Source organism: Protopterus annectens, chromosome 2.part1 (assembly GCF_019279795.1).
Source record: "Protopterus annectens isolate FY-2018-M chromosome 2.part1, PAN1.0, whole genome shotgun sequence".
Taxonomy (NCBI): Eukaryota; Metazoa; Chordata; order Ceratodontiformes; family Protopteridae; genus Protopterus; species Protopterus annectens.
The window spans coordinates 257,711,762-257,855,940 of record NC_056729.1 but is presented as its reverse complement, the minus strand read 5'-3'; positions in this window follow the sequence as shown (position 1 = coordinate 257,855,940).

Here is a 144,179-nt window from a genome sequence, read left to right as displayed (position 1 = left end):
GGACTAGTGCATGCCAGCCTGAGTAAAGTAGAAATGATTGCAGCCTTAGTCACAGCTGCATTACAGACCAGCAACCAGGAGGGCAACTAGACTGGCCTTGGGGATGTGCAACTCTCAGAAAATGGAAAGTTCAACCTTGCCTCAGACGACTTAAAAATCCATCTGGAGTTAAAGAAACTTGAACTGGAGGCCAAATGTGTGGAAATAGAATCAGCTGAGAGACTGCAACATTTGGATGCTGATGAAAAGGAACAACAGAAACAATTGGAATTAGAATCAGCAGAGAGACTGAGACATCTGAAAGCTGCAGAAAATGAGAGGCAGAGGCAACATGAAAAGGAGATGCTGACTCTTCACCAGGGTTATGGAGGTAATGGGGAAAGGAGTAACTGAACCACAGAAACAGCAAAGGTCAGTAAATTTCTTCCATAGTTTACAGGGTGGTAATTTTGAGAGTTTTATTCATATGTTTGAAAGGGTATGTAAACAGTATAATGTTGACCAAGGGCTCTGGGTACGGTTCCTACCTCCTTACTCCATGGTAAAACTGTAACTGCTATTTCTAAATTGTCTGGTACTGATTGCTTAAATTACAATACTGTTAAAATTGTTTATTAGAGTGTTTTAAGCTAACACCTGAAGCTTATAGAAAAAAGTTTTGTGAGCATAGACGCAAGGCAGATGAAAGTGTGTGTGAATGTATTGCTGAATTAAGCACTTATTTTCATAGATGAGTGAGTGGGTGTCAGGTCACCACTTTTGAAGGGCTGACATTCCTTTTGGTGAGGGAACAAGCCCTTATAATTTTGCCTGTGTTCAGGAGAATCTGGTTAGCAGACATAGAATGCAATACCACATATGAGATGAGGAAAAGGGGAAATCTATACCTAGCAAGCAGGGCATCACTGCACAGGAAAGGGATGACCAGTGCTGCACATGGGACTAAGGGAACCCATGGTGGGCAGCCTAAACTGCCCCAACAGAGTCCACCAGTAACAGGGAAGCCATTAGTTCAGGTACATGGCCAGGACCAAGGATTAAATGTTTTAAATGTAACGAGTGGCACCATGTAGCATATAGATGTCCATGAAGGCAAAGTGGGGAACAAAAGGTGGGGAGCCAGTAAGTGGAAATGACAGAATGCCAGCAATAAGTTGTCTGGAGACAACAAGGGTACCAGACTACCCCAAGAGGTTATATCCTGTCTTAGTAGATGAAAGCAGGCCACTTTTATAAGAGACACAGCCTCCGACCTAACCATTGCGAAGTCTGCAATAGTTAAAGAGGAGCACTACTTGCTTGGGCAGTCTAGTCTAGTCAAAGCTTTAGGAGGGATCCCAATCCAAATACCTTTGGCTAGGGTTCACCTTGACTGGGAGGGTGGAAAAGGAATCAAGCTAATAGGTGTGTTTGAAGATATCCCTGCAGATGTCCTGAAAGAGAATTAATTTGATAATGCAGTATCTTATGTGCATGCAGTTATATGCAGTCAGCTTTGAAGACAAGCATGTGGGTCTGGTAGCCTGGGGTGACCCAGACAGACCACACACTTGAAGCCAGGACTGGTGAGGTGGCTACTTCAGGGAGGGAGCTACCCTGTAGCAGTGAGACTGAAGGTGAGCCACAGCTACTCAGGGGTACTGATGTTCCCTTGGATAGAGTGACTGCAAGGGCAGAGGTGAATAGTAGTACCCAGGCTGACAGTGAGGCACTGCTCTCAGAGGGTACCGGACTTCCTGTGGAAGGGGAGCTGGGAAGGGTTACAAAGAGAGAGAGTGAGACAGGCTCAACTGTCTGACCCTACATTACAAGGCTTGAGGGAGGTAGCCACAGAGGCACCTGATTCTCAAAGAAGGGGGACTCTGTATACTGGGACAAAGGGTTACTATATAGAGAGTGGACCCCTGAGGGGAGGGCTAGAGGGTGAGAGAATACAGTAGTTGGTAGTGCTCAGAGCCTACTGTCTGGCACTTCTAGCCATAGCTCATGATATTCCCTTTGCAGGTCATATGGGCATAAAGCATACAAAGAGACATATTGTGCAGAACTTTTATTGACCTGGAATTTCCAGGGATGTAACAGGGTACTTGCGGGACCTGTGAGCAGTGCCAAAAGTAGGCAAGGCAGGAGACAATGTGAAAGTCTTTGCCTGTGATTGAGGAGCCATTTCAGAGAGTAGCTATGGATATTGTGGGGTCTGTGAGTACCCCAAGTTCCACAGGGAAGTAGTATATCCTGGTGGTAGTGCATTATGCTACCAGGTACCCTGAGGCAGTGGCTCTGTCTGCCATTGAGGCATAAAAGGTGCCAAATGCTATGTCAGTGATTCTCAGCAGGGTAAATTTCCCAAAAGAAATACTGACTGACAGAGGTGCCAATTTCATGTCAGACCTGCTGACTTGTCTGTGGAAGCACTGTGGGGTGAAGCACCTAAAGACCACCTCCAGACTAATGGACCTGTGGAGAGGTTAAACTCTACACTAAAGACCATGCTACAGGCATTTGCAGACCAGTTTAAGAGGGAGTGGGACACATATTTGCCCCCATCTGTTGTTTGCTTGCAGAGAGGTGCCCCAGGAATCCACAGGTTTTCTACCCTTTGAGTTGCTGTGCGGGGATAGGGTGAGGGGGCCTCTAGATTTGATTCATGATGAGTGGGAGGGTGAGTGTGAATCCCACAAGGAGTCTGTTGTGGCAGATGTCCTAAATCTTGGAACAGGGCTCATGGAACTTATGGGCATGGCCCAGGAGAACCTGGCAGAAGCCCAACAGCAGAAAAAAGGTCTGATATGACAGGAATACTTGGGCTAGAGAGTATGCTGTGGGGCAGCAGCTTAAGGTTCTCATTCTTGTCAGACACAACAAGCTGCAGGCACCCTTCAAAGTGGTATGGAAGGTCAGTGATGTCAACTACATGGTAGAACTGCTAGGCAGGAGGCAGGGGCATAAATTGTACCATGTTAACATGATGAAACCTTACCAGCCCTTGTGCTGAGTATTTGCAGTAGGAGTCAGGAGGAGTCTGAGTGGGATCTATGGCTACCGCTAACCAGCCAGCAAAATCCCAAATTACTGTGGTGGAGCCTAGGGTTGCAGGCATATGATATGACAGTGCAACACTGTACTGGGGTCAGCAATGCAAAGACAGCTGGAATCTCAAGACAGGGTATGGGGTAATGTATTCCCAGGTAGGCTCATCCCCTCTCAAGCAATGTTTCTCAAGGGTTGCTTGAAAAACTAGCTTGAGTCTTCCGGGGGGGGGGGGGGGTGACAAAGGGAGATAATGTCAGCACATCTATCTGGAATTTTGTAAATAATTATATGTCATTTGTGAATATGAACATGAAAAATGTTTTTTTGCAAAGTGCTTGAAATGTATCCACATTGTGCCCTACTGGAATAGAACAGAAGTGTACATGTACTGTTGTAACTGTTTAAATGTGTATATTTCAACAGTGGGAAATGGAACACAAGAGGTTAACTTCTGTCCAGCAAAACTTCTGATAAACAGCTGAAATTAAATTACTTTATCGCTATGCAATAAAAGATGCTATCTTTCAGTTTCAATGCAGTAAGGAGACACAATGTCTAAAACTAGGATGCTTTCTATATTGCCTCTAAGGTGAAATAATTGCTAGTCTTGAAATGTGAAGGGATGTAATTGTTTTATGACTTCCAGCATCTGCCAAAGATTTGAGGTCTATGTATTTTCACAGGTAGATGCTAAATACTGGTAGCTTCCAGCAATGGGGGTTTCACCTGGGATATAGAGTTAGATGACAAGAAATTATGTCATTCTGCAAGCTACCCAGCAGTAATATTTGAGATATTAATTTGAGGAGTCTCTTAGAGAGACACAGCATTCTGTAGTCTGTCTTGGACATGACAACAACTAGAAGATCCATTCACCACATCTGCCTTGCTTTTAGGTAAGTTAACTAGGGTATAGTAATTCTCTTAGATTCAGTCAGGAATATAGTGAAGCATAGTTTAGATGTATTTCTTTATTTATTTGAGACTGTCCTGCAATGTTGTTTTAAATATTTCCTGTGTTTTTGAACTATGATGTTATGGTGAATATATACTGAGTATTTTCTTGTTCTTTTATTATTTATTATTAAATATATTTAAACCTTTCATTGTGGCTGATCTGTCTAGAGATATTTAAGTATTGAGAGTACTTGCATATTTATTTGATGACACTGGGGACTACTCCTAATAGCCTTGCTCTTGGTCAAACTACCATTTGTATTAATTTTAATATTACACAATAAGATTAGGCACCCTTTGTTAAGGGGTTTAAAGTAGCTGATAAGAGTTGGCTGGTGACAGTGATAACTACCTTTATAGTCTTGGCAAAAGGGGGCATAGCTAGTAAACGTATGCCAGCCTTTCCCAAGTATGTATGTGTTTATGTGTAAATCAGACCTCAAAGAGTGTGTGTGTCAGCTACTTGGGCAGGGACATGAAGCACTGGTTGGACAGAGAGGGTGCTGGAGGTCTTGGCTTAGCCATTCAGCTGAGATCTCAACTCTGTAGCTGTGCCAGTGGAGAGTCTTTTTGGGGATCTGAGAAAGAGGGAGAAACCAGCTCTGGACTGACTGTGGTCAATTGTATGATCTTAAGGAAAATTGCACTTGTTTCAGAAAGCTGCATCTGGAAATGCTATGTGTGTACCTGTTGCCCTCCCAGTGTACATCCCCCACTTTTGCTAGTGGTGTGGATTGATGTTCCTTGATTACTGGTTCAGTGGTAGGTCATCACACTAGGATTCCACCATTGGCATATATTCCTGAATATGACATTGTATTTATGTCTTATAGAGTTGAATACCTCAATGTATGCTTTGTGGTGGGTATATAAAATATCCACAAATATGGCAACATGTGAGATAGGACCATTGAGGTAAGGAGGGTGTTTGAATTTCATCAGGTCATCAGGTGTAGTAGGTTTGTCTTAGTATAGTTTCTTAATTTGGTAAAACAAGTTTCGTCCTCATAGTGAACATTACTGAATAATGGTCAGATTTGACCAGTGATGTGATAACTGTATGTGTTCAAAAAAGGGAAGCTGTGCTGGTGAGGACCAGATCTGACATTTTTGAACTCATAGTTGGGACTTAAACTAGCTATCTTAAGACTGTGCATTAATGAAATCTGGGAATCTTAGTGCATATTTATTTGTAGTCATGTGGGTTTCCAGGTTAATAGAAGTATGCCTCATGGGCTGCAGGTGACACAGGGTTGGCTATGATGTGTTACAATGTTTTATTTACCATGAGTGGGGTGAGGTCATTATGCAGCTTTATGAGTCTAGAAGTGACTTGGCTTCTTAGGAATGCAGATAGACCCCTTCCTATATCACTGTTGTTTTTGGTGTTGGGTCTGAAAAAAGGGTAGGCATTAAAACATTACACTATATGGGTGCTATTGCTATTCTGGAACCATTTCTCAGTAACTATGCAGATATCAATATTTTCAAGATTTTAGAATGCTTGTAGAGAGTGCAACATCTTTTTTAGGCTACCACCATTGAACAGTGCTAACTGTATATAGTTTTGATTTTGATTGGCTATGTAGGTAATTTGAGGACCTTGAACTTGCCTAACAAGGCTGTATGAGGGAAGAAAGAGTCCTGGCCAGTATATGGAAGCCATGAATAGGGAAGTGCAAGCCGTTCTTGGCAAAGCAGCATGATTGTCCATTATCTGATCTCAAGTTTCTATACTGTATATAGTGGATATATATTAGATTCATCTTAGAATGATACCAATGGCTAAGCCAATAATTAAAGGCAGTTTATCTTTTGACTGTGTTCTGGAACATTCTTGGTGATTGTAGGGTACTGTTCAATCCTAGTTTCACACTAATTTCAGATGCATATTCTGAGAGCTCTGTTCTGTCCCTCTTCATGTGATCCAAGGAGGTGGGTCTGAAGTCATTCATTCCCATGTGCACAATCAACAGATCATATGTGTACCTAGGGTGAAAGGACTTGAGTGGCCTAATGATATTGTGAATCCTGGTACCTGAAATGCAGCTAATCATCACCCTGTCTTTGTGCAGCATGTAGGGAGGTGTGTCTGTGCGTCTGTGTGTCGTCACCTATGACTAAGATGTTGCCAGATATACTGGCTTGACCTTGCTGCACTGGCGATTGTGACCTGCCAGTTGATTAACCCCTTTATATAGCTAAGTTTTCTGTCGTGTCTGTAAATGTTGTTTTCTTGTCAATATGATGCTGAGTGTACTGCATACCAAATCTCCTTCTAGGAGGCCTTTGTGGTTTGGACAGGAATTTTTAGTACTTCATCATAAGAAGGCTTATTTGTTGATTTAGGGTATGGTGAGCATGGTTATGTGAGGTTGGTTTCAGAACTGACAATCTTCTTGGTGCAGTCAACAATTTTATAAGCGAGGCTGGCCACCAAAGTTACTAAGTTCTCGCACATTTCACAAATAAAAACTTTTAGTAGAAGAAGCAAATAGTTATCAGTGAGCATTAAGCAGTTCCTGCTTTGCCTCAGTGTAACTAGTGTTATTAGGTCACTAGCAGATGATGTGGTAAACTGTGACACTATGATGCATAGAGATTGGTGAGAAAGGGAGAACAAATGGGTACTAATTAAATGTAATTGCAGAAAAAGATCTGTATAACAGAGTACAAGGAGGAATAGTGAGATAAGCACCAGAGGTACAAATATACAGTAGCAGCAATATGAGAATACAAAAAATAGGAAGAAGTGAAGCAGCAACTTCTGGATACTTGAAACACTGACTACTAACATGGCTTGGGTGCCACAGCAATGGCTTGATGTAAGTGATTTGGCCTGGATGCCACTATAACAGCTAAGTACAGTGATGGGACACAATGCAGTTTGCAGTAATGACTGAACTCAGGCTTGGAATGTCCACAGTAGACAAAATCAAATGATGAGCACAAAAATCAGCAGTGGCAACAGCAATAATGATTATTAAGTTGGCTCAGATGCCACTATTAAAAATTTACAAATCATATCAAAGACCGGACTTAGGCTAGGAATGCACACATCTCTAAGAATAGTGAAATGAGACAATAAGTGGTATACCTACTATAAGAGAGAACTCTACTCTAAATGAGTATGGCTACTATCTGTAAGTATATTCAACACCTATCCCTAAGTATTCACAATTGCTCTCGTACATCTCCAGTAGTTTGCAGCTGTGCTTAGTCATCTACAGGATGGAGTGACCATGCCCACCTGGATGCTGTTGTCAGCCAGGTTCAGGAAATATTAGAGGTAACACCACTTTAATAGGGTTTATTTTGGAGAACTAGGTGGTGTGAGCACTTGCAACTGCCAAAAATAGTTCTCAGCAGTGTGCAGCTATGCTGCAGATTATCAGCACTTCCCAGATGTAGTGGATTTTGGTTCTAAGGTGAAGTCCATGTAGGTATCACCAGGCGTCCTCATAGAGTGAAAGGCCAGTAGAGTAGAATGATGATGTCTGCAGAAATATTGAGTTTAAACAAACAAACAAACAAACAAACCAGAGCACACAGACCAATCAAAAACACACTGTCTTTGCAACCCGTAGTAAATTTTACCTAGAACAAAAGTCCCACCCCTACTCTCACTAGGACATTATTTGCTAAACCAGTTCTAGATGCAGAAATCCACAGCTCAGAAATACTGTAGAGTATTTAAAACAGTAGCACACTCTAATTTAAGTACAAATACAGAAACTTGTGCTTCCAGATGTAGTGGGTTCTGGTTCTGAAGTGAAGTCAGAGTAGATATTCTCGGGGGTCCTTGTGTAGTTGCAGCCCAACAGAGTAGAGTGTGATATACTCATGTGGTTACAGTTGTTTAGTTTCAGTTTTACTCGTGACCAAAACAGATTTATTCCAAGTCATTACAGCAGAGTTAATATTATCAGTAAGATGTGGTTTGTTCAGAAGCATACCTGTCAACTTCTTAGTGCAAGAAATCTGGAATAGCCTAAAATAATGTGGGGACAAAGGTACAAAAATAGGGACAGATGTTAAATATTGCTCTTATAAACTTAGAAATTTGAAGTTATGTGCATTAGTTAATTGCTAAATTAGTAATTAATTTATTTATTGCTATTAAACTGTGCCATATAAATGCGTCTATAATGGAACTTCCATTTGTTCTAATGGCGTCTTTTTACATTTCAACGTGGACAAAAGTGCTAAACAACAGCTATAAATGTGTGTGTGTGTGTGTGTGTGTGTATGTACACACACACACACACACATATATATATATATATATATATATATATACACACACACACACACATGCATACATATATATGTGTGTGTGTGTATATATATATATATATATATATATATATATATATGTGTGTGTGTGTGTGTGTCTGTGTATATATATATATATATATATATATATATATACATATACACATATACATACATACATACACATACACATGCTTTTTTGGTGTCTTTTATTTTGTGCATAGCCCTTGTGTGTTCTTTGGTGATTGGTTTACTACGTACTATCTATTGGTTTTGGTTTATAGGTATTTTTTGGGCAATTTGGTTTGGGAAGTATTTCTGTGGAGGACTTTCCAGTTAGCTACTTACCCTTGGTTATCCCTGAAGGAGACACACAAGCAGAACTGGTACAGGAAGTGGCGTCAGTGTGTTGTGACTTAACTCAGTTGATGTAACTCATTCCGCCATTTTTAACCCAAACAACAAACAATTTTACTAGTTCCATTTGTGGACTTGGAAGTGGTCATTCTTTGGAGAGAACAGATTTACCCCTTGAAAGAGTTGGTGAGACAAGGATCACAGCTGCTGGGCAATCACTTTCAGTTCAAGAAGGTTTTACTTCGGGTACTGTTTTTAATTCTTATGAGCGTTCAAGTGGAAGTCGAGTCAGTACATGCAGTTCCATTAATTTTGATTCCATCCATTAGCTTTCCAAAAATTATTTTTTTTTGATATTAAGAAAGTGAATGACAACTAAAATGGTTACACATCTCTGTCCGCCATTATTTTAGATTTTGAGAATACATTTTTCAAAATATATAATCTGCAACTGGACAATTTGTACCTTACTGAATGTATTAAGTTACGGATTGTATCCCAGGGTCTGTAATCTTTCTGAATGGTGTTGAAATGGACTCTGTTTTCTAAAAGGAACTTGTCTCTGTGTATGATCAGCATCGGTTTGAACTTATGGGTTTGTTGATAAGAAATGACAATGTGATTTAGCATCTTTTACTTGAAATAAATGATTTATATGATACATTTAAGATTGATTTGTTGTTTAAAACTTATGAAAATTATTTTAATAATGTTTTTTCCCTAAGGCTTGTAGGCAATGAGAGAAGGTTAAGCAGAGAAAAGGTAATAAGATCTCTATGGATCTTAAACAATATGATATACATACTATATATGGGGTGAAAAAGTCAAATAAAAAATAGTACAGCATTAAGAGAAACTGTTAATTTGCAGGAAAGAGTTGATTCTTCTAACTTAGAGGTAAATTCCCTGCTTTACAGAGATCCGAGATAATACCAGGGAGGATGGGAGGGAATTGACACAAAATCCTCATCATAATGATCACAGTAAACAAACTGTTTTTATAGGAAGAAACAAAACAGAGGAAGGAACAAGGGAAGAGGCAGGAAAAGACATTAAATAGTGGGATTAATATTCTACCTACTTATTGGATTTTGAGTTATGATGGTATTCAGTTGATATAAAAAGTCCACAATATCTTTAATTATAGCCATGTAGTTATTGAATTAGAACATTTTTCCTTTCTAGAGGAAAGGTTTAATTTTTTACATTTTAATAAATTTGATTTAACTGATTCCCATATGGAACTTTATTTGTTCATTAGAAGGTTGAATTTAGCTCTTTATTTTTCTTCCCACAATGGTGGGATATCAAGTTTTGATCATAATTTTAAGAAGAAAAGCCTTCTTAATCTAGTCATGCATACTTTCATTCAGACATTTGAAATGGACTGTGAGGCTGACATTTACAAATTTGTAAGTAGTAGTGATATAAACAAGTACCATAATCTTTCTGACAAAGAGAAGTTGGTCTTGAAGTTTTTTTATGATGGATAACTTTGTTAGAATAATGAAACCGAATAAAGGTTGGGGCATTGTTATTTTAATGCCCTGGATTATCAGAACATTATGCTCAATATGTTACAGGATGTAGACACTTATCTACAGATTTCTAGGAATGAAGTTAATGTTGCCTTTTGGCAGATTGATATGTGCTTGGAAGATTGTCTCATGCAAGGTACTATTTTTCCAAGTTTACATTATTTACCAGTGTTACTTCCTATTATTCCTGCTACGTTTAGGTTACCCAAGATACATAAAAGTATTTTAAATCTGCCATTTAGACCCATAGCGGCAGCCCATAATTCAAAAACTTTTCCTTTGGCAAATTTTTATTGATAAAATTTTAAAACCTGTTTTTGTAGAGCAGCCTCATATGCATAAAGATTCCTGGGATTACTTAGGTAGACTAAGTATTGTAGCCCAGATATAGCTTTTTAAACTGTTGATGCAGTGGATCCTTTTACTTGTATACCTCAAAAAGAAAGGACTAGGCTTTTCAAGGATGTGATTTCCAATTTTAAGTTTCTTTCCCATTTTGATATATTTTTAATTGTGATTTTTTGAAGGTGTATACTACAAACAAATAAAAGAGATGACTATTGTGGTATCATTTTCCCATATTTACATTAATCTTTTTTTTTTTTTTTTTTTTGGTTGGAAGAGCAAATTTATGTTCAGTAATCCCTACTTTAAATTTTGTAAAGTCTACTTGAGGTACCTTGATTGTATTTTTATTCTTTGGTCAAGTACAGAAGAAATTGTTCAAGATTTTATAAATTACTTTCATAATACAACACATTTTTTGAGGTTTACATACCACTTTGAAAAGAAAAAAGTTGATTTTTTGGACACTACTGTTTTTAAGAATGATTTCGATTTCATGTTTAATATCTTTAAGAAAGCCATATTTAGCAGTGGCTATTTACAGTTTCAGAGCCATCGTCCATTTTCACAGAAATATAAAAGTTTAATTAAGAGACAAATTATTAGGCTTACCAGAATGGTGGATAACTGTGAGAATTTTGCCATGAAAAAGTCCAAATTGGAAAACATGTTTCTCAGTAGGGGTTGCCCTGATTAATTGTTTAGAAATATTAGTTCTCAAATCACAATGGAATGGGAGGACACTTCAGCTAAACACCTCTTCTATAAAATTTTACAGTATTGAGAATAACAAAGAGATGAATACTTTTGAGAGAGTTTTTGTATTGCAATGTAATTCAGGCTGTAAGGCAGGTAGGACTATTATTAATAGTAATCGGAATATGTTTAAAATTAATTTTGGGAAGCAGCCTTATTTTGTTTTTAAAATGGCAAATAATTAAAAAAATTGGAATGGTTAGATCAAACTGCAATACAGTTCAAAATCTAATAGGGGTACCAACAAATGTAATTCCTGCAAGCAGTGTCATTATAGTTTTGAAGATGCAACTTTGAAACTCGAAAATGGTAATGCTAATGGGTAACATTTCTTAATGGTAATTGTGAGACTTCAAGTCTAGTATATTTAGCTAATTGTTCAGTAGATCCTGCTTTTTATGTTGACAAGATAGAGAGATCACTTAAAAAAAAAAGAATTTATGAGCATTTATACGATTTGTAAGGCCAATGTGAACAATGGTTTATACAAACATTCTATGACTTGCCCCCATTTTAAAAGTTTCAACTTTGGCTTCTTAGATAAAATATCACAGGACCCCTAATGGAAGGGAATGGGAGACAGGACTTCAATATAAAGAATTGCTTTGGCAATTTAGACTACAAGCCACAGTGAAAACAGGTCTAAATGACAGTGTTTGTATTGTTCCCATTTGAAAGCTTAGAGCAGCAAAGCTTTAATTTCTTCATTTAATAATCAATGTTTGTATTTGTTAGTTATTCAAGTTTTTGCTTCTTTGAATTCAGTTTGTTTGCATATTTATTTTAAGACTGTGAACTATTTGATGTAAAATATTTACTAGTCAATCATATAAGGATTTATATTTATCATCATTCAGGTTCATACTTGTTAAATTAATAATACATTAACTTATTTATTGCAATTAAATTGTGCTATATAAATGCATCTATGATGTAACTTCCATTTTGTTCTGATGGTCCTTTTTTATACTTGTATAGGGATGAAAGCACTGAACAATGACTGTATGTCAGGGAATACACTTTTTTTATATTTGATAAACATTTAATTTTGTTCCCTTTGGTGCATGTCCCTTGTGGGCTCTTTGGTGAAACTTAGAAATTTGCTAGAATAACAGGATTTGTGTTATCATGCATTTTCTGAAGGATATGAAGTCTAAAACTCAAAAAGTATGATGTTATTTAATGACTTCAATCCTCAGTAATTTGCCTAAAAAAAAAAAAAATATATATATATATATATATATATATATATATATATATATATATAAAACAGACCAAAATTATGAATCAAAAATCTGGACATTATGTGAAAATCTGGACAGTTGAGAAGTATGGCCAGAAGGCATTGGTAGTAGGGCAAGAATAATATCTGAATAATAATGCATTCTTCTGGGACTCAAGTGGAGGATATGATGGGTAATAAACTGACTCCATTTCCGATATACCATCTGCTGTATCTCTGGCCTCTTCCATAGCTTTTTCTGCAATATAAAATTTTTCATTAAGAATGTCACATCTTTGATTTTACACACCTGAGAAAATTGGTGACGTGCTCATATTCACCTGATATGTATGGAGATATTTGTATTCTGAAACAGGGTCTTGGATGCATGTTTTTATCGAGAGCTTAAAGTTGAAAGAATTTTACAATGACATTCAGTTAGTATGTTATACAATATGGCACATTAAGATAGTATTAAGAACTTCCATTGCAGATGCTTGGTGCCATGGCAGTTTTAAATTAAACATAATTTATATAGTTTAAATATTTGCAACTGAAGATATTGTTTAGTTACAAAATAATATCAAGCTGAATTTCCTTTCCCTCTTTTTTCCATTTCCCTGTTTCTAACCTTACCCTCTCCTGAGATTTGTTAAAATAAAAATATTAACTAAGCAAGAAATTTCTTTATTCTAGTTATGCTACTTTTTGCTCTTCTAAATCAGCTAAAAAGAACACCGTCAATAATGTAGTGGTGAACACAGTTTTTAACCAAAAATGCATTTGCAAATGTATCTTTTGCTTTCCTGTATAATATACTAAGTACATGTTCACTAACTCTACTTTCCAGTGATACACGCAAATAATTAATTATTCCATTTTCTGTTTGGAAAGTAAATTCCAACCCATATGTATTGTCTAAGATATCATTCAAAAACATTCAACAAAAGTTTCTTTTTCAGCCATGCATATAAACAACAAGGTATCTAAATAACAGCCATAACTAAAACATATATTATTAAGAGAATTCAGTTCCATGTATCTCTTACTTATCATTAAAACCCTACATTAATTTGCAAATAGTGAGGCATAAAGTGTCCCTCTGGTTCTTTTTTGCTTTTGTAAACATAATCCTGGGGATTCAATAAACTCCATGTAGGCTTACATGTTTGTTTGGTGAGCAGCAGCGCTAATTACATATGCATCTCACACACCATGTTTAAACATAAACAACTGCAGTTTTGTGGCCAGCAATAGAGTTGCCGGCCAGGAAATTGTGTATAGCAACATGGTCAGCAGCAGTCATATAAACCTGTTTCCATATGGGCAAACTAGGTCTGCGGGATTGTGGGGAAAGCCACAGTGACTATCAGGGTTATTCATAAAGCAGTGTATATAGTTATGTCACATTACACAAAAGTGTATACAGTACAGAGTATTGTAGAAACCCATGTCAGCCATATTGAATAAAAGTTATGTAAATGATCAGTAAGGGAAAATAGGCTGAATTATAAATAAATAGTTGAGGAAGTGTGTGTGCATTGAAATGAGACACACAGATGAATTATAGGAATGAACACAGGGGAGGAGGACAGGTCAAACATGATAATGTACAGCAGATGAGGACATCTTAATGAAGACAATTGTATCATAGGAAGTTCTAGGCTAATGACCCTAGGGCCCTAACAAGCCTATCCAAGTTCTACCCTTATTTCAATGATCAGCACCTATTGCTGCTGTCCAAGAAGGACACAGATGGAAACCCCAGGATGAACACGAATCACATATTGACATGATACAGTACCGACTGCACAGTTATTGTATATTATGTGATGTTCACACAAGGTGACATATTTGTGGAGTGAATACTTTGTGATAAAAGCATCCTGACATAAACAATGGACAGGACATATATCAGAAACGGTATATACAGTAGGAATTAGGTGCATATTGTGAAGCTGTGTAAAATGAGTTGCCTGAATATAAATGTATTGTCAGCATAGGTCTCAGCCAAGAGGGAAACACAGTAACAGGCTCATGGACAACAGTAGACAGAAGCACACACAATCAGGGAAAATATCAGAATAATACTACCAGTAATTCCATGTCTTCGACATAAGATATCTGATTGTGAGTGATCATAGATGGTTCTGCAAGAACACACTTGTACAACTGTTATGATTCATCAGCAGTCTTTGAGGAGAATCAAACACTCCTCCCTCAAAATGTTTATATTTGCAGGAGGTGTTCTGAGGGACACTGTTACACGTGTATTAGAAATAACAAGCAATCCTGGCTAGTTAACAGTTGTGCATACCACTTGGTCTACTCATAGGTGTGTGTTGTCCATATTGTAATTTTCTTGTGTATTTTTGTTCATAATGGAATTAATCCCCCATGAGTTTCCTTCATTTACAATGTCCCCATGGCTGTGGCATCAATCCTTTGTGTTTGATGACACTGTATGCTTTATACCAATACCACACTTAGATTCAATGATTGTCCACAATTTGCAGTCCTCCACAAATCTGGTTGGAGGAAGGATGTGAAAGTAAGTTTTGATGTCTGACACTTAAATAATGGACTGAAAAGGGCCTACCACAGAGCCTTGAGTTATGGTCCTGGTCACTGGACTCTAGATCGAAGTGACTCCACACACTGCAACATGTTTATCAGTCACATATGTGTTCCAGTTGTCTACCCATTTGGTGAGGTAGGTGTTTATGGCCTCTTCTGACAGTTTCTCTGTAATAACTGGCTGTTGATTTGTGTCAAATGCCTTGGCTAGGTCAAGTTATACAGGATGATAGTGTTGTCATCATGCATGCCTTTGGTAACCTTCTTGAAGACAGTGAACAGATGTAACTGACATGATGTAACCTGAACAAATGAAATGTGGGTTTAATACACAATTGGGATATTACCTGTGTCCTTTTAGAAAAGGCTCATGATGGCTCCTTGGCCTACCTCACAGATGAGGAGAGACGGGATGGGTCTGTAACTCCGTGCATCAGGTGATGATCCCCTCGAGTTAGCAGGATGCTTGTTGCTGTACACCCTTCCATGGAAACCTAGGCTGTCTGGAGGTTGTGGTGACATACAAATACAACTGTGTTTGGTAGGTCAGGTTTTAAGTCACACTATAGACAACCTGTGAGATTGTCAGGGCCCATTACTTCTATGTTATTAGCTGTAGAGAGCGCAGAGATGTGCTGCCCTGCTGAGAATAAAAACTGAGTAATGTTTGCATGTATACTTTGATGGCCGGTGTTGACATGTGAGACATTATCAGATAGCAGATTGTCTATGTGTTCAGGGTGGCATGTCTGCTGACATCCACACGCAGATCTGTACTTAGCTGTGTATTCCACTGAACATTTCATAAGTACTGAAATAAATGATTTGCGACAAGACCTCCATAAAGCCATGGTCATTCATCACATTTCACACACTGTTGCTATGCACACAGTTGTACAACTGTACTGATGTCACGTACTTGGATCACTTTCACAATATATGCCTATATGTGTTTCACAGGCAAGCTATATTTGAGCTGCCTCATGTCATATCAGGACACATTAGAGATCAGTTGTTTGTGGCTCATGCAGAACATTTCCTGACACAAATACTAATAGTCACACAGTGGTGCTTCTGACCATCTCAATAATCTTTGGGTGTAGCAACACACCTGCACATACAATGAATTCCACAAGGTTGCAGTTGCATCAAAACATGTGATACAATGGTTGTGTATATCACATCATAACAACTATGTGTATGAGACAAGACTTACATGACCCTGGAATCAGTATGAATTTATACTGATGTCTGTCACAGAATGTTTAATGATGGTATGTAGACACGTGCACACCTGCGCTATACTACAAGTGTTACTGTGATGGTGGAATATAACTGTGTAGAAGGTTGATCTGATTCACTACAAAAATGTCCTAATATGCCATCAATATACATAACAGTGTGTCATACCATGTCTAAGTTCTCAGGAGACATACTACTACAGCTATTATAGAAGGAGCATGTACTTATTTATTTTTATTTTTTTATTTTACATTTGTTGACCGGGCTAGTCCAGCTGGATATATGTCCATTTTCAGTGGAGGCCCGGGGAGAAAAGCTCCATTGGTTAAAACAAGATTAGAGAATACAAATACACAACAAACAAAAGCATTAAGCATAAAAGATAAGATTTTAGTATAAGTAATATACATCTAGGAGTAAAAAAATATCCATAACATGAAAAAAATTCAAGGAAATGATTAAATACTTTCTGTATGGAAATTTGATAGTATCAAAACATAGAGAGAATCATACATTGTCTTGAAAATAAGGTCGACAACATAAAAAAAAAAATTCAATGGCCATAAATATATTGCCTCACATCATAGATTGTAAGATCCTTTTGTAGCCATACTGTGCATCAACACCTCAATGTAGCATATGTCAATGACAGCAACATTGATGTGTAGACCATTCATAGGGTTATAGGACATTATTAGGCTAATGGCCAACATCGCATGAAATCCTAGCCATTGTTATACTCTGTAAAAAAATCCCTATAACTATATTATAAAAGATAGTAAGCCTATTGTGTGTATGTGTATACTTGTTTGATTGCATTACATCTTACCACTGTCCATATGGGACATGTGCACCACACCATGACAGAATTAGCAATCACACATTCAGTGGTCTTGAGATGGGTTGCAGAGGCTCATGGAAAGACTCTGCTTCATGATGTGTGTATGCATATTTGACACTGGTGAAAAGAAGATGGTAGTAGCAGTGTCTGATATGCTGGTGTAAAATGCTCTCTTGTATGTCAACCAAGTCAACACATACAGACATACCAGTTGACTGCAGTGAGAATAGAACCCCTACCTATTTACACAGCAAAGTACTTAACTCAAGCACCATGGCACAACTCTGGCTTGTATAGTGTCCAACAACACTTTATAGCTGATGACATCAGCAGTGTCTGGTGAGAAGATGATGATAATACCAGCGTCTGACATGCTAATATAAAATGCTCTCTCAAATATCAACCAAGTAAACACACACACCAATTTACTGCAATGAGAATAGAATCCATACCTATTTACAAAGCACGGTACTTAATGCAAATGCCATGGAACAAGTCTGACATTTACACTGCTGCAAGACAATTCATGGTAGATGACATCACCACTGGATGTTTGAGAGTAGATGTTGTGAGGCTTGTATTAAATGGATGTGTAGGTATGTACAACTTTAAAAATATTGGTACTCCATGGGATTGTGCTGATGGTCGAAGGATATGCAGTTATGCCCTTCTGACTAGGCAGACACACCCACACACACACACACACACACACACACACACACACACACACACACGCACCAGTTGACTGCAGTGAGATTAGAACCCCAACTTAACTAAGTACAATGATTAGAAAACTCGGTACTTAACACAAGGACCGCAGCACAAGCCTGACTTTTATAATGCTGCAAGAAAATTTATAGGGGATGTCATCTGGATTGGATGCTTGAGAGAAGATGTTGGGAGGCCTGAATGAAATGGATGTGTAGGCATGTACAACTGTTAAAATATTGGTACTGCATGGGATTGTATTGATGACTGCAGAATACATAGTTATGCTTTTCTGACTAGACACACACACAAACACACACCAGGTGACTATAGTGAGATTAGAATCCCTAAGTACACAGACTAGAGAATTCAGTACTTAACACAAGTGCCATGGCACAAGTCTGACTTTTCTAAACCTGCAGGACAATTTATAGTAGATGACATCAGCATTGGATGTGTGAAAGAAGATGTTGGGAAGACTGAATGAAATGGATGTGTAGGCATGTACAACTGTCAAAATATTGGTATTCCAGCAGATTATACCGATGACTGCAGGATACACAGTTATGCTCTTCTGACTAGACAGACGCACACATTAGTTGACTGCAGTGAGAATAGAACCCCTACCTAACTCAGTCCACCAGCTAGAAAACTCAGCATTTAAGGCAAGTGCCACAGCACAGCTCTTACTTTTGCAATGCTGCAGGACAATTTATTGTGGATGACATCAAGACCGGATGTTTGAGAGATGATGTTGGGTAGCCTGTCTAAAATGGATGACTAGCCATGTACAGCTGTCAAGATATTAAAGATTTGCATGCTACCAGATTGATGAGTGCAAAGTATAGTATTTGCTGTTGTGTTTCCAGTGTGCAGGTATACCTTAAAAATACAGCTTTTCAAACCATATGCAGTCAGCTGTCCACATTACTAGAGGTAGAGGAAAATCTGAATGTATATTGTTTGTTCCTTTTTTAATTTCTCTAACTCTTTTGGGTTTCTAATACCATGACAGGAATGGACCCCGTTCCTAAGTCAAAGTATGATTACAGTTCATGAAATCAGTATTGTTTCAATTTTTGATGTTGGCCAGAAGTGCTTTTTGCAGCACCCGCAATGTCCCCAGTAATGATGCCTTCTGCAATTTGTATGGAGATACATGTACTGGTAACAAATCTAAGTACAATTGTAAATTATTTTGTATAAGACCATTTGCTCCTTCTACTGTTGGAGCTGTCTGAATATTCTTCTTCCACACTGCCCTCATTTCTGCCTGCAAATCCTTGTATTTTATGACTTTGTGTCTCTCTGTACATAAGACAGTATAGTCACTAGGTGTAGCAATTTCATTGATCAATGCTAATTTTGTCTTCTTTCCATGGACTGCTATATCTGGTTTTCTCTCATCTATTTTTTTGAACTGTCAGTAATGGGTGATCCTACATTATATAAACTTCATAATTTTCTTTAATGCTTTGTGGCTCATGCTTCCAACTACTTCAATATTATATTTGCACAATCCTCAATGTGACATTCTTGTCACATTATTGTTCCTTTCAGTATACAGTCCTTCTGCCATTAATATATCACATCTTACGGTTATTTATAAATGTGGAGCTTTCCTCTCCATGCCTCTTCTGAAAAAGGACATTTTGTTACCAGTAAACAAATGTAAAATAAAATAAATAAACAAACAAATAAATAAATAAACAAGCAAGCTGTGCGACTGTTTCCAATTCTGTTTTGCAAAACCTACATCTGTCTGTTTCTCCCACATGTTCAATGGACTTTGTAAACCGACTTGTACTTTTTGTCAGTATAAAGATGTGCATGGTATGTAAAAATGGTATATAAGAAAACATTTTTATTTATTTCTTTAGTGTAATTTATATATTTGGGAACAAGTACTGAGAGACCAGGTTTCAAATGCACGGGTTCAGGTAACATATGACTACAGTATAAATATGTGTTCTTTCCTTAAAAAGTGCCTTCCCTTTGTTTGTGTTTTTACATGTACTTTCATGGGATGAAGACTAAATGGATAGTAAACATAAGTAATACATGCTAATGAGCACTTTCTATAGTGCACCTCTGAGCAGCTGGTTTGCGTGACTAATGGCAAAGTGTTTGCGCCTGCGTGATATACATTTATACTACTTTCCTCATTTGCGTGTAATTAAGTGACAAGCAAATGTGAGCATCTCCTTCACTGATAAAATTAGTCAGCAGTGTGGATAGTACTGAGTAAGAAACACACCTGCTGCCTAGTTGATTCTGTGGCAGCAGGTGTAAATGTATGGACAGATTTCTTTTTGAAACCAGATGATACAAGGTTTGAATCCAAGTGTATCTAATAGTTTTAAATATGTATTTATAATGCAATGAAATAATTCTTTATTCTATATTCTCTGTGTATTACCTTAGTGCAGCGTGTTTAAGCAGCATTGTATGGAGATAACCACAGCACTGAGGAGCAATTCACCATCACTTGGCAAACAAAGATGACAAAAAGTGAAGGGCTTCAATGTTTTTTTTCACTTAGGTGTGTGGTATGTGATTCTATTTTTTGGCCAGATAAAAGGTGCTAAAATGGGATAGATAGAAAAGTGGTAAAATGGGGGCAAACAGGGGAAAGAACAAAGGGAAAGCAATATAGGAATGTGTAGGAGGTAGGTAGAACCATAGCTGTCCACTTCAACAGTGTAAAATGAAAATATGTATGTAATAGCTGAATTTGGACTGTCACCTCAACAAAGATGGGTGACAATAATGCAATCATGTTTAGCCAATTGGACTGAATCAAGTGTGTCAAGAAGACGTGTGTGAAGTGGAGAGTTATGTATGGGACAATATTTTTTGTGGGACGACAGGCACCTATTTTGTTTTTACTTCAGTAAGAGAGGAATGTTGGGTAAGGGACATAGGTAATTCTGGATCAGGAAAGAAGGGTAGGGGAGGAAGCAGATGCAAACAGGACAAACATGACAAGCCACAGGGATGGTGAGGGACACGACAGGTTGGAGGACACGATAATTGATGTTAAGGAAGGGATAATGATGCCCATGCCCATCAAACATGGGGAAAGTGAGAATCTAGTCCTCACCCACAAGAGTGTCATCACTGTCCCCTTACTCTGCTGGCTGTAGGGGTGCTTGAAGTCTTCTCCTGTGGACCATAAAAGAAAGCATCTTATCCATCTGGCTTAGGTGTGCACCAGTGGTGCTGTGCACAGCAACCCTACACACAAAGCCTGCCAATTCCTGGTGGGTGATAAAACCCCCACCTCCACCAGTACTCGCAAATGGTACCACAGCACCAGCTGTCAGGATATTGCTAGCTGATGTGGAATGCCCAGGTAGTGTAGTGGAAGTGGAGGCAGTACTGCCAGGTTTGGTCCCAGATGTGCTGAGCATTGGTACAGGAGCCGGTGGAGCTGGGGCAGGCTGACTGGGTTGGCCTAACTCCCTGTGCTGTAAAGCATTTTGTGATTTGTCAGAGATGGATGACATGGAAATGTTTTGATAAAACATTGAAAAATAAAAAAAGAGAGATAAGGGATTAGGTAAGAGAAAAAAAAAAGATAATTAGTACCATGGATGCCATCATATGTGACATACAATGCATTATCACAATAATAAAGTATTTTATCTTTACCTTTACATTTAAGTATACATTTTAATAACTACAAACTATAAGCAATGATTGCTCAAAGTAATCCTTGCAATGTGCATATATATTGCACACATGCTTGGTCAAGTTATAGAGATTAAGTTAACAGCAGGGCATTTGTGACACTTATGTTGAATTTAAAGTATGTAATATTGTAAAGGATTTTACTATATATTTGTTAGTTGTGGTATTTGAACCCACAACATCTGACCACAGTATTAAACTTGACTGTCACAGTTGGCTTGCACTACAGACTGAAGCATGCGTGGTTGCTTTTACATTCAGGGTATGCATGCTTAATTTGTTACTACTGTATAGAAGACCAATACTTTAGCTAAAATAAAAGCTAAGTTGTGCTACATACATACCCCTTGCTTCCCTCAGTCTATCTAGACACTCAGCATGGGCCTCCCTATTCACCATAATCTCTTGGTTGGCTGTGGAATAAAAAGAAGAGAACTAGAGAAGAGCATTAAGCATACCAGTCTTGCATATATGCAGCTGCCTGTCTAGGTTTAATTCTCTGAAACTGTATACTTACACAACTGTAGGATGTCAGAAGCCCTAAAGTCATTCAGCCACTGGTTGAGTGTATCCTGGTTGCACCTTTTGAGATCATTATAGTGATGTCTACACTGTTAGTGCATGGAATGCTAGTTTCACTGGAGACAGCCTTGGCCCATGCTATTCATTGCCTCATACTTCTACTGAGAGCCGGTATAGTCCCCCTTCAAGAGCTTCAGCTGTGGCACTTTACAAGGAGTCCAGTGAAGATTCTGGACTCCTCAACACCCCCTATGCCTCCTAAAATTGGGCACTTTCCCTTCTACCACCAGTCATATCCAACCAGGGAAACAGCAATGTTAAGAGTGATTTCCCTCTAATGCATGTTATTATGATTACTACTAGTGTGCAAACATGAACAACAAAGCCAATTTAGTTTGTACAACATTAAGCGGAGAGCAACAGTGCCAAACAGTGAGGAAAGCAATTTATAAACTTATTGTTATTTACAATCATGTTTGAATTTTTTTTTGTTTTTTTTTTCAAATTGAGTGGACAAGCATTAATAAAATCGGGCGTTTGCTAGATTAAAACCCAGGCTCACCTGTGTTGCAGCCCTGCACTTGCATGTGTTGCCCCAGGAACAGTTAAGAAACAGCTGTATATTTTCATATTCATGATTAAGTATGTGTGTTACCCACCACCACTCAGTACCCCTTAGCATGTTTGCACAGAGGATAAACATAGAGGATACAATGTATCCATTTTCAAATTGTCTACTGTCTGCTTCCTGTCTGCAGGTGTTCTAGACCTGCAGGTGTTGGGGAAGGTTGCTTAGCAGGTTTGCACAAAGAAAAGTAAAAGACGCAACAATGTATCCTTTTTGAAATTGAGAATGCTTGCATTCTGTCTGCTTTATGTGTGGGCCATTAGTCCAGGTTTGTGTGAAGGTAAGAGAAGGATAAACATGGCAAGCAAAACTCACCTTGTTTTATCTTTGTAAGCAATGTTTATTAGGTTTCATCTTAGACAAATGTGGGTCTTGAACATCTTTAAAAGGCAACTGTGGTACTTGAACTGTGGTCTACAGATAGTATTCACTGTGTGGATCACCGTGTTTAGCAGATGTGCTACATACACACATGTGATTCACAATGTATTGCTTATCATAGAAGTATATTACATGACATTTATTGTATTTATCCATTTCCAATGTTAGCGCTGAACCACATGCCACATAAATATTGGTATTAAAAAAAGAAATATATCCACACACACACACACACACACACACACATATATATATATATATATATATATATATATATATATATATATATACACACACACATACATATAAACAACATTACACATTTTTACACATCTGGATTTGAACTGCCACACCAATGAACTTACAAAACACAGTAAGGGTGTCTTATCCCTATTTGCCCCAGAAACAGCTTTGCAAGAGGAGTGAAAATCATTGTGCATACAAGCAAGTCCCAAATAATCTACAATGTTAACAAGACATATGGCACGTGTACACAGTTATTTGTACATGTGTTAATTTCACATGCAGTGCAATGAGTGATCACACAACCGATTATGACTATAGTTTGCAGCAACGCAGCTCTGTCTTATCTTTGTATGGTGTTCATTCTCCTCTAATCTGAATAGTAATCTGAGACATGCAGTCTGTAAGGCATTTTGTATCATTGTACTTAAAATATATGAGAATATTAAATGGTAATAATATACAGTTTTCCTTCTCCCTACCAGTAACCATTCACAGTTGCAATCCATTAGCAGCAAACACTGAGGGAGTGCCTGTACTATGCTTACACCTGATACATAGAGCCAAGAATTTGGGATTCAGCAATTCTAATGGGTTCACACCTCATTTGCATCTTCACCATGCTCACAGGCCTGAATATACACTATGAAACGTTAACCATTTAGCTAGGGAACCTGAAGGTGAGGAAAGCTGTGTATGTGGATAACACAGAAGAAGACTGCTATTACTTTGGATTTATTTGCGCGGGAAACTACTGAACTTGATTAGGTATGATTGATGTTTTCAATTATATACCGGATTTGCTCACACATAACCAGGAAAAAAAAAAAATATATATATATATATATATATATATATATATATATATATATATAGATAGATAGATATGTTAGCAAATGCAACTTTTATTGCATTAGCAAATGCAGCTTTTATCTGTATGCACTGCTTAGAAGTTACTGATGGCATAGGCATATTTTCAGGGCATTTTACTTTCTCAGATACACAGCCTTATTAACTTTCATCACAAGTGCTACTGTTACAACTGTTGCTCTTTACACTCTTCTATGTTATTTCGGTGAAATGTAAATATGCTATATTGTCAATGACCCAGGGGTGTTAGCCTTCTAGGATGGCCCACAGACACCTCTAAGAGAGTAATGGGCACAGGTAGCGGTGACTGGAACTTCCATAAAATGACTGTTCTGTGGTAAATGCATACACGTGTTTTTGTGACAGTTTGTTTAAAAGCACTTATAACAATTGACTGATGTGTTATTCCTTGTTTGGTACAAAATGTCATTCACCTGTTGTTCTGGGAGTTGGGGAACCAAGTTCAGTTTCTGTTTTGCCACAACTAAAAAATGTTTTTACAGAGGTTTGCTTTGTGATTGTTAGTCCTTGTTTTGGATCAAACCTTGGTTTGTGTGTGACTGTGAGATGTTACAGCCACATAACCCTTTTTTATATTTGAGTAACTGAAGTTTTTTGTTTCTCCAGTAGGTAATATTGAAAAAATCTAAGCAGGACTTTCATTTAGGTGATATTTATGTGTAGTATTCTTCTTTTGTGTTTTATGTGACCTAGGACTATATCACTCAAGCATCCCAATGCCTGCAAAGCCCCCTTCAGTGACTCAGAGAACTGTGTGATTGCACAAGCCTTTTGTTAACATGGTGCCATTTTGTTTGAGAGAGAAAGTGAAGATATGTCTGGAATAATGCAGATTTGGAACCAGATAGTGAAAAAGTCAATGCTGTTGGGGGGGGGGGGGTGCAGCAGGACATATGACTGAGTGCATCACAGGACCACTGACATGATTTCATAGGCCCAGAGGAGAGCAGCTGCAGTGGCCCATGCTACAGAACCACCACTGACACCAAAGGAATAGCTCCTGTCCACTTTCAGGGATCCAGAGAGCTCAGTGAAAAGTTTACAACTGCATGTGATTGATGTTGTTGCTACTGTTTCAGGGAGGATCTTCCAAGTAAGCTTACATATGTCAATTTTTAAAGATTTCTTGTATAGTAAAATACTGAAAGCAATAGTTAAGTTGGTTTAATATTTTTTGAGGTGGGGTCCTATTTGTAGTTTGAAACCTACAACAACAAATTCTAATTCATTACACTTGGGCTTGGGGTGGACGTGACATCCAAGTTTCAGTTAAATGTATTGTTAATGGACATATAAAGGCAAAACATTGTTCTCCATGTGTTATTATTATTATGATGATGGTGTCCTTACATTTTGCTTAACTTTTCCAGGACCATCCTCCCTAGCAAGTATGGAGTCATCTGCATATGGTAAGCCAAACATTTTTATTTCAGTACTGATGAGCATTTGACAACAATATGTATTTATCTGTATGTGTGAAGTGGGTGTCAGGACTGTGTGTGTATTGCTGCACCATCTGTGATAGCTTGTGTGACAAAGAGAGATACTGCTAGCACAGCTATCTGAAATTTTGTAAATAGTTATTTGTCATTTGTGAATGTCAACATGTTTCATGTAAGATGCTTGTGTTACAACCTTATTAGAACTGTATGTTATGTATATATCAAACTAGGTTTGTACAGACGTGTTGAGTAGGGTTTGTATAGTACTGAGCTTAAGAATGTATCCTCAGTGTACCCTACTGGAAAAGAACAGAAATGTATATATTTTAACAGGGGAAACTAGAGCACAAGAGGTTAACTTCAGGAAAAATAGCTGAAATTAAATTACTTTATGGCAGCAAGGAGACACAGTGTCTAAAACTAGGGAAGTTTCTGCATTGTCTTGCAAGTGTTTTATTGCTTTATGACTTCCAGCAAGTACCACGACTTGAGGAAAAGCCCTTGTGTATTTATTTTCACAGCTAGATGCTAAATGCTACCAGCTGCATTAATGGTTGTTTTTCACCTGGGATAGAGTCAGATGGCAAGAAATGATGTAATTCTCCAAGCTGTCCCGGCAGTAATATTTGAGATTTATTTGGGAAGTCTGTTAGTGAGAGACAGTATTCTGTATTTTTCTTCAGCCTGATAACATCAAGATCTATTCACCACATCTGCCTTGCTTGCTGTGAAGTATGTTTATTAGAGTACAGTAATTTTCTTAGATAGAATTAGGAATATAGTAAAACTTAGTTTAGATGTTTTTCTTTATTTATTTGAGACTGTCCTGTAATGTTGTTTTAAATATTTTCTGTGATTTTGAACTCTGATATTACTGTAAATGTATATTTAGTAGTGCCTTGTTTTTTATTTATTATTATATTTAAACCTTTCATTGTGGCTGGTCTGTCTAGACATATTTGCATTCTGAGAGTACTTGCATATTTATTTGCTGACACTGTGTAGGCCTTTAGGCTTTACTATTATGTAATTCTGATCCCTATTTATCTGGCCTCTTTTAATGTACTGTCTAGGTGAATATTTCAGAGATAATATTTTTTGTAATCATAATCAATAAGGTTCATAAGGCTGGCTCTACATTTTTGATAGCCATGTGGAATATGGTGTTTGTTTTTGATCTGACAAGATAGTATATGGTCTCTAGCTTTATATTCGGGTTTCAATACTAGTATAAGTCTCTTTTGAAAGTTGATTTAGCATGTATTACAATTTTCGACCATAAACATGGGCATAATAACAATAATATAATTTGGTTCATATTGATCCATTATTTGTGGAGTTTAATCTTTCAACTGTTTTTTATGAATCCTTTTTTTCCCACCTTATAATCATTCTTGACATCTAATGATGTTTCAGGATAGTCTATGACATCTGGTGATTTGAGAGGTTAATATATTGTTCGGGACATATGTCCATCAACAATATATACCAAACTTTGGATATACAAGTTGGGGCTGATTTTTAGCAGAGACGAATAGTCGGCTATGAGGGAAAAAAAAAAAAAAAAAAAAAAAAAAAAAATATATATATATATATATATATATATATGTATATATATATGTATATATATATATATATATATATGAAGATTGTTTGACTTATATCTGATACAATTATCAGTTGGTTAGGTCTTAGTCCATCAACCATATATAACTATGCCCCAGCTTGAATGGTTTGGCGTATGAATAAATATATAGTAGTGGAGACGAATGGTCAACTACTATAGATTATATTACTTGATATTTTCAGTCAGCTAATTTGGTTATATAATTACCTCTATGGGCCAACTTAGAATTTAAATTTTGATGGTTTCACTGCACACTATTGGATCAATATAACAGATTTTGAATAATATATATATATATATATATATATATATATATTTTCCATCTTGTTATATAAGTTCTGTGTAAGTTTATATATTAGCCTGTATTTTTGGTCCATATTGTATTTGGATATATTGCTAGTGACCAACGTTATGGATTTAAAGGGCATTCTGTCAGGATTAGCAGCTGATAAAGACAATTTAGAGGCCTTTGGTCTCAATGCAGCAGGGACCATGAGTTCTAACAATGTAGAGATTGATTCCAAGCATTGATGTGGGATAATTTTTCAAAAATTGACAAGGCACATGAAAACCCTTAGGTCTAACATTTGGCACTTAAAATTATTTAAGGCCTATAAACTTAAAGATATTACACCCAGAGGGTTAAGGATTTGCCTTCAACCCTTGATAGGAGTAATTGACCCTCAGTTGTCACAGGACTGGGCACATGCCCAGCATCAGGCATCAATGTTATTTGTTAATACCCTGATCAGCTATTATGAACAAATTATTGAATTGCAAGTTGTAGATATTCACAAGGTCTGTCTTGAGGCCCAAAGTTTTGAAACAGAAGAATTTTATAGGGATTACATTACCAATTTGGCCAAGGAATTAGCCATTCTTGAACAGCAGCTGGTAAAGAGGAAAACACATAAATTTCAGAGGGATCTGTCGAATTATGACAAGGGTAAACCATTTGTTACACAAAAGTATGTTAGGTTTACTGACCCTAATAACAAAAACAATTATGGTAGAAAATGACCAAGGTCAATACTGAGAAGGAAGGATTCTGTTGTCAGTGGTACTTCGGAAGATGACACATCCTCCGCCACAGAGTATGATGTTCTTTCCTACCAGGGGTCCCCAGCTGCTAAAAGGAAACAATCAGACCCTTTAGGTGTCAGAGACGGAGGGGTGGTAGAAAGCATAGAAACAGGCACACAAAGCTTACAATTTCTCCTACAGAATATTGTGAAACAGTGAACAATGTACACAACATGTCCTCTTTTGAACTATCTCCTATACACAATAAAGTATTGAACAAAGGACTCAATTTTGTCCCGACTTCATCTGTTCCTGAACACAGTCTGGTCAAGGATATTCATGACTTTTGTAGATTGGTTAATCTCAAAATATTTTTTTCACATAATGATTTTTCTCAAAGACCTTCTGATTTTAAATTCGGTAAGTCGGAATTTCAACCACCAATGGACAAACATGTTGCTATTTTTAAGGAATGTGTCATCAAAGATTTACATTTTTCGACCAGATACCAACCTACTACTACACACACTCTCACTCAAGCAGAAAAACTAGCGTTACAAGAACTTCAACAGAATCATGATATTGTTATCACTCCAGCTGATAAGGGAGGTGGCATTGTTGTTATGGACCATCAAATGTATCAAGCGGAAGCTTTGAAGCAACTATCTGATGCTCGATTTTATATCAAGATGGTTGTTGATCCAACACCTAACTTTAAAATACATATAGATTATTTTTTGGATCTAGCTATGGATGAAGGTATCATTAGTAAACATGTTTGTAAACAACTTAAAGTGGCTGAGCCTATTGCTCAGTATTTATATCTTCTTCCAAAAATTCACAAACATCCTACCAACCCCCCTGGGAGGCCTATTGTTTCTGGGAGAGGCTCTTTAACCGAACCATTATCTGCTTTCCTTACTTATTATCTTAAACCTTTATTGCCTAATGTTAGATCTAGGCTACAGGACACAACCAAATTTTTAAACATCATTCAGGATTCACAGTTGGAAGCAGAATGGTGGTTATGCACACTAGATGTCTCATCCCTTTACATAAGCATTCCCCATGACGCTGGTATTTCTGCAATCTCTTATTGGTTGGATAAGTCGCATTTATATACTACTGGTTTCAATAATTTCCTTTTGACACTTACTGATTATGTATTAAGAAAAAACATTTTTTACTTTGAGGGACAAGCCTATTGGCAGATCAGAGGCACGGCTATGGGGGCATCTTTTGCCCCCATATATGCTGATTTATTTATGGGATTTTTTGAACAATCATTCATATATGATTCTGATTACAACTTGTATATCAACAGCTTGGATATCTGGAGAAGATATCTAGATGATTGTTGGATGGTGTGGCGGGGCGATAAGACACAAGTATTTGATTTTGTTAAATATCTAAACAACAATCCATGGGAGATTCAATTTACTCTAAACATACAATATCAAGAAATTGTGTTTCTGGATGTAGTAGTTTGTAGACAGGAAGATCACACAGTTGCTACTAGGGTACATAGGAAGTTCCCGCAATATAATACATTACTACATGCATCCAGTATTCATCCCCGCCACATCACCCGAAACATCCCGAAATCCCAATTTTTACGCATCAAACGCATTTGCTCATCTGATGAGGATTACAAAGTATGTGCACAAGATCTGTGTAATATGCTTGTGAGTCGTGGATATTCCAAATATCATATTTCCTAAACTTTTGACCAGACCAAGGAGACATCTCGCTCCACTTTATTACAGTATAAACAACATAGGAATGAGGACAAACCTAATATTGCTCAGCCAATCAGGCTTGTTACCTCTTTTGGGAATAATACAATCAGATTCAGGGAGATTATTAATAAACATTGGGACATTTTGAAGGCTGATGAATATCTTAATGAGATCTTACCAGAGAAATGTGCGTTCTCATATTGCAGGGGTCGCACTATTCATTCTCAATTGACTCATTATAAAAGATATAAACCTGCCACAACAGTTCAAACGACACTTTTTGGTGACCCTTTGGTTGGATGCTTCCCATCCGGACACTGCAGTGCCTGTGAACATATCTTGAAAACTACGGAACTTTCTAGTAAAAACACCTCTAAGGTATATCAGATTAACATTTTTGGCAACTGCAGTTCAGATTGGGTCATCTATTTAGCGACATGCACCTGTTCTTCATTTTATGTTGGTCAGACATCTAGACCTTTAAAATTGAGAATTAGTGAACATCTTAGTGCTATTAGAAACTGCAGGTTGTCCAATGCTTTATACAAACATACTATCAGTCACCCCACTTCACAATTTAAATTTATTATTATTGACAAGATTTCTATGCATAGAAACTTTAAAGCAGGCTGGCACGATAGACTTAACAATATGGTATCAACTTGGATTACCAGGTTAGGGGCTCTTTTCAAACCTGGATTAAATGAATTGGAATAAGCGTCAGCCTACTTTTCTATGCATTACAATATGCATATTTCCTATATATTTTAGGATGCATCTTTTTATGTATTATAATATGAATATTATCACATATCTAATATTGCATATATCATTCTATATGAATATAATACTGTTTTCAGCACCAATTGTGAATTATAATACAATTTTAACATAACTCTTGCTTTTGATATATGCATATTGAATGTGTTTCAATTTAGGGGATATGCCTTTAAGACATCTTGTTATATCAATACATTTTTCTATATAAAGGCCATACCAGGATGGAGCTGTTGTTCATTATTGTAATTATTTATACTGAAGAAGGCTCAATATAGCTGAAACCTGTATGTTTTTGGATTAATAAATGATAATATAGCCGTATTTTACCTTGTGCTGGTTCGTTTTTGGATCGTTTTTTGGGCAATTGATTGAACCTTGCACTCAGTCTCACATGCGTGCTTTTGGTTTTGGTCTGACTGCACTCCTTATAGCCTTGCTCTTGGTCAAACTACCATTTGTATTGATAGTAACATTACACAGTAAGATTGGACACACTTTGTTAAGGGCCTTAAAGTAGCTGATAAAGAGGTGGCTGATGGCAGGAATAACTACATTACAGTCTGGCCAGAAGGGGCATAGCTAGTAAACCTGTGCCAGCCTTTCCCAGGTGTGTGTGTAAAACAAATCTCCAGGAGTGTGTGTGTTAGCTACTTGGGTAGGGATATGGAGCACTGGTTGGACAGAGAGAGTGTTGGAGGTCTTGGCTTGGCCACTCAGCTGAGATCTCAACTCTATAGCTGTGCCGGTGGGGAGTCTTATTGGAGATCTGGAGAAAGAGGGAGAAACCAACTCTGGACTGACTGTAGTCTCTGTGTGCTCTTAAGGGAAATTGCACTTGATGCAGTGAGCTGTATCTGGAAATACTGTGTGTGTACCTGTCATCCTCCCAGTGTATGTCCGCCACTAGTGCTAGTGTTGAGGATTGAGGCTCCTTGATTACTGGGCCAGAGTTGGGGTGTCACAACATGTTGGAACGTTCAGTGTCTGTGATGGAACACCTGCTGGCAAGGTGAAGGCATCCACATGGATGTAGGTCAGCCACATCATCTGATGTTAGCCGACGTGGCTGTGGCTGTGCCTGAGCACCCTCCTGTAGAGTCATTACTTCCACCACTCTGTTAGTGTTTGAGGTCTCCACATCCAGATGTGGCAGGTCATGGAGTTGTGCTCCTGGGTGTACTTGTGAGGAGAGCTCATCCAGCAGACATCAGTCACATTCAGGTAACAGAAGTGCATCTGACTGTGTGCATGGATGTGCCAGTGCAACTCCTAGCAGAGCAAGTTCTTGGGGTCAGGGATGATGATGATGAACTGTCGCCTTTACCATGCATGGCTCACACCTGTCCAACATACCAGGGTGTAGAGCTATCACAGAACTTGGCTGAGTTCTTGCAGACACTCACACACCAGTTTCACCTGGAGTGCCCATACAGGCACACACACATAACAGTTACATGGGTCAGTTGTGAGGCTTACAGCCCATTCTGTCTCAGTGGCCATTTGATACTTTATCCAAATGTCTGCCTGTTTCTGTTTCTTACTCACATGCATGCACTACATTTTGTGTCAGTCTTGGCCTCCTGCCACTACACACAACACCCTGTGCAAATGATGATAACTGTGCCATATCCTTGTTTTCCATCTTTTGGATTCAGGGATACACAAGTCATTTGTCTGATGCTCAAGGTGCATAGCTGACTTAGTGCTTAGTATATCTGTGTTTGTGATGCTGTTTTGCAAACTGTACTGCTTTCTTACATATTTTTGTAATGTGCACATCCCTCCCAGCCTCTTTGACCAACAAACCTGGACTAAACCATAAATAAAAGTGGGACAAAGGCCCAACAATGGGGAGGGTTTTTAAAAATTGTGGTCTTACAAACCTAGACAGTTGATAGAATAACAGCTTTTGCATTACTATTTTTATGTTTTTTCTGAATGATATGGAGTCGGAAACTGAAATGTGTCATTATTTTCTAACTTCACTCTTTAATGATTTGCCAGTACAAAAGTATGAGGCCAAACTGTGGACATTCTGTGAAAATCTGCACATTTTACAGGTATGAATGTGTGAATCTGTGATACACGAGGCTTATTAGTTGATAGAGGACATGTGTATTCACATAAGTCACTGCTGTCACATCTTGATGTAATTGTTGTAAAAATCACCCACCTTATACTTACTTACATTATAAAGTAACAGTATACAAGGATATTCCATTCATTTGTCTTCTTAGACATTTATTTTTACTATTCCAGGTTCAACACTTACCTTGGAAATCCTGCAGTTGCTAGACATTTAGTTTGGGGCTTAATCTGTCTGATGCTAAAAGTACATAGCCATTACGTGGGTAAATAAAGGTTATGAGCATTGCCTGGCATCAATGTGACTGTATGTGTGTGCATAGGATGAAGGTTTGAGCTCCTTAGGTGGTGAGCATGTGTGCTGTCCATTGCCTGTTGGACAGTGCAAGGGCATGTTGTGCACGCCTACATCTGCCTGCACTGACAGTGGCTGCTGGTTCTGCCTCTGACTCCTCACCTGTGTGTGGCTGTGGCGACTTTGCCAGTGGTGGTTGATGTGTGGCCCTTCCCATTGCTGTTCCTGCTAAAGCTGTTTTCTCAGAATCATGTTGTGAAGCATGGCAGTGGTGGTGATTATTTCAGCACATATTCAGTGATTGCACTGCAGTACTCCCCCAGATGTATCTAGGCACTGGAACCATGACTTCAGCAGCCCAAACACATGATCTATGATACTTCTTGTTTGAGTGTGTTCCTCATTATTGCTTTTTTTAGTTGGTGTGTATGCATTTCTGATGGGCGTCGTCAGCCATGGTTCTAGTTCACATCCTCCAGTAAATGCCTGTGTGGGATATCCCCCCCTAGTAAACATTTCATACAGTTGACAGTTGTGACAGATGTGTGAGTTGTGGTAGCTGGTTGAGTTGCCAGTACACACATGATTCCCTTAGTGTTACCCATGACCGGGCAGTTAATGGAGTTGTAGCCCTTTTTATTTATGTGTACTCTTCCCTGTTCCCCAGGTGGTGCTTTGATTTCTTCATGTGTATAGTCCATGCCACACAGGACCTCAGACTAGTGTGCTACAGGGTAGAACTTCTGCATAGTTCTGGCTCTGTCCTCAGATGTACTGGGAAAATATATGTAGTCACTGGCATGTTGTAGCATAATATTCAGGAAATGATGGAGGATCCCGGATGCTGATGCCTCTGACACTCCCAACATGTGCCCAGTTTGTCTCTGGAAGGTTCTTGTAGCTAAAACTCTAAGTGCTACGCATACCTTCATCTCCACTGGTATTGGTTCCACTTGGTTTACCCTTGCACTCAGTTGAGGATCACAGAGATTGCAGAGTTCCTCTAGTGTGTCGCTATCCACCCTTTAGTACTCTACAATTTCCACATCATGCGGATTGTGAAAACAAATTTAAACAGGATCCAAACATTCTTCTCCTTCTTTTTCATGATCTGTTGGCAGCAGCAGCATAGACTTGGGCCTGCTGCATGTATACATGAATAAGAGCAACAGCAGCCCCTAACATTCTTTCCGCGTAGCCTAGTTTCAGTGGCTGTATTCCAATAGGTTTTGAAATTCACAGGGAAAACCAGCACCAAGTCTACATGGTTGCTTTATAGCTTGTTGAATATCTTCTCCAGCTTGGATTGGTTGATTAGCATGCAATTCAGCTGTTTATGCTATTATTAGGATGCCGCAATGTTTACCATGTTTGTGCAGCTCTGCATGGCATCTAAATCTGCTTACTGAATACAAAATGGTCCACTGCCTTGTAGGCTTTATTAAATCTGCCCCAACTACTTTTCTTAACACATTTCAAACTTACGTGATTAGGGTGGGTTCCTATTAGATGACCAAAGTCACATTCTATCGAATGCATCTTGGTCAAACTTAAAACAACGAAAAGGCAAAATAAGGAAGCGACTTTTAAGCGAATACTTTCCCAGGGAAAGAATTTGCTTGGCCGCTTCCATTACTTTGCTGTTTTTGGCACTGTAGTGCGATCTCGGAGTTGGTATATTTAAGTATGGGGGTGTGGGGGGCAAAGCCCCCCACTTTATCTATTCTTTCAATTTTTTTTCCTTTTTTTTTTTTTTTTTTTTTTTGGAACAGCTGATCTGAGCTTTCGGGATTGTAAGCTTTTGCTTACATGGGGTCGATTATTCATCGTTCTCTTTTTTAAGCGTTCAGTGATATAATATAGACCCGATTAGGGTAACACCATAATGTTAATAACTGTTGAACTGTCTGGCCCCTACTTTTTGGTTGCCACTCTGTTTTTAAATTGTTGGTTTCATGGAAAGAAAAGTAGAAGACACAGCAGGTGTGGAGGGTCTACACATGAAAAAATATTACATTGAAGATACACTCCTTGGATTGGGAAGAAGTATGAGAGATAGCTGTGTCATCTTTTCATAGTAGCACCTTTCAAAAGATGCTCCAAGTTGATGTTAATAAATATTTACATTGTCTGCCAACAAAACTGAAAATGTTCTTCCACTTTCATAGACTTTTCACACTGGCATACAGTGCATATTATGCAAACTCTTCTCATGAAATTTCAGCATTGTTAAGCAGATATACACCTTTTATGATCTTATGTGTCACTACCATGCTTCCCTTTTTTTAGAAATAATTTCATTCTGCCATCTGTCAGCTCTTTTATGGATTTCCTTTATTTTTAAATTAAATGAGTTTGCATGTACTGAAGTATTAATAATTTGCTGCAGAGGTGAAATGTGTTCTAATAAGGGATCATGCTTCCTTCTTTATTTTTCAATCAAAAATGCAGCCTGTAACCTTGTGCATCTTAATGATAACCTTTTCAATTTCAGAAACAAATTATCAACTTTAGAAAATTCAAAGTCTGGTAATTTATCGACTTTCACTCTCCAAGGTGTCAAGTTCATAGCAAGATACTTTCCACCGATAATTTATTGTAAAAAATGAAGGAGCTCCTCATGAATAAAACTCTCATGCTCTACTAGCTGTTTAGCAATCTCAACTTCTAGGAGAGCTGTTTTTGCCACTTGATCCAGAGTTACTTCATTTATTTATTTATTTATTTATTTATTGAACTGTATTTTATTATTTGTTAAGCTGACCCTGTCAGACTGTGCACAAATCTGTTAGTACAGAGGATGTATCCCAGAAAACTACCTCTCCTGTGGAATAAACTCCCCTTCCATGTGAATCAGAATTCCTCCGTAATCCAATTCAAGTGTAACTTGGACAACTGGATGGGGAACAGGAAATTCATTCCTGGTTTGGCACTTCTGTCTCTAATGGACACAGGCAGCCTGTAAATGCTTCATCTCCCAGGCCCCTGCTTGTAAATGTTTCACTTCTCAAGCCTCTGCTTACACTTCTCAAGGGCACCAGAACTTATCAGAGATTTGGGATGCATGGCTAGGCTTAAAAGGCCCTTGTGGTCATTAGCCTAGTACACACCTATGAACCTATACGGCTATGAGTTGTTAATGAGCTACTTCCTCAAACACTCCTCCCAGATACTTGAAGCTGTTAACCTGTTCCACTATTTCCCCTTCTGTCTCAGTTTTCAGTATCTTTGGATTTCCCTCATTTGCTGCCATGGGAACTGTCTTGTCTGTACTCCATGTCATTCTCCATGCCTACAGTTGTACATTCCATTCCCCCATCATTTGCTGAAGTTCTTATTCAGATTCTGCTTATAATGCCACATCACCTGCATAAAGCAGCTTTGTTGATTCATCCCCTCCAACCTGTTTGCTAATGTAGACGACCACCAGTATGAACACACTGAACTGATATGAACCCTGATCCACACTCACTCCCTCTGTGAGATCCCTCTCTGAGTCTGAACATTGGCTATATGTGTGCCATTGGGCCCTTACACATAGCCTGCAGTAATCTATCAATATTTCTGTGACTTTGAACCATCACAGGACTGCCCATCCTTTCTTGGAAACTGATTGTATGCTTTCTCCAAGTCTAAGAATGCCCAGTTGGACTCTTTCCTAAAAGCTAGGTTCTTCATTATTTGTCTCACTGCCACATCCTGATCTGAATCTGAACTGGTCATCTCCCATCTTACTTTATACTTCGCTGTGTATTTGTTTACCAGTCACCCTTTCCAACACTTTCATGCACTGTGACAGGAGATTGATACCACTGTACCATATACAGTTATAAATGTTCCTTTTTATTCAGTCAGTTTTCTTTCTTTGTTATTGTTGCTCTAGCCACATCTTTTCCATCGTACATTTAGTGCAGTCTGCATGCATAGTCCATTTCTCTCTTCCCCTGGCAGATTGCTCCTTTATCTCCTTTACATTTGTCCTATATGGACAGACTCAGAAAACTCCAACTATTCTCTGTCTCATATCGCCTACTTAGAGGCGATCTCTGCTTGACTTACAAAGCCATGTCTGACCCAGCTCTGTTAGAAATGCTACATCTAAAGAAATCCCAATCCCTCCACACCACATGCTTCAGAGACCTCAATCTCATTACTACAATCAATAGAACATGCTGGAGGGACAGGTTCATAACCCAGAGACTGCCCATGCTATAGAATAGACTTCCCATACATGTCAAACAGAGCACCTCCCTGGCCCTCTTCAAGAGAAATCTTGATGAGTGGATGGGAAAAAGAATAATTCACCCCGGGGATCACTCCAGTGGCTCTACTCGACACAGGCACTGGGAACTAAGGTTGGGTGGCACGATGCTAGGGTAATCCTATGGGCTATGCTTGTAAAGGCTCCAAGGCCATTAGCCTAGTACACACCTATGAATCTATGAAACTCCATCTCTTACATTTTAGTTTTTAATACATAAGGATCATTCCAGAGTCAGGGGTCATATCTAGCCCTTGTGCAATATATTTCCTGCATTTTAGATCCTTTCCATCTTATTTTCTAATATTTCACACTTAATCCTTGTCTTGTTCTTATCTCTCTTTCTCTCTTTGTTTACTTTCTCCCATTTCAGCAAACTATGCACCCTAGAACTCCAACTTTATTTGCTGTTTTCCCTGTCACTGTTGTGCCTAGCCCTTAAGCCTTCTTGTTCATGTCTTTCTGTTGTTCTAACAGTTCTCCTATGGTCTGATTCCAGTGGTTCAATTTATTGTCATGTAATTTCCCTGTACTCTTCCCAAGTGTTTGTCTCTCTCAACCTCTTATCTCATTCATTAGACTGCCTATCTCTTCAAGCCTTGGTTCTTGGTTGCTTTTCCATTTGTGTGTTGTGGCTTTTTTTATCACTATTAGCAGTAAGGTGATCAAAGGTCGTATATGACTCCTGTCCTGAAGTTGATCTGCCCTGTGTAAATAATATTCTGTTTCCATCAGCCTTATATTGATATTCTGGAATCCTGTCTATTAACGTATGGAGTTGTTCAAGAAAGTTCCTTAGTTTATCATAATTCCAGAAGATATGTTTCCAGTTTCCTTTTTGTTCTTGTTCACATCTCCACCAGTATGAGTGGACTCATTGCCAGAAACATCCTATTCAGTTTATCTGGTGTATAAAAAATATTTATGGAGAGACTTCCAGGCAAATATTATATATTTTTATTTGGTTACCTCATTAATAGTCTTGTATGTTTTCCTCCATTAATTCCTATCCAGTCATCTTTTGCCAGGCCCTAATATGTCTTCGTATCAGTTTCATTTAATCAATAAATATTGGTTTATAGAATCCACTTAGTTTTCTTTCTTTACCTTGGGAGATTTTGCCACTGTTAGCATTTTTACTAGTTGTAACACTACTGTGTCTTGAATATGCACCTTTCTGTCATGCTCTTCTAGTATTCTTAATATTCCCCTATACTTCAAGATATCTGTATTCATAGATTGATATTTAACTATAAATCCTTCCAATTCCAGTTTCCTAGCCGCCTGTTTCAGCTGTTCCCAAAAGAAGATTTTTCTTCCTGTGCTACCCACCAACTTCTCATAACTGTGTTGATGTCTGTTTTCAGTTTAATTAAACCTACTGCCCACACTTCAAGTATCTATGGATTACATTTTCTCCTGTTCATGAGTGATACCAATCTTCTGTAGAGTTGTTCCATGCAACTGGTATTCTGACTTACTACCAGTCCCTGGGGCTATAAATGTATCTTTTGTACACTTTAGTTTCTTCTCTCCTGTCTTTTCACTTTGACTTACATTTTTCATTTTGTAAAAGGTAAATCAGTCTTACTTTGGCCACCTCACAGTACATCTAGAATCTGGTACCGCTAATCTTTCTCCTTTCTTTGCTAGGAATATTGTTTTCCACTCTACCCTTGGACATTTTTCTTCCCAAATAGACTCCATGATCTGTCTCCTAAGCAGTACCCAATAGCCTATATAAAGGGCTGGCCTGTGCATAGTATGAGAGGCAATGAACACTTTAATAGCCTGGATCCTCTGGTTCAGCTCACCCTTTACTGTCAGCCATTTTTAACACACTATTTATAATTAATTTTATTTCTGCCCATGTTTCCTTTGAACAATCTTCCTCGTCAGCCATATTTCCAAATACTTTAACTTATAATTGCACCATAGCTGTACTAACTGGTATGTTGGGGCATAATTAATACATAACACCTTAGTCTTATCTTCTTGTATTGTATATCGTAATACTTTTGTAAACCTTCTTAATATTTTAAGCAGTGTGGGGAGATCATCACCTAGTACAGTCAGACATATTACCGTATCATCCACAAACATGGCTAGTTTCTCCTGCCCAGTCCCATATCTTGCTTTGCCTTTTCTTCTTTAACAGTGGCTCCAAATGCAAATCAAATAGTCATATTTACAGAGGACAGCCCTGCCTGCTGCCTCTTTCAATTTCAACCTCTGCTGTTATTCCTCTATTTATCTTGAGTTTAGCTGTTGAATCTCTATAGATTTCCTGCATTAGGAGTATATATTCCACTGGATTACATACACCTCCATTAGGAATGTGTAATCCAATTGAAACCCCATTGTGTGTAGTATTTCCCATAAATATCTCCAGTGCTCCCTTTCAAAAGCCTTTTCTGCATGTCATCCTACAAATACTAGATAATTTTTCCATTTCTGCTTCTCTTTGAATCATTTGAGTTTTTGAAATACTGTCAAACAGTTGTCTATCTTTAACAAATCCCCAACAATTCATGTTAATTATTTTATGTAGAGCTTCAGCCAACCCTTTCACTAAAATTCCCTTAAATACTTTGTAATCATGATTTAGTACTGAAATTGAGTGATAGGATCCTAGATTTGTTGGATCTCTTCCCTCTTTTACTATAACTGCCACTATTGCTACTTTCCATGACACTGAGATTCACCTTTCTTATAAAGCTACATTAAATATCATATGCCATATCCTGATAATCTGTAATCTGAACTCTTTCCATTCTTAAGTTGGGAAGCAATCCACTCCTGGGGACTTACCCACTACCTGTGTTTTTAGTTGCTTCTGTATCTTTTCCTCTGTTATTTCAACAATTCTTTTCCCTTTTCCTGTTGCAATCTTAGTATGTCCACCCCTACCAGAAATGTCCTTGTTCTCAATAGCCAGTCTTTTTCTTCTTCTTGTTTGATACATAATGTCCTATACAAGTTTCTAAATATTTATTTTATCTTCCCTGGGTCCCTACTAGCTTGTCCTCTGTCATTCTCTTTAACTTTATAACCCTTTCTTGACTTTTTGTTGTCTTAATTTATGTAATAGCAGCCTTTGAGTTATCAGGATATTATCGAAATAATATTTTGATACCTTGCAATAAATTCTGTCAAATATTTTTCCCACTTCATCTCACTTTCAGGTTGTTCTAATTTCTACCCCTCAGAAGTCCCCCTTCCTGTAACTTACTTATTCTTTTTAACCTATCTCTTATATTTTTCTCTTCTCTCTTTCTCTCCAGCCCTTATTTTCCTCTTCTTTTCACCAGGATTTTAGTTTGTCTTGATTAGGATGTAGCCTATTATTTCATCCTTATGGGATTCTTGCATCTCTTTCATTGTCTTAGTTATCATTTGGGCTACACTTCCCTTTTTTCCTCTTTTTTAAAGTATGCTATGTAGAAGTACCAATGTCTTTTTACTTTCCTATGTCTCGGCTTCACTATCGCTGTCTTACTGGTCCATAATCTGACAGCATCATCACCGAGTAAGGCAATATACCTTCTTCTAAATATTGATGTTCCATTGAGATATTTATATCATATCTACTCTTAACCATGATCTATGTTAATAGGTTTATAGGTGTGTACTAAGCTAATGACCACATGGGGCTTTTTAAGCCTAGCCATGCATTCCAAATCTCTGGCAAGCTCTGGTACCTGTGATAAGTGTAAGCAGGGGCTTGAGAGATGAGACATTTACAAGCAGGGTCCTGAGAGATGAACCATTTACATGCTGCCTGTGTCCAATAGAGACATAGGTGCCAAACCAGGAATGAATTTCCTCTTCCCAATTCAATGGTCCAAGTTATAAGTGAATTGAGTTAGGGAGGAACTCTGCTTCACATAGATGGGGAGCATGTTCCAGAGAAGAGGTAGTCTCTGGTATGCATACCTGTCTCTCCTGAAGGTTCTATTTATATCACAGGCAAAGTTCAAGTCTTTAGAATGGGTAATTGATTTGTGGAATAATAGGCATATAGTGTTCACTGTTTATTAGCCACTGCATCCATTATCCCATCTACTTTTTCAAAACCATTTAAAAATCTTGCCTCTGGTGTTACCCTTCCTGCCTTGGGCACTTCAGTCACATCCTTCCCATCCATTACCACATTCCAATCCCCTGCTAATATCGGAATCCACTATTGAAATACTGTTATTTCCATTAACATCTGCCTACGTTCAGCCTTTTTAGTTTTTGTTGAGATATATATGTTCACAAATGCAGTCACCATTAACCACCTTGAAGAAAAAACGCTGTAAGGCAGCAATAAAGGCTGTCCTCCTTATCAAACGTGTATACTCCAAAAAGCGATAACCGCATTACATACACAAACTTTTATTACGAACCAAGCAAAATAAAAACAGATTCCTTCCCCTTCCCCTAAAGGGTCGTCTCTATCTGAATTACCATTTTCATGTCCAACATTAAAACCATCCCTATCATTGTGTCGCATGTTGTATGTGTTATCTTGAAACCTCACATATTCTCTATCTTCACCATAATTTGTATTCATTTCAACATTTCTATAACCAACATTCCTCCTTCTAATATTACAATAATAGGCCCTTCCTTGCTGATAATCTTCCATATCTCTCTTGAGCTTAGTGATTTTCCTTTTGTGATTTTTTTATAATTAAAAAAATCAACATCTTGTAGGGTTCTACAATATATGTTTTTGTATTCTGTAACAGTGAACAAAAGATCTGCATTTATTTCCTGATTAAGTTTCTCGATATCACATTTACATTGCTCCATTATCATTTCATTATTTTTAATCATTGCTTTTAAAATCGCAATACCACATTCATTCAAAATATTACTAATAATTTTAAAAAACTCAGTATTTTTTTTTAGTATTGTTAGGAAATTTGTTTAACCTTAGGCCTTTCGGCACTATTTTTTGTTCAACACATTTAGACAAATACCAATTGACCAAGGCTAAAGATTTATACCTGGTCAACTGGTTTTTAAAAGTCTTACATCTGTCCTTGTAACTCGCATTTAGCGGTTGCCGTCTTTCTCCTTCCCTTCCTGCACTAGCAAAGGATTTGTGCAACCATTCATTGAAATTCATGTCGGCGTATGTCTGTAAATGTCTGGCTGTATGTCCTGTTCCATCTGGGAATTAAAAGCCCTGGATGGTCAATTGATACCGCCAACATCTGTAGCATCATTACCCTGGTGTTGTTCCTTTCTCCTTGGCGTTGTGAGTCTCTCATCCCTGGCGTCTGACGTCATCACTTGCTCTGCTATACTTCCAGAACTACTCTGCGCACATTAACTAGTAGAGATGACATTTTCCTGGAAGAAACTTTTAAGTTAAAAGGTTTCTTTATAGACAGGGGATATGGAACGCATTGGTTAAATCAAATTATTGGTGAAGTTTCTAGATTGAGATCTAATATTGCAAGTCCTATTCTAGCCTCCCTTGACGAAATTGATTCAAATAGATTGGAAGTAGTTTATAACACTACGGACAAATATAATTTGTCCTTTTCCTTACCTATTACCAATGAAATGACGACCATTAGAGACATTATTCTTAATAATTGGAAAGTGGTGCTAGGTAACTTTGATTTAGCAAAGATTCTAGGTGATCGTCCTGTTTTAAGTTACAAAAAAGTATGTAACATCAAGATGATTTTAGAGAGACGATCCAGAGACTCAAAGTCCATTTGTGACTTAACTCCAGACACTTTTCCTTGTCTATCATGTAGACAATGTAGACTTATTAGTGGAACATCCACAATCACTTTTAAGCACAACAACAAGACCTTAACATCAAGGGGACATTACACATGTAAAACCACCAACATAGTTTACTTAGCTCAATGTGCTTCATGTGAGCATTTTTATATTGGGAAAACTATACGTACTTTGAATAAACGTATTTATGAACACACATTGGCCATCAAGAAAAAGGACATGTCAAACGCTTTAGCTAGACATTCTTTGGAATGTCCTTTGTTCAAAAAGTTTTCCTTTTCTGTATTGGAAAGGGTAAGCAATGCACTTTTCAGTGGTGACTTTAAAACACTTTTAGAGTGCCGCAAAGCAGTTTGGCAGATCATGTTAAACGCTGACCAGCTTCCGGGTTTAAATGACATGATCAACATTAAATGCTTTTTACAGGCACAAAGATTTTAGTGTATGTTTTATAATGTAAAATTTATAATTGTTTTACAATTGTTACATGTATGCAGATAATATTATTATTTTTTGTAAGTAGTGGATTACACAAATTTGTGATTTACAGTGTATGCACACACACATATACATTTTATAAGTAATGGTTATATCATTATTTATTAGAGTAAATTGAAAATTTATTTTTATTGGTTATTCATTACATGTGATGCCTTTGATAGGTATTTATACTCTGGGAAACATTTGGGTGTGTTTCTGAAAGTTCACTAGCATTAAATCGAACAAAAACGTTAAAATTTAGATTCTGGTGTCTGTTTTCTTTCCCTCACCAGCAGTGTTTCAGTTACTTGATTTAGGTTTCAAGATAACACATAAAGCATGCAACACAATGATAGGGATGGTTTTAATGTTGGACATGAAAATGGTAATTCAGACAGAGACGACCCTTTAGGGGAAGGGGAAGGAATCTGTTTTTATTTTGCTTGGTTCGTAATGAAAGTTTGTGTATGTAACTTGGTTATCACTTTTTGGAGTATACACGTTTGATAAGGAGGACAGCCTTTATTGGTACCTTATAGCGTTTTTTCTTCAGTATTCTCTTAATAAAGTAAATTTTCCATCACTGTCTTAATTCCATTCTCTTTCCTGATGTTTAAGCCCCTCAATATTAATTTAATTACTCCTCTTTTCTTCCATTCCCTTGCTTCTGCATGAAATCCTTGTTGAAATCCACTTTTTTTCTCATGTCCTCATGTTCTCTTTTATTTATATGTGTCTTCTCATGTAATGTGATAATTCCTGATCCCCACTGCTTAATGTAGATCAGCACCTTGTTAAGTTTTGTTTTATGTGTCAAACCATTTAGCCCCTTGTTAGGTTTTGTTTTATGTGTCAAACCATTTAGGTTCATGTCATTAATCCCAGCCCCACTTGTATCTAATGTTGTTATCTTAATTGCATTACCTATTTTTTCTTTTGTTTTTTTCTTGATTCTTGTTTCTACTTTTCTCACTGTCTCCCTTATATGGATCCTTGTCTTCACCCTTCATTCTGATGCTTTCATTGCTTATCAATAATTTCCTTTACTTTTTAGCAGCATTTTCAAACATTTGTATAACTGGAACACAAACTTAAAACCTATATACAGCCACTCCCCTCCCATTATTCTTGCAGTTTTCCTTTTATATCGTGAGCCAGTGTTTGCTAATGATGCTACCACTCTCTCGTGTCATCTTCATTTTTGTCTACCCCCCCAGGCAATCGTCTTGTGCTTCATTCACTAGATTTCCCTTGTACCTCTTGCTGTTGAGTTGTATTAGTCCCCTTACTATTTACCTTCCATCTCAGCTAGCCAATATCTTTTTTCTTTTGTAAGCACACTTTTAGTGATTTTTCTTCTCATTGACCTGGTTATACCATTTTATAAGATAACAGTATTTAACAGCAAGGTGACCTTGGAACCGACTCTGCCTTTATTCCAGCTTGCACCTTCCAAAAACTCTTGAGCTAGGCTCTACCCATAATGCTCTACACCAAATTACCCCAGATCTCGTTTACCACTTCGTAGTGCTAGATGCGTTCAGCCAACCTCTCGCGCCTTGGCCTTTATTTAACTGTAAGTTAGGTTTTTTTTGTATCTTTCTGTCTTATCTACCCACTTCTGTAGTTCTTTTTAACTGAGTGTGAATGATTTCCTTTTTTTTCCTTTTTTCTACCTTAAGGTACTCTAAGGTACCATTGTTGGTACCTTCCCCCTTACCTTCGGGTAATTTCTTTTACCATTGTTAGTAATTTCCCCTCCTTTTCTATTTTAAAAAAAAAAACTTTCTTTTTTCTTTTGGTTTATCTGTAAGTGTGTCTTTGGGTGTATTTGCATGTGTCAGGAGGCCTTAGTTTCTACAATGGCAGACATATCCTCTAAAGGCACCTCTGGTTTTAAGAGGTGCCAAAAGTGTGAGAGAAAAAATGCCAAATTCAGATGGACACACCTTCTATGTTTATTGTCTTGGTGGTGTCCATCTTTAAAAAGATTGCCCCATCTGTCATGGCTTTTCCACCAGAACTCTGACAGAGTATAAAAATAAATTTATTTTCAAGGGACTTCTTAAATCTGATTTTATAAAGGCTATCTCTTGTCCCAAAACTGAAGCCAGCTCTTCCTCTTCATTTTCATCAAAACCGAAAAAGCAATCTCACTCACCATCTTTGGAACCACCTCCTAACTTGGCCAAGTCTCCCACGGTACTGAATGTCACTTTGACATCGGTGGGAAAGGATAATCTTTCATCAGCACTGATAACCCACAGCTCAGATTTCAAAGCAGACACCTCAAGCTTCGGTACCAGCTGAACTCTCGGTACTGAAGGAGTCACAACTGACTGTCATACCGAAGACATCTTATCCTCCTTTGGTTGACCCTTTTGCAGACCGTCCTCTGAGTCCTTTTTTGGAATGACGGACACCAAGATCTTCATTTGCCTCCTCTATTCGGTCCACTAAGAGCCTGTCTAAGTCAGACATTATGAGACTGTTTGACCAGCTCCTGATGGTGAGGGGATTGCCTCCCTAATCGGTTCCTAGCCAGGTTGGCTCGAGAACTGTGCCTTCTTCTACACCCATGCAAATTCCTCCTCCGACTCCAGCTGAGTTTTCTGAGCCCCTGGTACTGACCATCCCAACTTGAGTGTTTTGGTGCTGGCCAGAATTCCTTCTCCAGTACCAATAGTTGCCTTGAGCTATTTTGGTTTGTTGAAACTGGAGAGCTCCTGGGGTCTGGGCTTCATTGCTGGTTCCAAGGGGCAGGGTTCAACTTCGATTCTTTCAGAATCCTCTATGCCCCTTGGAGCCTTGACTTATGTAAGTTTGACCCTGGCTTCTGCTTTGGAGGTGGCTTCCTCGGTGAAGGGTCGGACCATAGTTCTGAACGAGTCTGTTTTGGTTCTGGATTCCCATCCCTCTATGGGGGAACCTGCCTTTCAATCTATGGAGAGGGCCTTGTCCACTGGACACTCATAGTCTATGGCTTCTCTGTCGGGCCAAGTAACTTGTCCAACCCTCGACCGGAGCTTCCTCTAGTCTCTTCTCTGATACAGAGGGCACAAAAGCCCAGGAATGATCCACCCTGGTGATATCTTCTTTGGATACTGCTCCAGAGCATCCCACTGAAGAGGTACCTTTGAGGAAAAAGTGCAAGAGGAAGCCCTTGGACTACTCTGAATATTCTTTCACAGAAAATGCTGATTTCAGTGAAGAGGAAGGTTCCCCCAGGTCACCCCCTGATGTTGTTTCCTTCGGGAACATCCTGGAAATCCTGAAACAGAGGGGTGGCTGGTCTACCCTTCAACCTTCCTCAGAGGAATCCGTATACCTTGAGGCTTTTCATGCCCAGCCCTCTACCTTCACCCGCTGATGATCTCATAAAACTGATCACTTAGTGGGCCTGGAAAATTCCTGATTCTGTCAAGCTGATTCCCAAAAGACCTGACCAGATTCTCTCTGCCCCTAAAGATGAGCAACACTGGGCAAAGGGTATTCTGTAGATGTCATGGTGGTGGCGGCAGCCACTTAAAAGGAACTCACAGAAGACAGTCCTACTATCCATCCTCCTAACAAGGAGTCTAGGACTATGGATAAGTTTGGGAATCACGTATATGCTTCATTGACCTTTGATCTAAGGTGCTTGAATTATATGGTGCATTTTACCAGGCTTCAGAGAGATCTTATTAAAGATATTTTAGATACTTTGTTGGGAACAGTAGCTGAAGGGGTCTGAGATGAGGTTACTTCTCAGCTCGTCACCCTTGAATCAATTTCCAATTCGTCAATGAGGCTAATTGCTCGAGCAGCTGAAGGGATGACAAGAGCAGCAGGTTCAGGTATAGCCATCAGGAGACATGCCTGGATGCACTTATGTGACTTTGTGGAGACATTTAAGTCTTCTTTCATCAATGCTCCATTTGACGGATCATCCATTTTTTGGTCACAAGGTTAAAGACATACTAGCCAGATGTGAGAAAGATGGGAAGACCATTTCTGCCATGGGCGTATACTTCTCCACAGTGGGAAGCTATGGTTCAAAAAGACCCAAGGACTTTTCCAAGACTCACATGGTAATGACTTCCTCCATCCAAGAGGTGGAAATGGCCCGCAAAACCAAGGGTCTAGAGATTCTTTCTCTGGTAACTCCTACCAGCATTCCCGAATGGAGGCCCAATTGCCTTCCTGTGAAAGCAGTCGGGGGATGATTATCCCTGCACCAATCTGCCTGGCTAGAAATAACAATGGACAAATGGGTGCAGGAGATCATTTCCAGAGGTTACATCATTCCCCTTTCAATGAAACCAAAAAGACCAAAAAGCCTCCCAGACATTCCACCCCATCACAGGGAGGCAGCAGTCTTAGAAATTCAAAAACTGCTCTACAAAATAGTCATCCAAGCAGTCCCATGAGAACAGAGAGGATCCAGAATTTACTTAAGGTTCTTTTTAGTGCCCAAAAAAAAAAAACAGGGGACTGGAAACCCATTTTGGATCTCAGCCAGTTGAAGAAATCAGTTCAACAGATCAAATTCTGAATGGTCTCAATACAGTATATACTTCCATTCTTGGAAAAAGATGACTGCATGTGCTCAGTAGTTCTTCAGAATGCGTATTACCACATAAAAGTAGACAAGCGCTCCAGAAGATTTCTGTGCTTTCGGCTGGGAGCCAGTCACCATCAGTTCAGGGCAGTGCCCTTTGGTCTCACCTCAGTCCCTAGGGTGTTTACCAAATGCATGGCAGTGGTAGCAGCATGTATCAGACTGCAAGGATTCCGAGTATTTCCATATCCAGATGACTGGTTCCTTACCGTTCCCACCAGACTTCAACTGGTAAAGGCACAAGATTACACCCTTCATCTTTGTGCCACCTTAGGAATCACTATAAACTACAAAAAATCCCATCTGGAACCATCACAGCAGCTGGAATTCATTGGAGATATGCTAGACACAGTCACCAGATTTGCATCACTTCCCCTAGAAAGGCTCCAGAGGATCAGGTCACAGGTAAATCAGATTATTCAAAACAAGAGAGTAGCAGCAAGACTCATCCTACAGACTCTGGGGTCAATGGTGACCTCTGTCGCTCTAGTTCCCTTGACCAGATATCACATGCAACTTCTTCAATGGCTTCTGGCCTCCCAATGGTCCTTGTTAAATCAACCTATGTCCCATCTGATTTTGATCGCAAATTGTTGCAAGGAAGACCTGAGTTGGTGGCTCCATTCCAACAAAATCTTGTCGGGTCATCCCTTTGTCTCTCCTCAGCCCAAAGCCATAGTGACCACAGACGCATCCCAGATAGGGTGGGGTGGGGTATTATCTGGGAAAGGCAGTCCATGGCTCTTGGCCCCGAATAGAGGCCAACTTGCATATCAGTCCTCTACAGATGAGGGCTGTGCTCCTAGCACTGCAGACATTTCAAGATGCCCTCCCCTCTGGAATGATTGCAGTTCAAACAGACAACATGTCAGTAGTCTGCTATATCAACAAATAAGGGGGAATAAGGTCATACCCTCTTTATCAAGAAGCTCTCGGACTATGGCAATGGGCAATTTTCTCCAACCGCTTTCTAATTGCAATGCACATTACGGGGAGATCCAACGTGATTGTGGACAAGTTGAGCAGAACCATCCTCATGCCTCACGAATGGTCTCTCAGTCTACTGGTGCTGGGAAAAATATTCTTCCACCAGGGCCAACCATACTCAATCTGTTTATGATCCCTCTGAACAACAAGTGCAGCAGTTACTTTGCCCTTACCCCCCCCCCCCCCCGGGGTAGTCACCCAGAGATGTTGTCCTTCACAGTTGGCCTCACGGTCTTTTGTATGGCTTTCCTCCTGACTCCTCTGATATGTCAGTTTTTAAAGAAAGCCAACATGTCGAAGAACAGAATAATCCTCATAGCCCTGTTCTGGCCTTGACACCTTCTTTTGGCCTGATCTTTTTCAGAAACCCTGTATACTGGACCCAGCGCCATACCTATTGTCCCACCCGGAGGAAATGGTTCATCCAAATCTTCAGCATCTCAAGCTCACTGCATGGCTTCTCTAGTTCCCATGATTGCCAGACATTCCTCCCTCAGTTCCACAGTCTGATGCATCATTCTAGCCCACCACAAGCCTTCAACCAGAAAATTGTACCATAGCAAATTAATACAATTTGCTAATTGGTCACTTGACTGTAATATTGATCCATATGCAGCACCTGTAGACAGTTTTAGACTTTTTAGCCTTTCTCTATCAGGCTGGCTCATCGGCTTCTACCATTCAGGTGCATCTTGCTGCAATATCTAACGTCCATATTGGCTTCAACGGTTCATCACTTATGTCTCACAAACTTTGTAAAGCATTTTTGAAAGGAGCCTTAATCCTCAGGCCTCCATTTAAAGAACCCTCTGCTCCATTGGATTTGCTTTTGGTACTGCAGTCTCACATTTCTTCCCCCTTTGAACCATCAGCAACCTGTGACTTAAAGTTCTTGTCCTGAAAAACCTTATTTTTGATAGCTATCACTTCAGCCAGGAGAATATCAGAAATTCAAGCTTTGTCCTGCAAACCCCCCTATTTGATATTTCATAAGGACAGGGTCTTCCTCAGGACAAATCCTTTCTTTGTGTGAATGGTTGTTTCAGAGTCAAATATCAATCAAACCTTACATCTCCCAGTCTTTTTTCCTATTTTTTCCATCAAGGGAGAGTACTGTCTACACTTACTAGATGTACACAGGCAATTACATTTTTACCTTCACAGAACAAAGGACATCAGGAAATCTGACCAACTGTTTATTGCCTTTTCTACACTCTCTTTAGGTAATCCAATATCTAAGGTTACTTTGGCAAAATGGCTTAAGAACTGTATTACCTTTGTTTGCAACAAGAAGGGACTTCATCTACCATGTCCGGTGAAAGCTCATTCAACGAGAGCCATAGCAGCTTCTGCAGTTTTTCATGCCAGAGCTTCTTTAGATGATATTTGTGCAGCAGCTACATGGGCATTTCCTCATAGCTTTATTACTCCTTGCAAACTGGACCAGGTCTCTTGGGGACATGCATCATTTGGTTTGATGGTGCTCAGGATTCTGAATATTCTTCCATGAGACCTCCCAAGATTCAGGTAGCTAGGGACTCTGTCCCACAGTCAAGGATTATGTGAAGATTGACAACATCAAATAAAGAAGTTATGTCTTATCATAATGTTCCATCTGTGTTATCGATCTTCACTAATCCTTGAAATTCCCTCCCTCTTTCGCCCTGTCTTAGGACTCTTGGTGGAGTGAATATTCCCAAAGACTGGCTTTATAATAAGCACACAGCTATGGTCTCTTATCTATTACTTCTTGTCTGTCACTATTATAAGTAAATTCGATCTGAGGTAATTTGGTGAGGAGCATTATGAGTAGAGCCTAGCGCGAGAGTTTTTGGAAGGCACGAGCTGGAATAATGTCTGAGTCGGTTCCAAGGCTCTGAACCGAGCCTGCAGTCAAGGATTAGTGAAGATCGACAAGACAGATGGAATGCTATGGTAAGACATAACTTCTTTTTTTAATATAGAGAATCTCAGTAGTTATAACCTGCTTGATAGCAGATATGCACCTGCTGCACTGGGGACTGAAGTTCGAATAGCAGCCTTTTTGCAGGAGTTTGGCTTATAGTAGGTGGCAGAGCAAATCAACAACAGAGTTACTTGCCTTTCAAGAAGCATATGCTATATTCACAGTATCAGTGGCCCCTTTAATTACCTGGATAAAGCTGATCTGCATTAGTTTCACTACTAGTATGTAAAGTTCATGGCTGAGGCATGCATAAAAGAATGTGCATATGTTTTCAAGAGCTGAACATTCATAGCAGAATGGTGTGCCTAGGGATGTAAAGACCGGGTAGAATGTGCCTTCTTAGAGGCAATATGATGACACATCTCTACCTCAACCTTCTCATTTATGAAGAATCAGAAGGCCAATGATCTAAATGTCATTCAGCAGACAGGTGGACCTACTTTATGAAGGGTTTTGTTGGGGTATCTCCAAGGTACATTTAGAAAGGGGAAAAAAAAGAACAGATCCACATATGGGACAGGCAAACTGTAGGCAATCAGTGACAGGGAGAAAGAAAAAAAAAGCTGCAGTAGCTGAGGAAAAAGCAGTAGATCATATCTATATCTGTTTAAAATAAACTTTATTAAAAAAGCTGACCATCTGCCTTGTGTAAGATAACAATGTAATCAAAGGACTGGTAAATTATAAAAGTAGACTGCAGATATATGTGAAGGTAGTGTGTAATAATGTTTTAATTAAACCAAGGGTCTTGGATAATAATGGGTAATAATGTTTTAATTAAACATTCTGACTGCTCTAATGCTTGCAGTCCTCTCAAAACACATTTTATGCACAAACACAGAAAGACTGACTGGTTGGCTCCATAGAGGTTGCAGACTCGCTCATGACAGATCCCACACCAGAACGTCCAAACATATATCCATCCAACAAGGAACAGTTCACCTTTGAAAGTGAGTTTACTTGTCTTCCATATTCACTTATATACACACACAGACACATCTATCTATCTATATATATATATATATATATATATATATATATATATATATATATATATATACACACACACACACACACACACACACACACACACACACACACAGGGTCAGAGAGAGACACACTCACAGACATTCAGATTAAGAAAGAACCACAGTGACTAGCATTGTTACTGACCTCTTAAAATTGAAATCATGTATACCATGACATATTGAAGAATAAATTATAAGTATTGAGCACATAGGCTTAACTCAGTCTATGGGATAAAAGTTGGTAAAAATAGACTTCATGGTTTTACTAAATTTACTTTTGACCTTGCATCTATTAATTATGATAGGAAGTTCTAACTCATATAATCATACTGTAGGTACTTCACAAGTGACTTTTTTTGGGTGGCAGCCCGTAAACATAAGTCAACTCTACCTATATGTCAGGCTTTCCTCCTGATCACATAATTTATTTTCCTTTAATCTATTTCATAAAAAAAAAAGAACAAACAAACAAAACATAAATTAGGTACAAAACCCACTGTTTTTTTTTTTTGTCTGGACCTTTTTTTTGCAGTTTGAGGTGTTTGTTTTGACGGGTGATCTACGATTGTAGTTCCAGTGTGCATCTTCAGGACTAAGTCCTTCATAACTTAACTTGGTTATGAGAACTTTTCCCAGGGTATCAAAACTCCTCGCCCTTACCCATAAAACTCCTGGAAGAGCAGCTCTTTGTCGAAATCTCTCCAGATTTCCCAAGCGTTGCCTTGTTTTAGAGAACAGCTCCAGGCTATATCTTCTCTTTTTAGTAATTTGTTGTTTCTACTCTGAGATTTCCTTGTGGAAATCATTAGTATAGCTGTATGTGTGTATGCACCTATCATGGTCAGTCAATTCCTTTATTTACCATTTGAAGATCTCTTATTACTACAGCTACCCCTCTCCCATTGCATTGAGGTGTTGTTTGTAGGCAGTGTTGTTCTACAGTTATGTTACATATTTGTAATGTGTTGCAGTTGTGGACCCTGTCAGTCTATTGACAGCAAATCTACCAAATGCCAGTAGATCAAAGCAAAACTGCCAAAACAACTTTCATTAACAGTAGAGTTTGCTCTTTTCTCCACTGTTGTGCCTCCTTGTAGTAAATATGTATAGGTTCAGGGAGTATTGGAGTATCCCCCACATGGAGGGATACAGGAGGCTTGCTCCTTAAAATATTCTTTTAAGGTTCATCAGCATTTTCTTTATCTACTGTCATTCCAGAGATTTGCTGTTGGTGACCACACATCTGGGGAGATACTAGAAATTATTTGCACTAAAGCAAAATGGACCTTTGATGCCACGTTCAAATTCAAGCTCATACTGGAGAAGGCCTTTCAGTTGTTAAAGTCTTCTTTTTGAATACCACTCTACCAGACAAAAAGCTAATTTGGTTGATGGTTGAGTCATTATGAAATAACTCCACTGTATTGGCTCCTATAGCAAAGATGCTGGCCAGGATTCTCAGTCCCAGGAAAAAAGACCGGAACTCTCTAGCTTGTACCTCACTGGTTGGCTCCATAGTGGTTGCAGACTCGCTCATGACAGATCCCACACCAGAAAGTCCAGACATATATCCATCCAACAAGGAACAGTTCACCTTTGAAAGTGAGTTTTCTTGTCTTCCATATTCACTTTGAAGACAGTAAACTATATGACACACATGCTTAGGTTCCAGAAAAAAATTGTCACGGAAAGCATCTAAAGTTCTGGAAAGGTTACCAGATGGAGAACTAAAGAAAAAAGACTTTCATCCTGGATGTGAGCCTTATCCTGTATATCCAGTATAAACATGCACCTTGTCCACGATGCAGCGAATGGTTCAGCCAGAGTAGCAGGCACTGGTATCATTATGAGACACCATGCATGGCTATGTCTGCACAAAACAATAATTCCATGAACACTCCTTATCATGGAACCCTGCTTTTCAGAGTGGCAGTAAAGCCAGACTGGAGAAACAGGAGCAAGCGAACAAGACCCTCACAGCTGCTGGGATTAAGGATGATCCTCCCCAGTGCGCTTTTTCTGGAATGCATTGAATGTGGTTCAGGCATGGCCAGCAATGGCAGGAAAGTAACAGTTTTGGACGAAGTCATAGGGGTCATGGCAACTTCCAAAATAGCCACTAACCCAGAGGTGGACAACCTCAGCAAACTGGTCAAGGATACTGTGGTTCCCTAGGGGTATGTCTGTAGTCTGGTCCTAGAGGATTTCCCGGGTTCCTCCATTTTGGTGGCAGTGAGGGGTCATCTGTCCCTCCACTTGTTGCTATAGATTGTTTATCATATGGGAAAAGTAGGTGAGGCCAGTTGTATCAACAGGTTATCCAGTTTTCTTCCTCTGCTTTCCCAGAATACATTCTGCAGACATCCCCATCCCATTCGAATCCTGTGGCAATCAAAAAGGTTCTAAGCCTATATCAAAAGACAAACCAACAGATCCCACTAGGTTCATTTTGGTTCCCAATAAAACAAAGGACCTCAGGCCCATTCTCAGATTGGTTTAAATCAATTCATTCCAATGCAGGATTACAGTACAATCCTTCCCTACATGGCCTGAAGGAAGAAGATTAAATGTGTTTTGTTTTTCCTAGGTGCTTACCTTCACATCAAAATAGCAAAGGAGTCAAGGAGTTTATTTCCTTACGCAGGAACCACTCATTATCAATTTCAGTCCCTCCCATTTGATCTTAAATAAATCATCAGGGTATTCATCAAGTATATGGAGCTGGCTGGAATGCATCTCATATTGCAGAGGATGAGAGTCTTTCCATAACTGGATTATTAGCTCCTTGTGGATCCACAATGGACAGCCCCAAGGCCTTCCATTCTGTTTTGGTTTTTAAGCATACTGGTAAATACCATGAAGTCCCAGCTGATGCCAGTACAGACCATTGCATTTATTGTGAACAGGTGTAAACTTTTCTCTCACAGGACAAAATTCATTAGTCTCACAAATTCTGAAAAATCAACAGGAAGCAGCAGTTACATGTCTCAAGAAATGAGTTCTAATGGAAGCCTCTATTTAAGGGGGTCCCCTATACCCAAATTCTGATGAAAGTATTACAGTGGACAGTGTTGGTTTTATTAGACTTTCATGTCTAGATATCCAAGACGTGGAAGGATCAGGTCATACAGTGGATTCTTGAGTTCAGCCTATTTCAGTGCAACTCCAACTGGGACACTTGCCACAGGTGCTTCTGTTTTAGGTTGGGGTGGGGCATTTTCTGAAGCAGACCAACCAAGGCACATGGAGAAAGCCCGAGGCCATTCTGAACTTCAGTATTCTAGAAATGACGCCAGCCCTTCTGACTTTGCAGACATTTCAAGACTTCCTCACTTAGATGCAATTGCACTCAAATAATGTGGCAGTGGTTAATAACGTGAACAAGTAAAGAGGATACCATTCCTTCCCTCTTTGCCAGGAGGTCATGAGAGTTAGGGAATGGGTCTCTGCATATAGTTTCTTTTCATGCAGCTAGGCATGTCCCTGTGCAAGTAAACACTTTACCAGACAGGCTTAGCCACTGTCTTCTGATGACTCATGAGTCTTTCCTTGAAAAGTTTGTAGCCAGAACTCTTTTCTGTCACTGGGGCAAGTCTTGCTATGACATGGATGCATCCCCAGTCAATTCTAAATGCATTAACTGCTTTTCCCTTATTCCTTCCTGAGGATGACATCCCAATGATGCACTCATGCAGAACAGGCCCACTGGTCTCCTTTATGCTTTTTCTGTATTTAAACTTTTCTCCATATTTCTAGAGACAGTCAAGTTGCAAAAGATTAATATCTGTCTCGGCACCAGCTAATTTGGTTTCCCCTTCTATGGACTCACTTTCTAGACACTCCTCTCTATCTGAGGCCAGCCAGGGTACCTCTGTTCCTTATGCCTAGCTGCATGGTCTCTCCATTTCCAATGATGGCTGGGGGACCCTTCATACTCAGACAAGCTAGTCTGTATACTTGTTTCTGCTCAGAGACCTAATACAAGAATAACATGTAAGTGCAAGTTGGCCCATGTTTTCATTTAGCCTATGTTTTGGGGTTTAAATCCTTTAACAGCTCTGACTTTATTTTGGAGTCCTTATCACAGATTTTTGATTCTGGCTTGAGTTACTGTTCAGTCAAAGTTCATCTTTCAGCCATTTCACATTTTCATTAAAGAGCTCCACAAGACTTTCCTCCAATGTATCTCTCTTCTCCATTCACCAGTCAAACCTTTTCTTGAGTCAAGCAAAAAAGAAAACTCAGCTTTATTTTATAATATTGAAAAGAGCTTGTATGTCTACATTCTGACTTCTGGGTAAATTTACATTAACTGCATGTACCCAGTTTACATGATATACAAGGCACTCTCCATCAAAAGAAATATAAGAAAGGAGAAATAGAAAATTCTAGTGAAACATGCACAAGTAAAGAGTCATAATAAATATTTACAATTCAATTATTTGTGTAATCAGATCAATGGCAGCAGGTTTGTTGTTAATGTATCGCAAGGGTGTTACATTTCCTGTATAGCCTATGCTTTAAAGTGTCCGTGAGGAAAACATTATATTGGACAGACTCTCTGAATGTTAAGACTATAGATTTTGAAATATTTTAGGGATATTAAGAATGCTACAGCAACAAGTGCAATTGTTGGGTATTTTCTCTTAGAATGTAACAGACATTTTTTTATCTAGGTACAGTTTTAGTAAAATAAGAAAACAGATCTTTTTTCCAAAGTTGAAGATCAAAAAGGAAAAAAAGGCAGGTTTTGAACTCTAGCACACAGCTTATGCAAGCTTCATGCTACACTTAAGCTGCTAAATGCATTCATTTCAACAGCCACATTATCAGCTGTGGCTGCAGAAATGAATACTGGTACTTCTCCTATGTCCAATCACCACGCAGACTGTGACTTCTGAGAATTTGTGGCTGAGGCAGCTGCCCCCTTCATCCCATCCTTGTTACAGTGCTGTTTTTTGTTATGTATGAATGTAAACTTAAACACTTGTTAATAAATGCATCTAATATTTCATTATGGAAAGAAGCAATGTGTATTTTTAGCACGTTGTATGCTAAAGACATGAATAATGAACTGAATTGTAAATATTTATTATGACTCTTTACTTTTGTATGTTTTCACTAGAATTTTCTATTTCTTCTTACTCATATTTCTTTTTGTAGAGAGTGAGATGGGTATCATATAAATTGGGTGCCTGTAGGAGCAGTAGCATAGTTGGGGGGGGGGGGGTTGGGGAAAGGGTTAGTACACTGGGTACAGGATTTCAGGAGGCAACATTTTCCCACAGGTGAATTGCTCATTGGGTAAAAGTGCAGTGCTAGCATTCATTCAAATAGCCTGGCCTGATGTCACAGCTGCATAAATGAATGTGTTTAGATGTATGTACCCGAAACAAGAAGTCGGCAGTAGCTCCTTGCTACAGCTCTGCAGTTGTGAACACTTTTTTTTTTTTTTGTTTCTCAACTTTGGATCAAGGGAATGCAAGTTTGGGAATTCACCAAAGCATCAACTGAGCTCTTCTGGTCTGTAATCACTGCAAATTAACCAAGAAGGAAGCTGAGATTTTCCTTTTACTTAATTCTAAACCAAAGGGTAAAAAAAAAAAAAATCACAGAAAAAGCATTCAAATAGGCTTACTTAGGCCCTTGGGCCAATAGCCTAGTACCTACCTATGAACCTATATGTCAAGCAAAGTTCCTCATTAGCACTCTTCAAGAAAAATCTTGATGAGTGGATGAGAAAATAGGAAATACACCCCGGGGATCATTTCTGTGGCTCTGCTTAACAGGGGCACAGGAAAATAACTTTCTTGGGTGGCGTAAGCCAGGGAACTTTGCTGGCTAGGCTTACTTAGGCCCTTGGGCCAATAGCCTAGTACCTACCTATGAACCTATGAATAAAAACTCCAGGAATGTCCCAGTTAAAGTAGACTCTTCAATGCGTAATACCTTAAATCTCCTGTAGTGGAGGCCGAATTGATATACCAAAATTACACCTTCAGGACATACCAGTTTTTCTGTTTCAGCTACATAACTTCTGAATACCCGTAACTTTTCACTTTTTACTTTATCATTTTTTATGGATACATTCAGGCCTAAAATGCTAAACGCCGATAGATGTAAATATTTGGCTTTTTTTCTGAGCTAATCAGTACATCATAAATAGATTTTCTAGTTAAAATCTGTAAACACAGCGCTTAAGACCAAACTAGTGTAATCTGTTACAGGAACAATAAAAAATCGTCAGCAACAATACAGACTGCAGTGGCAGTCTTTTATAAATGTGTGTGCTATATTAGTCATATGTGAATAGCTTTACATTTCATCTAAGAAACCTGTCAGTTATTAGGTAGTGGGTCGGACTGCAAATCCTGTGGACTCTTCTATCCCCCACCACCATGACAGAGTTGCATACTTCTCTATATCTGCTTTGGAAAGTGCATGCATGATTCTGTACATGTGCACTTTACTGTCCAAGTGTATATGGTTTACAGGCATGGGCATTCTAGGCCCTTCATACAGTGGCGGTACATCTGCAATCCAGCAGGTGTCGCTGCAGCAGGTGTCGCTGTTGCAATGAGCAAGGCAGCCCAGTCCCCAGGATGGGCAAGCTGGGACTGGCTGCTCACTTCCATCTTCCCTGCCTGGTCTCTCCAGCACCCATGTCACTAGTCAAACACAGGACATTTAACGTGCTGTCTGAGCTTTATCCCTGCTCCATGGGGCCAGGACATGACTTGGAGTAACAGTTTTGAACAAAATCAAATACATTAGCAGCTGTTTCATCCTTAACATTCTGATGTCCCTGAAAAGGTTTTTAAGGAGATGGTCACAAAAAGAATCAAATGTTTTTTCTGAAACAGAACAAATTATACTCTTTTTACATCTGTTAAACACAAGCCTATAGTACTTCATTTATCAGCAAATGGACAGACAAAAACAGAAAATATTTGTCTCCCTGATGTAATGATATAAGTACATGGAATAATGAAATCTTGTCAGCTTGGTTTTCCCATTTAGGGAATATGAAATTAGGGAGAGAAAAAAACAGAGTGAGGGAAGAAAAGTAATACTGCAGAAAACTTCATGTTATAGTGGGAAACATTTTCATTCTGTTTTGTGTAGATTATGTAGAGCAGACAGAGGAACCAAACTCAGAACTGTAGATGAAAGCTCATGAGTAGCTCATGTTAGCACTATGTGCTAACCTGCCATACAATTTTTTTCTTGGTCTGATAGATTGTTTTATGCTTCCATATACAATGACCCTTTCATAGAAGTGCTATTTTGATCTACGAACATGCAGGAGCTGTTTTGACTATTCTAAAAAGCACCTATTTACAGGCTCCTGTCGCACAGCTAGTTATAGCAATTTATTATAGCGTGATAGACTTTTTTGTCACCAGCTTTGTCCTTGTGTATCCTGAAAACATCAAGCTATTCTTCTGTCCTGAATTTGAAATTATATATTTCTGCAAACCCATGAGCCTCAGCAAATATAAGTATGAAGTATTTCAGTCCGCTGACAGGCAACACTAAAATCTTTTATGTGAGTGTTTGCTAGAGACATGGCAGATCTAGCCAAGAGTTTATTTTTAAAGGAGAACTCCACCCAGATGTCAAGTTTTTCTTTACAAAAAGTGATTTTCCTTTTCTATAATCCAGCACTAAACATGTCATATACAGAAAATTAAATTTTTTTTCATCGGTTTTATGTCTAAACATATTTCTGTTTGCATTTCTTTTCTACATTTGTCTCATCATCTGTTACATTATCAAGGCTATAACAGTAGCAAACAATTAGGTTAGGTCACCTGTCCCAACTACAGAGCCATTAAAAAGCAATGGCTCTTAAGGCACATTTAAACACTATTGTGTATCAGTCACCAGCTTGCTAGCATCACACTTCAGATAAACAGTGTGGCCTGGAGACTAAAGACTTTCAAGCCTGGTTTTCAGATGCAAATAAACAAGAAAGCACAAGTCAAACTTAGTTTATTATTTTGTGTTTCTTATCACAAATTTTATGTCTTTTCCTTTAATCAAAGTCTGAGTCCCACAAAGAAAATGTTTTCATCTTATGTTTCTGATTTCCTGTCAGTATTTGATTTTGCATTTTTTGTATACTGTATATTTTCTGGAAAAGTGCATGTTTCTTCTGGTGTTTTCATATGCATATATTGTTTTGTTGAGACAAGTCAGTGATTTGGTGAAGGAGGATGAACACAAAAGACTGTAATTCTAACTATATTATTAAAACTGTCAATGCAGCACAAACCAACTCAGCTCAAGTAACTGCTATTAGTCACAGGGGTCAGATTTCTCACACTTGAACACTGAACTACAGTTGTTACTTTGAAAAGAACAATTTAATTTAGCTACATTTTTAAGCCAGTCACTCAAGCATTCCTTAAAAAATGCCGTATCAGAGATGACCACTAATAAAATCAAAGGAAGCAAAGTAATGAAAAATATGGATTAATGCTGATTGTCAAAAGTAGGCAATCACAGTACTGTTTTGAGCTGATGATAAGAATCACAGTAAATGATCCTCTCTTCATAAGGGTTCTCTCTGTCCCTCTAAAATAGCATCAGGGAGGCACTAAAATCATGCTACCCATAGCAGCCTCCATTCTGCCATTCAGGACACTTTGGGGTATAACAACTTAGTAATGTAGAAAAGTTTAAGATGTGCTGAAAAGGTTTTTTTTAGTTACTGGGTGCAGATATCCTTTAACTGATGAAGCCAAATTTGCAAACAGCATTACAAAACAAACTTTTTTCTTTTAACTATTAATCAAATAAATCATGTATGAAAAACAGTCATTTGGAACACATTGTACTTACAGACAGCTTACATCTTTTTTCAGATAGGCTTTACACTGCAGCAGAACTTTAAAAACAAGTAAATACAAAGGAAAATGCAATGTGTTGTATAACAACCTTAAAATTATTATTCATGACTCAGATGTTCCTTCTATATATAATATCCAAGGCATCCATTTCAACGTATTTTTATTGTATCTAGACATATAATGATGAAAATTTCTTTTCTTTTACCTCTTTCACAATATGCTTGATGTCTTCTTGGGTCAATTGTGCCATTGTTTCCAGTTTCTGGAAATTGCTTTCTTCACAGCTAAAAATAACAAGTCCATCTGAGCCATTGACCATTTCACTATTCCCCCTTTTTGTGTCTAAAGATAAATAGAAGCACAGTTTGGGTAAACTAAAAGGAAATTTCATTGAGACACTAAAGTGAAAGGTTCATAGATTATTACTAGGCTAACTGCCCTTGTGGGTCATTTTAAGCCTAGCCTACTATACCATGTGAGAATCAAACCCTGCACCATGTGTTTGCAAGGTAAACATCTTAACCATTATGCCAACCTCCCACCCCCTTAAGTGCTTTCATCTACTAAACTATTTTCAGGAGCTGTAGACTTCTTCAGACCAATGTTAATGGCAGAGAAACAATATTTTGTAACTTAAGCTTTGCATTGTTTAATCAAGAAACACAGTTAAGGAATATTGTTTCTCTGCCATTAACATTGGTCTGAAGAAGTCTACAGCTCCTTCAGAGTGGTCCTGAGTCCCCCCATCAAAATATGACTGACGTGTGCATCACACTTTTGAGTTTTGAGCTGATGGGTTAGGGAAGTAACAAGGAATGGTGGAGGTCATGGAAACTGATTGCAGCACCTGAGTTTTTAAAAAAGAATATACAACTTTCTTGGAAGCAAAAATCTCACTTACAAGCAAGGTTTTCAAGAACATACACATTTTGCATCCACCACACATAGTGTCCACCACACTCATAGACCATCTTATGCTAAGACACGAAAAAGCAAACTCCCCAAACCTCAAGGACTTCCTAACCTTGCAAGCGGCAACGCTTATCCTTAGCAAGCTCTAAAGCAAACAACAAGCACCGCACATAAGCCTACACCCAATGGACTCCTGAAAACAAAGCCCATAAGCCAAGAAAACAACTTATCCAGGACTCGTATCATTGGGGGACTATATTGTACAACACACAAATATCCCACTCACCAGACTGGACAAGAAAAATATTACAGTCAATTGCTTATCTTTTTTAACACTTTTATTGAGTTATCACTTGTAACATAGGTAAATATACATTTTTACAAAAGTAATCAAACTATAATAAATTAACATTAACAAACATTATACTTCACATATATTGCTATAGATCATATAACCTAAGCACTATTGCATAAATTATTCAATTCCTAACCCTTTTGTTTTAAATAAGAAACATCTTTATTAAACCATTACTTACGACATAAGCAATCATGCATTTATATAATTGAGCCAGGATCCGTCAAGTTACACACCACTCAAGTCTTTGTACTGCAGTTACCAGTATGATTGTATCATAGTCCATGAGGGCATAAAAGGCCAGAGCCGTACCTCTGTATACTGTATGAAGTGAGACATTAAGGACTTCTCTTAGTATGTATCCCAGACTGGAATGTGCCTTGCACTAAACAGCATTCTGCCTTCACCAAGGATGAATACATACATACAAATATTTCAAGCATGGGCATTAATGCTCTTCTAGCCTGCCAATATATCAAAACACTTGTTTTCATAATAAATGTCCAGGCTGTTCTTAAAAATATCTAAACTACTGCTTGCTTTAATGTAATTTGGTAGGCTATTCCATTCATCAGCTGCTCTGTCAGAGAACCAATTAGTTGTTGTTGTGTCTTTCGGCTTTTCCCGGTTAGGGGTCGACCAATTAGTACACTTTTCATTTCTATAGAAGCTTCTAGATAGGTTGTCTGATGATTCTCTACTGCATTTTGATATTCCCAAACATTCACGGAGATAGCTGTATCTAAATACCCTTTATACCTCAATAAGGTCTCCTCTTAAATATCTATATGAGATACTGTACAAGTTCATATATTTTAGTATTTCAAAATTATTCACTTTTCATATCCATGGATGTTCATGGCATATTTCCACTGTACCCTTTCTAGTTTACTCATGCTTGTTTTCTTATAAGGTTTCCATATTGTTATACCATACTCAAGTTTGGGTCTGTTGTAACTAGCAAACAATGACTTCATCATTTCAGTTTTCCTAGCCTTTATAAATATTTTTGTACAACCTATAGTTCTATAACTGTCATTAACCAACTGATTGATATGATTAGAAAAACTCAAAGCTGAATCTACCCATATACCCAGGTCCTTAAATGAATCTACAGTTTCAATCACCGTGTGCTGTATTAAATATTCACTTTTCAATTTATGTCTCCCAAATCTCGTTATGTTTATTTTTTGATGTATTTATTAGCATATTATTCTCCTGTGCCCAAATAGTCAATTTAATCAAGTTCTTTTGCAAATATACACTATCTGTGGGACACCCTGACTGTAACCAAGAATTTCACCTGTCCAATTCCTGTCTGATACTTGCTATGTCCTGTTGCTAAGCCATACAGCTATCCATCTTATCAAGAGTACATCGTTAACTAGTTGTTCTAATTTATTGAAGTGTTTTATGTATGACCCTATGAAATGCTGGTTAAATCTATATAAATTACATCACAGCACATTTTTTTCATTCATAGCTGCTATATTATTATAGGACATCATGTTACAGGTGGTAATAGATTTTTTCAATATAAGCATGTTGTTACATGGTTTCAAGTCCCAACCTTTCCAATTCTGACAATAACTTTTCCAATATTACCTTTTCCATTATTTTTCTACAACATGAAAGTAGACTTAAGGGTCTGTATGACTCTGGGTTTGTACTACTCCCCTTTCAGTTAAAGATAGGTTTAATATTAAAAGTGCATGTCTCCAATCTTTAGGAATCTATCCACATTTATCTGACCTAGTGAATAACATAGTGTTACTGTAAGTTCTTGCTGAAGTTCTCAGATCATTATTATTAATTCAGTCTCCTCCCTGTGCTTTGTTTGAATCCAGTTTGCATTGTCCTTTTTTCTATAATCTCATTTGATTTCAGTATTTGAGGTTACCTGGATGTTACTAGGACAACTTAGCACTCCAAGTATAGAGCCAGTTTTGAATAAGATTTTGTAAATATATCTATAATCTGTTGTGTCTGAGAATAAATCTCTCAGAATAAATCGCGGATGGCTCAGTGGTGAAGCAGTTACATTGTTGCCTCATAGCAAGAGGTTCTTGATTCTTGGCTGGGGCGCCTTCTGTGCAGAGTCTGTATGTCCTCCCTGTGTTCATGTGGGTTTCTTCTGTGTGCTCCGGTTTCCTCTCACGTTACAAAGACATGCATCTAGAACTTTTCTCCCTGGGCCTCAGCTGAAAATTGGCTTCTTTCCAAGTCAGACTTTCCCGGTAAACAAATGTTAAATAAATGTTAAATAAATAAATAATTTTAGACTCTACACACAGTTTATCAATCTATATATCTTTACTCCTTCCACATCTTATGTATCTATCAAATGGTTTCATATTATGCTAAATATCTTTATATAAATCTTAAATTTTTTCTTGATCTTGTCTCACAGTATGCTTTACTTGTTTGCCCATCTTATTTATTTCAGTTTTCAAAGTTGTAGTTTTACCTCTTTTCCATTTCTTATATATTTTTTGTCTCTCACCTTAATCAGGTATCTTGTTCTTATGTAAATATATCCTCCTGACATTGTGTGCTTAGATCCTGATATTAAAACATTTTTTTGCATTCAAACAATTTCTCTTTCAAAACTTACCACATTCCATCTGCAGTTTTTCCACTGAACACCTCACTCCAGTTAACTTTACATAGCGACTGTTTTGCTTCCATATAATCTGTAATTAACCTTCTGTGCATTCGCTTAGATATCATTTTGGCAGAATTATCCAGCAACAAATTAACCTTTATAACCACATGATCACTGCACATCAACAATGGTAAAACTTGACATGAAGTAACAGTAATTTCTTTAGGAACACAAAAAATGCATATGTTCCTTCTATATGTTCCATTCCCTGGTATTTTTTTTTACAGTCTGTAGTGATCATTGTTCCTGTACATACACTGTGAGTAATTTCCCTACTACTGTTAAATCAGTATTATTCCAGTCTGGTTCTGGTAAATATAAGTCACCAGCCACTATTATTCTTCTCTTGTGTTTCATGCAAGAAATGTATGAATTCCTCTAGGTCATAAGCACTTAACTTTGGTGGTCTATACACTCCCAACAATTGTTATATGTTTCAGGGTAGTCTTTATTGTCACAGTTACACAGTCTATAGTATTAGTGTTATCAGTGAGCATGTAATAATCACAGGTCTCATAGCTATCTTTAATCTCTTATCATAACATCTCCACCTGATTTTTTGTTAGAATATCTGTTACAGTAAAAACATTTATACCGTGACAGAACTGGTTTACTGTCATTGCTCTTTAGCCATGTTTCGCAAACAATAACATCCTCAATCTTGTATGATTGTAACAAATTTTCCAATAAAAAAGTTATTATCAATGCTGCAAGCATTAACAACCATCAGCGATACATCAAATGTTGCTGTCTGTGAACTGTTACATTTTCGACATAAAAAAAATCTTGCTTTGTGTTGGTCAAATATTTCCAAATATTCACTGCGAAAATTCTCTTCCTTGATCTTGACAAGTGCATGCCATCTTGTCTAAACACATGTACGCAAAATTAAGCTCAGATGCTCTACACATTTCCATTTTTTTAAAACCGGACATGTTTTCATGTAGGTATTTACTAAAAATATTTTCATTCATGGTGGCATGACTCTCCTTTCTCTATGTGATTTGTGAAAAATATGCCCCAACACCTATGCAAGCTATGCTGTCTAACAGGGCTATCATTTCACTACTAACAGCCAGAGAGTCATTGTGGATGATATCATTTGTACCAACATGAATAAAAACAGACCCGTACTTCCTTACATTAAGGCATTCTAAAGCCTGTCTCACATCCTCTATTTTTGCTCATGGCAAGCATAATACTATTCAATGTTAATTATCTTCTCTGCAAATGTAATTATCAGTTCCTCTAATAATTGAAGAATCTTCAACTTCTAATTCAACAATGAGTGATCTTCATCAAAATTAGTCTAATTAATCCCACTGTTTTCATTGCTTATTACATTTAGAAGCATACAGTTCTCATCCAGCTGGCTTATTACCTCCACAGCTTGAGCCACGTTGTTGACATCTGTCTTTCTCCTCTCTTTTTCTTGCAGTAATGTTTTTCAATCCTTCCATGTTCAGTTTTGATTTCTTCCTTTTCACCTGCCCTTTGTCTCTTTGTTCTACCTTCTCTTTTGGAAAAATGATGCCTTTTCCTGTACACTAAAGGTTTTCTGAAAGAAAAATGTTATCAGTCCCTGTAATCTGTATGTTACATAATAAACAGTGTTTTTTTCAGTATGTATTCTCTTCGCTTTACAGACATTTATCAGTTTATTTTTCTTCTTTGTTAGTTGTTGTGAACTTGTTCCTTTCTTTATTTTTTTATTTCCTTCTGCAGTAAACTCTCAGTTAACTGGCACCCATGGGGATTGGTACACCCATGGGGATTGGTAGATGCTGCATAACTGTAGTTTCTGATTGCTTGAGAGTTACTATTAAAAATAGGCTTGACTAATACTGTACCATATACTATTTGTTTGTTTTCACTTGTTCTCAGGTTGGGGAGAGAGGGAATTTATTCATATCTTCCTTTTTAAAACTCTAAAATTCTAAAAACGTAATGTATGTTTCTGGGGGGGGGGGGCAAAAGTGCAACATATGAAAATTGTACTGTATTTCTTCTATTTTTTTTTTTTTGTCTGTTGCTTGAGAGTGCTGTTTGCTTGAGTTCCGGTTAACTGATAGTTTACTGTAGTACTTATTACACTGTACAAGATATTTGTGCTTTAGCAAATCACTAATGACATACTCATTTAACGAATCCATATTCAGGTGCAAATAAATAAGAAAGTCTAAAATAAAATAATAAGCCAAATCAGTTATCACAGGATTCAAAGAAAACTTAAATCAACTTCTAAGAGAAAAGTCACACAACTAATATACAATTAAATATTAAATGAAGTACAGTAAATTTGTTGCTCTGACTGTAAAGGTTGTGAAAGTCACACAAAAGCTGGAATTCCTTTACATCCAGTGCAGTAGCTTCTGCTCCCTATTGCTTGCAGTTACACCTCTTTTTAACAATAAAGAGCAATACATCACAAATGAAGACAGGATTGTTCAGATAAGCTCTGGATTTTCCTTTCTGCAGTTTGTGTGAAATTATAACCGACTGGGCCCCTTGGGATGGCTAGAGTTTGCCTGTCTAAACCTATCCCTTTCAAACAACTTACAGTAAAAATTAAAGTTAAAACAACAAAATATATCAAAGTAAATCTTCCTGCAAAAGCTATTCTTTCCTTACTACAAACAGTGAAAAACAGTGTGTAAAAAAATAAAATATAAATTCAAATAAAGACTTCTGTTAATAAGCTATTGCACAGTCAATCACAAACCAATACTGGATTGTTTGGAAGAGCTCTGGATGATGCCACAGTATGAGCAAAAAATGATTGACTTTAACAATTGGCTAAGTTTCTGGTGTCAGTTCAGGGGGCTTCAAGATCTGCCAGCCTGGGAGGACATGGTCAACAGACCACAATGTTTTGCCAAAGATGGCCTACTTCTGCACCTACCCCCCCCCCCCCGGCTTCCAGATTTTGGCTAAAAATTTAATCCACCCCTTACAGCCTTTTTTAGACAATGCCAAAATGACAAACCCACTGACATTAGCAAATAAAACCTACCCTACAAGCTCTTCTCACTCTGGAGAATATAAACATCTGTGCCATCACTGAGACATGATTTAAAGCCACAGAACGTACTCTGGCAGTGCAAGGCTACAGTGCCTTCCACACATTTAGACCATTAGTTTTACAGACGGGGACTAATGGTGGAGGTGTCTCAATCAACATTAGCAACAAGTATACCTCTAGCCTGGCTAAACTGGATGATACCCTGAAGTTCATCCATGTGAAAATCACCTGAGATAGAGTTTCTTACCAGGCTATAGGTCACCATCTATGGACTCCTAATCTTAACAGGCTATATAACAAAAGGAAAAAAGTCATGGCAAAAATCTGAAAGAGAAACTGTCATAATGACAACAGCTTGATAACTAAGAGGACTAATTAAATCCAACAAGGCTAACTATAACCTCTTAGGCTAAAGACAACTACAAGACCTTTTACAACTATCTCAAACACCTCAAAGGTAATATGTAACAGTGTCCTGGATTTATAGTAAATGGTACCACCTCCATGAGTAGTATGACACACCAAATCTGCTGACCAAAAAATTCAGCTCAAACTTCAGCCCGTATTTCCCCCCGCCACCCCTGTGAAATCCCTACCAGCATAACTCCTCCAACTATCAGCAGAGAGCAGGTCACAGTGGCGCTCACCAAGGCCAAGAACACAGCCTCAGTGGGGCTCGACAATATCCCAGGTTTTCTCCTCAATAGTCTGAAACTTGACCTGTCAGGACCACTTGAGTCACTTTTCAACTACAGAATCAAAACAAGCTACATACCAAGTGAATGAAGTATGGCAACAGTTATCACCCCTTCCCATGAATGGGTGGACCATCAACCGACCCTGGGAACTACAGACATATTAACATAACTAGTCTAATATGCAAAGCTATGGAACAAATTATGAAAATGATCAACACATATATTGGCAACCTACAGACACTGGACCCATCCCAGTTTGGTTTTAACAAAGGAAAGTCATGCCTACTTAAACTTGTAGACTTTTTGAGAACCTACCAAGATCTGGCTAAGGTATTTGATACAATACCCCACTCAGGTATTGCAGACAAACTTACCAAATTACGTGTAAATCCGTACATATTTCACTGGATTGCCAGCTGACTCACAGACAGGACCCAAGAAGTCAGGATTGGTGAGACCACCTCCACCAAGAGGCAGGTCACCAGCAGATTATCACAGGGGTCCCTGCTGGGCCAACTCCTTTTTGGCATTTACTTCTCAGAGATCAAGGTTAATGTCAAGGGCCACTGACTAACCAAGCTCACAGATGGCTGCTTGAAAGCCATCATAAAATCCCCCATGACACCAACAACCTGCAGGAGGATCTATTGCAGACAAATAACTGGTGTCAAAACCACAGATTAAAACTCCTTGCAAAGAAGTACATTATAGGGCCTTTTGGGAAAATGTCCATCCAGGCAAATTACTCCATTGATGACACATCCCTAAGAGCTAACCTGGTAGCTAGAGATCTGGGAACATATTTAGACAGTAATCTGACTTTTGATCAACATGTAGCCAAGATAGCAAGAAAATCATTCTGTGTTGCACAACGTATAAGAAAGGGTATGGCATCTATGTCCAAGGAAGCTATAGCACCACTCTAATCAGCCCTTATCAGACCTATCATTGACTAGATTCCAGGGTATTAACACACTGTCCTATACAGATCACCTTAGACCCCTCTCTCTATACCTGGTCTTTTAGAGGTTGCTGAGAGGTGATCTATTCTTAGCATATAAGGCATCCTTAGATCTAGCCCTGATGGAGCTTTTGCACATGTACAAAACAAATAACACCAGAAACACTAGATCCAGGGATTTAAACATTGCTTGTGACATAAATAGAACATGCTGGTGAGACAGACGTGTCTCAAAGGATCTCTATGTTCTGGAATAGGCTCCCTATCCATGTGAAGCAGAGTCCATCCCTAATATTTTTCAAATGAAAACCGTTGATCATTGTATGGAAAATCATAAATTCATCCCTGTGCTGGCCCTCATATCTCCTATAGAGGGGGCTGACGGTAAACATTCCCTAACTAATGCACCCCCTTCACCTAACTTTTTAGCAACCCCCACAACTAACATACCATTCTTAACTAGCATATCCCTTCAGTGTGGATGTACATGTTACAAGGGAACGCAGTTGAGTTGGGTTGCACAGCTAGGCTTATAAAGGCCATGGTGGCCATTAGCCTAGTAAATACTTATAAACCTATGAATGTGGCTTTGTCATAGGGTTGCCACCTTTTAACAAGGCCAAAGTGGGACATGGGGGTGTGGCCAGAAGGACAAGGGGTGTGACCAATATGACACTGGCCACACCCCCACCACGACATCAGAGGTGTTAGAGATGCATTATTACAGTTATGGGTACAACATTGTGACATTGCAGCATACTGAAAACTCAAACCACTGCATTAACTTTTGAGCATGCATCCACAAAAAAAAAAAAAAAAAGGAAAACATTTAACTTTTAAGAATACTTCTTGCAAGAGCAGCTAAAATAAACTACAATGTACCGCAGACTCCATGGATCCATTTTACCTCAAAACATAGCAATTAATAGTAATTTCCCCAGCACAGCGATGCAATAAACAGGCCAAAGCAAAATCAGCACCCCCACAGTCATACATTACAAGCAAAGCAGGACATTTTAACCTTATTAAAGGCAGCATAAAAAATAAAATGCGCACATTTACAACTATAAATGAAAACAATCTTGAAACAGCTTCATCAGGTTGACAACATGTACCTACTAGAATAATAAATGCACTACATTAACTATTAACATTCCCCCTCAAAAGGTAGACCTGTACCACATGCACATTGACTTGCCAAAACAGGAAAAATGACCTAAACAGTATATCCTAACTTCCTAAAAACAGCATTATTTGCACACATTTCCACACAAAAAAGGCCAAACTATCCTCAAACATTTTCTATCTGCAAATAGAAAGTACCCTGAAAAAGCTATGACAATAGAAATACATCACACTACATTTATATTTAAGACTGCCTCCCACCAGAAATAAACAAAACTTCTATACACACGGTTCAGCCTTTAAAAAGTAACGCTTCCCAAACATACCCCCAACAACAATCACAATTACATATACATACACACAAACAGGTATTATATCTTTAAAATCTACTACTTGAAAATCTCAAAATAATCACTGCACAGATTTAAATACTGCGTACTGCACCCGCATCTACCTCTAAACATTAAAAACTTAAATAAAGCATAATATTCCCATTTAAAACTACTACTTGAAAGTCTCAAAATAACCACTGTACAAATTTAAGTACTGTGTACTGCACCCCCATTCACCTTTAAACATTAAAAACTTAAAGCACGATATTCCCATTTTAAATAGCTAAAGCCACAAAATACTATGTACTTACCACTATCACAGTAGTCTTTGCTGGACTAGCTGGCTTCCTTCCTACTGGAATGGCTAGCTGGATGACTGGCTCTCTGTCTGCTGAGTGGCTAGGCTGTTTAGCAGGCTCCCTTGTTGGCTTCTTGGCTAGCAGGCTCCCTTGCTGACTTCTTGGCTGGCTGGCTAGCAGGCTCCCTTGCTGGCATCTTGGCTGGCTGGCTGGCTAGCAGGCTCCCTTGCTGGCTTCTTGGCTGGCTGGCTTCCTTGCTGGCTTCTTGGCTGGCTGGCTTCCTTGCTGGCTATCTAGCAGGCTCCCTTGCTGGCTTCTTGGCTGGCCAGCTTCCTTGCTGACTGGCTTTCTTGCTGGCTTATCTCAATCCTTTCCGATTCTGAAGTTATTAGCAGCTGTAGAGCATTCATACAAAATTGCTCTACAGCTGCGACCTTTGTAGGGCTCTTCTGACATGAATCCATGCCCCCTTCCATCCTTGCAGCCAATTGCTGCTTGAATTACACCACCTGGACCTAACTGGGAATACCTCTAACTGCAGGTCCCGGTTGGTGACGTAGCTGCATTGCCGTGGAATAACTGGAAGTATTTTCGGCTTTTCCATGGCAATTCTGCTACACTTAAAAATGGGACTTTTAAAGTCCCACTGCCTGACAATGCGGGCAACAGGATGAAAAGACTCAACCCGTGAGTGTCCCGCTGACAACGGGACGGGTAGTAACCGTACTTTGTCAGGGTAGTGACACTGTAGGCTTTTAATCAAACATTATGCTATGCACGTAGATACTGCACGGCCGGATCAAACCAAAAAACACTGTTGGCCAGCAGAAGCGTGAAACAGTGAAAAAATATACTAAGTAGTTTGCTGATTAAACATATCTTTTAATAATCAGACCGGTTTCGGCAATAAAATATAAGCCTTCATCAGTGTATCACTGATGAAGGCTTATATTTTATTGCCGAAACCGGTCTGATTATTAAAAGATATGTTTAATCAGCAAACTACTTAGTATATTTTTTCACTGTTTCATGCTTCTGCTGGCCAACAGTGTTTTTTACTGCAGGCTTTTACCCAGGCGCTGAGCTTCATTTAATCAAGTGACTGAGAGGGTAGACTTTGTTCACTAAGGCTCTTTATCATTTACACCATGTCCTCTAAACAGACCTACACAATTTTTGCAAACTTCATAAAGGTCCACCCTCTAAGCCCCTTGATATGATGAAGTTCAGCACAAAAAATGACTTTGGCTTTTACTGTAGAAAGCCGATTAATACATTTCTACCAATCAGCTTCCTAACAGCTGCTATATCCATGCCCCCCCATGTCTTCAAGTAGGGAAAAAAAAGACTTTGGCATTTATTATAGATAGATAATTGTCGCTTTTGTACCAGTCTGCTTCCTACAAATCCATGCTCCTTACAGCTCTTCAACTAAAGGGTAAAAAAAAAAAAAAAGCCCCTCAAAAACAACAACAAAAAAAAATGTCATTTCGGTACAATGCAGGATCCCTCTATTGTGCCCCCTAACAGTTTGTGCCTGTGCAGTTGCTATGCTGCGGGGTGGAAACAACAATTTTCTTCCGAGATGTTCTCCTTAACTATTATCAGTAATGTAGACACAAATTCTGTCTTAGAATATTGATTCTTAATGAGAAGTACCACTATAGACCCAAAGCTTTACATCTGGAATGCTGTGCACCAAAGTAATGCACACCACCTTGCATACAGGAAAATTGTACTTACATTGAAATCTTTGAATCTTCAGTGCCTTATAGATATGTGATTCTTTAAAAGCCAAGGACTGAGGTTTAGAAGACGAAGTATAACCTACATTCAGTTTAGGTGAATCTCTGTACCCCAAATGTCCAGCCATCTGAAAGCTTTTCAAGTAATACAATCAACACCTTAGATTAGCCTTCATTGACAGAATCTGCAGCTTTAATTAAAATAAATATTTTGTATTACTTCCTTTCTGATTCACTGCAAAAGTTTTTTATGCCTTTCTACATTCATAGGATCATAAGTGTGTGCTAGGCTAATGGGCCTGGGGCCTTTACAAGCCTAGCCCATAGGATTACCCTGGCATCGTGCCACCTGACCTTTGTTCCCAGTGCCTCTGTTGAGTAAAGCCACTGGACTGATCCCTGAGGTGAATTTTCTATTTCCCATCCACTCATCATGGTTTCTCTTGAAGAGGCCAGTGACGTCCTCTGCTTGACATGTATGGGAAGTCTATTCCATAGCATGGGCAGTCTCTGGGATATGATTCTGCCCCTCCAGCATGTTCTGTTGATTGTGGTAATGAGGTTGAGGTCTCTGGAGCATGTGGTGCGGAGGGATTGGGATTTCTTTAGATGTAGCATTTCTAACAGAGCTGGGTCAGACATGGCTTTGTAAGTCAAGTAGAGATCGCCTCTAAGTAGGTGATATGAGACAGAGAATTCTCATCTTAAAGATTATGAACGCATCCATTTTTCCTTCTCAGTTGTTGTGAAGTGGTTGGAGAGTTTTCTTCTGCAATACTTACAATATGCAGTGAGCTGTTACCTCCCTCATGAAACAGTGGCTGGAGCTTAGCTTCTGCATATTCATGAGTATAAAATGTGATTGCTTCCACAGGAAATCTCAGTCGGAAGCAGACTAGATACAGAATATTATATTTAAAATTTACTCTCCTGGAAAGCTTAATTGCATTATGAAAAGCTTCTCTCTCTTTTGCCTTGTTTAGCTAAACAATCCATGATCACACGATTCTCTTGTTTCTGCCATCATTATTTTTTTGGGAGTCTACAGTTTTGACAAAATCCTTTCTTTAACTTCAAAGGCATGGTAAGGCGCAAAGAGGGGTCTAGGAAATATCACCTGGAGTGACTGTGGGAAGGATAAAAAAAGGGTTCTCTCAATTCCTAACTCTTCTCTAAGCACTTTAATCCATTCCACTAACATATCTTATGTGAATTCCACACAATTCACCCTCTCAAACTTTATAGGAATTTGCATCAAGCATAGCTGTTTGCATCTACTTCTGTCTTCTCTATCCACAATTTTAGTTTTTTGAGTTCCATCATCACTTGAAAGGTGATTATTCTGTGTCACCTCCTCCATACCCCCCTTCAAATCTGCCTTGTCCAGAATGAGAGCTCAAGGCTTCTTCCACTTTTTTGTTCTTTTATCTGACCTCTGAATACAGTCTAACAAATTCATATTAATCTCGTTCTTTTTTTACAGTATTCACTGACAACTCTGTTCTTCCATCCTACCCTTGATTTATTAGTCAGCAAATTCTCAGTGTTAATTTCAAAACAGTCCTCCTCCTCAGCCTGGGATTCAGCTTGACCTCTTGGCAGCTACACTTTCTTTTTACTTTTTTTTTTTACTTTCTGTTCATCCAATGAGCACAATTAATAATGCCACAACAGCCTTAGAGACAAATCTATATTAACAGTTTCAGTCTTGTAGTAATAAATTGCAAGTTTAATCTCTGAAGCAGAGGAAATGTCTCCTGCTCAGTCAGGAGGTTCCTGATGTAGCCAAGAGTTTAGCTCAAAAAAAGAGTCTATTAAGATTTTTACCAGAACCCTCAGCATTGATCACTTAAAGTGTTTTGTCACGATACAGGATTGCATTTCAGCATCTGATGAGTTAAATGCCACAGTACAGTTTGCACAAGTTTATTCATATGTTTGGGACATTTCTTTTAATAAAAACTTAATAAAATGTTATTAAAACCATAGCCCAAATGAATTTAGCTTTTCCCTGTGTAACAGGTAAGTCACGAAAGCGTGATAAAATACTTTAAGTGGAAATGCCATCAGCCAGATAATGACATCCAACTTCTTATCAGCAACTGTAGGAGAAACAGTAGGAACTTCAGACCATAGAAGTCACAGAGAAGTTTCAGGAGTAGGAAGTGAGTAGTGTGGAACTGTGTGCTTGACTGATTGTTGTCAGGGATAATAAGACATATTAGAAATGGAATGCAGCCAGATAATGTTATACGTCTGCTTCATTGTTGCTTCAGTAGAAGTACTTTTTCACAGCACACACACTGTATGGGTATTTTTTATAGAACTCAGTCTTACAGCCATGTGAACCATGTGGTTCATTTTTCACTTGTCTACTTCACTGTTAGAGTAGTCATTACATTCTTAAAATCACATATTTTTTATTTTAACAAAAAGTAAGTTATATAAAAGCATATGGACTATCCTTAAAATGGTATTGCATTTTATTCATGAGAAGTTCTTGATGAGTAATTCAAGCTCATTCAAGGCATTGTCACTCAGAGTAACACATGTTTTGAGAGTGGGCTTCCCAGTATGTCTGCATGCATACTCATACATTCCTATTGTACAATGTACTGCACAGCTAGAACAGATATGAACTCTGAATAAAAGCACCATAGGAAGCTGGTAGGCAATGCCTGAGACCTCAAATTACTCTGCATGCTGTAACACATAACAAAAAGCTTGAACATATATTTAATGTGTGCTTTGATAATTTTAGTACAGAATCTAGTTAAAGCTGTTTATTGTACCACTAATGTGACAGGATGCCACTTAGTATACTATGCTCTGCTTCTGATGACACAATAATTACTACTCAGTAAACCCTGAATACAGGTTTAAAAAGGCTTTCAGCTGAGAAGCCCAAAGCCATAACAATGGCAGAACCAACAATACTTACTACTAAGGGACAAAAATGAACAGAGAACACAAATAATACCTGATCTCAAACTAGTGTTTGCTTAACCTGAGGAAATTGATAAAAGACATTTCTCTATTTATTCCATTTCATGACTGCAGCGTGTTTTGCACTGTTCTGCTCTATCATTTATCCGTCTGTCATCGCTGGTTTACCACAGCAGTTGTGCTGCATATGAAGTATTTTAAAGGACTTGTCAATGCAGGATCAGTGCGACAGTATAAAGGCATTAAATCTTATGGCCTGTTTTCTTTCTCTCTACAATTTATGTTTTAAGGACAGCACATTGTTGGAGGTTAATTTCTATTTCCTTGCTAGAAGTTTGTAGAAAATATACTGAGAATGGTTTACAGCTCTTGTTTATGGACAACACATTTCTTCTGTTGAAGACTGCGTTCTGACTGTTTCTATTTCTGGGTTTTACAGCTATCAGTTTTCTTTTGCTGCTTTTGTGTGATGAAGTTGTCGATGACCACATAAGTACTTCTCTGTATATGCCAATTGATATTCCTTACTGGTTACATTTTATTTCACTTAACACTTAACAGAGAGCTCAGTATTGTTGAGCCAGATGTTATTACCTGACCTATTTTAGTTGTTAGTTGGTAGCTATTTCTCTGCTATGCACATCAAAGTTGCCACTTAATCTTTTGCATTTTGCCTAAAGAACTGATGTGAAGTTGTCAACCTTGCCGTTCATTCTTTACTGATGGGATCGGCTCTGATACGGCCGTTTGCAAAGCTCAAGGTTTACCAGTAGCTCGAGACCAAGCCCCTTATCCCATGATGCACTGCTGGAATTACCTCCGATCTAGTTTGCTGTGGCACGGATCTCAGAGGTTCCAGTTTTGCTCGAGTCAATATTCATCAAAAATGCATTTTTCACAAGCTATTTCTCTAATTTTTTGATATTATTCCATAGATTAGTTATAGAGTAGTTTCTGTAGTTTCTTATAGCTTACTTTCCCTTTGTGTACTATTTTAATAGTTTAGCTTAGTTGTAGTGGCCTCGTGTTTGGCCTGGTTGTTTTTCTTTAATTTTATATATATATATATATATATATATATATATATATATATATATATATATTTAGCTAGTGTTGCCCCTTCTTTCCCTTGGGCCATTGTTTAGAGTGTGTGTGTGTTTTCTTAGTTGTTCTGGTTTAATTAACTGTTTTCTAGGCTTGTTAACTTTGAGCCTAGGCATGGATTTTGTGATAATAACTGAGTGTGACTTATTTAGGCTTGTGTGGCTTTGTTTTTAGTGTTAAGCCTAAAGGGATTTTTCTTTGGATATGTCTGAGGACAAGGACAAACACCCAAAGTTTGGATTTAAGAAATGTCCAGACTGTGGCCAAAAGATGTCTGTGACTGATGGGCATGTTCAGTGCATATATTGCTTAGGTGCTGTACATTTGCATGAGTCCTGCATTATTTGCCACTCCTTTTCCTCGAGGCTATTATTGGAGAGGAAAAGGAAGCTTGTTGATAGAGGCTTGCTGAAGCATCCTTTTTCCGAAGCTTTGAGTGACCAGGTTGGAGCAAGCAAGTCCTCTAAGTCTTCAAAATCTTCAGGAGACTCCAAGGCATTTAAAGAGTCAAAAAAGTTTAAAAAAGTGGAAGATAATTCCAGGACATAGGCTCCACAGCTCTTGGAGCCGAGTGTCTTTTCATTTTGGAGCCAACCCACAGTTCTGGAGCCGGTATCTGAGAGACTTGGATCTCCACTCCTTCAGTCGGCACTGTCAGTGCACTCCCCTAGGTCTTCTGTCAGCCTCTCGGATTTGGATATGGACCGATTGGTGCAGAAGCTCTTACAGACACCAGGCTTGCTAAAGTTGTCGGCTCTGACCCTAACGTCGGAACCGAAGACCACCACCCTGGATTTGACTGCTCCTCCTCCAAGCAGTACCAGATCTTCGGAGCTGGAGGGGGCTGACCTGCTGATCGTGGAGCCTTTGGAGCCGAGACCTGCTCTGGTGTCCTTGGTTCCATCTACTCTGACGTCCTCAGCGCTGACCGGGGAGTCTAGGAGCCAACACACTCCTGTAGGGTCTGGAGAGGATAGTCGCACCAATTTGTCGGTGCTGACTCTTTCTCTCGGGGCCTCAGCTCGGTTGAGCTTGGCTCCTACCTCCAGCTCGGAACCCACAGCCTCGGTGCGGGAGGTGCCTTCGGGACCGGCGACTCCTTCTCATCAGAGCCGTGATGCCTTCGAAGCCATGAGGAGAGCTTTGTCCCCAAAGACATCCCCGACAGCAGGTCTTGCCTCTTCTTCCCACAAAGTACCTGTGTCCACTTCTGCCTCCATCATCCAGGCTAAGCGTAGAGACCCCAAGCCTCAGGTAGCCCCACAGGGCACCCCCTTCTCTTCCGAGATCTCCCCAGAGGCTCCCACTGAGGAGGTCCCCAGGAAGAGATTGTGCAAGAGGAGACACGTGGATTCCCCACAGGAGTCTTTGACATCTGACACTGGACTTGGATGAGTCAGAAGGGTCCCCACAATCCCCCTCTGAGGATATCTCCTTTGTGGAGATACTCGAGATCCTTAGGCAGAGGGGTGATTGGCAGTCCAAAAGCCCTACTGAGGATGAGTCAGTTCTCTTGAAGGCTTTTGGGTCTCAACCTTCCATGTTGTGGGTGTCTCCACCCTTTGATGAGCTCATGAGCTGATCTCTCGGAGGGTGTGGGAGTCACCGGAGTCCATGGAACCTGTTCCTCAGAGGCCTAATAAGTTTATTTCTGCCCCCGTAGATAAAACCTTTTTGTCCAAAGGAGTCCCTGTGGATGCCATGATGGTGGCAGCAGCCACCAGAAAGGAAATGTCTGAGACTTCCTTGTCTATCCATCCTCCTAACAGAGAGTCCAGGATCATGGATAGATATGGGAAATGCATATTTAGTTCAATGACTTTTGCACTCTGATCCCTGAACTATATGACCCATTTCACCAGGCTGCAAAGAGATCTCCTTAAGAAGTTGGAGGATACTCTTCAGGGTACTGTAGCCACAGGGACTTCCGACAAAGTTGCCACCCAGCTTGCTACCCTAAATTCCATTGTGAACTCATCCATGCATCTCGTATCATATGCAGCTGATGGGACGTGTAAGGCAAAGTGTTTTGCTCTAAGAAGACATTCCTGAATGCACTTGTGTTCCTTCGTGGAGCCCTTTAAGTCTTCATTTCTGAACACCCCTTTTAATGGCTCATCTCTCTTTGAGCCTAAAGTGAAAGAAACTTTGACCGGGTGTGAACAGGAGGGAAAGACTCTGTCTGCCGTCGGAGATCGTTTTTGCACCCCTACTCAGTCTTACCCCAAAGGCCAAAGGGAGGAAAAATGTGGTTCCGAAAAACCCAAGGAGCCTTTCAGGACACACGTGGCGAACCCCCTCTAGGGGCAGAGGAGGGGGTAATAATGGAAGATGCCACCCTCGCGGCAGAGGGGGTCCATAGCACCAGGGTGACAGAGATCACTTCTCTGGTCAACCCTATCAGCGCTCCTGAAAGGAGGCCCAACTGTTCTGCTCTGGAGGTAGTCGGGGATCGCTTATCTTTGTACCCAGATGCCTGGCAAGATATAAGAAATGACAGCTGGGTACAAAGTATTATTTCCAGAGGGTATTTCATACCGTTCTCCACTCCACCCACACTTGCAAGGAGAATCCCGGTTGTTCCACCCAGTTACAGGAAACGAGCAACTATAGAGGTCCACAAGTTGCTAGAAAAAAAAGAGTCATCCAGCTAGTCCCAGCAGACCAAATAGGATCCAGAACTTACTCAAGATTCTTTTTGGTTCCAAAGAAAACAGGGGACTGGAGACCCATTTTGGACCTCAGCAGACTCAACCAATTTGTGAAGAAAGAGAAGTTCCGGATGGTCACGCTACAGTCTATACTTCCCTTTTTAGCGGGTGACAATTGGATGTGCTCGATAGATCTCAAGGATGCGTACTACCACATAAAAATGGCCAGGCCATCCAGAGATCCTCTGCGTTTCTGGCTGGGAGCCAATCATTATCAATTTTGAGCCCTGCCCTTTGGTCTCACTACAGCCCCCAGAGTGTTCACCAAATGCATGGCAGTGGTCACGGCTCACCTGAGGCATCTAGGATTCCAGGTGTTTCCTGTACCTAGATAATTGGCTCCTTACCTCCACCACCAGGCATCAACTGATTCAGGCAAGGGAATACACGCTGACACTCTGCAATCACTTAGGCATTACAGTCAACTCCGAAAAGTCTGCCTTGTCGCCATCACAGCATATTGTCTTTATAGGGGCAGAGTTAGACACTTCAACTACCACTCTATGACTACCAATCAAGAGGGTCTTTCTTCTTTGCCAGCATGTCAGCTTATTGGTATCAAAAGACAGAGCACCAGCCGCAGAAGTTTTAAAAGTATTGGGTTTGATGGCTGCAGCGATCTTAGCCATACCATTAGCAAGGATGCATATGCGGATTCTTCATTGGCTGCTGTTCACTCAATGGTCTTATCATTAACTTCCAATGAATCACATGATTTTAATTATGCACTCTTGCAAGAGAGATCTCCAGTGGTGGTTGATGTCTCTTCATATAACCATAGGACGACCCTTTGGACTACCCCCTCCAGTAGCCACTGTGACCACGGACGCTTCTCTGATAGGGTGGGGGGGCATTTTCAGGGAAAGACTGCCCAAGGCACATGGGCGGATCAAGCATCACATCTGCATATCAATGTTCTGGAGATGAGAGCAGTACTTCTGGCGTTGCAGTACTTCCAGGACTCTCTTCCTCTAGGGACGATTGCAATTCAAACAGACAATATGTCAGTAGTCTGGTACTTGAACAAGCAAAGCGGGACCAAGTCTTACCCCCTTTGCCGAGAAGTCCTCAGAGTTTGGCAGTGGGCTGTCTCCTCCCAGCGCTTTCTGTTGGCAATGCACATCCCGGGGAGAACCAATGTAATAGCAGACAAACTGAGCAGGGCAATCTTGTTGCCGCACGAGTGGTCCCTTAAGCAAAGATTGTGGACAGGATTTCCCACAAATGGGGTCAGCCTTGCTGCGATCTTTTTGCCAGTCACATCAACATGAAATGCAGAAGCTACTTTACCCTGATTCCCCCTCCGGGAGAACCCCCGAGAGACGCACTCTTACACGATTGGCCCCCGGGTCTCCTCTATGCATTCCCTCCAATCCCGTTAATACCCAGACTTCTACAGAAAGCAAAGTCGCTGGGAAGGACCATCATTTTTATAGCCCCTCATTGGTCTCTGCAGATTTGGTTCCCATTTCTTCATCATCATCTCTTGGGGGATCCATGGATTCTGGACTCAGTTCTGGACCTTCTGACACATCCGTCAAGGGACCTCCATCCTTCCTTGCAGTCACTGAAGCTAACAGCTTGGCTGCTCCAGTTCCCCTCAAAGCCAGGCTTCATAACCTTTCCAATGAGACAAGGCAGATCCTTTTGTCTTCCCATAAGCTGTCCACCAGAAGATTATATCTTAGTAAGTGGAAGAGATTTTCCATATGGGCCTCTAAGCAGAACATTGATCCTTATCAAGCCCTCTTGACGTCCATATTAGAATTCTTGACTATGATCTTTAATAAAAGAGCTGCAGCCACAACAGTTTGGGTCCAGTTGGCTGCTATATCTAACTTTCATCTCGGAGTTGATGGGCTGTGTATGTGTGTGTGTGTGTGTGTGTGTGTGTGTGTGTGTGTGTGTGTGTGTGTGTGTGTGTGTGTATATATCTATAAAATTGTGTGTGTTTGGCCTGGTTGTTTTTCTTTAATTTTATATATATATATATATATATATATATTTAGCTAGTGTTGCCCCTTCTTTCCCTTGGGCCATTGTTTAGAGTGTGTGTGTGTTTTCTTAGTTGTTCTGGTTTAATTAACTGTTTTCTAGGCTTGTTAACTTTGAGCCTAGGCATGGATTTTGTGATAATAACTGAGTGTGACTTAGTTAGGCTTGTGTGGCTTTGTTTTTAGTGTTAAGCCTAAAGGGATTTTTCTTTGGATATGTCTGAGGACAAGGACAAACACCCAAAGTTTGGATTTAAGAAATGTCCAGACTGTGGCCAAAAGATGTCTGTGACTGATGGGCATGTTCAGTGCATATATTGCTTAGGTGCTGTACATTTGCATGAGTCCTGCATTATTTGCCACTCCTTTTCCTCGAGGCTATTACTGGAGAGGAAAAGGAAGCTTGTTGATAGAGGCTTGCTGAAGCATCCTTTTTCTGAAGCTTTGAGTGACCAGGTTGGAGCAAACAAGTCCTCTAAGTCTTCAAAATCTTCAGGAGACTCCAAGGCATTTAAAGAGTCAAAAAAGTCTAAAAAAGTGGAAGATAATTCCAGGACATAGGCTCCACAGCTCTTGGAGCCGAGTGTCTTTTCATTTTGGAGCCAGCCCACAGTTCTGGAGCCGGTATCTGAGAGACTTGGATCTCCACTCCTTCAGTCGGCACTGTCAGTGCACTCCTCTAGGTCTTCTGTCAGCCTCTCGGATTTGGATATGGACCGATTGGTGCAGAAGCTCTTACAGACACCAGGCTTGCTAAAGTTGTTGGCTCTGACCCTAACGTCGGAACTGAAGACCACCACCCTGGATTTGACTGCTCTTCCTCCGAGCAGTACCAGATCTTCGGAGCTGGAGGGGGCTGACCTGCTGATCGTGGAGCCTTTGGAGCCGAGACCTGCTCTGGTGTCCTTGGTTCCATCTACTCTGACGTCCTCAGCGCTGACCGGGGAGTCTAGGAGCCAACACACTCCTGTAGGGTCTGGAGAGGATAGTCGCACCAATTTGTCGGTGCTGACTCTTTCTCTCGGGGCCTCAGCTCGGGTGAGCTTGGCTCCTACCTCCGGCTCGGAACCCACAGCCTCGGTGCGGGAGGTGCCTTCGGGACCGGCGACTCCTTCTCATCAGAGCCGTGATGCCTTCGAAGCCATGAGGAGAGCTTTGTCCCCAAAGACATCCCCGACAGCAGGTCTTGCCTCTTCTTCCCACAAAGTACCTGTGTCCACTTCTGCCTCCATCATCCAGGCTAAGCGTAGAGACCCCAAGCCTCAGGTAGCCCCACAGGGCACCCCCTTCTCTTCCGAGATCTCCCCAGAGGCTCCCACTGAGGAGGTCCCCAGGAAGAGATTGTGCAAGAGGAGACACGTGGATTCCCCACAGGAGTCTTTGACATCTGACACTGGACTTGGATGAGTCAGAAGGGTCCCCACAATCCCCCTCTGAGGATATCTCCTTTGTGGAGATACTCGAGATCCTTAGGCAGAGGGGTGATTGGCAGTCCAAAAGCCCTACTGAGGATGAGTCAGTTCTCTTGAAGGCTTTTGGGTCTCAACCTTCCATGTTGTGGGTGTCTCCACCCTTTGATGAGCTCATGAGCTGATCTCTCGGAGGGTGTGGGAGTCACCGGAGTCCATGGAACCTGTTCCTCAGAGGCCTAATAAATTTATTTCTGCCCCCGTAGATAAAACCTTTTTGTCCAAAGGAGTCCCTGTGGATGCCGTGATGGTGGCAGCAGCCACCAGAAAGGAAATGTCTGAGACTTCCTTGTCTATCCATCCTCCTAACAGAGAGTCCAGGATCATGGATAGATATGGGAAATGCATATTTAGTTCAATGACTTTTGCACTCTGATCCCTGAACTATATGACCCATTTCACCAGGCTGCAAAGAGATCTCCTTAAGAAGTTGGAGGATACTCTTCAGGGTACTGTAGCCACAGGGACTTCCGACAAAGTTGCCACCCAGCTTGCTACCCTAAATTCCATTGTGAACTCATCCATGCATCTCGTATCATATGCAGCTGATGGGACATGTAAGGCAAAGTGTTTTGCTCTAAGAAGACATTCCTGAATGCACTTGTGTTCCTTCGTGGAGCCCTTTAAGTCTTCATTTCTGAACACCCCTTTTAATGGCTCATCTCTCTTTGAGCCTAAAGTGAAAGAAACTTTGACCGGGTGTGAACAGGAGGGAAAGACTCTGTCTGCCGTCGGAGATCGTTTTTGCACCCCTACTCAGTCTTACCCCAAAGGCCAAAGGGGAGGAAAAATGTGGTTCCGAAAAACCCAAGGAGCCTTTCAGGACACACGTGGCGAACCCCCTCTAGGGGCAAAGGAGGGGGTAATAATGGAAGATGCCACCCTCGCGGCAGAGGGGGTCCATAGCACCAGGGTGACAGAGATCACTTCTCTGGTCAACCCTATCAGCGCTCCTGAAAGGAGGCCCAACTGTTCTGCTCTGGAGGTAGTCGGGGATCGCTTATCTTTGTACCCAGATGCCTGGCAAGATATAAGAAATGACAGCTGGGTACAAAGTATTATTTCCAGAGGGTATTTCATACCGTTCTCCACTCCACCCACACTTGCAAGGAGAATCCCGGTTGTTCCACCCAGTTACAGGAAACGAGCAACTATAGAGGTCCACAAGTTGCTAGAAAAAAAAGAGTCATCCAGCTAGTCCCAGCAGACCAAATAGGATCCAGAACTTACTCAAGATTCTTTTTGGTTCCAAAGAAAACAGGGGACTGGAGACCCATTTTGGACCTCAGCAGACTCAACCAATTTGTGAAGAAAGAGAAGTTCCGGATGGTCACGCTACAGTCTATACTTCCCTTTTTAGCGGGTGACAATTGGATGTGCTCGATAGATCTCAAGGATGCGTACTACCACATAAAAATGGCCAGGCCATCCAGAGATCCTCTGCGTTTCTGGCTGGGAGCCAATCATTATCAATTTTGAGCCCTGCCCTTTGGTCTCACTACAGCCCCCAGAGTGTTCACCAAATGCATGGCAGTGGTCACGGCTCACCTGAGGCATCTAGGATTCCAGGTGTTTCCTGTACCTAGATGATTGGCTCCTTACCTCCACCACCAGGCATCAACTGATTCAGGCAAGGGAATACACGCTGACACTCTGCAATCACTTAGGCATTACAGTCAACTCCGAAAAGTCTGCCTTGTCGCCATCACAGCATATTGTCTTTATAGGGGCAGAGTTAGACACTTCAACTACCACTCTATGACTACCAATCAAGAGGGTCTTTCTTCTTTGCCAGCATGTCAGCTTATTGGTATCAAAAGACAGAGCACCAGCCGCAGAAGTTTTAAAAGTATTGGGTTTGATGGCTGCAGCGATCTTAGCCATACCATTAGCAAGGATGCATATCGGATTCTTCATTGGCTGCTGTTCACTCAATGGTCTTATCATTAACTTCCAATGAATCACATGATTTTAATTATGCACTCTTGCAAGAGAGATCTCCAGTGGTGGTTGATGTCTCTTCATATAACCATAGGACGACCCTTTGGACTACCCCCTCCAGTAGCCACTGTGACCACGGACGCTTCTCTGATAGGGTGGGGGGGCATTTTCAGGGAAAGACTGCCCAAGGCACATGGGCGGATCAAGCATCACATCTGCATATCAATGTTCTGGAGATGAGAGCAGTACTTCTGGCGTTGCAGTACTTCCAGGACTCTCTTCCTCTAGGGACGATTGCAATTCAAACAGACAATATGTCAGTAGTCTGGTACTTGAACAAGCAAAGCGGGACCAAGTCTTACCCCCTTTGCCGAGAAGTCCTCAGAGTTTGGCAGTGGGCTGTCTCCTCCCAGCGCTTTCTGTTGGCAATGCACATCCCGGGGAGAACCAATGTAATAGCAGACAAACTGAGCAGGGCAATCTTGTTGCCGCACGAGTGGTCCCTTAAGCAAAGATTGTGGACAGGATTTCCCACAAATGGGGTCAGCCTTGCTGCGATCTTTTTGCCAGTCACATCAACATGAAATGCAGAAGCTACTTTACCCTGATTCCCCCTCCGGGAGAACCCCCGAGAGACGCACTCTTACACGATTGGCCCCCGGGTCTCCTCTATGCATTCCCTCCAATCCTGTTAATACCCAGACTTCTACAGAAAGCAAAGTCGCTGGGAAGGACCATCATTTTTATAGCCCCTCATTGGTCTCTGCAGATTTGGTTCCCATTTCTTCATCATCATCTCTTGGGGGATCCATGGATTCTGGACTCAGTTCTGGACCTTCTGACACATCCGTCAAGGGACCTCCATCCTTCCTTGCAGTCACTGAAGCTAACAGCTTGGCTGCTCCAGTTCCCCTCAAAGCCAGGCTTCATAACCTTTCCAATGAGACAAGGCAGATCCTTTTGTCTTCCCATAAGCTGTCCACCAGAAGATTATATCTTAGTAAGTGGAAGAGATTTTCCATATGGGCCTCTAAGCAGAACATTGATCCTTATCAAGCCCTCTTGACGTCCATATTAGAATTCTTGACTATGATCTTTAATAAAGGAGCTGCAGCCACAACAGTTTGGGTCCAGTTGGCTGCTATATCTAACTTTCATCTCGGAGTTGATGGGCTGTGTATGTGTGTGTGTGTGTGTGTGTGTGTGTGTGTGTGTGTGTGTGTGTGTGTGTGTGTGTGTGTATATATCTATAAAATTGTGTGTGTGTGTGTGTGTGTGTGTGTGTGTGTGTGTGTGTGTGTGTGTGTGTGTGTGTGTGTTTGTGTGTGTATGTATGTATGTATGTATGGCTAAACATAATGTATGTATGTATGTATGGCTAAACATAATGTCCCACAAGTTGTCCAAGGCCTTTCTCAAAGGAACCTTTCACATGAGGCCTCCAGTGAAAACTCCTTATTCTCCCTGGAATCTAAACTTTATGCTGTCTTGTATAATTCTTCACCCATTTGAACCGGCATCATCTTGTGATCTCTAATTTTTATCATGGAAAACCATATTTCTGGTGGCCGTTACTTGAGTGTCAGAACTTCAAGCTTCATCTGTCACCCCTCCTTATTTGATTTTTCATGCTGATAGAGTATCTCTTAGGACAAACCCCTCCTTTTTGCCCAAGGTTTGTTCAGAATCTAATATCAACCAAGTCATTAAGTTGCCAGTCTTCTTCCCTAACCATTCCAATAAACTAGAGTACATGCTGCACAAACTTGACGTTCACAGACAGCTCAGATATTATTTGGACAGAACAAAAGATGTTAGAAAATCAGACCAGCTTTTTGTGTCTTTCTCTGAAGCCAGAAAAAGTAGACCAGTGGCTAAAACAATGCTTTCTAAATGGCTATCTGATTGTATCACTTTTGTTTATTCAGTTGGTAATATGCCCTTACTACACAAGATTAAAGCTCACTCTACCAGAGCAGTTTCTACATCTTCTGCATTCCAAGCCAAATTGCCCCTTGATAACATTTGTGCTGCAGCCACTTGGTCTAAACCACATACCTTTATCACTCATTACAAAGTTGATAAGGCCTCCAGGGACAGGGCTCCCTTTGGGTCTACGGTCCTGAAGAATGTACTCCCGTAAGCCACCCGAGATTGAGGGTGCTAGGGATGATACCCATCAGTAAAGAATGAACGGCGAGATTGAACAACTTCACATTAAGAAGTTATGTACTCATCATAATGTTCCATGTGAGTTTTTCCATCTCACCTTCATTCTTACGTCCCTCCCTCCATCCCCCACCTGGCTGATAGTTGACCTAGAGGCTGGTCTCACCCTGGCTGCTCAATTCTTCTTCCTCTCTATGGAAGGGTAGTTCTCTTATATGGATATAGTACACGCAGCAAACAAGATCTGAGGTAATTCCAGCAGTGCATCATGGGATAAGGGGCTTGGTCTCGAGCTACTGGTAAACCTTGAGCTTTGCAAATGGCTGTATCGGAGCCGATGGATCGGCTCCGAAACCATCAGTAAAGAATGAAGGCGAGATGGAACAACTCACATGGAACGTTATGGTGAGTACATAACTTCTTATTTGCATGATTCTCCTGCTCTAAGCTGTCATCAGTAAACTGGTACATTCATATTATTATGTTGTTGTTACTCTGCATTACTAAGGTACATTTATTAAAGATAACAGGCCTGTTAACTGTGCTTTTTATAATAGTATGCTTTAAACGTTTTTTTTTTTTTTCATTAATGACAGAAGAGCAGGAATTTTCTCCTTATATCTTACATAACTCTGTCTTTTTTGCTTTATGTGCTTCTTAGTGGCCAGTGTTTGAACCTGTGCAAGCCTCCATCTATGTCTTCCCCTTTATGCTTCAATACCATTTCTCTCAAAAAAACTCATAAACCCATACTATAATCATGCAGTGAGACCCTGTGCATGTTCTTATGTTTATAGCTAGCCCCTCCAGACTATAATTTTAGCTACAGTTCCTCCTTTTCTTCTGAACAGGTCTGCAACTTTTTTTTCCCTCCACTCCAGGACCTTGCCCAATGGCTCCACTACTGACACCCAAATGTCCCATTCATTCCACGACCACTGGAGCCAGGTACTCCCAGGCTGGGCAACAGCCCTATGACCCATTTATTTCTGCTAGGGAGTTTTGTTTAACTCTCTGTTCTATGACAAGAGTGAAGTGGTAGGGAGTAGGGCAGCTTGCTGGTCCTGGGTGAGGCAACCCCCCCCCCCCATTAGGAGCACCCTCTCCACCTGGATGGTTCTGCTGAGCCCACTATTGCAGTATGCTTTTGCATCCTTGGTTCTCCTAAGCTTACTGGTACTAAGCACTGCAGCTGTGCAGGCTTGAATGACTTGGCTTCTGCTAAGTACCACCTAATGCTTCTAATATGTGTCCACTATGTGACAACTTAGGTCTCATCTCTCTCCCCAGGATGGTTGAAGTGGCAGAGGCCAGTCTGTCCCATTCTCCCTAGCAAGCTACTACAGGTGCTTAAGTTGTTAACCAAACTTGTGTCGCCTGAGATGTAGTCAGGGCTTTGTCCCTCTATGCCACAGATATGGCCACAGTAAGGTCCACTTCTGATTTTAATTTCATCACACTTGCTAGCTTAGCTGCTGTCCAGTGACTGCAGCCTTTATGAACTGTGGTGAAAGCACAGAGTACAACCCAATATCTCAAAAGGTCTTTTCTTTCTACTTCTTTGCTGCATTTACCTCTTTTATCTCTAATATGTCCTCACCCCTTTTCATTTATCTCCCTCCTTTATACCTACGTTCTGCCCCTATCTACTTTGCTGTTTCCATTTAGCTGTCTTTTGATTACAGCCAGCTTAAAGGCTTACCATAAGCTTGCCTTCCCTGCTCTTATCATGCAAACTCAAAATACAGCACATTGCAGCCTTCCACTAGAATCCTGTTCAGTCTGCTGATTATCTTCATCATGGAGATTGTGCTAATCACTACAACACACTCTTTGACCCACTCAAAGCTTAGAAACATTTACAACCCTCCGCTACATTGCTTCCTTCTATTACTCTTCTACTATCTTCTTTTTCACCCTTCTGTTTGCAGCACTGTACCCCACAATGCCAACCATTTATTCTCTTGCTCATGAAGCTGTGGAGCTGGATGTGAGCTTTATCATATCCACTGCTGTACTCCTGTTCATCTGCTCCTCTGTTTCCTCAAATATGAGCGTGTGTGTGTGTGTGTGTGTGTGTGTGTGTGTGTGTGTGTGTGTGTGTGTGTGTGTGTGTGTGTATATCTATAAAGTGTGTGTGTGTGTGTATGTGTGTGTATATCTATAAAATGTGTGTGTGTGTGTGTGTGTGTGTGTGTGTGTGTGTGTGTGTGTGTGTGTGTATGCATGTATGTTTATATATATATATATATATATATATATATATATATATATATATATATATATATATATATATACATCTGCATAATTTGATTGTACTTTCAGCAAGTTTTGTCTCAGTCTTCTCCTCATCATATACATTTAGTACAGGCCCAGCTTACCCTGTATTCCTCGTATTTATTCTTAGGTTTATAGGTTCAAAGTTGAAAACAAGGCTAATGACCACCCTTAATTTCTCTACATATCAAACAAGAATAATAGACGTATCCATGCTCATCATTTACCAGTACATCTCATGTTTTCCTTGCTGTCCCTTTCTTCAGACTTCTAATATTGTCTTGTGGTGGTTGCGGAAATCAGCCTTCTTACCTGTACTCCACCATCTGCATTTACCCAAATTTCCACAAAATAAACCTTGGCCAATAGATTACATGTGGTCTAAAAGTCCCACTTTTAAAGGCTAGCATTGATGCCACTGAATGCCAAATCATTGCTATCACTGAGTCATAGTCCTGTCCTCAGTAATTCTGCCTATTCTGCTTGCCATTTTTTAGATTTTCAGGAATGACTACCTTGGAATCTGACCTGGCGGAGGGTGTTCTGCTGCTTCTATCTCACATCTGCCAATGCTTCATTGTGAATATCTCTCCAAATCTGAAGAATACTGAACAAAACAAATCACTGTTGAAAATGTCCTATGCAGACCACCTCAAGGCCCTATCCCTGTATTCTCTCTCCTACAGGCTTTTGAGGGGAGATCTATGCCTAGCATACAGGGCATTGTCAGACCCCAATCTGATGGCCCTCCTGCGTATCCATAAAACAAACAGTACCACACTTACTCATTCTAAAGACTTAAGCCTTGCCTGTGATATAAATAGGACCTGCTGGAGAGATAGGTATGTATCCCAGAGACTACCCCATCTATGGAACAGGCTCCCCATCCATGTTTCTGCAAACTGTTTTGTTGAGGTTGCAGAAGAGGTTTAGATCCCTTGACCAAGCATTTATGATGCCATTTGATTTGCTGATATGCAGTAAATTCTTTACTACTGGGTTGGAGAATGCCTTGTATGCCTGACACAGGTCACTTTTTAGCAGTCTTTAGGGTACTGACTATAATGACAGGGCTTTGAGTTCTTCCATGTATGACATGCTGTTTAGGCCTTGCATCCTTTTAGTAACGTATCTCTTTGGGCTTTCCAGTTGCTACATGTGTATGGACAGATACGTGCCAATGAGGGCATTATATTTAATGACTAGCCTAGTAAGGACCAAATAAAGGTGGACAATGACATCCCTAGATCTAGACACAATCTCTTTGCTTATAAACTGTGCAATATAGAAGGTCTTTCTTACAACAAAGGACACATGTTAGCCAACAGTTAGGTCACTGTCTACATGCGTTCCCAAATCCTGAACAACTGGGTCAACTCTTAGAGTGCATTGTGATAATGTGGTAGTTCACTGGGACAGATGACTTCCCAAAGGATACAATCATGTTTTTGATGTTTAGTTTCAGTCCATGATGTTGGCACCAGCTATTTACTTATGACAAACCTTCCTGCAGGATGGGTAAGTTATTTGGGGGTTCAATGACTGCTCCTGTCTTGCAGTCATCTGCAAACCTAGTCAGCTAGAACCTTTGGTATTGGCTTTTACTTCAGAAAAGTAAATTCCAAACAGGAGAAGTCCCAGCACAGAAACCTGGGGGGACTTCACTGGTGACTGGCCTCTTTATCGAGATGACTTCCATATTTTGATTTCCTGCATCTTGCCCCTGGGCCAGTTGGCAAACCAGAGTGTGACACGGGTTTATTCTCCGTTCATTTAGCTTTTCTACTAATACCTGAGTGGGGAATTGTGTCAGAAGCTTTGACCAAGTTGAGATAAGCACTGTGTACTGTTTTGGCTCCATCCATTGCTTTGGTGACCTTTTCAAAAAAATCCACCGGGTTGGGTAAGCATGACCTGCCTTTCATGAATCCAAGCTGAGTTGGGTTCAGTGTTTGGATGTTCTGTATGTCCTGAGTGATTAATTCCATGGTAAGTCTTTCCATGGCTTTGCATATGAGTCTGTAATTGTTTGGGCCTGTTGAAGGTCCTTCCTTATACAAGGGAATGACAGTAGCTGTTCTTCAATTGCTTGGTATAAAACCTGTATGGATACTGAGACTGAATAGTGTTGTTAGAAGTGTGGCTAAATTATTCTTCATGCTATTTAAGGTACATCTAAGGATATTGCCAGGACTCATCAATGTAGTATTTGTATTTTTTATAGCAATTTTAGGACTTGGTCTTCTGTGATAGATGGAGGTGAGCCAGTTTCAGGTATATCTTGATGGGGAGAGAGGGGTAAAGTTAGAATTAAATTATTGGCCAGGAGATTTGTTATACCTTCAGCCTCAGTGTAGGTAACATTGTTCACAATCAGCTCATTGTACTGCTGTGTTTTGCTTTTGAGATTACAAACATAACTAAAGAATACCTTGTGATTGTCTTTAGTTTGGTTAGCTATTTTAGCCTCGATCTTGGCTTTGTTGGATTTTATTGAGTTCCTTAGTTTGTTTATTTCAGTGACAAGAGCTCTAACATTCTTCTTACCTTTGGTCAAAATTGTTTTCCTTTTATTATAAAGCTTGTTGATATTATGGTTCCATCAAGTGGGTTTGTTTCTGAGGTTTCCCCTGCACTTATTCCTATGGGGTACAGCTGCATCTATGCAGCTGTTTACATATTAATATAGTGTGGTGGTGTACATTTCTGCATATTCAGTAGAGTTAACTGGGTTTGGTGGGGATTTGAAGCTTGTCAATGTATCAATTAGGAGTAGGCAATTTGTGATATAACAATTTCTAAAAGTATCTTGGCTGGATGGGATCTCTAGTTCCAATTTTAATTCGAAGGAGACTACTTTATTTTTAGATGTAAGAAGTGAAGAACATAAGCAAGGAATGGTGTAAAATGCTCCCATTTTAGTAAGGGCAAGATCCAAGATGCTATTCCCCCTTGTGGGTAATCTGACTAATTGTTCCAGGGCATTTGTATTGACAAAATTCAGGAATCTCCATGCTTGTGCACTAGTAGTGATGCAGGTTTCCCAGTCTGTAGTTTGGATAGTTTAGATCACCTACAAAATGGTATTATGTTTAATACAGAGTGATTTTAGTTCCTCATGCAACATCATGTAATTGATCCTAAGAATAGTTTATGCTCCACAACCCATTGATGTGCCCCTTTCCATCACAAAATGGATATAGAGATAAGTGGAGTCAGTGAGGACAGGGAGTGGGGAAAGTTGTTGCTAGGGTCAGTGTAAGGGGCATGGCTTTTATCTGTTGTGGCAAAAGGCGACAACTCTACAGCTCAGCAGAACTTGCCTTCAGCTTGGAAGAAAAGATGCAGCCACGCATGAGGTGTTTCCCCCCTGAAGAAGGAAACCTCTTTTCCTGGGTAATGTAAAATGCTAAAGTCCAGGCAAACAAGAAGGAATGAATGGATGAGAAGAGCATGTTGGGGTGTCTTGATGGTTTTTGAGGCCATGACAAAAAATATTAAAAATACTTAATCTCACTTAATTCTTGAATTGTAGCTTTTTCTGAGAATCATATTCTCTAGTACTGGCATTCAGCAAGCACTTTGCACAATAACCTCCTGTTCTTCAGTACCATCACCATAAAGATCCAGCTCAGCTACCCTGATAACCACATTGCATCCTTGACTTCAGTGTTAAAGCTATCCCTCAAAACCTTAATTCCTTTCCGAAGAAGCTCCCACCTTGAGGTTGTGCAACAGCTGCTAGCATCAGATCTCAACTGCCATTTTATATACTTTAATTCTGAGAGTCTGTAATTTCCAAATTCTGAACATTTTAAGTATTTTTGACCCAAATGGAGGTACCAGGACCCCGGAGGAGATGTATATAAATTAAGGAGTATGAGGAAAAAAAATCCCACAAAATGGGGATGGAAGAGCTATAACCTCCAAAATATTTTTAAAACAATCAGAAGTTCAAAATTATTACTATTTAAAATTCTGGACTTCAAAATTTCTTTTCTTTAGCCTTTTTATCACCAATTGTTAACCATCAGCGTTTTAACAATGAACTGGACTCATCTTTCTCCATTAGGTATTACCCAGTTGTAGGAGACTATCCTCCAAGTAGCCATATTTTTGTGTGTGTCCTAAGTCCTTTGATGGCTGCATGCATGCTGAAGGTTCTCCTGAGGGTGTGTATTTTCCTATGCATGCTGTATGAAGTTTACCATGTATGTGGTTTGACAGGCACCAAGTGTATATCATCACTACTGCTGCTGTATACAAGATGTTTTTCCACTAATAGGTTTCTACATTTGCATGAATCAAGCCACAATCCTCCAGAGAGTGTGAGTTGGCATCAACAGACCACTCCACTCCTCCTCCACTTAGCTCTTCCAGTGCTATAGCTGTTAGATGAACCTGGGTTGCTTGGGCCATGGACAGCGCTTTATCCCTTTGTAGAATATAGGCAGGCTCTCTGGTCTTCAGAATTTTAGTAAGTAACATATGGAATCTACCCAGTCTGCATCAGCGTCTGAACTTCCTTTACCTGAAACTTACTCTAACTTATTTTTTAGCCTAGTGCTCTAAAATGGTATGCTGTTGTGCACTATAGAAATCTGCCATAACAATTCCATTCCTCAAGTAGGGGACCTTCTCTTATCATATGGTCTTACTTGTTTGCTTTGTTGTTTGTTTGTTTCAAGGTTTGCTAATGGGCACTGAATCATACAAAAGCTGTTCTGTCATAACCTGGCCATATGATAGAAAAATGACGACGACGATGACATATAAACGGATAAGGCAAAGAAAAGGTGAACAAAATATACATAGCAAAGGAGTATAATACCCTTGGGGTTAGAAAAGGAGAATTTAGAATGACAGAAGGTTGTTAAGGGTGAAAAACACATAATAGCAGAAGGTTAAATACCATGATTTAAAGGGAATGCTATGGAAGCTGAATGAATGCACAGATAATCCTTTCTGTGGGATCCAAGAAACAAGCTGCTATGCAGTACAGAGGGAAGTAGTTGGGACAAAACTGAAATAATATGTATTAATAATTACTTACAGGAGGTTGAAATAGACAGCAAAGGGATAAATGGGATCATGTAATAATTATACAATATTAACTCATTAATATTCAACAAAGTTCATGTTGATTGGCGATATTGCTGCTGAAGAAATCTGCCAACATTGGTCTTGCTGCTGCCAAACAGAAAGTTCCTCTTACTGGACTTATTGTTCCATATAGCTTCTAGCTCCCTTCCTGCTCTGTCTTTCATGTTAAAAAGTCCCTTAGTCAGTTGGTGACTCAGAAATTATTCCATTACTGGAGCAGACCTTGCTGTGGCTGTTTGCTTCCTTGGTAAGTACCAAACACAACAGCTTCTTTTCCCTCATCCCTCCACTGGTGGGGACACACCCATGGATTCTCTGAAATGGTGATCTGGAATTGTTTATGCTTTTCCTCAGTCTTCTCAAAATGAAATTCATACTGAAAGCCAAACACCACAAGTCCAAAGTCATGCTCATAACCCTGGTCTCACTTTCTGGAGAAGCCTCTTCTGTTGTACCCATCAAATTTGCTCTTGACACACTTGTCACACAAACCACATATGGATATTTACTCCATGTTTTTAGCTGCCTGTCTTTTCCAGTTCCTGTAGTGGCCAATAGTTTACCCTTTTCCTAATTGTTTCCTCTTTTCAGAAGTTTAATACATGTAAGACTTGCAGATGCAAGTGGACCTGCTTTTTATCAGAGCCACTGTCAAAAGAATGGATGCTTTTCCTCTCCCATTCATTCATTCCTTAAATATCATATTCAGATATTTGATTCTGGATTTAGTTATTCCTCCATCATAGTACACCTAAGTTGCAATATTATATTTTTCATGAGGGTTTTAATTTCTTTTCTTAGCTTTGTTAAAGGTTTGCAAAGCCTCCCTTAAAGGTACATTCCTGCTGATACCACTATGTAGATATCTGGTACTGCCTTAGAAACTGTAATTTGGTTTAGGAAAAAAAAGTCATTTTCACTGCTTCCATTTCAAGATGTAGCTTTTTTAGTGTTAAAATAGGTTTCTAGGAAGACACTGTTTTGTGGCTGCTTTCGCTTCTGACAGTGCTGTAGCCAGGGTGGTGCAAAGGGGGGGGGGGTTCTTGGGAACCAGCTGTTAGTAGGTGTGATCAACACCTTAGACAGGATGCCAACTGGGTGTTAGTGCAGTATCAGAAGTAATGCAAATGGCCTCAGCTAATATTGTGGCTGTTCAAACTGTCTTTACCTCATAGTAACTGCAGCAATGAGGTAGGGAGAGTTCTTTCCCACACCTGCAGAGACAAGTTTAGTTTTTTTTTGGTCTTTAGCTTGCAAGATGACTTATTTGGGCCTCAAACAGTCTGAAAACTGCCCAGGGTACTAACTGACCAAAATGGTACTCTTGACTTCTACTAGAAGAATTGATGAACCACAGACTTTGTCAGTAAATAACCCTACCTGGTATTCCATAAAGATGGAGTATCTCACTGCACTAAACTCCCCTTTGTACCAACAGTTGCTACTGACTCCAGCCTTGAGCAATACATTCATTTACCTGTATTCTTCCACAGGACTCCATTTGGGGGTATAATTTCTCAGTTATATGGATGTGTAACATCAGCTAAGGTTATATCGGGAGAAGGCTAAGCCCATTCTTAAAGATACACAACTTAGGCCATAATGTTTCAAAAATTGCTGTAGCCAGAGGGCTGTCTGACTACATTTAGTTTTGTTGTACTAAATGCAATAAATCTCCTTCTGTTTCAAAAGCTCATTCCACCAGTGCATTTACAACATCAACAGCAATTTTGCAAAATGTAGCTGTAAATAATATTGTTGCATGTGCTGACTGGACTGTCAACATGTTTACAAGGTACTATAAGCTGGATGTGATATCCAGATTCAGGTCTTCCTTCAGTTATAAAGGTATAATATCATAAGTAAGGCTGTCCATGAGGATTAGCTTGGGAAGCTGTTATAGACAATGGATTTCCTCATACCAGATGTGAAACTTATGTATTTATCATAATGACAGATGTTTAGAGCACATCCTTCCTGATTGGCATACTTTTCACCCATCCCTGTCCTTCATTGTAGAATGTTTTAAGTCACAGTTTTCTTTTTATTGGCACTTCACATGGCTCACCTCAGATCTGTAGACAGTGGGCATCCTACAATGCTATAAAATAGGGCGGGGAATTAAGGTAGTGTGGGAAGGTTTTGCTTGTCAAATGGTCCAAAGACCTGCTTGCATTAGTCCTGCTGTTTTGAGGGATGGACCTGCTGTACAAGATATGTTGTTGTGGTAAGTGTATAACTTTTGTATATAGATATCAACATCAAAGAAGAATAACTAACTGATTACCATGGAAGTTAGCATGTGGTATCTGGATGTACTTGTAATATTAATTTCTGCCATTTTAGCAGGGCTTTACTGTAGGTTAAATGGGTGGACTGCATGAAGGTAGAGGATGTTAACTATGATAAACATGAGTAGGACTGAATGTGGCTTTTAGTGTAAAAAATAGTAAAGTTGTATTCTTTGAAAGTAGGAGTAGTCGAGTAGTGTACTGTTTGCTAAATATTTGGGTTTTGGTAAAATCTTTGACAGAATAACTGAACAGGTTCTTCAGGGAAGATGTGGTCCCAGAGGACTGGAGACAAGAAAAGAAGAAGCATAGTGTAACAGGTGGCAACTTCACTTTAGTTGATCAAGTATATGGTTTTGTAGGCATGAAGAAACATTCTGGGGAAGAATATAGAGCTTGAAAAGTCAGGTTAAAAATGTAGAACAGGAAAAGGAGATGAGGGTTACCACAGTAGGAAAACTGAGCCATCTAAGATATTACATGCAATGCGAAGGGAAGTATCAATAACATATAAAATACTGGTGGCTACACACACACACACACAGCGTATGTATACATCTATATGTACATATTTTGTGTGTGTGTGTACTGTATGTGTGTGTGTATATATATATATATATATATATATATATATACATACATATATATTTGTGTGTATATATATATATCTATATTATTACATCTTGTCTATGAAAAATGTAAAATATGAATTTGAATGTGTACAAATTGTAACTTTTCTCTTTAAAACTCTCACAGTAATTACTGAAGTAATTCCCTGTATTAGCTATGGTAATGGAGAGAAGGCTAACTGCCTCCTAGTGTTGTATCAAGGCTGTATGCTGAAAGCAGGGAATCAGGAAGTTATTTCTTCAAGTGGGCGTAGCATCATGGGTTAGACCAGGAGGCTCTGTCCGAAGACTCCTGATCTCTGGAGTTGGCACGGCCATTCAAGGTTTATGCTGTATGTTGCCTGAACAAAGAAATTTGTGTAGAGCTGGAAGGAAGTCCTACCTAAGGCCTGTAGCTGTAAATTGTAATCCACAATCTAGATGCTGGAGGGACTGTGCAAGACTGAGCATTTATGGAATAAAATTGATGGACTTACCTCTAAAGTCTGAGAATAGGCATCTAAGATATCTTGTAAATAATATAAATACCTCTAAGATTAACTGTGGGCTGTTTTCATTGCATGCTTAAAAATAAAATTGTATTTTATGTACCATTGCCTCCAGTGTTAAAAATTTGACAATGCGTATACATATTATTGCATGCTCTTATATATGCGCACACACACAAATATATAAATATATATATATATATATATATATATATATATATATATATATATATATATATATATATATATATATATATATATAGCGTGGCATGTTGTGGCAGAATGGTGATGCTTTATCAGGCACTGGTAATACTATGTATATTCCTGAAGGCTTTCTAAATGCAGGCAGTGTATACTTCTGGAGAGGGTACAGACTAAGGAACTAGAATGGTGAGAGGAATGGAATGTGTGATGGTACTTACATATTATTGCAACCACATTTGGAGCAGGAGAAGTGGCTCATTTTCAAGTCCTTCTCCTACTGAAATATGTTGGTAAAGTTAATTTGTGTGTGTCACTGAAGGGTGTGGTCATTACAGTGACTTTTCATTCAACAGATTTTGCTGTATGGGGAAATGAAGGGCCAAACAATTTACCGCTGTCAACCAAGTCGAGAGCATGTAAGTACCGGTAGCTGTTGACAGTTGTCCAGTTTCTAAGAAACTTTTTAATGGCAATGTGTAAAATCTGTCCCTATTTTGGGGGCCTTTGACACACCATTATTTTACAATTTCCACTCATTTCATCTGGTAACCAGCTGACAGACATGCAAAGCAATGGCAATACCCAGTGCCCGTGATGTACCATCACTAACTGCAGTTGGTATGGTGGCTTGCTTGCTGATCCCGGTCTTTGTCTTGTTGGCATTCTTTGCATTTTACTACTTTACCCGCATACACCACTGCACTAATTAAGCCATACAACATTCAATGCAGCTCACAATATTTAAAGGAAAGTGAATCAGAACACTTACAGCTGCACACTGCATGTCAACACAATGCGGCTTGTCTCACTTGCAGGGAAATTCGGACAGTTTGGGCTCTTGCTTTTGGGTATATGCAAAGTCACAGCTTTTATTATTGAAATCCCCACTAAACAGTCAGTTGCTTATGTTTCAGTCCAAAGTACTGAGAAACTTTCTGCGAAACTGGACCACTGTGCAGATGCATCGCTACTTACATATTATCGAATTGTTAAGAATCTGGTTGCGATAATACGCAAGTACGGGTGTGACATATGTGAAAAGGCAACAGAAGGTCCAAATTTTACCAGTGAAAAAGAAGAGAGACCATAAGGCTATGTTAAGGGGAAATGTGGCAGTGTTACTCAGGTAATGAAGGATAGGGCAGGAAGTAAGAGGGCATGACTGGAAGATAAAGGAACATAATTTAATTTTTATTTCACAATCAGTTATGTTGACAGATGAACTCAGTCATGACAATGAGTGCCAGTGCAAAGACAGTTAGGAGAAGCATCGAAGGAAGAGAAAAACTATAAAGAACAACAAAAAAAAACAGGTTTTTGAAAGGTATAAAAATGAAAATGGTTAGAGTTTATCTCCTAGAAATCAACCTTATTTAATGACATCTCATACATTTTTGTAATAATTTAAAATTGTATAGTTTATCACATGATGAACTGAAAGCACAAATACAAATGGTTAAAATGTATTAGATGATGTACGAATGATATTTGATAAATGTGTAAAAGTACCTTTAAAAAAAAGAAAGCTGCAGAACTAAGAAAATATCAACCTAGGCAGGAATGTGATATAAAGGAACTTGAGCAGGTTGGAGTATATAAATATTTGGGAATAGAAGAAAGGTTGACAATAAAACATGACAAATGAGATAAGCTCAGTAAGAAATACTTCAGAAAACTAAGACTAATACTGAAAACTGCCATGAATTCTAGGAATAAAGTCCAAGCTATAAATCACTTTGCTTTTCCTGTTCTAACTTACAGCTTTGGTGTGACTAACTGACCCCAAAAGAAATTGAATCAATTGGACATGATGATAAGAAAAATGCTTAATGCTTATCAAATTATATATATATATATATATATATATATATATATATATATATATGTGTGTGTGTGTGTGTGTGTGTGTGTATAAAATACAGTATTTTCCAAGAATATATATCCCTCTCTCTGAAGGAAGTATAGTCCTTCTCAAAATTGACTACATCTGCAGTGGAACTGCATACATTGTCTGCTGACCTCATCAAATCTAAACATATTAAAAGTTTTAAAGTATGAGGAGAAGGAGTTTATTAGCTTAGCTTAGCAGAAGTATTTTGAAATAAAGTGGGAATGGAAATCTAACCAGAAATAGAAAAAAAATCAGACAGCAACTGAAAGTGCTAAAAACAAAAAGAATATAAGGAAAATGACCAGAAGAAAAGGAAGGAAATTTGGAAAATCCACAACTATAGTGGCAAGTACAGAGAGACGTTCTAGAACTACTTCATGTTGACCAAAATTTGATACAGGACTGGTTAAGGATAGGTGATCTGAACCTAAAAGATGAAAGGCTAATGGTGGCCAGGATAGTGGGCTGCATACACACTGGTTTACAAAGTCCATTGAAAAAGTGGGAAAAACAGACAAATGCAGGTTCTGTAAAACAGAACTGGAAACAGTTGCATATCTTGTTGCTAGGTGTGATACACTCATGGCCAAGGGTCTGTATACTAAAAGGCACAATGTGGCAATACTGTTGCATTTGGGATTGTGCAACACTGCAATACAGAAATATTTGAGAAGCATTGGAAACATGAAGCACAAAGCATTATAGTGAATGATAAAAATGTGTATCACATGGGCTTACCCATTATCAGCAATTCAAAAAAACAGATGCAAGAAAACCAGATATAGTAGTCCATGAATAAAAAAAGTAGCCTTGAAATTGCCACACTCCATGATTATAGTGTCCTACTTATAGACAGACACAAAGTCATAGAATACCAGGATTTGCAAGCAGAAATTTGAACAATGTGAAAGAATGATACCAAGTCATTTTCATAGTAGTAAGAATAACATGACTAATAAAGAATTTACAATCTTATTTAAATATGTGTCCAGTCCATGTAACCTCATATAAATACATACACATATTTCAAGTGTGGGCAGTTAATGCCCTTCTAGCCTGCCAATATACCATAACAGTTGTTTTCATTATGCGTCCAGGCTGTTCTTAAAAATATCTAAACTAATGCTTGCTTTAATGTAATTTGGTAGTCTGTTCATGCATCAGCTGCTCTCTCAGAGAACCAATCTGTACACTTCTCATTACTCTAGAATCTTTTTTTTTTTTAATTTCATTTCTCCAAGTCTTTTGGGTTTGTAATACCATGACAGGAATGGACCCCTTTCTAAGTCAAAGTACTGTTAAAGTTCATAAAATTAGTATTGTTTCATTCTTTGTTGTCAGCCAGAAGTGCTCCTTGTAGCACCCGGAATGTGCCCAGTAATGACGCCTTCTGCAATTTGTATGGAGTTATATGTATTGGTAACATATATAAATATGATTGTAGATTCTTTTTTATAACACCATTTGCTCCTACTACTATTGGAACTGTCTGGGTATCTTTCTTCCACATTGCTCTCATTTCTGTCTGCAAATCCTGATATTTTATTACTTTGTTTCTCTCTGTATGCAAGACACTGTAGTGACTGGGCATAGCAATTTCAATGATCAATGCTACTTATGTCTTCTTTTCATGGACCACTATATCTGGTTTTCTCGCATCTATCTTTTGAACTGTTGGTAATGTGTGCTCACATATGATGGAGACTTCATTTTCACTTATGCTTTGTGGCTCATGTTTCCAGTGTTTTTCAGCCACTTCAGTACCATAATGTTTGCACAATCCCCAGTGCAACAATCTTGCCACGTTATTGTGCTTTTCAGTATACAGTCCTTCTGCCATTAGTATGTTACAACCAACAAGCAGGTGTGCAACTGTTTCCAATTCTGTTTTACAAAACCTACATTTGTCTGTTTCTCCCACATGTTCAATGGACTTTGTAAACCAACGTGTACGTAGTCCACTATCTTGGGCCACCAATATTAACCTTTCATATTTTGGTTTGAATTTGCCTCTTCCTAACCATTCCAGTGTTCGATCCTGATCAACATGAGGTTCTTCCAGCAATTTTCTATACTTGCGCAATTATATTTTTGCATTTTCCACATTTCTTGCCTTCTCATCTGATCCTTCACCTTATATTATTTCTTTTGTTTTTTGGCACATTAAGTTGCTGCCTGATTTTTATCTATTTCTGGTTTGATTTCCATTCCCACTTGACACTGATATGCTTCTGCTAGACAAAGCAGGGAAGTCATCTTAGATTTAGTTTCCTGACATTTCAAAACTCTCACTATATTTGGGTCTTGTGAAGTCAGCAGATATGTATGCAGTCCCACAACTGCAGATCTGTACATGTAATCATTTTCAAGGAGGACCACACCTCCTTTGGAATGGGGAATATATAATCTTAGTATGCACTGATTTTTATAAATCATTTGATGAGCATGAATCATCCTTCTTGTTTTCCTATCTAATCTGTCCAACACCTTTTGAGGCCAGTCATTCACTCCAAAACTGTAAGTTAGGACAGGAAGAGCAAATTGGTTTATAGCTTGAATTTTGTTCCTAGATGTCAACGCAAATTTCAGGATTAATTTAAGTCTTCTAAAATATTCCTTAATAAGTTTTATTTGCATTTGTTCATGTTTTATTGTTGACCCTTTATCACTTCCCAAATATTTATACACTCCCTGTTGCTGAAGTTCTTTTACATCACATTCTTGTCCCAAAGTGATGTTTTCTTGGTGCTGCAGTTTTCCTGCTTTAAAGGTTGCTTTTGCACATTTATCAAAACCAAATGACATTCTTATATCATCTGAAAAAGTTTTGACTACTTGCAGTTGTGCTTTCATTTCCTGATCTGATGAGCTATATAGTTTTAAACCATCGACAAATAGAAGATTAAAGTCTTTAGACTTTGTTGCTTTCTGGGAGCCAGATTATAGCCATGACCTAATCTGTTAAGCAGACAGTTTAATTGGTTAAGAGCAAGGCAAAAGAGCAACGGTGACAGAAAGTCATCCTGGAATATTCCCCTTTGGATTTTTATCCCTGGAATAATAATTTGTTCTTTATCATGGCTTAACTGCATAGTGGTTTGCCACTGTTTCATGGTTACTGTGATGTAATTTATTAGTGTAGGATGTATCTTGTACATTTTTAAGTACTCTTTTATCCATGAATGTAGGGTACTGTCAAATGCTTTTTTGTAGTCAGTCCATGCTATACTTAGATTCTTCACCTTTTTACAGTTCTCCACTATAGGGTTACTACCTGTCCCACTTTGCGGGGGAAAGTTCCTCTTTGGGTAGTTGTGTCCTGCAAAAAAATTGTAAAAATGGCAAATGTCCTGAGATTTTAGGACAGAATTATTTCCTATATTTTATGTAATAGCTGCATAAAACAGTTATTCTGTATCTGAATCACCTAAATGTTATAAGAAACAAGAACAAGCTTTTATTTAGGAAAATAATTGAAGTTTTGTCCTTTCTACTGGCTGTGGGTATGTTTTGGCCTACTAAATCTGAATACCTTCAGCTAGCTGCAAACGAAATAGCCTACCCAGTTTCCATCTTAATAAACAGAACCATAACAGAATCCAAAATCCCATCCTGCTGGAAAATCTCCCATATTATTCCACTCCATAAAGGAGGAAACTCTAACGAACTATCCAATTTTAGACCTATTGCCCTTCTATCTCCTCTATCCAAAATAATGGAATGCTGTATTCACCATCAACTTCTACATTATCTCTTAAATAACAACTTGCTTGTAGACTCTCAACATGGTTTTAGACCGTACCACAGTACTACTACTGCCCTTCTCTCCTTCTCTGACACTATAAATAAAAATCGAAATAACAACCTGTTCTCATCTGCACTATTTTTGGACCTCTCAAAAGCATTCGATATGGTCAACCATCAACTTCTCCTCGATACCTTAAAATCCCTATCACTGGATTCACAAGCATTACAGTGGTTCAACTCTTACTTGACTAATAGAAAACAAGCAGTCCTTTGGGACAGCCATTTATCCACTCAACTCCCAATTACTATTGGAGTCCCACAAGGATCCATCCTAGGTCCCCTACTTTTCTCCATTTTCATCAATAATCTGCCCAATTCTCTCCCAACATCCACATGTATACAATATGCAGATGATTCCACTCTCATCTGCTCTGCTTCTACCCCAGCAGAACTCCACTCTGCTACCCAAGTAGTCTTCACTGCAGCAGAAAAATGGTTTCAACATATCTGTCTCCTCCTAAATCCCAAAAAAAACAAACTACTACTCTTTACCCCAACCTGTAAATCCACCCCAATCTCTTTTTCTATAACATCCTGTAATGGCACTGTCATCAAACCTGACAACTGCACTAAACTCCTAGGCGTCACCATAGATAACCAGCTAAATTTTGACTATCACATTGATTTAACTATCAAGACTGTCAATAAAAGATTGGTGCCCTATATAGGCTAAAGCCCTATCTCACTACTACTTCCCGAGTAGCCCTTGCCCAAACTCACCTTATCTCTACATTAACTTACGCCTCTCCCTCCTTTATCAACTTATCTAAAGCTAATCTTCAGAAACTGAATACTGCCTACCACAGTATAGCCAGATTTGCCACTGGCTCTCCTTTCCAAACTCACCACTGTCTTAACTTAAAGAAACTCAACTGGCTTGAACTCCCGAACCTAATACTCCTACAACAACTGATCATCACTTTTAAAATTCTTCATTACCACTCCAATATACCCATACTAAATAAACTTATCACACCTTATAAAAATCTCACGACACTCAGATCAGCCAACAAGCTACTAGTTACTACTTTGAAATCTCATAACAAATCAGGTGATTCCCTATTTGCAAACACTATCGGTTCTTACTGGAATAAACTTCCCACAGAACTGACCTCCCTAACCTCATGTCACCTTTTCAAAAAACAGATGAAAACCCACCTACTAATTCACTGGCTATGTCCCTGCTCCAATCCTGACTGAGCTCAGCACTCTTTATTACTCTCTCCAGTCTGCTACTTGTGTAATTCTTTCCACTCCCATTCTTACTTAGACTAACGTCCTCAGCCCCCTTTACTGGACCTTCACTCTTTTATTTCTCCATTCTTTTTGTTTACTTCCCCTTCTAGCCATCTTCTCTCTATCTCTTTCTACCCTTAGCTGACCTTCTTTAATCCTGCTACCTTGGCATTTCATCACTATCCTGTTTCCACCCTCTCCTTTTCCAACTGGACATTCCCAACCTTTACCATTGTTATAATACTTATACCCAACAAATTATATTCTATCCCCACTTTCTGTCTATCTTTTTTTCCCCTTCTCCTTCATCTTTAACTACCTAACTACCTGTTATACCTTCAAACCTGCTCTTTTAACACTCGATACCAATAGTTTTTTTTCCTTCTGTAAATTACCTAATCTGTTATCATGACTACTGACCAACGACTAAATTTTTTAGCTTGACTAGTGATGTCTCTTAACTCAACTTTGTATTTTGATGCCTGAACTTATCTCCTTAGCCACTTAATCTGAACTCTGTTTGTTACCTACTCAGATTAGTCCAGGCAAACTGTATATTGTCTCTGTACATTTTTTAAAATTGATTTTAGAAATGTTTTCTGAAATGTATTGTCTTATTCTGATAGTGGAGCTTTTCTCCTCGGGCCTCTGCTGAAAATGGACATTTATCCAGCCAGACTAGCCCGGTTAACAAATGTAAAATAAATAAAATAAATAAATAAATAAATAAATGATTGTACCAAAAATGTCCCACTTTGGGCATTTGAAAAGGTGGCAACCCTACTCCACTATGACTTTATTTAGCAACAGATCCTCCTTTGTTCCACATGACTTTCTTTTATTACCCTTTTGTTCTATTTCCATAATTGAGTTTTTTTCTAAATGACCATAAACTCTGTCGGCATCAATTCTGATGTATAGTTTTATATGTTGTCAGAAGGCAAGTTATTGGTCTATAATTTATAGGATAACTTGCAGGTTCACTCTTAAGTAGGAACATTGTTTTTCCTGTTGTTAACCAGGCTGGTGTCTGTTCGGGATGTGCATATAAATAGTTCTTTCTCATGGCTAAATATTCTTGCAAAGATGTTTATACTTTTAGCTAGAAGTTAGGTGCTGCATCTGGGTCTGGGGTTTTCAAATTAGAAGCTTTACTTAACTTTGTTTCAGTCTCTCTGGCTGTTAGTTCATCCCATTTCATATCCTGTACATTTGAACTTCTTATTCTTTCTTTTAGTTCTTCTACCCATTTAGCATCTTTGTTATGTTCCACAGGATCTTCATAAATAATTCTCCAAAATGTATCTATCTCTTCTTTTTTTGGGTGGTCTTTCAATTCTTCCCAATTCTCTATAAAACTTTTTGGTGTCATCAATAAATTGCTTATTTTGTACTTTTCCTTTATATTTATCTGCATATCTTCTAAGGTTTTCTGCCTGTGCTGAGATTTTTAGTTTGTTATTTGCAATAGTACATGATAGATTCTGATCTGTTCTAATACTGCGCATTGCTTTTATCACATCTACTTTTTTGAGTATTTTTGTTGATCTGTTCACTCTTCTATACTGTTCTAACAGTGACAGTTCTTGTCTTAATTGCTTTATAGTTTTCTCTGTTCGATACTTCCATGATGGTATTTGATTTCTCCTGTTCCTTTCCCTTACTACCCTGTGTTCTTGAGATAGAACGTATCTGTTATTAATTTAGCTGCACAGTAATATATCCTGCTAACTTCTGTTATATCACATGAATCTCTATGGACAATCCTAATTACTGTGTTCATTTGTTTTATCGAACTTCTGACTTTTTGGGTTTTATTGACCTTCTGCATTCTGTTTCTTTCATTGAGCTTAAGATGTCTATCTATCTCCATTAAATCAAGCAACTCTTCTCTTAGCTCATTTTCTTCTAAACTGAGGGCACATTTTTTGTTCTTCATTTCCTGTGGGCATTGTGTAGAAAGTTCTGTAGCCTCTTCCTGTGGTGCATACTCTTCAATTTTATCTTGTGTCATCCATTGCTCTGTCATATGGGAACTCACTGGCCTATCACTCCTCAACATCGACTGTGTCAGAGTTACCACAGTTTCCTGTTCCATCCCTTGCTGTCCACCTTCAAGTGAATGTTTATACTGGTTTCCTGTGGAAGGCTCCAAAATATCTTTATATGGCAATTGACCTATTGCTTCCCGTTCCACTGGTTTCTCCTTAATTTGGATATCCTTTGCTCTATCCTGCTGTGGTGCTTTCTGTGTTAGGTTTTCTAAGTGAATCCTTCACTTTGCAGGTAACCATAACCTCAGTTTCTATTTCTTTAACTTCTCCAGTACTAATCTTCTTTTCTACTTTCTCTCTTTGTCTTCTTATTTTTTGTATTGTAAAGTTTTAGATGTCTGGATTCCTTTGCCTGTATTTCTCTTCAAATATTTTTGGTGCTGCACTTCTTGTATTGATTAGTTTTGCTTTCTCCTTTGCATAGTTATTGCACCATATTGAATCTCTTTTTCTTTCCCATGTCCATATTTCTTCTTCAGATGTCTCCTGATCTTCCTGCTTTGCCTTACTTTGGGGACTCATTCCATCATGCTGTGCTGTCACCTGTGTTAGACCTTCTACACCAAATCATTCACTTTACAGGCATTACATAACTGCAACTTCTATTTTTTTTAACTTCAACTTTACTAATCTTCTTTTCTACATTCTCTCTTTGCGAAATTTTATTTTTTTATTCTAACATTTTCCGTATCTGGATGCCTTTGCCTGTATTTCTCCTCAAATGTCTTTGGGGCTGCCTTTTTTGTATTGATTAATTTGTTTTTTTGACTTTGCATAAATATTGCAGCATATCAAATCTCTCCTTCTTTCCCATGTCCATATTTCTGTTTCATTCTTTTCAAAAATCTCTAGGTTTTTTTGCACTTAATCAGATGCTGCTTTTTCCAAACAGGTCAAAGTTTCTTGGTTTATATAATGTCTTTCACAAATCTGTTGTACTAGTGAACACAATTTTTTATTTGAAGCTTCTGACAGTTTTTTCTTGTGGACATATCTTTCTTTTCTCTAATTTCTATTTTAATCTTTTTGTATATCTTATGTCTGGAAATTCCGGGCTTTTTGCATAGTAGTAACAATACGTACCTTCTTTCTTATCCTTAATAGTCCACTCTATCATCTTTACGGCTCTTGTTTGGCCTATCAGTTTTTGTGAATTTTGTGGACTGTTACTTCCTTCTACAATGAGGGGGGGGGTCCTCCCCCTGGGCTTGTTCTGTCCCCATTGTAGGTATGTTTCTGTGTTTTGAGGATTCTACACTGTCATTTTTTTCCAGTCCTGGCACCAGTGCACCTACCAGGATAAGGCAGTTTTTATCCTGGGTCTTGTGCACCCAGCTATCTTTCTTAATTTTTGACCTACTTCTGTCCATGATATATGCTATATAGAATACAGTCTATATATCGGACACAGATATCCTTCAGAAGGGACTCACAGAAACAGATAGCTGGTGCCAGAGCCATGGCCTGAAGTTAAATGCCAAAAAATGTATAGTCATACCCTTCGGGAAAAACAAGGTAACCCCAAGCTACCATATAGGTGGCAATCCACTAAGCACAGAAGAGGTTATCAGGGACCTGGGGACCCAGGTTGACAGTGGCCTTTCTTTTGACACTCACGTTGCTAAAGTGGTTAGAAAGACCTTCTACATTGCCCACCTGATCATGAAGGGATTCACATCCAGTTCTAGTGAGGTCATTGTTCCCCTGTACTCTTCACTTATCAGACCAATGATCGAGTACAATGCCACATTCGGGATGTATCTCACCCGACATCTGCAGCAATTGGAGAGACCCCAAAAGTTCCTCACCAAAAGGATAAAGGGACTCCAAAATCTGTCATATGCTGCCAGATTGAAGAAACTCCAGCTCTATTCAGTCGCATACCGTCTGCTCAGAGGTGACATGTGCCTGACATACAAGGCCATGTCCAACCCGGAATTAATGGACATGCTCCACCTCAAAAAATCCAAATCCACCAAAACCACTAGAGCAAGCGACTTAAACCTTAGCACGGACATAAATAGGACATGCTGGAGGGATAGATTTATCACTCAGAGACTCCCTATGCTGTGGAATAAAATCCCAGTCCATGTGAGGCAGAGCACCTCGCTGGCTCTGTTCAAGAGAAATCTTGACCTGTGGATAGGAGATCGTAGGTTTACCCCGGGAATCATCTCTGTGTCACTGCTGGACAGAGGCACAACAAACTAATGGGCACAGTATTTTTTCATATAAGGGGTGGCGTAAGCCACAAAAATTTGGGCTAGGCTTATAAATGCCTTAGGGCAGATAGCCTAGTATAAACCTATGAACCTATGAACCTATATCAGTGTTGTCTTGGTGAGATTTTGTGAAAAACAGGGTCCACCTCATGAAGGTACTCACTAAGACTTGAGGATGAATTCAGTTTCAGCAATACTACTCTCCTTTACTTGATGACTTATCATCTCTCCATTTGGATCTTCTACACAGGTTGTCTGATGATTCTCTACTACTGTTTGATAACTCCAAACATTCCCAGAGGTAGTTGTCTCTAAATGCCCTATATACCTGAATACAATCTCCTCTTAGATATCTATAAGAGAAACTATACAGGTTTAGATAGTTTAGTCTTTCATAATACATTTTCACATCAATGGATGTCCTTGGTATATTTAATACAGCTGTACTCTTTCTAGTTTACTCATGCTTGTTTCTTACAAGTTTTCCATACTCTTATTCCATACTCAGGTTTTGGTCTTATGTATTTAACAAACAATAACATCATCATTTCTGATTTCCTAGACTTTATAAGTCTTTTTATACAACCCGTAGCTCAATAACTATCATTAACCAGTTGGTTGATATGGTTACAAAAACTTAAAGCTGGATCTGCTCATATACCCAAGTCCTTAAATGAATCTACAGTTTCAGTCACTTTGTGCTGTATTAAATATTCACCTTTGTAGTCTCCCTAATCTCATATGCTTATTTTTTATGTATTTATCAGCATGTTATTCTTGTGTGCCCAAATGGTGAATTTAGTCAAGTTCTTTTGTAGACATTCCCTATCTGTAACACATGTAATCAGTTTACCCAGTTTCAGGTCATCTGCATGCAGACTGTAGAACACCTCAGATGAAAAATATAGGTTTGAAAAATACAATCTGAACAAGTAAGGAACTAGGACAGAGCCCTGTAAGACACCCTGACTGTAACCAAAAACTTCACCTGTCCAATTGCTGTATGATACTTGCCATGTCCTATTTGTAAGCCATGCAGCTATCCATCTTATCAATAGTAAATCAGCACCTAGTTGTTCTAATTTATTGATCAGTGTTTTGTCTATGACCCTGTTAAATGCTGAAGCTAAATCTGTATAAATTGCGTCATTACACAAATTTTCATTCATAGCTGTTATATTGTTATAGAACATCATATTACAGGTTTTAATATATCTATTTTCAAAATATGCATGCTGAAATATGGTTTCAAATTCCAACCTTTCCATTTCTGACAGTATCTTATCCAATATTACCTTCTCTGTTATTTTCCACAAAATGAAAGTAGATTTAAAAGTTTGTATGACTCTGGATTTGTCCTACTCCCCTTTCCCTTAAAGACAGGTTTAACAAGCATCACCCCATATTGATACAACCTAGTAAATAATAGTTATAATGGTACTATAAGTTCTTGCTGAAGTGTTCTCATGTCATTATTACTAATTCCGTCTCTTCCCAGTGCTTTGTTTGGATCCAGTTTGCATAGTTCTTTTTCAATAAAATCAATTTTGCTTCCAGTATCTGAGGTTAGTGGGATATCACTAAAACAACGTATCAACTCCTTTGTGGAGCCAAACTGCTTTGCATAAGATTTTGTAAACATATCTATAACCTGTTTTGTCTGAGAATAAATTTTAGAATCAACACATAGTTTATCAATTTGTATGTCATTACTCCTTCCTCATCTTATGCTTCTATATAATGGTTTCCTGTTATGCTCAGTATCTTTATATAATATGAACTGCAGAAGGAGGCAATTGTGGGCACATTGTGGGAGATGAGAACAATCTTGACTAACATCAAAGACTCAAACAATACTGATTTTATGCACACTACTCATACATTGACTTAGGAATGCAGTCCATTTGGAGAAATTAAATCGACAGAGCAGCACCATATGGGGAGAACAGTTGTAATGGCTTGCATTCTATGATTTTTTTCATTAATTTGCTCACAGTGAGATATCTGAGGTGTATTTGTTTAACAAAGTGGCTGTAACTGCCTGGGCATGTGTGTGTGTTTTTGTGTGTGTGTGTTCCCCTACCCCAACGTTATTTGACCTTTATGACCCTTGATGTTAAGGTAGGGTTAATATGCAGATGCATCCATAGACTTTAATGGACACATTTCTGCATGTGTGGATTAACATCTGTCGATGTATTTGTACTATACTTACTATGACATCACCAGGGATTTCCATAGATTTGTTTAGTCTGTAGCGTAATAAAAAGCTTTGGAGGCTGTTTATTAAGAAAATGCCCCCAAAATATTAGGAGTGATAGGTATCATGGTATGAGGCCCACCATATGCCACAATGCATGTATAAACTGTGACAAATCACTGTAATATACTGTAACTTGGGTAAAGTGTCACTGGAAATGTAGAGACAGAAGAATGATGTAAGTGCTGCAATGTCTTTCAGGATGAATCATTCACTACAATATGAATAAGAGAGAGTTACGGCCAAATATACTCTGTGTTGTTTTAGGGTCTATATTATAAGAACAAAGTTTTAAATATTTGAACACCATATGGGCAACACCAAATGGTGGAATATTTAAAACCTTGCAAATGTGAACGAAGATCGCCATAGGGAATTCTTCCCTTTACTTCAACGTGGTGTGATCTCGGAGTTGGTATATTTAAGTAACGGGGGGGGGGGGGTGTGGGGGTGCAGGGGCGCAGGTAGGTTTTTCTTTTATTTTTACATTTTTTATTTTGGTTTCGATGTTTTACAACTTCACTTATATGGTGTTCGAAGTTGTAAAACTTTGTTCTTATGATATAGACCTGTTGTTTTATGCTATGTGTTTGGAAGGGAGTTGTAATTTAATGGAATCACATTGTACTATAGCATTAGAAAATACTACCTATGGAGTCTCATAGATAACCTGATACTTTCTTTCAAAAATGGTGTATAAATGAAGTTTCTCTCTGGCAGTCTTAATTTATTAATGGGACTTTCTCAGTAAGATGTCTGTTGAATGACACCTATTTTGCGGTTGCTGTCACCATACAGATATGCAGTAACTATGAAAGCCAACCCTTTTTACTGGAAGTACGGTGAATACTTTTGCTTGGAAAGGAGTATGAGCAACAGGAAAGTAACTGGGTAGCTATGAGCCAGGAAGCAAGAACATGAAAGCAGAAGTAATGAATTATGCATAAGCCTCATTATGCAGCTTTTACCTGCTGGTCTGTTACTGAACCTGGGTTTTGTGTAAGGATTATGTGCCAGATTAAACTGGCAGTTTCTTGCAAATTACTTTTCTTTAGGATGGTGTGCTGCATGCAGTCAAGCAACTTATCTTTTAAAGGGGACTCTGCTTTCTTGAACCTGCCCTGTTCCTGCTGTTTTTAATGCCTTTAAAAGTGAAGTATATCTTTATTATATCCTCATTGCATGTCCCAGATAGACTACTGTTGTCAGATCTGTGAGCATGTCATGATTTGCTCAACCAAATAGAAGTGCTCCTTTATGCTTTCAACTTAAGTCTCCATATATAAAAAAATAAATGTCAGCAATGAGGGAAATAATTTTATTTATCAGAAGTGAATATTTTAAGAAAGTTAAACTTTGTTTTATTACTTTAAAATGTTATAAGTATATTTTTTTCAAAAAGTTACAGAAATTACAAAAAACCTTACATTCAGCAGACAAATGCAAAGTATTTTTTCTGAATTATTTTATAAGAGACGGTAACGAAGAGGCAATAACTCATAAAAGGCATATACAAGTTAAAAAAGAAAGATAGTTAGAAAGAAAGTTTAAAGCTAACCATGTAAGCACTGAGGTAAATGTCTGTGAAGATTTCTAACCTGCCCATATTGATAAAGACTGTGACAGACATAATATACTGTAAGCTAAGACTGGATGAAGCTGATATCCTGATTTGAAAAGACAGATTCCAAAGCAGTGCAACAGCTTTAAAAAAAATCAAGTTATGATGGAGTAAATGTTTTACTTTTACACATGGCAGGATAGCACATGTGTAATATGCATGAAGCAATAACAGAATCGGAGAACAGGTCAGATACACTGGACAAACTTAAACAGTCACTATGAGTCTAAGAATAATACAGAGTATTAAATACAGTACAAAACTGAGGTGTGCCAGATAAAATGATGAGCGCACATTTACTTACAACACCAGGCAGAGGGTAGTAACTGGACAATACGAATTTGCAGACATTAATAAAAGGGCTCCTATTAGATGACCGAAGACGCATTCTATTGAATGTGTCTTGGTCAAACTTAAAACAATGAAAAGGCAAACTAGCGAAGCGGCTTTTAAGCGAATTCTTTCCCAGGGAAAGAATTCACTTGGCTGCTTCCATTACTTTGCCATTTTCGGCACTGTAGTGTGATCTCGGAGTTGGTATATTTAAGTAGGGGGGTGGTGGGCACAACCCCCCACATTGCAGGGTGTGAGGGACGAAGCCCCCCACTTTATGTATTATTTCAATTTTTTTTCCTTTTTTTTTTTTTGGGAACAGCAATTTTTTTCTCTTGGAAAAAAATCGCTGTTCTGAGCTTTCAAGATTGTAAGCTTTCCCTTACATGGGGTTGATTATTCATGGTTCGCTTTTTTAAGCATTCAGTGATATAATATAGACCCTTAACAAAAGGAAAGATTTGGATATATAGTTCACATTGTATAACCAAGCATTCTTCCATCACACAGTTTACTACCAAATGCATGTAATGTTCAGAGACATGACAGAGGTGAAATAACAGCAGTCTAGAAATGTTTATAAGTTGCACGCATGGGATAAAGTTACCTAAGGCACACCACTGAGATTGTTGCACCTGGCCAGCCAAGATACTAGCAAACAACAGAGTAGTATTGCTGTCACCTGTTCACTACAAATGTTCACGGCCACCACCACCATAGACACACACCATAATTCAAATCTGAGATACCTCTCAAAGGATTTTACACAATACAGATGTCCATAGGTCTCAACATCTCCACAACCTCGCAAGGTACCATGTACATATACAGGTATGTGACATTGTGAATGCACATTGCATGTGTTGTCCAGGTTCTCCAAAACATAATTACACACACACATATGATCGAAAGTGTTAAATGCACATCAGATGTTCTTCATTCCACATTGTATACTGCATTCATTCACAAATATGAAATAGTAGCACATTGACAAATGTCATCTGAAATGGCCAGCATTATAGCATATGTGAACCTAAATGGATAAACATTATAGAGCAGCACAGGTAAGACAAAACAATTTCCTCACGTGAAAAACTTAGTAGGTTGTACAACTGCACATTGCAGACTACAATTACCAAGCGCACATGAAGGCCAGTAATGTCAAAACCCCATGTAGTATACCACGTATAACTATCAGTGAAGCAACACACACCACAGTGAATGTGAAAAACATTTTAATAAGAAAACTTTGTTAGCATTTCCAAAGAAAACTTAAAAAGCAGAAAAGGCGTATTTATTTATTTATTTAGGTTCATAGGTTCATACTAGGCTATCTGCCCTAGGGCATTTATAAGCCTAGCCAGAGTGTGTGTGGCTTTCACCACCCCTTAGGATGAGAATACTATACCCATTAGTTTGCTGTGCCTCTGTCCAGCAGTGACACAGAGATGATTCCCGGGGTAAACCTACGATCTCCCATCTTGTTTGTTTGTTTGTTTGTTACCTTGGAAGGGTGGAATGAACCAAATGAAAGACCCCTTTTCAGTTGTAGCCCAGGGGGAGAAAAAGCTGCATTAATGACTATAAAAAGTAGAATACATGATGTAGTAGAGAGTGATGCAATAACTATTTATACAGCATATGCACATATTCACCCTCTGTGATTATTCCATGTTTGTAAATTAGTTCTGTTTTATTTTTGTGAATTTCTTCACCTGGGCTGTGCTTGCAAATGGACTTTTGTGATCAGTGTAATACCCCAGTAAACAAACTAAGTAAATATTACTTGTGACAGGATGAGTGATGATCCTGATGATAGGGTAGAGTGAGAAAAAAAAGTAGCAGGGAGAAATAGGTGCTTCAGTTGATTGTAAACGTAATTGTGGATTATATATGGCAGAGAGGTTAAGGGATTATTTTGAGGTTGTGATTCATTATGACTCAATGTTCAATACATGGGTAGCTCTTTTTGTTTATTAATTAATTTTTATTCATTGATTAAAAGTTTTGATGCTTTCCTCAGATCTAATTTCTAATGGTATAAAGTTCCAGTGTTTACTTACATAGACAGATTTCAGAGCTGGATCTAGCACTAGGTGAACAAGGCAGTCACCTAGGGCCCACTGGCTGGGAGGGGACTTCCACTGGCTAGAGGGGGGCCCACTTGCGAAGGGACTGTCAAATTTACTGTTTTCATTTAAAAAAAAATATTACATTTTTTTAAGATAATGGATACTTCTTTAAGAACTCCGTCTGCATCTGGTTACACATACTTGTTGCATATGTGCGTGCAACACAGATCTCCTGTTGTTTATTTCTTCCTTTCTGATTGCGCAGAATTTAAATACAAGAATATATTTCTGTACTGCTGCTTGCTTCCACAGAATGTTGAATGCAGACTCATTCTGACCTTAATTCCTCTATAGAATAACAGGTAAGGTCTGGCTCAAACCCTGTACCTTAGTTACAGGAAACAAGAGCCTGAATCTTCTACTCCAACTACCTAGCTGTTAAAAATTGAGTTTCTAGGAATCGAGTTTCAGGTGTATTTTTCAAGGAATTGAGTTTCAGGTGCATTTTCAAGGAACTGAATTTCAAGTACATTTTCAAGGAATTGTGAGTTTCAAGTGAAGAGAAGTTTACTGCTGCTCATGCTAAAGTCTGTTTATAATGTGCAACTGTTTTGATTAGCAAATGGTATCACTACTGTGCTATAAGTTTTAAAAGCATTGTTAGTAGCACAACAGGTAGCATACTTTCTTTTCATGCAGAAGGCCATGGGTTCTACTCTCACAACATGCAGATGGATTGCTGATAAATGTGTTGCACTTTAAGATACGTGGGTGCTGCAGTCCTGAGTATGTCCTCTTTTGGATGAGATGCCTAGGAAGTATGAACTTGTTGTCAGTTTGCCATCCATTTGCAATATTACCAGCTTACTTTTTTTTTAATGTAACATAAGCAATTTATTCTTCAAGAAGCAGCAGGCACTGAATTTGTAGATGAAACACTGAAATATAAAGTTGTTTGCTAGCAGCAATCTCTCCATTAGTTATAGATCTCTTTAATGTGGAATTGCTCAGATGACATTTACTTCTACAGAGATTGCGCATAACGGCAGTTTTGTCATTATTGGTTCATACTCGTACATTTTATTTCATTGCTTACTTGAAAAATGTTCAAAACTAAAAATTTAAAGCATGTTCTAATAAGTGGTGCTGCATTATACAAGGAATATCATTTTATACAATCAGGAAGGTGAATCAAAGAACACATGCATATATGTTTGGGTCTAAAAATGTGTGCAAGGGGCCTATGGTTTGAAAACAGCTGAAAAGTAAACTTTATCTGCCACTGGCCAGATGCATTTTCTTTGAATGTGGATTTCAATGCCATTTCAATGAATGTGAGTTTCAAGGGCAGAGAAGTTTTAATGCTAAGTCTGTTTTGATTGTGAGACTGTATTGCTTTATTTAGCAAATGTCTATCAGTGTCTGTATTATAAAATCTGAAATAAAAGTTTAAATTAAATCTAAATATCTATAATCATTGCAGAAGCAAAGCATAAAACAGTATGCACACTGAGAGTTTTGAACAGTGTTTATGGCAACTGGGGAGAAATAGGCAAGTAATGGGATGCTGGAACGGCTGTGGAAGGGGTGGCTGTGTATGTGGGGGCCCGATTCATTACCCTGCCTAGGGCCCCATTTGACCATGATCTGGCTCAGAATGAGTGTAGCGAGTCACCAGTGTGATTGTGAGATTTGGCTGTGCATGTTATGTGTTTTTTTGTTGAGTCACTTTTTTAATATTTTATTGAAATGTTATATTCAGGAGGCAACACATTAACATAAGAAGACAACTATTTACACAAGTGTCTGCATTAGTTCTTGCTACACACATTACTATAATTCATTAAACAGACATTAACTGATTATAAAACATAAGTTAATATTTCTCTATCACTTTTTATTTTATTTTCTTTATTTATTTAAGTTTTATGACCGGGGAAGTCCACTGGGCCAAGAAGAGCCAGTTTTCAGTGGAGGCACGGGAAGAATAGCTCCATAATAATTGCAAGTTACATTTCACATGTTGCAAAAAGACATAGTTCATACAGCTAAACATTTACAGATAGGCTCCATAATATTTACAATTGGCTTGTCACCAATGTTACAAAAATGAAAATACATAATTCAATACATAATTCAATATTCAAAAAAAAAAAAAAGCTCAGCACTTGTCTTAAAAGCATCTTCTTTTCAGGCTTAGCACTTCTGTATTATACAAAGTCCCTCACTAGCGAACCCCCCCCCCCCCCAGGAGTACCCACTTCCTTACTAAGTCCTCTCTTATTCAGTTACACCCCTAACTTCTTAATTTCTCTAGCATGTCGAAGGGCCAGATGCTGGCGTCCTCTCCTGTCCAGTTGGTGAATCTGGGAATATTGAGGCAATGTTACAATTGCCTCATGTACACAGACAACCCTCTCCTCCTCCCACATAACACAAATACTTGTGAGAGATGCAGCTATTTAGCCAAACTGGAGGCTGAGCTCTCTCAACTCAGGACTGGCAAGACCAGACAGGAGGAGAAGGCAACTACACACACCACAAAACCAGTCTCAGATAATGCTATCACAACAATGAATCAAACACATAAACACACAAAGACATATTCGGAGGCTCTGAGCAAAAATGTACCTAAACAGCAGAGGCCTCCAAAGCAGACACCCAAGCAACCGCCACCTCATGACACACCACAGGCAACACATAAACCACAAAATCAGTGTGCAAAGCAGTCACAGCCCTTAAGGCTAAATACAACACCAAACATACTTGTCATAGGTGACTCCATAGTCAGACACACTGACGTCCCACTCACCAGGCTGAACAAGGAGATGGTCACAGTAAGCTGCCTATCAGGCGCTAGAATCCGCCACATAACACAAGCACTCGGGTCACTCCACAGCAAGTACAAATATGACACAGTCACTGTCCATGCTGGTGTGAACGACCTGAGACGTACCTCCCTGGACTACATGAAAAGAGACATAGAGGAGCTCTCTGATTATGTAGCCCAGGCAGGTATGACCCTGACCCTGACCAGCATCCTTCCTTCACCAAGAATGATGCCACAACATAGAGACAAGATGATCAGCTTTAACAATTGGCTTAATTTCTGGTGTCATTCAAAGGGGATCCAGTGTCTGTCTGCCTGGGATGACATGCTTGACAAGCCACGCTGCTTCACAAGGGACGGCTTGCACCTGTCACCCCTGGGATTCCGGATATTGGCTAAGGCTCTTGCCCCCCCCCTTAGTGCCTTTTTTAGGCAAGGCTCAAATTCTAAACCTACCACCCTAGAAAACAAAAATGGGAAGAAACTAAGGGTAATGCTGCTCAATGCCAGAAGTCTAAATCTCAAAATGCACGCACTCGAGGCCCTTCTCAGTATGGAGAACATCAATGTCTGTGCTGTGACTGAAACCTGGTTCAAGGCTCCTGAGAGCACCCGGCAGTATCAGGTTTTACTTCATGTCATGCGTTCCGCCCCAAAACCCAGACCACACCACAAAAGGAGGGTGTATCCATATTCATCAAGGATACCCACACCTCCAGGTTGGTGGCAACGCATGAAGCATCGGAAACCATCCAGGTGCAATTAACCATAGGCAAAACTGCTCTACAATTTGTAGCATGCTACAGGCCACCCTCTCAAACTCAGGAACCCCACACAGCCTTCCTGAAGACACTGGAGGGTATAAATGTATCTCCAAACACCATTATGTTGGGTGACTTCAACTACCTGAATATAGACTGGGAACATTACTCAAGCCCAAACTTTCTAGCCCAAAGGTTCCTGGAGTTCATAAATTCAAATGCCATGGAACAACTAGTCACTGTTCCCACAAGAGGAGAAAATATACTAGATCTCATCATCACAAACATGGGGACAAAATGCTCCACACCGAAGTATATCCCTCATTGGTGAGATCAGATCATAAACTAATCTCACTGGATATCCACATCCCGCCCCACCCCAAACAAAAAAGACCACAGTGAAGAACTTCTCTAAAGCAAACTTCACACTACTCAAGACTGGTGTGGTATCCTTCAAGGACCTTGAGCCAGTGGAAACCACAACCCAAGCTGCGGAAGCCCTTACAAATGCCTTCTATGAACACCTCCAGGACTGCATGGATCAGGCAATCCCTAATAAAACCAAGACTCTTTCCACCAAGGGCAAACGTCCAGTCTGGTGGACCCCAGCCATAAACAAACTTTACAATAAGAGGAGAAAGCTGTTACATGATAGAGCAAAATCCATAAAAGAGAAGACACCTTTGATCATTATTAGTAAAAATACGAGCACTCATAAAATCATCCAAGGCCAACTTTGAGAGAAAAATTGCCATAGATTCAAAAGACAATCATAAGGCCTTCTTCAGCTATGTTAGAAATCTGGGTGGAAACTCCCAGATATGCTCAGAATTAGTCCAAAATGATACAAAAATCACTGAACCCACAGACATTGCCAACATACTGGCAGACAGGTTCAGTGCAAATTTCACCCCTCTCCCCACAAAAGGAGAGATAACTATCCCAGTGGAGTGCAGCCTCCCAGACATCTCCAATGCGCAGGTGAAAGCTGCTCTCTCTAAAGCTAAAAACACAGCATCAATGGGACCGGATGGTGTCCCCGGCTGTGTGCTACACAAACTCAATGAGGAACTAAACCCGCACATAAGGCAGCTGTTTAATCTTAGCCTTACCACAGGATACGTGCCCAAGGAGTGGCGTACGGCAACTGTGGTCCCACTCCACAAAGGCGGTGCCTCTACGGACCCTGGTAATTACCGCCCCATAAGCTTAACAAGCCTGGTCTGCAAAGCTATGGAGAGGATCATAATGGAACTCATAAACAAAGACATAGGGGACTTGCAGACATTGGACCCAACCCAGTTTGGCTTTGTCAAGGGCAGATCATGCCTTTTGAACTTGGTCGACTTCTTCGAAACAGTCACCAAGGCCATTGATGAGAGAAAGGCAGTCCATACAGCCTACCTTGACCTTGCAAAGCTTTCAACACAATACCCCACTCGGGTATTATAGAGAAACTTACCAGCTTAAATGTAAACCCATATGTCACAAGATGGGTTGCAAACTGGCTAAAGGACAGAACCCACAGGGTTAGAGTAGCTGGCGCCATGTCAGACTCCAAGCTGGTCACAAGTGGTGTCCCACAGGGCTCAATCCTTGGCCCCCTGTTCTTCGGCATCTACTTCTCAGAAGTACAGGCAAACATAGGAGGACTATGGCTGACAAAGTTTGCAGATGACTGCAAACTGGGAGCCATAGTGGAAAGTACATCGGACACAGATATCCTTCAGAGGGTCTCACGGAAACTGATAGCTGGTGCCAGAGCCATGGCCTGAAGTTAAATGCCAAAAAATGTATAGTCATACCCTTCGGGAAAAACAAGGTAACCCCAAGCTACCATATAGGTGGCAATCCACTAAGCACAGAAGAGGTTATCAGGGACCTGGGGACCCAGGTTGACAGTGGCCTTTCTTTGACACTCACATTGCTAAAGTGGTTAGAAAAACCTTCTACATTGCCCACCTGATCATGAAGGGATTCACATCCAGATCAAGTGAGGTCATTGTTCCCCTGTACTCTTCACTTATCAGACCAATGATCGAGTACAATGCCCCATTCGGGATGTATCTCACCCGACACCTGCAGCAATTGGAGAGACCCCAAAAGTTCCTCACCAAAAGGATAAAGGGACTCCAAAATCTGTCATATGCTGCCAGACTGAAGAAACTCCAGCTCTATTCAGTCACATACCGCCTGCTCAGAGGTGACCTGTGCCTGACATACAAGGCCATGTCCAACCCGGAATTAATGGACATGCTCCACCTCAAAAAATCCAAATCTACCAGATCCACTAGAGCTTGCACCTGTCACCCCTGGGATTCCGGATATTGGCTAAGGCTCTTGCCCCCCCCCCCCCTTAGTGCCTTTTTTAGGCAAGGCTCAAATTCTAAACCTACCACCCTAGAAAACAAAAATGGGAAGAAACTAAGGGTAATGCTGCTCAATGCCAGAAGTCTAAATCTCAAAATGCACGCACTCGAGGCCCTTCTCAGTATGGAGAACATCAGTGTCTGTGCTGTGACTGAAACCTGGTTCAAGGCTCTTGAGAGCACCCCGGCAGTATCAGGTTTTACCTCATATCATGCGTTCCGGCCCCAAAACCCAGACCACACCACAAAAGGAGGGAGTGTATCCATATTCATCAAGGATACCCACACCTCCAGGTTGGTGGCAATGCACGAAGCATCGTAAACCATCCAGGTGCAATTAACCATAGGCAAAACTGCTCTACAATTTGTAGCATGCTACAGGCCACCCTCTCAAACTCAGGAACCCCACACAGCCTTCCTGAAGACACTGGAGGGTATAAATGTATCTCCAAACACCATTATGTTGGGTGACTTCAACTACCTGAATATAGACTGGGAACATTACTCAAGCCCAAACTTTCTAGCCCAAAGGTTCCTGGAGTTCATAAATTCAAATGCCATGGAACAACTAGTCACTGTTCCCACAAGAGGAGAAAATATACTAGATCTCATCATCACAAACATGGGGACAAAATGCTCCACACCGGAAGTATATCCCTCATTGGTGAGATCAGATCATAAACTAATCTCACTGGATATCCACATCCCGCCCCCACCCCAAACAAAAAAGACCACAGTGAAGAACTTCTCTAAAGCAAACTTCACACTACTCAAGACTGGTGTGGTATCCTTCAAGGACCTTGAGCCAGTGGAAACCACAACCCAAGCTGCGGAAGCCCTTACAAATGCCTTCTATGAACACCTCCAGGACTGCATGGATCAGGCAATCCCTAATAAAACCAAGACTCTTTCCACCAAGGGCAAACGTCCAGTCTGGTGGACCCCAGCCATAAACAAACTTTACAATAAGAGGAGAAAGCTGTTACATGATAGAGCAAAATCCATAAAAGAGAAGACACCTTTGATCATTATTAGTAAAAAAATACGAGCACTCATAAAATCATCCAAGGCCAACTTTGAGAGAAAAATTGCCATAGATTCAAAAGACAATCATAAGGCCTTCTTCAGCTATGTTAGAAATCTGGGTGGAAACTCCCAGATATGCTCAGAATTAGTCCAAAATGATACAAAAATCACTGAACCCACAGACATTGCCAACATACTGGCAGACAGGTTCAGTGCAAATTTCACCCCTCTCCCCAAAGGAGAGATAACTATCCCAGGAGTGCAGCCTCCCAGACATCTCCAATGCGCAGGTGAAAGCTGCTCTCTCTAAAGCTAAAAACACAGCATCAATGGGACCGGATGGTGTCCCCGGCTGTGTGCTACACAAACTCAATGAGGAACTAAACCCGCACATAAGGCAGCTGTTTAATCTTAGCCTTACCACAGGATACGTGCCCAAGGAGTGGCGTGACGGCAACTGTGGTCCCACTCCACAAAGGCGGTGCCTCTACGGACCCTGGTAATTACCGCCCCATAAGCTTAACAAGCCTGGTCTGCAAAGCTATGGAGAGGATCATAATGGAACTCATAAACAAAGACATAGGGGACTTGCAGACATTGGACCCAACCCAGTTTGGCTTTGTCAAGGGCAGATCATGCCTTTTGAACTTGGTCGACTTCTTCGAAACAGTCACCAAGGCCATTGATGAGGGAAAGGCAGTCCATACAGCCTACCTTGACCTTGCAAAAGCTTTCGACACAATACCCCACTCGGGTATTATAGAGAAACTTACCAGCTTAAATGTAAACCCATATGTCACAAGATGGGTTGCAAACTGGCTAAAGGACAGAACCCACAGGGTTAGAGTAGCTGGCGCCATGTCAGACTCCAAGCTGGTCACAAGTGGTGTCCCACAGGGCTCAGTCCTTGGCCCCCTGTTGTTCGGCATCTACTTCTCAGAAGTACAGGCAAACATAGGAGGACTATGGCTGACAAAGTTTGCAGATGACTGCAAACTGGGAGCCATAGTGGAAAGTACATCGGACACAGATATCCTTCAGAGGGTCTCACGGAAACTGATAGCTGGTGCCAGAGCCATGGCCTGAAGTTAAATGCCAAAAAATGTATAGTCATACCCTTCGGGAAAAACAAGGTAACCCCAAGCTACCATATAGGTGGCAATCCACTAAGCACAGAAGAGGTTATCAGGGACCTGGGGACCCAGGTTGACAGTGGCCTTTCTTTGACACTAACATTGCTAAAGTGGTTAGAAAACCTTCTACATTGCCCACCTGATCATGAAGGGATTCACATCCAGATCAAGTGAGGTCATTGTTCCCTGTACTCTTCACTTATCAGACCAATGATCGAGTACAATGCCCCATTCGGGATGTATCTCACCCGACACCTGCAGCAATTGGAGAGACCCCAAAAGTTCCTCACCAAAAGGATAAAGGGACTCCAAAATCTGTCATATGCTGCCAGACTGAAGAAACTCCAGCTCTATTCAGTCACATACCGTCTGCTCAGAGGTGACCTGTGCCTGACATACAAGGCCATGTCCAACCCGGAATTAATGGACATGCTCCACCTCAAAAAATCCAAATCTACCAGATCCACTAGAGCAAGCGACTTAAACCTTAGCACGGATATAAATAGGACATGCTGGAGGGATAGATTTGTCACCCAGAGACTCCCTATGTTGTGGAATAAAATCCCGGTCCATGTGAGGCAGAGCACCTCGCTGGCTCTGTTCAAGAGAAATCTTGACCGGTGGATGGGAGATCGTAGGTTTACCCTGGGAATCATGTCTGTGTCACTGCTGGACAGAGGCACAACAAACTAATGGGCACAGTATTTTTTAACATAAGGGGTGGCGTAAGCCACAAAACTCTGGGCTAGGCTTATAAATGCCTTAGGGCAGTTAGCCTAGTATAAACCTATGAACCTAATACAGAAATTTCAGCATTTAATAAAGTGAATACTTTTGTTATAAACTCAATTGTAGGTTTAACATTTCAAAATATATAGCTGCTAGCCATTAGTAGGTTAGGAAAATATTATGCATGGTGAGGGTAATAGTATATTTGAGATTGGAGAGCATTGTACAATAGATATTAGAGAGAAAATTCGTTTTTAGTAGGGGAGGGATTGTTTTGGGTGGGATGAAGTAATAGTAGAGGTAGCTGGATGAGTCAGTGCAAGGTGGAATGGGAGGGGTTTAAGTTGGAGCGTGGCAAGGGCATTCCCATTTGGAAGAAAGATGAGAGAGTAGCTGAGATTTGAAATTTTTATGATTAGGTAGGTTGCGTAGGTGTGTGGGGACAGAGTTCTACTGTTTACCTAATGAGTGGGACAGCAGTAGATGGCCATTTGGTCATGCTGGTTTGTGGACCTGAAGGAGATTTTGGTTTTTGGATCTGAGTGAGCAGTTGGGAATGTAAGGTTGTAAGGAAGTAGTGAGAGCTGGGCAGTTGGCAGGTTTAAAGATGAGCTTGTGGGCAATGGTGAGTTGTAGGTAACTGAGGTAGTTGGGTAGTTCAAGTCAGTTGAGGGTTAGGAGGGAGTGGCAGTAGTGGGATGAGTTTTTTGAATTGATTGCAAATTTGGAGATCTTGTGGTAGCAGGATTCAAGTTTGGACCGAAGGCCAAGATGGAGATTGGTGGAAAGAGGGGCACCAAACATAAGGGAGGGAAGTAGGAAGGTGGATGCAAGAGTTTGATGGGTAGAGGGGCTTAGGAAGCAGTTGTGCCTGTAGAGGAGACCTAACTTTTAGTGGATTTTCTTGATTGTGGAGTGGATGTGGGTGTCAGATTTTAGTTCTTCATCAATAATGATGTCAAAAAGCTTTGTGTTGGGAACAGTTTCAAGGAGGGTGTTGTTTTGGCTCTGTCTGCTAAATGTGGATTCGTCAATGGAGTTTTTGGTAGGGGGAAAAAACATTAATTTGGTTTTATTTGCATTTAGCTCCAGATGGTTAGACTGCATCCAGGTTTCTGTTTTGGAGAAGGCTAGTTGGGTTTTGCTAGGAGCTTGGAAGGGGAGAAGGCTGAGCAGATGATTGTTGAGTCATCTGCATACTGAATGATAGATGAGTCTGGGATGGATTGTTGAAAGTTGTTAATGAATAGGTTGAAGAGAAGAGGGCCAAGAACAGAACCTTGTGGGACACCTGTGGGTGTGGGAAGTAAGGGGGAGGTTGAAGTTTTCCATTGGACACCTTGTTGGCGGTTGGACAAGTAGCTGGAAAACCAGGCAATGGTGGTGGGAGAGGGGTGTAGGGTGGAGAGTTGGGATATAAGTAGGGTGTGTGAGATGGTGTCAAAGGCCTTTAACAGATCTAGGAATAGTGTGGATATAAACTTGCCTGAGTCGCGTTCAAGGTTTATGGTTTCAAGAAAAGAAAAAAGGGCAGTCATGGTCCTGTGGCCAGGGCAGAAGCCGTGTTGGGTAGGGGAGAGGAGAATGTTTAGTGTTAGGTGTGCCATGAGTTGTGCTTGTATTGTTTTCTGTAGTATTTTAGAAAGAGGGGAAAGGATGGCAGTAGGCCTGCATTTGGTGGTATCAGTATTTTTGACACCTTCCGGGAGAAGCAGCAGTCGCCAAACAGAAAAGAATCAGTGAGAAGGTTAGCAACTACAGAAATACGGCAACCTATCATTTTGGTTTGAATGTTACCTTTCTGTTTGTTTTTGTTATTTATGCACCAATGGGGAGCTGCAGTTCACTGAGAAGTAGGAAAATAATGAAGTTATGCCAGGGGTTTTAGAAAGGGACATGCAGTAAGTGAACACTACTGAAGGATGCCAGTGGGACAGACAGGAACAGGTGTAGTCAGGTAGAGATTTTTAGTATTTAAATATGGCGCTGCAACTCAGGGGAGGAATAGGTAAACTCTCAAGAGGAAGAGGGAGGGAATAGACAGGATTAACAGGGCTGGGAAGCTTACAATAAGATTATGTTAGGAGATCGAGAGAATGGGGGGCTAAGAGCCAGGGCTTGGAGAAAGCTGTGAGAAAACAGGTTTGACAGGGCTAGGAAACTTATGTTAGGAGAACAAGAAAAGTGTGTGTGTGTGTGTGTGTGTGTGTGTGTGGGGGGGGGGGGGGCTATTGACCAGGACTTGGAGAAAGCTGAGAGAAGAGAAAAACAATCAACCAGCTAGCCCAGGTCAGTACCTAAAGGTGTCTATTTGTCTGTGTGAATTCAAAAGCAGATTTAGTAGAGCATCAGGGAAGTAGAATATAAAATAAATGTAAAGCTTTGGGAAACTGTATATATTTGTTACAATAAACGGGACAATAAAATATAAGAATATAAAATAAATGTGATATACAAGATAAATAAAATATAAGAATATAAAATAAATGCAAAGCTGTGGAAAAATGTATATATTTGTTACAATAAATAGGATGAAAAAGGTGGGGGGTCCAGTAGAGTGCACAGTAATTATTTTTTGTTGAGATCTCAATGATCTTGTGGGATTGTAAGTTTGAACAATTCCCAATAAAGCAGGGTATTTTTGTAGCTTGTGCATAATATTATAAAAATATTGAGCTGTGTGAGTAAAAGCTTACATTGTAGATCAAGCCAATCTTGTTTATTTAGAACAAAGGAACAATGAAATCTATTTGGAAGACTGGCTGTAAATCACTCAACTTTTATAGTAGGTTTGTTGTACTTTATTGATTTTTTTGACAGTTGATGGATGGATTAGAAATGATGAACCATGAAGGATGGTAGGGTATAACAGTACTTGCTCAGATATACACGATTTTGCTTTATCTAACATACTTAGTTTTTATATGTTTTAGATATAGTAGTAAACTAACTGTTTAGATCGATTGTAGTTGTTTGCCAATGGTAACACCTAGCAATATGGTTCTGAATACATGCTCTGTGGTGGAATTTGTTGAGAAAATGTGTAAATTATCAGTTTTGTGTTGGTGGGAAGCTGCAGTAAAAAAATGAGTTTAATTTTCTTATATTTAGCATTAATGGAATCAAACTTAAGTGCTTGTTCTGCTGTACGTTAAAGCTGATTGTTTTAGCTGAGCAGGTGATTGTAGAATCATCTGAAAATTCAATTAAGATGGAGCTGGGTACACTTTTGTTCATATCATTAATGAATATGTTGGACCTAGAACTGACCATTGTGGAACCCCAGCTGACATGGACTTTAAAGATTTAGCATATGTTTTGCCTTTTACAGATTGTCATCTCTGCTCATTCTGTGTGTGATACTTTTGTTGATTTTGAGGGTAACTAACCTTTGTGAAATATATATAATACAGTATCAAAAGACTGGATAAGTCTAGAAAAAGCAAAGCTACTCAGTTTCTTTTATTTCTCTGTGGATTAACTGTATCCTGGAACATAAGTTGAGCTGTTTCAGTGCTGCATCCTGAGTGGAGTCCATGTTGATTGGGGTAAGAGTATGTTGTTTTCAATTAGGTCATCAATAAGGTTGTTTATGTATTCATCCTAAAGCTCTAGTGTATAAACTCCTCCTACATATTCACTTCATTAGCACACATTAGTACCTCCTATTTCACCACGAGCTACATATCAAGGAGTCACAATTTACCTTACTGAGGCAATGTAAGAACTGCCTCATGTTCACTGACAACTGTTTTATTATTCCTGTAGGCTATCCCATGTGTGAGGGATGTGTAAGTATCTACTAACCTTGGAGACCAATCACTGTTAGCTGCCTCTCAGGTGCCAGGACCAGCTGTGACACTAGGGCCCTCCAGTCCTTTCACTCTAAACACAAATATGACATGGTCACTGTGCACATGGGAGTGAATGACTTGGAACTTACTTCCTTGGAGCACATGAAAAGGAACATAAGCTCTCAGAATATGCATCTGAAATTAGTGTGACACTAGTATTGAGCAGTATCCTACCATTGCCAAGAATGATGCCACAATACAAACAAAAAATAACTGACTTCATTTATTGGTCTAGCTATTGGTGTCATTCTAAGCAGGTTTAATATATATCAGCCTGGATGGATTTAATCGACAACTCTGGCTGCTTTGCAAGGGATGGCATACACCTCTCCCCTCATGGCTTCTGAATATTGGCTAGGAGCTTTTTCTCCCCATAGTAGCTTTTTAGGCAGGGTCAGTCTCCTCAAATTATCTACATAGCCAATCAAAATTGGAGCTATATAACTGTAGCACTGCTCAGTGATAGAAGCCTAAACAAGAAGTTGCTTTCCTTATAGGTATTCTTAACTCTTGAAAATATAGATATCTGTGTAATTTAACAGAGATAGCACCCCATAGTACAGGGTTTCAGAGACTATCACTCTTTCAGACCCAAAGTAGAAAATTATGGTGTTATAGGAGGGGGCGTGTCTGTTCCCAAAAATCAGTCTCACCTCTGGACTCTTAAGCGAGGACAGTGACTTTGAACTTCTCTATATCCTTTTCATGGTAAATAGAACTACATACCACATCATAGCCATCTACTGTACTCCCTCCCTCAGCATGTCACCTGCAGCCCATGAAGCATATCTAAATAAACTGACATCTCTCCCTATTAAGCCAAACACTATTCTCTTGGGAGACTTCAAGTATCCCACCATGGGTCTGTATTATATCAGCGAACGCTTAGAATACTGAACACTGTATAATCGAACCTAATATGTCAAAACATCAAAATGCTGAGCACACAGAGCAGTGATTTTTTTTCCCAGGGAAAAAAAATTGCTGCTCTGTAAAGAACCCCCCCCACCCCCCAAACACAAATTAAAGTGGGGGGCACTGCCCACCCCCCAATGTAGGGGGCTGTGCCCACCCCACTTAAATATACCAACTCTGAGATCGCACCACAGTGGAGGAAATGGCAAAGTCCTGAAAATGGCCCAGTGATTTTTTTTCCCTGGGGAAAAAAATGTTGTTCCGTGCTTTAGGGATTTTGCCATTTCGAGTAAACAGGGTTGATTAAACAGCATTCTCTATTTTAAGCATTCACTTGTTTAATAGGAACCCTCCCTCCATTTACTGGGAAACCTACAGCACTTCAAATAAATATGCACAATGATTCCCGGATTTCATTAGCTCTAACTCCCTAGACCAATTGGTTCAAGTCACAACTAGGGTTCACCATTACTGAACCTGGTTCTCACCAATATTACTACCAAAGGCTCAACACCTAGAGTTGCCATGTAATTGGCCAAATCTGACCCCCATTCATTAACACCCAATATGAGGGTAAAACATGACTTACCACAAACCCCTTCTGTCTTTAGAGACTACACTAAGGCAAATGTATTCCAGCCATCTGATAACCTGATGAAAATTAAGCACCCTCCTGACCTCCATGACCCCATCTCACATACTGCCACATGTGTGGATATTTTCTATGCTCACATTAAATCATGCATCATGGCATCTGTCTCCATAACAGATAAATACAGTGCCAAATTCAGGAATAACCTCTATGGTGGAACCGTAGTATAAACAAACTATGCAGTAAGGCTGATGAAATCATATCAGTGGTCCGATGCCGCACCTGATCATAATTTATGCTGTGACCTCTGACTGTTCCAGTTCCCCTTTCTGGCAGCCATATCCCCACAGCCTCTCTCAAGCAGAAAGGCTCCATGGCACCTCAGAGTCTGTATTATCACCTTATTTTCTGCATCACTGAAAGGGGTGGTGTGGTGGATTTTTAGGCTTGGGTGCCCTAATCTTATGTGACATACAACATTGAAGGATAAAACAGATAAATGTCACATAACTAATGTACTACTTACAAAAAATAATCAGTTTGTGTCCACCTTTGTCAACATTAAGTACTTGAAACACACTTTTCATTTAGTACAACTGAAGGTTTAGTGGTTGTCACACCTCCCCCTACACACAAACAAAGTTTTGTGCAAATCAAGGAATACCATATAAGTAATGTATATATGTTTCCCACAGAAATGTCAGGATGCATACACATTGTCAACAGAAAAGCACTTGAAACACACTTTCTTTTTGGACCATAGAATGGTAGATGGCTTCTCCACCTGCAAAACACCAAACAAATGAAGGTTTGTACAAACCAAAGAGTACCACAGAAGTAATGTATGTATGCTTTCATCACAGTTATTAGGATGTGTACACATTTACAACAGAAAAGTCAATTTATGAATGCCAGTCACTTCTCACTGTGCCCATCACTCCCATGGAGGTTGCCCTGTACCATTTCAGAAGCAGATAAAAGTTTCATTTTTCTGATGGATATATAAATACATTTGTAACATTTTAGAAAATTTAAAATGTATTTGAATAATGCAAGCACACTGTAGCCAAATTATAACCCTTCTGCAGATAAATCACCTTCAAAGGAATACCAGTCTTCTGTTTATCCAAATATACACAAGTCTCCACACATTCAAGTTCCCTAGCTACATGGTTACCTTTTTATAGTGTAGTTTCAGCCCTCTGAGCACCATGAAGATGCAAATGAGGTGTGAACTCATTATAATTGCTGAATACAGAACTTTTGACTTTGTGTAGCAGATGTAAACATAGTGTAGGTTCTACACCATCATTAGTTGCTAATGGCTTACAACTGTGAATGATTAGTGTAAGAGAGAAAACCCAAGAGGTCCACACCTATTTTTCTTGTTTTATGATTAGTGTAAGAGAGAAGGAAAACACAACAGCAATTCAGACAACTTTCACTGGTGTGTGTGTGTCAGTGAAGATAAACTTACAAAGTGTGGAACTAATTTCAGTGAGCTTTTTAATAAAACAAAACACCACATATTTATCATTTTTTATCACTAATAGCAAAACACTCCTGCCTTTGCTGAAAATTGTTTTTCACTGTAATTTATTTTTATCACAAATTTAAAGGAAAATATAATTCAGAATGCACTATGGACTGTATGTCTGAGATTACAGCATTGATAAGGGAAGAATGAACACAATACAAAGAGAAGAGAGAGCTGCATTTTTGCAAACATTCATAGGTTAGCCACACATGTACAACCAGCTGAGAATGTACAAGTGTGTGGCCTGTTAATACTTGTAGAGGAAATATAAATTGCTTGTATGCACATTATCTGATTGCTGATGCAAAGATGTGTCTGTGGCAAACAGAGATAACACACTCCAATGGTATTTTGTAATTTCTTTACTCTGATAGTTCAAATCCATAGCTGTGTAATTGTTTAATGACAACTTACCTCATAATGGCTGGTTGTCTGCGAACCCATGAGTTGTCATCGGGGGTGTGTGAACAGGCATTCTCCCTATTTAAAGTAGTGCTTCATCTTTTGCTGACAGATTCATTGTCATCGGGGAAGGTGTGAACAGGCATTCTCCCTATTTAAAGGAGTGCTTCATCTTTTGTTGACAGATTCATCAGCAGGCATGCCAAAAACTGAGATGGAGCTCGCTGGCAGCGACTGCTCAGGTTCCCCTATAGTCCAGTCCATTAAGGAGAGATGGCTGCGTCTGTTACAGGAAGCTCAAGACCTGCTGCCTGAATTATAAACTGTGGGGACAGCTTAGCAGAGCCCAAATTCCAAGAAGAGACCTGTATTGAATTCATAAAAGAGCACATCTGGAGGACCATCCCCATCTAAGAAGGCTAGGAAGAAGACCAGAAGTGATTCCTCCAGGCAAAGGATCACTACTTCCTACTCATCTGAAATATCAACAGAAGCACAAGGTAATGTCTCTATTGAGTCTGTAGGGCTTAGTAGTATTGGTAGGAGCCAAAAGATTGCTTAGATGAGTTTATAAATTCTTTGCTGGAAGAAGGAAGGGTTAGGCTGTTTAACTTAGCCCTAGAAAGAAAGAAACTTTGCTGCCTTGTTAGCTCTGAGTTCTGGAGAGTGAGTAGGTACTAATGCTGGCCAGCTCACTCAAATATCTTTACCCAACTTGCATATGGGGTCCAAAGAAGTCAGTGGTTCAGAGAGGGAGGTCCTGCCTCATCTGGATGATTGTGTTGCCCAGTTCCTGTCCTCCATGGCTACATTCAGCCTTGCAGATTCCAGTTTCCCAAGGTCTCACCATCACAGCACATGTTCCCACAAAGGTCAAAGATAAGATTATAAAAAGGGAGTTTGTGGATATCTTTGATATAGTGGACAATGAGGGAAATAAGTGCATCCTGGATGCTGACAATGTGTCTAACAAGGACTTGATGGCAGCTTTAGCAGCCATGGGGAAGAAGGCCTCTACCAAGACACCGGTCAGGAGCTGGGATACTTGGTCTCTGGTTTTTGAGGTATTTATGGGGGTGATCATCAAAAAAGACTCCAGTCAGGCATTGCCTTTATTATCTTATTTTATGGCCATACAGGAAGCCCACCATGTAAAAGGGGGTTCTGATTTGCTGAATTATGATTAATGTTTTAGGAAGCTGAAAGCTCTCGATAAGTCACTCAGGTGGGAGTCAAGGCATCCTGACATATGGCTTAGTGCCATGATGGACAAGGAGGTGGCTACTGGGATTGATGTCAGGGTTGTTAATCCAAACAATACTAAATTTTGCTGGGCCTTCAACCATGGTAAATGCATCTGTCTGGCTTGCAAATACAACCAATTGTGCTCGGGATGTGGAAAATATCATCCTGCTTTCAGGTGCTGGGGTTGGGGGGTTAGAGATATGTTTGTTTTTTCCACTTCTCCGGCAGAAGGAGGGATTGGGAGGAGGCACAACACCTCTTTTCAGGCTGTGACCTTTTTGTGGACACGGGGGGGGGGGGGCCTTGGCAGGGACTTGAATCATTGAGCATACCACAGCGGATTTGTTCCTCCATTTGTCTAGATACATTATCCTGCCTATTGTCAGGTTATCCAGATCACAGGGCAACAGCTACTCTTCTTAAAGGCTTTGCCAAAGGTTTTCCTATTCATTCAACTGCCCTGTTAGATTCATCCATAAAGGGAGATGAACACAGTGCTGTTATGTTGATAGAGTGTTTAGTGAGCAGGATAATTGGCCACTTTTCCTCCCCTGCATGGCTTGTGTTTAAGATTCTCCCATCAGCCTGGTCCCCAAGAGCCAGGAGGGTGGCACAGGTTGATTCATCATTTGTTCCACCTGGTGGGTGGTTCAGTTAATGCTTTTATTGACAGTGAGCTGACCAAGGTGCACTACTCCTCTTTGGACCAGGCAGTGGAGGTCATTATGACTATTCTGACCCCTGTCCCTGTAAGATGGATATCCAGTCTGCTTTATGTCTTCTCCTCACGAGACAAGAAGACTTGCCTTATTTAGATTTTCAGTTTGACGGCAAAATATTTTTTGACACTGCAATTCCAGTGGGGTGTGCTATGGCTTGAGTGACATTTGAACTGTTTAGCACAGCTTTACATTGGTGCTGGCAAGAACAAGTACCCCAACAGTCAGCAATACACTATCTAGATGATTCTCTGATAGTGGGGGAGGGTGAGGATGGTGCTCTAGAGGGCATGTCTATTTTTAAGCAGCTTTGCTCTGAGTTAGGGGTACCCTTGGCATGTGACAAGTCAGAAGGACCAAGCTGAGCCCTGACTTTTCTGGATTTACAAACAGATACCACTAATAATGCCTTCAAACTTCCTCCACTCAAACTTCAACTAGTCTGGCAGTTAGTATGGAGATTTTTTGGTTCCAGCAAACTTCAAGTATGAGACCATCATGCAATTGTACAGGTTGCTGAACTTTGCCTGCAGGGTGGTTTCTCCAAGCAGGACTTTTCTGCAGTCTATATCTGACCTTATGAACGATAACAGCCCCAAGCACTACTTGTTGCAGTTGACCAGACAGGCCAAGGATGACCTTTGACCATGGTTCACCTTCTTGAGCCAGTTCAATGGAGTATCTTTTGGCATTCTCCTTGGGCCACTGCCACCAACCTTGAACGTTTCACTGCTACATCAGGGGGATCCCGTATGGGGGGGTTACTTCCTAGGTAGCTGGTTTACTGAAAGGTGGCCGGAAAGCTGGTCCAAATAGAGGAAGAGGGACATCACATTTTTAGAAATATTCCCCATTTGGGTGACAATTTTGGTTTGGAAGGACAGATTACATGATAGGAGGATCATTTTGCACTCAGACAATATCTCAGTGGTGTACACTCTCAAAATTTTTTTTCCAGGTCCAAGCAGATCCATTTAGTTATTAGTCTAGAAGTTAAATTGTCATTTTCATGTGTTCACGTCTCTGGTCATCTTAACCCTATAGCTGACAGTATGTCCCATTTCCAGTTTGCCAGGTTTGCCTGTTGGCCAAGCATTCAGATCCAAAGGCACCCCAGTTCCTGCAGGAGTCTGGCTAATTGGAGAAGACTGGCACTATTGCTCTTCGCAAGTTCTTGGGCCTGTTCATCATCCCTCCACTTTTCAAGGCATTCTACAGGCCTTTGATTTCTGGTCCCAGGACATGGGGAGTATAGTTGTTACTTCAATTTTTAGTGGCTAGGTATGCCACTGGGGATTCCCCTAAGACTCTCAGAGTACACCTTGCAGCTTTGGGATGGTTGGAGCACTTTTGGGGCCTTCTGGCTGTGTCAGGACACTGGGTTATTGGGAGGGTACTCAACAGCCTTTTGAATATCTGGGCACCTTCCCAGTATTCCAGGAAACCAATTGGGAAATAACTCCTTCCCCTTGTTATTCAAGGTCTCTATAAGTCCTTAGGTGAATTTCATGTTTGTTACTATAGCAGCTTTGTTCATGTCCTTGTATGTAGGTGCCTTCCATGCCAGTGAATTACTCCTTTGTTGGGAGGACCTTATCATCCACAGTGATTTTATTATGATTTGGTTAAAAAAAAATCTAAGACTGATCAAACTGGGAAAGGACAGGAAATGTGTTCAGACAAGGCCGGTGAGCTGGCCATTTGCCCAGTACATTGGGTCAGATTGCTGTATAATATTACTCCGTCAAAGAAACAGTCAGGCTTGGTTTTTATGTGGGGCTTGGGAAGGCCTTTAACCTATCGGAGATTAACTAATTTCGTAGGCAGGCATTGGCAGGGAAAGGAATTCACCCACAAGATTACTCCCCGCATTCTTTCCAGATAGATCTCACCTCAGATTTGGCCATGGAAGGGCATTCTGTGCAGGTCATTCAAAGAAAATGGATGGTGGATCTCAGATGCCTTTTTGTCATACATTAGGCATTAAGTTTTGTTTCTGTTGCAGGGAAGGAGGTAATTTGGCTCTTGGGCCATTCTTCATTGGGAGAGGTTCAATCCTATCCTTAGTCTGCCCAGCTGGTCACTCAAGTTCTTTTGATTTTAGTTGTTGAAAGGTTCATTATTTTGGTTTCCCTGGCCTCAGCTGGTTTCAGTTCTGGGAAGTCTGGCATAAGATTACCATGGAGGAAGCCTTACCCAGAATTGCAAGAATTCACCTCAGGGGTAATGATTTGGGCAAGCCCCTAAAATAATACTGCTGGCCAGAATGCTGTCTGGTATGCACCAGTTGTATCCGAATTAGATTTTCGTCTGGTTTGCCATATCCCTAGATTTTACTGGAAAGGTACTAGAAGGTCTGGTGCTACTGAGAGAACCAAGTGTTTCATCAACCATAGAGTCAGGAGGGCTGCTAGTCAAATTGGTTTCCTGGTGATTGAACACAGTGATATTGACAGACTGGAGCCTGAATTCTATGATATGGACAATGTTCATTTGAATAACATGGGTTTTGATTTGGTTAACTTGGACATTGGTTTTGGTATTCAGGAGTTTTTCAGATTTTAACTGGGTGCCTTCTATAACCCAGAGTCTCCTTGCGAGGCTGGCTGTTTTGGGGAATGGCATATCACATGCTGGGTTACCAGCAGCCTTACGGCTTCACCCCCTTTGTGTTTTCTCCTGTTCCTGTTCAGCGGCCTCGGATCTCCCCGAGTTGGACCCAGATTTGACCAGTGACCACATCAAGGGGTATGTGGCTTGTAAGGATGAGTTATTGGGTTTGCCACCAGATCCGAAGTAGCTTGGAATATGTACCCATTTTTTATCTGAAGTGGCAGCCTGAACAGGCGATGTGTGGTCATCAGGACCCTGGACAGTACCGGGTGTAAAAAATATATCTGCTGACTAGCTTTTCCTGTAGCACCACGTGTAAGTTTAGAGCCAGAACCCCCCATGAGCCAGGGTTCTGATCCCAAACACTCCACTTTTTATTAATGGTGTCCCATTGTACTTTTTAACAGAAATAATAATATAAAGATAATTATACATAACAATAACTATGTATAGCAGGTTGATTGAGCATACACATGGTATTCTATCTGCTATATGTGTAACTTGTCTAGCATAACAATTATGATTCTGTAATTATAAATGTATTTTCAGACAAAGAATGGACTTCATAGTTTACTGACAGTCATCTACACACCTCCCATGACACAAGTATAGCAGTAAAACAATGTATTGTGTGGGCTGAAGCAGAACTCAAAAGTCTACTGTGAAAGTTCTGAAAGTAATACAAGTGTATGCTTTCCCAGTATATTGTCACACATTAATCCTGCATCACACCTGAGAATTCATAAACCAGGACCTTGTCATGTCACACAAATATATGGTTAACTGAAGTTTAGTATCACTCACTGTTTAAGGTGCATATTAGTTCTGACCATATTTAGCAAATACTTCCTCTGTGGCAATGAGGAAGGACCACAAATGTAGACATATATGTGCTCTCCTTTTTACATAGGTTTGAATCCCACATTGTAGCAATTATTTTTTTCGGTGTATAAGGCCCCACAAAAATATGAGTCATTATGCAACTGATCGCCTCAAATTCAGGTCTTAAAAGCCAAGTCATTTAACATATCAGTATTGACCATTGGACAAACTGTTGTCAGGTATAGCAGCGCACATGCCATAAATTAATGCCAACTGTCACATTAGCCTTCCTATTTCATAAACTGCCTTCCTCTCTGTTTGACAATGTTGCTCTTTGTGCACCATCACACAAACGCGGTTTGCATGACTGTGTGGGTTTGCGCACTGGCCATAAAATGCCATATCACAACTTGGTAGGAGAACACTTTTCTGTTGTTGGAGGACCTGTGCAGACATGGCAGGAGCTGGGAAGGCCTCAAAGTGGGGTGTGTAGGAGTCAAAAATATTTATTGCACTCCACGTAAAGCACTACAGCTGTAGGATGTTACAGGGAGACTATACTGGGTCTCAGTATAAAGCTGAGGCTTGGAACAGTCTAGCTAAGGCTGTCTCCAGTGTGACTGGTATTCCATGCACTGGGGAGCAATGCAGACATCATTATAATGACCTGAAATGGTGCAAGCAGGAACAAATCAACCATTGGCTGGATGAGTTTAGGACTGCTGACATCCCACAGTTGTCTTAGTATACAGATAAAGCAACCTTAACTGTTATGGAAAGCTGTAGATAGCCAAGACTGGTATGTCTAATACTTTTGTGACTCTTTTTCTCTCCTTCTTTATTTTTCAGCTGCTCAGGAGATTTCAGCAAACAGGGAGGCACCTGCTGAATGATTAGAAAGACTCAGAGAGGGAAGGGGTATGCATGTAGCACAAACAAACACGACTGTATTAAAATTATTGCTCTTCAATACATTACTAGCAACTTAAGCATGCAGATCTTAACTGTAAAAGCAAGCATGCATACTTTCTTCTGTGGTTCTTGGTAACTGTATTAGGCAAGTGTAATAGTGTGTTCAGATTTGATGGATTCAATTCCCACAAGTAACAAATACAATCAAATATATTTTTTTTAATTTTAATTCTAACAAAATTGGCTTTAATGCCATGTTGTTAATTTAATCTGTATTATCTTTAAAATCATATATGCAATATATCCATATGGCAAGGATTACTTTGGATTTAAATAGCTGTGTAGATAATATAATAATAATAGTATATTTATTGTAACAATGAATTCATATGACATATGATGCTTCTAATCATCTGTTTTCTTTTGTCTCACCTCACCCCTTATCTTTCTATTTTATTTTATATATATATGAACACACCATTCTGCTGTGCTACTTTTCTGTCAACAAACCAAATGCTTTTCAGCACAGGGAAGTAGGTCAACTGCTGCGGCTGAGACTGCCAACCGTCAACCAGCTGCAACACCAACACTCAGCACATCTGGGGCACAACCTGGCGGTACTTTCTCCACAGTCCCTGCACTACCTGGCCCCTTCACAACAGGTATCATTGCTCTGGTTGCTGGTGCATTGGTGCCCTCAAGGGCTATTGGAGGTGGGGATTACATCACCTGCTAGGAGCTGCCAGGGGTGGTGTATGAGGTATTAGAAATTAGCATTGGTGCCCTCCTCAGCCATTTGGAGAAGATGCTCCTTAGAATGCAAAAAAGACCCCATGTCAAGCAATCCAGAGCCAAAGAAGGGGACAGTGATGACAGTTCTGAGAATGAGGACTAGATTCTTACTGTTCCCATGCTTGATGGGCATCTGCCTCCAATGTCCCCTACCTATCCCCAGTCATGCTGTCCCCCAACCTTTTGTGTTCATCAACATCCCTGTGTCTGTCTTATTTGTCCTGTTTGCACTTGCTTCCTCACCTACCCTACATAACATGACCATGACATTCTTATGTCCCTCCCCCAGGATTCCTCTCTTCTTGAAATTAAAAAAAAAAAAGAAAGGGCACTTGTCCCACAAAAAAAATGTATCTCATTTGTAGTGTTCCACTTCACATATGTGTCTTCTGGACACACTTGATTTGGTCTAATTGGCTATACAACATGACTGCATTGTGGTCACCCATCTGTGTTGTGGTAACAGTCCAAATTCATCCAATTTTCTACACATGTTCACATTACAACGTTAAATAAATGGATAGCTATGGTTCTTTCCTAATTCCCTCTTGCAAATTATTTTATTGGTTCCCCTTTGTTCTTCCCCCGCTTGCCCCCATTTCACCACTTTCCTATCTACTCCATCTTCACACCTTTAATCTGGTCAAAAATAGAATCACATACCACACACATGGTGAAATTGCCCATAATAAAGTCTTCATTGTTTGTCCTCTGCATTTGTGCGGAGTTTGGCATAATGCATCAATGCCTAGTGGCAGTGAATGGCTCTTCATATCCTTAACCTGGTGAGTTTTTGCCATTGGCTGCACTAATCCAGTTATTGCTGCATAAAGATGCTTAAACTCACTTCACTAAAAGAACATAGAGTTAAACCAGAGTAAAGGCAGTACTTTGAAGCATTTACTCTGACAGTTATTTAGACTGCTGAATGTAACAAAATGCAAATTACTTGGTGAAGAGTTGACCTAATTCACCGGTCTAAAGATTTTTTTGACAGTATCTTCAAGAGTTCGATTCAAGATGCATCTCTTAATTTCTTATGTGATAATATATGTGTATAATGTAGTTAATCACCCACATATTAAAATTTGCAAAAGTTATGATTTTTCATGGAGGTATATTGATTACTATCCAAAAATGAATATCTGAAGTGACATGCAAACCCACTGCTGTCACATATTTAACTAACCTTGGTCTGCTTGTCATGAGCTTGTTGTCCCTCTCTTAAGCCGTCTCTACTCTTATGTCACTCCATGCTACACAGCTTGTAATGTTAATAATGACAACAGACTAAAAGCGCCATTAATGTGCCTTTGAAAAAACACTGCTAGATGTATGTTCATCTCTCCTTGTATTCATCCCATCACTGCAACTCCTCTTTATGTGTATCTATTAGGTTGATGGATGGTGTCTGCAGGCTGACTTGACTGTGCTGATGGTTAATACTAACATGTTACCTTAATTCAATAATTAATCATTTCTTGTGCACTGTGATATATTTTAAAATCATCTGTAGGATTCTTGACATGTTCAGGTGTTGATGGATGAAATCTTTATCTAATGTGATGTGTAAACTGTCCTTACTGTGACAAAGCATACTGCACACACTCTTTCAGGATATATGGCCATGCACAAATAGTTATATCTTCTGAGTTAGAAATAATCTTTTCAAAACATGTACCACCTCTTGTCAATTCTAGAAAGCTGTACACACAATTAAATTGTGATTTGCAGTGAGGCTTGCCAAGCTGCTAATAGTTCTACCACTGTATATACATAGGAATTAATGATAATTGTGGAAGAAACATACTTTACTGTAGTAATTGTTTGCCACATTTACAGTAATGATCACATTTGCTTAGGTAATACCATCCTAACACCATCTGTAAAAAAAAGTGAACGATCTGGATCAGAACTATGTGCTATTTGTGTTCTGACCAGGATCTTAATGCTCTTATACCTGTTACCACAGGGAAAATTAGGCAGAAGGTGTATTTGTAACAGTACTGTCCAGAGAACTGACTACTGTGTATTGCCACTTTGCCTGTTTGTAGAAAGGAAGGTGAAGCAATAGAAATATTATTTTTTTCCATTTAAGTAAGGAACAGCATTTGCTCATTGCTTAACTTCGTGCAAACGAGAAAGGCAATAGCAACAGTTCTTCATGTCATAAATGTTATGATAAAACATTTCCAATATAAACTGCAATATGAACAGCATAGTATTTGTCAGTTATTTTTCACATAACATGTATTCCTAATTCTCAAGTTTAAGCTGTATTCATGAAATGGGAATCTAGCATGTGCTAACACTTTGCCATTGTTCATGCAAACGAGTTTCTTGGAGATGCACTATGTAAACAGGTGTTTGGCATGTATTATTGTGGTTATTGCCCAGTTATACTCCATCTCACCAAAAGGCATTCTTAAACACAACAGAATGGAAGGGACTTGTTATTCACTGAAGACATGCTTATTCAGACTCATGTGTGCCCTACAGCAATGCACTTGCATATAGTATCTCATTAATAGGTCCAATGTCAACTACACTACAGAAATAAAGAGCGCAACTGCATTGTTACATTTGTTATGGCTCTATACCGAAACTAGCCATTGGTCATCACTGATCAAAACACATTGAAATCTGAAAAATCAAGTACTGTTGACATCAGTTCATCAGAATATGAACACATACATCAACACTTGTATTCCTACTGTTTCCAAAGTGTGTGTGTGTGTGTGTGTGTGTGTGTGTATTATGTAAACAACATATTGAGAAACAGGTACACGCATGTCTCAGTTCTGCAACATGCATTCATGACAGCTTATTTCACCAAGGTTAACAAGATGACTTTTACTGCAATCATAAAAGCAAGTCTGAAGTCCAGCCCTTGCACACCAGTCTCATGACAGTATATGTTACCTGCAACATTATGATGATGTCATCCTCTATAAAAAAAAAACCACTATTACAATGAAAATATCAGACTTCTGTGATGTCACGAATGTTAAGTACTGTGTTCTGCAGCGGGACTAACTAGTTAGGTAGAGGTTCAAATTGCACAACAGTCAACTTGTGCTTGCGCATTTGTGTGTGTGTGTGTGTGTGTGTGTGTGTGTGTGTGTGTGTGTGTGTGTGTGTGTGTGTGTGTGTGTGTGTGTGTGTCCATAGTCAGAAGAGCATGAGTCTATGTTCTAATGCCCTCACGCAAGTCTCATTGAGGACAAGGTTTTACACTGGTACATGTCTAAACAGCAATTTCATACAGCCCTCCCATCATCTTCTCAACATACACTGTTGGTGTCATCTGCTATAAAGTGTCTCTGACAATATGAAATGCAGACTTGTGCAGTGGTGATAGCATTAATTACTGTGTTCTCTAGCTTGTGTAACTAGGTAGGTAGGGATTCTACAGTAAACTTGTGTTTGTGAGTTCAGTTAGTTCTTATTCTGGAGACCATTTTAGAGCAGCATGTGAGGCACTCCCACCAACATCTTCTTCTCACCAGACACTGATGATATCATTTGCTATAAAGTCTTTTTCGACAATATAAAAGTCAGACTTGTGCTGTGGCTTGTGTAGATAGTTAGGTAGGGGTTCTAATGTCACTGCAATCAACTTGAGTGTATGTCATTCAACTATCAGCCTTGAGACAATTTTAAAACTGCATGTGAGACTACAGCTATGTCAGTTACTCTTGCCCACTTCTTCTGCTCAGCACACAATGATGATGTGATCCCTCTAAAGTTCTCTTTGACAGTATTACACTTGGATGTCTGTGCTGGCATGAGCATCAACTGTTCTCTAGCTTGTGAAGCTAGATAGTTTGTAGTTCTAATCTCACAGCAGACAACTTGTTTGTGTTCATGCAAATATGAGTGTGAAGAAAATATCACACCAAGATGTGACTCCACATCTATGTCACACACTCCTCCCATCATCTTCATCTCAGCATACAGTGATGGTGTTGTTTAGAAAGTGCAGTGTGACAATATAAAGTTAGACAACTTGATGGTGCTATGGTTGCTTTGTATGCAATCTAATTTGTATACCTACACAGGCCAAATCTAACCTCGGTCAATTGTTATGTGTGTGGTTGGTGGTATAGTATGATAAATTTATGATCTTTTGAATCTCTTTTCATTTGACTCCCACTCAGGCCGACCTTTAGCATAGCCCCATGAATCCAATATCTGCTTTTTCCCTCTGCCAACATAACATCCTTTCTGCTGAACACTGGAGAATGTCATCATCGCAAAGATGTGTACACACATCATGAAACATAGCCCTTCCATGACCTTCTGCAAGCTATCTACAGACCACTGGACGTGTGAGTGTTAATTCTGTCATGGAGTGGTGAGCATGTCACATATGGATAGAGGCAGTCAATAATACAGTCAAACATATATGGACTTATAACTACTATCATACATCATATAGATATATTGATTTTGGTTTAAAGGCTATAATAATGACTACAATTTTATGTGATATTGGTCGTTAGCCTAGTAATGTCCACGACCCTGTGAAGATTGCATATCAATGTTGCTGTCATTCACATGTGCAGTGTTGAGGTGTGGAGATACAGTAGCCCCACAACAATGTATTCCAAACTGTGATTTGACATAATGTATTGATGGCTGCTGCTGCCATTTGATTACACATTCCTTCCATCACAGCTGCAGTAATATGTCTCCTGAGGACTGTTGGCATGGGATGATGCTCTATATATTGTTGCCTTAATAAGGCATATGTTCTTGTAGTGAAGTAAACATTTCTCATTCAACCATCACAGTAACACTTGCTGTATGGCACATGTGTGCATGTGTACACCTAACATTATGAAATGTTATGTGACATAGA